The 144,179-nt window shown below is 42.1% G+C and overlaps 4 protein-coding genes across 8 annotated transcripts; 2 read left to right on the top strand and 2 right to left on the bottom strand.

Moving 5' to 3' along the window:
* The first annotated feature begins 33,679 nt into the window (after positions 1-33,679).
* Positions 33,680-34,720, top strand: LOC125381953 (extensin-2-like). Its single transcript, XM_048399331.1, has one exon. It carries the CDS (start codon positions 33,680-33,682, stop codon positions 34,718-34,720), a length of 1,041 nt encoding a protein of 346 aa, XP_048255288.1.
* A 21,490-nt stretch (positions 34,721-56,210) lies between these two features.
* LOC124142237 (anti-sigma-I factor RsgI2-like) lies at positions 56,211-60,804 on the bottom strand. The gene is made up of 3 exons (XM_048399330.1): positions 60,796-60,804; positions 60,612-60,674; positions 56,211-56,762 (listed from the first exon to the last, which is right to left on the bottom strand). Exons 1-3 carry the CDS (start codon positions 60,802-60,804, stop codon positions 56,211-56,213), a joined length of 624 nt encoding a protein of 207 aa, XP_048255287.1.
* An 18,482-nt stretch (positions 60,805-79,286) lies between these two features.
* Positions 79,287-103,536, top strand: LOC124142181 (thiopurine S-methyltransferase-like). 4 transcript variants are annotated; one of them, XM_046510479.2, is made up of 9 exons: positions 79,287-79,608; positions 85,494-85,621; positions 86,505-86,597; positions 90,421-90,550; positions 92,928-92,980; positions 93,826-93,900; positions 94,439-94,524; positions 95,819-95,863; positions 100,545-103,536. In XM_046510479.2, exons 1-9 carry the CDS (start codon positions 79,513-79,515, stop codon positions 100,658-100,660), a joined length of 822 nt encoding a protein of 273 aa, XP_046366435.2. In that variant the 5' UTR covers positions 79,287-79,512; the 3' UTR covers positions 100,661-103,536. The 4 variants fall into 4 exon arrangements, with proteins under 4 accessions (XP_046366435.2, XP_048256007.1, XP_048256006.1 ...); XM_048400050.1 differs by lacking the exon at positions 100,545-103,536 and adding an exon at positions 96,601-96,811; XM_048400049.1 differs by lacking the exon at positions 100,545-103,536 and adding an exon at positions 96,227-96,370.
* A 6,819-nt stretch (positions 103,537-110,355) lies between these two features.
* On the bottom strand, positions 110,356-142,744 carry LOC124142180 (7-dehydrocholesterol reductase-like). 2 transcript variants are annotated; one of them, XM_046510476.2, is made up of 4 exons: positions 141,953-142,744; positions 129,250-129,369; positions 115,067-115,145; positions 110,356-114,641 (listed from the first exon to the last, which is right to left on the bottom strand). In XM_046510476.2, the coding sequence occupies exons 3-4, from the start codon at positions 115,067-115,069 to the stop codon at positions 113,223-113,225; spliced, it is 1,422 nt and encodes a 473-aa protein (XP_046366432.1). In that variant the 5' UTR covers positions 115,070-115,145; positions 129,250-129,369; positions 141,953-142,744; the 3' UTR covers positions 110,356-113,222. The 2 variants fall into 2 exon arrangements, with proteins under 2 accessions (XP_046366432.1, XP_046366433.1); XM_046510477.2 differs by lacking the exon at positions 129,250-129,369.
* Positions 142,745-144,179: the final 1,435 nt, after the last annotated feature.

The following is a 144,179-nucleotide window of genomic DNA, read 5'->3' as shown; positions in this document are numbered from 1 at the left end:
CATTGCCTGATGGTGTACAAGAACAAAACTATATATAGTGTTGTCTTTTCATGAAACAAAGCACAATGACGAAACTCCTTCAACAGAGATACAATCATTTGTCAAAATGGCAATAGAAATGTAAGAACGATGATAACGTGTCTGTCAACGTGATGCTAGTCACAATGGAGTGGCATTCATATAATACTTTATTGTTAAATGTATAACTGATTATATCAAGATATGAGTCACTGGTGCAATCACTGATCACGATCTGTCTTTAACAGGGACTCTATGCGCATTCATTGAAGTCAAACATTTATTATTGCAATGTTACAACGTTGTGCAGTAATGACGTCTTCTGTGTTTGACGTCATAACACCGATGTCATGCTATTCCACTTTGTTTCGCACGGCTGTCCGTGAACAAGATTTCCTCATTCGAAAAGGTCAAATTTTGTAGATCACGCTAATGAACAACCTGGAGACAGGACACGCTTACTGGACGTTGTCGTCGACATTATTGCGATTGTTAAGTGGTTAAACCTGACAGCATTTTAATCGCCTTTTTGATTATAAATACAAGCGAGAAAACCATTTCGATATTCATAAGAAATCTCTGCCAAAGACAGAGTTTAATTGAAGATATATTAATATTATTTAAATAAATATTTCTGAAGCTGATATTATAATCCATCACGGCGATATGAAGATAAAAGACTATTTTAACACATGTATATGTATAATATTGATTTACAGAATGAATGCCAGACCCCATGTATTGCAAAACATACATGAGTTGGAAAAAGTCAACTCAAGAAATATACTTATATATGGTATTTGGTTAATGTCGCATACAACGGCATAAAACGTTCTCCAGCGATTACGAAATAATGTCCAATTATGGTGTGGCAGGGTTATTTGTTGTGTAACAAATTTGCGCCATGGAATTATAGAGTAAAAATAAGGACAATGTCATTTCTTTACGTCATGTAATTAAGACGCCAGGAGTGAATTTTCTTTTCAATCTGCTGTGATGTTCAAGTCAAGAAAATCAAAAGGACACCCACACATGAAAATCTCACCTTGTATTATTCCTAACCCAATCGATAAAAGTCTCATAAATTAACATCGCAGGACATCAATCTGAGCACAATTCGGAGAAATTCCTCGACCAAAATATCTGGATTAATCCAAATAAAATTCCATCTTAATAAGTTCTCAACAATTTGTAGGAAGTTGCTTTTTACATTATCTCATCTGTTAAGTGGAAGAAATTAACAATTACATAACTCAACATTAAATAACATAAAAGACAGTTGAGTGAATATCCGTAAAATGGCACCTGGCCATAGAACAAATCAATCTGTATTCAGGGGGCTATCTAAGATTGTGTTTTGTTCTTTTCAAACATGCATTTCTTAACCGCAATGAAGATGTTTTTCAAGAACAATAAAAGGCAGTTTAATTTATTATATGCAAATGTTTACAAATAGCTTGCAGGGTCAGCCTATTTTGCAGACTTTCTTCCCGACAGTTATTAGTCAAGAAATGTACATTTATTTTCCATTCAGCCAGATTGTCTTTCTCGGTACACATCGAACGCCCCACTCATTTAATTTCACCTGTCATATTTTGGTGAAGATTTTCGGGGCAATTCTCTTGTAACATAATTCTATTTTAAATCAATATAAGCACGGTCGACAAATTTCCACTGCAATAAATGTTTTATCACCATCAAGACAGAAGTGCGTCTCCTATAAATGAACCCCATCTAGTCTCACTCTTAAACAATCAGTGATGTTCCCACGCACCGTCAAGGCCTGGCATGTGTTACAGTTACTGTAGACAACTGTTTTCAGGTCATGTCACGTAACAACATCCCCAAAACAGGACTTCTCTTCAGACAATCAAAGGACATTTCATATAACATTTTTAAATGTAGTATTCATCCTTCCTGGCTCTGTAAAAACCATATTAAAACAATAAAACTTTGTTTAGACAAATGAAGATATGTCATATATGATTGTCAAACATGGCACCCTACCTCGGATAATCAGTGCACATGACATATCATTTTTTTTAAGCTATGATTCCTTCTTCAGACAATGAAAGGACAATCATATAAATATTTAAACATGGAACCCTTCCTCGGACATGTCATATAAAATCTTTTTACAATTAATCCTTCCTCTTACTATCAACGGACAAGTCATGTAAAATATTCAAACATGGAACCCTTCCTCGGACAATGAAAGGGCATGTCATATAAAATCTTCTAACAATTAATCCTTCCTCTGACTATCAAAGGGCATGCGATATAAAATATTCAAACATGGAACTCTTCCTCGGACAATGAAAGGGCATGTCATATAAAATCTTCTAACAATTAATCCTTCCTCTGACTATCAAAGGGCATGTGATATAACATATTGAAACAACGAATCCTTTCTCGGAAATAAAAGGGCATGTCATATAAAATCTTCTAACAGTGAACCCTTTTTCAGACAATCAAAGTACGTGTCATGTAACATTCCATAATATTGTTTCCTCAATCAATCATATGATTTCTCATATGACAAAATCCAACATGACAGCTTTCTTCAGACAATCAAAGTGCGTTTAATATGATTTATTCTCGTGTGAAATCTTTCTTTTAAAAATCAAAGGGCATAGGTAACACATGTTCTCACATGACAACAACCCATTTTAGAGAACATTACACACAACACCATCTGAAACACCAACAATATATAAATATATATTTATTTATATACGTGATCAGACAATCAGAGTAAGAGCAGTGTAAGGTTTGCAATCTAATATGCATCCTCTTTTTTCACGATACATTCTCAAAACGTTAGAGCGAAAACAATAATATGGATTCCTGTATTTCGCAACAGTCCTTTGACAAACCGGGGTCATGACATATTGCCCGATTTATTAAGTAAAACAATCGTGGGTATATTGTGTAACATTTTCTCACTTAAAATATGTAGGCGAGTTTAGTTAGAATACGGAATGTACAATCCCGGGTCAGTGTTGAGGAATTGTGTCGAGAGAGAAAAATTCATATTTCTGCTTCTCTCGGCTCTGATGGGATTTCAAATGACCGCGATATAATGTAACGGATATATTAGGTCGTAGGAAACAGTGAAACGAGTTGCACAATCGCATATATGGCCGATAATAGCCATAGGTGGAGCTTGCAGAACTGTTCATTTTAAATTTCGATATGTTGTATGGCGTTGAGGAATGGACCCCGCACGCGATTAGGAACATGAGTAATGTGTATTGGGATCCGGACTAGCCAGTCTATTCATTAGTTGGCGTTATGTCAGCTGGTGTGATGAAGGAGTCCCAACAACGCCGCCTAAAGCTGCCTCATGCTTTGTTGTACTGCCAGAAATTGCAGTGTGTCTTCGAACCGACGGAATTGCTGATTTGGGAGAAGCGTTTTCTCCAACTGCTGGAACTAACACCTCCCCCCCCCCCCCCCCCCCCCTCCCCTCCCTTCTAGTCAACTCCCCTCCGTCCCCACCAGCGTCCCCCTGTCACTTCACTACATGCCTGTGCAGGACAGGGGCCGAGGACCGAGATAACGAGATGACGACGACCTGGACAGATGGGGGAGACAGAGGAGAGAGGGGGGAGGGCAGGTGGGAGGGGGAGGCAGTCGGGAGGGGTTAGGCAGGGGTGGTTTGGATAAGAGGATTCCTCATCATTACCGACTTACAGAGCTGATGGTAATTACCCAAACAATAGCACAAATACCCAGCCTGACTTGACAGGGACAGAACGCAAAACAATCAGGATTGAAATATGGCGGCAATCACATGTTGACCTTGATATGACCTCTGATGTCTTTGCCAGCGTCTACAACGACGAAGATGCCGTTGTAATGTATTAATCGGGAGATGTGGGACTTTGTAGGAATATCAAACTGCATACTCCTCGTGTTGGGTGAGAGGAAGTAGCAGCTTGATACACACAGTGTCTGACTATTATGACTAGGTAAAGGTATGATCCACAGAGGAACAGATAAGAGGCAGCATTTGTTATGTCACATCCTTGACATTCTAGACCTTCCGAATTGGACAAAGTCTTGTCTGAAATTGGAACACAACATCTCCATTAGTTCTTGAGATGAAAACATTTTGATATAGTCTTGTTAAAGTCTAAGAGACGTTTGTGTGGGTAGATTTCTGAAAAGAGTAATGAAATAAAAAGCTAAATAATTCTACGGTGCATATACATGCTTGATTGAATATCCTGCTCTGAATATATTGATACTCTATTGTTGAGCACATGTGGGTGTTTTCTTCCTGTGAAATTGCATTCCTCAAACGGAAGCTGCATAAACAATAGGCTCAATGTTGTCCTCATGAGGCTGTATGTAAAAGGCTGGCGAAATATTCTCATTCTTCTATAAAAGTTTACAAATGTCATTCAAGTATGGTGAGATCAAATTGCTGTCAAATAATTTACGGACATTACACAAACGTAATGCTCATATTCCATACATAGATGTGTACGACAGATGTACTGGTATGCGGAGTTACATTTGACGCATATACATTTGTTTTAATGACCGTTATCTAAACACATGTATACTCAAAGGTTGAAATAGCTGTGATCATATAGACCTATTGATATCTGAAATTGATTATATTTGAATTGAATGTATAAGTATGTCTAATTTGCTCTTTTTTGCACTCATTTATTTGTCTGATGATCTTCTTGTAAAGCAAATCAAGACTCATGATGAAAACAAGGAATCGACAGTTTCCTTCAACGAGCCAAGGATGTAGGACATAATCTCAATGTCAATATTGATATTGTTGATGGTTGGACGGTTGGACTGCTGGACGGTACAGATATCAGTGTCAACCAAGCGAATTGCCATATCAAATCAGCCCAGACTCAGTTTCCCAGGGAGAGGCTATCTGTACGACAACTGCAATGTGTTGAGAAGATCAGCAACTCTGCAGAGTCCTTCCGATGGTTGAAGTCGGCTGGCCTGAAAAGTGAAACAGCAAGCATTCTGTTTGCTGCTCAGGACCAGTCACTTCCCACTCCTAACCGTCAATGTGTGAATTTGCATCAAAATGTAAATATGAAATGTAGATTATGCAATGAATTTAATGACACTGTCCAACACAATGTTAGTGTGTGTCCACCTTTGATACAAACAGTTTTTTAAGCGACATGATGGGGTGGCTCGATCATTCTATCACGGTTTTCGCCATGCTTGAGGTTTTGACACAGCGGTTCTACCATGGTACGACCCAGAATATGAAGAGGGCGTCATGGAAAGTTATAAATACAATATTCTTTGTAATAGTCCCGCATACAGCCTCAGACGAATCCAGGCCAACAAAACTGATCTTGTCCTTTTTGAAATCATTTATATTATTGAACTTTCTGTCCCTTTGGACACTAATGTAATTGACAAAATTCAGGAACAACATGGCAAATATGCGGACCTCGCTTTCGAAATGTCACGCCTGCATCCCAAGTACGAAGTTGTCCGACTCCCCATTGTTCTCGGTGCCTTAGGTTTGGTACCTCCCAATTTACTGACTGACATTAGGAGAGTACTCGGGCTTGATACCAGGAATACAGCCCTTCTGTCAATCTGGGTAATGCAGAATGCTTCAGTGATTGGGAGTCTTCGCATTCTCCGAAATGTTCTGGGTGGGTTTGATTAGGCAGCGCTTCCTGGGAGAAGTCCCATTCGCTGTCTGGGCTGCGTGTGGAGGGGCCAAGGGCCCTGAGCTGATGATGTGCCTAACCAGCCTGACTGTGCCAGGATCACCCAAACCCTCTTTGCTTTATTTTTTATTTTAATCTGCACATAATTATGATAATAATAACAATAATTTATAACGCGCATGATCCATATCACAAATTATGCTTAAAGCCCTACAATGGAAGTAAAACACAACAAATGATGACAGCCAGGTGATCGTGGTTCGCCATGAACTCATTTATCGCCAGACTGCTTACATGTGTATACACAAAGAACAAGGAAATGTCGAGTTGATGAAATGGAAAGTAAATAGGTAAATGTTCAGTCTGGACTAAAGGTGTTGATATTGTCAGCTAGTCTGATGTTTGCAGGCTGTGTTCCATGGAACTGGATTAGTGTGGGATTTGTAAGATTATTTAATGTTGACACTTGACATGTCCAGATACTCGAGAAAAATGTGTTGAGTTTGTAACAGAATTGATATCTGCATGTGTATGTAGCATTGGGTGTTGGTGTTTCATAAGAAATATTCATCAACATAAAGATGCATATAATCACATGATGCGTTGTGTGAAGTTGTAATCTAAAAAATATATGCAACCACATGAGTTTGTAATCTAAAATATGTACAGTATCATGAGGCATTGTTTGAAGTTGTATCCTAAATTAACATACAATCACATGAGGCATTGTCTGAAGTTGTATCCTAAAATTACATACAAACACATGAGGCATTGTCTGAAGTTGTTTCCTAAAATTACATACAAACACATGAGGCATTGTCTGAAGTTGTTTCCTAAAATTGCATACAAACAAATGAGGCATTGTCTGAAGTTATATCTTAAAAGATATATACAATCACATGAGGCATTGTGTGAAGTTGTATCTTAAAAGATATATACAATCACATGAGGCATTGTCTGAAATTGTAACCTAATATATACATACAATCATTTTGGGCATTGTGTGAAGTTGTAACCCGAATGATACATACAATCACATGAGGCATTGTGTGAAGTAAAAGAATGTATAACATGTATAATCACATAAGATAGTGTGTGAATGCGTGAATGAATACAATCACATGAGGCATTGTGTGAAGTTGTATCTTAAAAAATATATACAATCACATGAGGCATTGTGAAAAGTTGTATCTTAAAAGATATATACAATCACATGAGGAATTGTGCGAAGTTGTATCTTAACAAATATATACAATCACATGAGGCATTGTGTGAAGTTGTATCTTAAAAGATATATACAATCACACGAGGCATTGTGTCAAGTTGTATCTTAAAAGATATATACAATAACAGGAGGCATTTTGTGAAGTTGTATCTTAAGAGATATATACAATCACATGAGGCATTGTGTGAAATTGTATCTTAAAAGATATATACAATCACATGAGGCATTGTCTGAAATTGTATCTTAAAAGATATATACAGTCACATAAGGCATTGTGTCAAGTTGTATCTTAAAAGATATATAAAATCACATGAGGTATTGTGTAAAGTTGTATCTTAAAAGATATAAACAATCACATGAGGCATTGTCTGAAATTGTATCTTAAAGGATATATACAATTACATGGGGCATTGTCTGAAATTGTAGCTTAAAGGATATATACAATCACATGAGGCATTGTCTGAAATTGTATCTTAAAGGATATATACAATCACATGTGGTATTGTCTGAAATTGTATCTTAAAGGATATATACAATCACATGGGGCATTGTCTGAAATTGTATCTTAAAAGATAGATACAATCACATGAGGCATTGTGTGAAATGGTATCTTAAAAGATATAAACAGTCACATGAGGCATTGTGTGAAGTTGTATCTTAAAATATATATAAAATCACATGAGGTATTGTGTAAAGTTGTATCTTAAAAGATATATACAATCACATGAGGCATTGTCTGAAATTGTATCTTAAAGGATATATACAATTACATGGGGCATTGTCTGAAATTGTAGCTTAAAGGATATATACAATCACATGAGGCATTGTCTGAAATTGTATCTTAAAGGATATATACAATCACATGTGGTATTGTCTGAAATTGTATCTTAAAGGATATATACAATCACATGGGGCATTGTCTGAAATTGTATCTTAAAAGATAGATACAATCACATGAGGCATTGTGTGAAATGGTATCTTAAAAGATATAAACAGTCACATGAGGCATTGTGTGAAGTTGTATCTTAAAATATATATAAAATCACATGAGGTATTGTGTAAAGTTGTATCTTAAAAGATATATACAATCACATGAGGCATTGTCTGAAATTGTATCTTAAAGGGTATATACAGTCACATGGGGCATTGTCTGAAATTGTATCTTAAAGGATATATACAATCACATGGGGCATTGTCTGAAATGGTATCTTAAAGGATATATACAATCACATGAGGCATTGTCTGAAATTGTATCTTAAAAGATAGATACAATCACATTAGGCATTGTCTGAAATTTTATCTTAAAAGATATATACAATCACATGAGGCATTGTCTGAAATTGTATCTTAAAAGACATGTATATATTATCACACGAGGCATTGTGTGAAGGTGTATCCTAAAATTACATACAATCACATGAGGCATTGTCTGAAGATGTATCCTATAATTACATACAATCACATGAGGCATTGTGGGAAGTTGTATCTTAAAAGATATATACAATCACATGAGGCATTGTGTGAAGTTGTATCTTAAAAGATATATACAATCACATGAGGCATTGTCTGAAATTGTAACCTAATATATACATACAATCATTTTGGGCATTGTGTGAAGTTGTAACCCGAATGATACATACAATCACATGAGGCATTGTGTGAAGTAAAAGAATGTATAACATGTATAATCACATAAGATAGTGTGTGAATGCGTGAATGAATATTCAACATACACATGCAATATTCTGTTAAAGCCTTTTTTAAAAAGGGATCTATACGCAATGTTTATTTTAAGCTTCGCGATACATAGATATTTACGACGAATTAGTGTGCGTATCGCACTTGTACAACAAATGAAATATCAAAAATGAGTGATTATGTAAACCCACTTGCCTAATTGCCTTTTCACAACAGTTTTGTATGTATATCAACTTGTTCAAAAACATCATTGTATAATGTTTGTGTCACAAACAAAACTACTCGAAACAATGCAGTGTCCATTTCAAATATGTCGTATGAATGACTATGAATTGACTGTTGACTATATTGATAACGTATATAACGAGACAGTTCTTAGTTTCGACAAAATGAAAATTTACCAATCTACGTTTCATATAAAAATAAACACAAAACTGATATAAATATTACATTTTGTTGTGCTTTGTTGCATCAAATCATTTATATCAGAACAGAGCTTGACAGGTAATTGCTGTATTTTGTGAGATAATACCACAGAATAAACCGACCTATATTTATTGTGATGTGTTACTTCAAACCCACAGTATAAAGTTACATATATTTGCTGTGTTTTATGGGGAAATACTCTTACCTAGTTGTGTTTAACGAAATAATATGTATTTGTAATATTTTAAATGCAGTAACAGAGTACACAGTCAAGGATATGTGTTTTATTTGTGTGTAGCAACCTACAATATAGAGTCATAAATATGTTATGTTTTGTGGAATTAAAACAATCGTCCGAGTCACATTTTGTGTGATATGTGAGATTCAGTTATATGCGTGTGTTGGGATGTTGTTATTTTATAACTGTTTGTGTTATTTCTTCATATTGTTAAGTAGACATGGTTGCGTAGTACATGTATTTCTGGTTAATAACCCTTTCTGGTTTTAGGCCATTTTAGCAGTGTTAACGATGTAGAATGAAGGTGATCTTAAAAGGTAAATGAAAGTCACCTTTTAATGTACACTGGCTTTCATCAACAGTGCTAATTTCTTAGATACTTGTCTTAAGATTCGACAATACTTCTTTCAATGGTGATAAGAGGTCACTAGAGGTCGCCTTGACCCACGGACCATTACTGGAACCGTGAACTTTCTCAATAGACACACACCCTGTGGTATCCATGGCAACCAAATCAAATTGTTAGCCATTCACACGTAATATCATTCACGCATCCAATGCATATTTGACTGGACATGTTTCCTTTCCAGTATTGTCTAACCATATGATGAAAACAGTGTGTGTGTTTACTGTGCAAAGCCCCCCACAGACGGAGGCCTTACCCAGATTTTGTAGCTGTATTTTAGACCCACAAGCTTCAAACAATACACAAAACGAGAAAAGACGAAATACAGCTCCTTCAGCAATTTGTCATTAGGCAAAGTGTTCATCTGAAATGATTGATTATTTTTAGAATTATTTTTGCTAAATTACATAATCAAGATAACTCGCACAACAAAAGCGTTTTAAATGCTATTACAGTTTGGCTGAACTTGGAGGCCTTCAGATCGGTGTCGGACTACTGAAGCGTGCAACCGACTTTAATCAAATTCCCTATCAAAGGCAGTATCAAAGACGTACTCTTCAAGACAAATTCCTCCAATCTCGTCTAGTCTCATGGGATGCTAATGTGTGCGTGCACATGCATGCGGGGGAGGGGGGGAAGGGAACGCAAAGCACCCCCCTCACGAACGCAGACGTGGCGTCCCCCCAACCCCTGAACCAGAATCTTAAGTAGCAGATCGATAGAGGTAGTCCCGGATCCATGCCAGACTCAGTAGGCAAGAGGCAAGACGATGGAGGTCTGTATCGATACCACCACTGTGGAAACTTGGCCGAGCATCCCCCCTCCTCCTGGACCCCTCCCATCCCTGACCCCCAACCCCTCTCCCCCCTCTCTCGATTCAGCCACTCTAGTAATCAATCTCTCATGCTGCCAGCAGAATTGGGTTTGTCCTTACCCCGCTTTCTTATGAAGAAGGACCGAAATCGATGTTGGCTGGCTAAATTGAATCGATTTGGAGTTTCTCATACACTCGGGAATTCTGTTTGATAGCTGTCACCTCCCTCCCTGTATGCACCTCGCATCCAGCCAAACAGAACCAGCGTTGGAACAAACATAGCCAAATAGTCCTCGTAGGAGTGGATCAGCATAAGTCAAGCCTATTTCAACTTTTTGGAGAGATTTATCTTTCATTACTGTTTGCAAATGAGATCTAGTTTTATTGGAAATATACTCCAAGGAAAAGCTAAGTTAGAAAAGCTAGATTGGTCAGTAGCAGAATTTTTCTTGTCGTGTGAAGATGGCTTCCCTAGATCTCCATGAGACGGACATGGTAACATTCGGTTCACTCAGTATCCAGTAGACTGGGCTGAAGTTTGCACTATCAACATTAAGCTGGTGATCAATCTGGAGACATATGAGGGGCAAAGACAGGACGATATGTCATTAAGTTACAGACATTCGTTAAGTTACCAAACACCATCATCCCGACGACTACTCATCCTTAAGCAAGCTAAGGTCAACGAATGCAATTATCATCCCCAGTCTAAACTCAACTTAATTGTATATTACCCAGGGGCTTGATGAGCCACAATTTGTCACATTCCGGCTAAAACACATTGCTTTCCGCAGCGTCCTATCTGCAGAAAAAAAGCTAAGATGATTTCTTTAAGATGAAGAAGTAGAAATCCCTCCCTCCCTCTCTGTCAGCTTACTTCACGCCAAAGGATAAGTTGTTATCAAGATAATAGCATAATGAGACTTCAGCCGTTTTTTGCTGCTATTTATAAATCACTTGCATTAAACCTGCTGGATGAAGCGCGGGATTTGCCTTACATTTGACATGTTATGTTACGAAAGCTTTTAAAAGGTCGAAGGCGACTCTGGCGAAACGCCGTGAGGCTAAGGAGCCAGGAACGATGACAAAAAGCAGGCGGGAAATGAAGAGGGTGCATTTACCATGGCGCTACCGTGGATGCCTTTGTTGGCAGAGTGTCTCGTTCCGCTGACGGGCATAGAGGAAATTATAAAATACAGTTTCCCCGTCTGCCTACGCCTAAACATGCCGACCTGAACATTCGCCACGAGACGTAAAAACCCCGGCCCCAGCTATGACGCGTAAGAGGACTGTGTGACGCCATTTTCCCCCGTCCAGGCATTGGGAAAGGTTTCGGCCCGTTTGTGACACGTGGACGTCCATTTAACCACGTCCGTGACACGTATGTCGATTATTTCACCACGTCATTGACACGCATGCCGATTATTTCACCAGATCCTCCATATATATGTCAATTATTTCTCCACGTCAATGACGCATATGTCGATTATTTTACCACGTCAATAACACGTATGTTGATTATTTTACCACGTCAAAGACACGTATGCCGATTATTTTCCCACGTCAAAGACACGTATGCCGATTATTTTACCACGTCAAAGACACGTATGTCGATTATTTTACCACGTCAAAGACACGTATGTCGATTATGCTACAATGACACGTATGTAGAATATTTGGCCACGTCAGTGACACGTATTTCGATTATTCTACCACGTCAATAACACGTATGTCGATTTATTTTAACCAAGTCAACGACACGTATGGCGATGTTTTTACGCTCTCAATGACACATTTGGCGATTGTATTTCTCCAGTGACACGTATGGCGAAAATTTTTCATGCCAATGACACGTATGTCCATTATTTTTCCACGCCAATGACGTGTATGCCAACTGCTTTATCACGCCTATAATAGGTATGTCGAATTTATTCACCACGTCCATGACGCTTTGGGCAAGTTGTCCATGACAATGGCCAACTATATACCCCTCTACGAAACGTTCGGCGACCGTGTGTTTGTCCGCATTGCGTAGTAATGCTCACGAAATATGACCTTCACCACCTTTTGGTAGGGAACATGCACATGATCAAGGCCACCAACCTATATATATTTGTAATTTATTGCGTGACGTGACAATACACCATCTTGCCAAAAGACGTTAAAAGATGGTAGTACTACTTTCTTTCCAGCTTGGCGCTTGACTTTAAGGGGGATAAAAAAGGACTGATCGGCTCGGAGTCAGTATACTGTGTCTGAATTGGTACCCATGTTAAACAGCGGCATGACATCTCAGTGGGCTAGCACTGTAAAACCGGCACTGATCCTGATTCCTACATGCAGCCTCACACACGTGCATGAACGTCGCTTATTAAGTTCAGTAATCTTGAACGCAACCTTAAACCCCATTTCACCTCCCGTCACCTCATCTTGTTTCACATATGTATCTCCTTCCACAACCATACCCATTTGTTTGATTGATTGATTGATTGATTGATTGATTGTTTGTTTGTTTGTTTGTTTGTTTGTTTGTTTGTTTGTTTGTTTGTTTGTTTGTTTGTTTGTTTGTGTGTGTTTGTTTGTTTGTGTGTGTTTGTTTGTTTGTTCCCCACGGTACGTTTCCTCCGTAGGACTGTGCCATTCTGTTGCCAAACCTAGTCACTCACCATCACACACATTGTAACAACACCCCACCGCCGCCACCGCCACCACCGCCACCACCACCACCTGACGGTACCCTTTCTAGAAACATATAGCGACCAGAAAGACCACTCTCTGACCTTCCATCACACCTGGTGAAGACAAAATGCATGCCTCTCTTTAAACGCCCTGGAGGTTATTGTTCAACTATAAGGACATGGCGATGAGCTGATTGTGTTGTGTATCACTGTTTTGTGGTTCTGGAGATATTTCACGGACTCTGTTACGCCGACCTAGAACTGTTCCCCCACAGGCACCGACAGCAGTTCTACAGTCATCAAATATTCAGTAAGGGTTAATTAAAACAACGTGTGCGTCCAAAACAGATAGTAGAAAATCGAAAAATATTAAACATGTATGATATGTAGCCAAGAGCTTTAAAAGATAACATCGAGAAAATTGAGTAATTAGGCAGGAAGGGTGCAGGCTAATCAAAGCGCAAAGTGTCAGGTTTGGGCAGTTGTATAGCGTTGTCATAGAAACGTGAGGGTTGTAGGTGCGAGCATCAGATTCTCGGGCTGTTTGGAACACACCACGTAGTTGTATGTGATTACATGATCACTGTATACCAACACAGTGAGGTACAACCACTGGGATTTCAATTTTTTCTTGTTTTCTTTCGGATACTTATATCACAACACATTCATATTTCGTTCTCCTCAGACTGTCACATGTAGATGTTCCTTTCTCTTCATACTCCCCTGCTTATGATCATCTTTGTCATCTTCGCTCCATGTATAACCCCGTGTGTGTTGACATACACATTCGTCTGCACATCTACATCCGTCTATCTCACCGCATCTACATCCTTTTATCTCTCCACATCTTCATCCTTCAATCTTACCACATCTTCATCCTTCTATCTCACCACATCTACATCCTTTTATCTCACCACATCTTCATCCTTCTATCTTACCACATCTTCATCCTTCTATTTCACCATATCTTCATCCTTTTATCTCACCACATCTTCATCCTTCTATCTTACCACATCTTCATCCTTCTATTTCACCACATCTTCATCCTTTTATCTCACCACATCTTCATCCTTCTATCTTACCACATCTTCATCCTTCTATTTCACCACTTCTACATCCTTTTATCTCACCACATCTTCATCCTTCTATCTTACCACATCGTCATCCTTCTATCTCACCACATCTTCATCCTTTTATCTCTCCACATCTTCATCCTTCTATCTCACCACATCTTCATCCTTTTATCTCTCCACATCTTCATTCTTCTATCTCACCACATCTACATCCTTTTATCTCACCACATCTTCATCCTTCTATCTTACCACATCTTCATCCTTCTATTTCACCACATCTTCATCCTTTTATCTCTCCACATCTTCATCCTTCTACTCACCACATCTTCATCCTTTTATCTCTCCACATCTTCATCCTTCTATCTCATCACATCTACATCCTTCTATCTCACCACATCTACATCATTCTATGTCTCCACATCTACATCCTTCTATCTCACCACATCTACATCCTTCTATCTCTCCACATCTACATCCTTCTATCTCTCCACATCTACATCCTTCTGTCTCTCAAAATCTACATCCTTCTATCTCTCCACAGCACCATTCTCTATCTCTCCACATCTACATCCGTCTATCTCACCACATCTACATCCTTCTATCTCTCCACATCTACATCCGTCTGTCTCTCAAAATCTACATCCTTCTATCTCTCCACAGCACCATTCTCTCTCAACATCAACATCCTTCTATCTCTTCACATCTGCCTTCTTCTATTTGCTCACATCTGCCTCCTTCTCTCTGTCCACATCTACACCCTTCTATCTTACCACATCTACATCCTTCTATTTCTCCACATCTACATCGTTCTGTCTCTCCACATCTACATCCTTCTATCTCTCCACATCTACATCCTTCTATCTCCACATCTACATCCTTCTATCTCTCTACATGTACAGTCTTCTATCTCTCGACATGTGCCTCCTTCTATCTCTTTACATCTGCCTCCTTCTATTTCCTCACATCTGCCCCCTTCTATCTCTGAACATCTACAGTCTTCCACCTTTCAACAAATGCCTCCTTCTATCTCACCACATCTACACCCTTCTATCTCTCCCCATCTATAGCCTCCAATCTCTCCACATCTTCATCCTTCCAAATCTCTGCATTTGCATACTTCTATCTCACCACATCTACAGTCTTCTATCTCTCCACATTTGCCCCCTTCTATTTCTTCCCATCTGTACATTCTATCTCTCCACATATCTTCCTCCTTCTATCTCACCACATCCACATCCGTCTGTCTCACCACATCTGCATCTTTCAATCTCTCCCCATCTACATCCTTCTATCTCTCACACATCTACATCCTTCTATCTCTCACACATCTACATCCTTCTATCTCTCTACATCTAGATCATTCTATCTCTCCACATCTACATCCTTCTATATCTCAACATGTACAGTCTTCTTTCTCTCCACATTTGCCTCCTTCTATCTCTTCACATCTGCCTCCTTCTATATCTCCACAACTACATCCTTCTATATCTCCCCATCTACACTCTTCTATCTCTCCACATTTGCCTCCTTCTATCTCTTAACATCTGCCTCCTTCTATCTCTCCCCATGTACATCCTTCTATCTCTTCACATCTACAGTCTTCTATTTCTCCACATTTCCTCCTTCTATCTCTCCACATCTTCATCCTTCTATCTCACCACATCCACATTTTTTTATCTGTCATAATCTACATCCTTCCATCTCTCCCCATCTACATCCTTCTATCTCTAGACACATCTATATCTTTCCATCTCCTCACATCTACATCCTTCTCTCTCCACACATCTACATCCTTCTTTCTCTCCACATCTACATCCTTCTATTTCTCCACATCTACATCCTTCAATCTCTCCCCATCTACATCCTTCTATCTCTCTACGTGTACAGTCTTCTATCTCTCGACATTTGCCTCCTTCTATCTCTTTACATCTGCCTCCTTCTATTTCCTCACATCTGCCCCCTTCTATCTCTGAACATCTACAGTCTTCCACCTCTCAACAAATGCATCCTTCTATCTCACCACATCTACACCCTTCTATCTCTCCCCATCTATAGCCTTCAATCTCTCCACATCTTCATCCTTCCAAATCTCTGCATTTGCATTAGTCTATCTCACCACATCTACAGTCTTCTATCTCTCCACATTTGCCCCCTTCTATTTCTTCCCATCTGTACATTCTATCTCTCCACATATCTTCCTCCTTCTATCTCACCACATCCACATCCGTCTGTCTCACCACATCTGCATCTTTCAATCTCTCCCCATCTACATCCTTCTATCTCTCACACATCTACATCCTTCTATCTCTCTACATCTAGATCATTCTATCTCTCCACATCTACATCCTTCTATATCTCCACATGTACAGTCTTCTTTCTCTCCACATTTGCCTCCTTCTATCTCTTAACAACTGCTTCCTTCTATCTCTCCACATCTACATCCTTCTATCTCTCCCCATCTACACTCTTCTTTCTCTTAACATCTGCCTCCTTCTATCTCTCCCCATGTACATCCTTCTATCTCTAGACACATCTACATCTTTCCATCTCTCCACATCTACATCCTTCTATTTCTCCCATCTACATCCTTCTTTCTCTCCACATCTACATCCTTCTTTCTCACCACATGTACATCCTTCTATTTCTCCCCATCTACAGTCTTCTATCTCTTAACATCTGCCTCCTTCTATCTCTCCCCATGTACATCCTTCTATCTCTTCACATCTACAGTCTTCTATTTCTCCACATTTCCTCCTTCTATCTCTCCACATCTTCATCCTTCTATCTCACCACATCCACATTTTTTTATCTGTCATAATCTACATCCTTCAATCTCTCCCCATCTACATCCTTCTATCTCTAGACACATCTATATCTTTCCATCTCCTCACATCTACATCCTTCTCTCTCCACACATCTACATCCTTCTTTCTCTCCACATCTACATCCTTCTATTTCTCCACATCTACATCCTTCAATCTCTCCCCATCTACATCCTTCTATCTCTAGACACATCTACATCTTTCCATCTCTCCACATCTACATCATTCTATTTCTCCCATCTACATCCTTCTTTCTCTCCACATCTACATCCTTCTTTCTCACCACATGTACATCCTTCCATTTCTCCCCATCTACAGTCTTCTATCTCTCCACATTTGCCTCCTTCTATCTCTTCACATCTGCCTCCTTCAATCTCTCCACATCTTCATCCTTCCAAATCTCTGCATTTGCATACTTCTATCTCTCCACATTTGCCTCCTATTTCTTCACATCTGTACCTTCTATTTCTTCACATCTGTACCTTTTATCTCTTCACATCTGTACCTTCTATCTCTCCACACATCTCTTCTTCTATCTCTCCACATATCTTCCTCCTTCTATATCACCACATCTACATCCTTCTATCTCTCCACATCTACACCCTTCTATATCTCCCCATGTACATCCTTCAATCTCTTCACATCTACATCCTTCTATCACTCCACAAATCGTCCTCCTTCTATCTCACCACATCCACATTCTTTTACCTGTCATAATCTACATCATTCAATCTCTCCCCATCTACATCCTTCTATCTCTCCACATCTAGATCCTTCTATCTCTCCACATGGACAGTCTTCTATCTCTCCACATTTGCCTCCTTCTATTTCTTCACATCTACATCCTTCTATTTCTCCACATCTAAATCCTTCTATGTCGCCACACATCTACATCATTCTTTCTCTCCACATCTACATCCTTCTTTTATTTCCCCATCTACAGTCTTCTATCTCTCCACATTTGCCTCCTTCTATCTCTTAACATCTGCCTCCTTCTATCTCTCCCCATGTACATCCTTCTATCTCTTCACATCTACAGTCTTCTATCTCTCCACATTTGCCTCCTTCTATCTCTTCACATTTACATCCTTTTATCTCTCCACATCTATATCCTTCTTTCTCACCATATCAACCTTCTTCAATCTACCCCCATCTACATCCTTCTATCTCTCCACATCTACAGTCTTCTATCTCTCCACATATCTACCTCTTCACATCTAGACCCATCTATTTCCACATCCACTTCCTCCTATCTGTTCTTCTATCACTTCGGATACATTCTAAACTGCATCCTATATCTGCAAATGGACACCCTGCTGGCCTTATGTATCCACAGATCCACATCGTTCCTATCCATATTCTCATCCTACTTTATCTTCATAGCAACACCCTTCTTCACTCAACAATCTCATCATTCTTTCTTTTCGTTTTTACATCATTTTTAATCAATTTTCACCTTTTTCTCTTCGGCCGTATACATCAACATCCTTCTATCACCCAATATGAACACCCTTCTGTATCGCCACATCTACATTCTTCTATGTCTCCATACATATATACATTAACATCGTTCTGCACGTCATCCCCTTTAGGATTTCTCTTAGAACACGCCATATTACAAAGTCACCTTACACATTTCCATTCACCTTTTTACTTTTGCATAATTATACATACTGTTTATTCATTCCTTACAACCACCGAGTTGCCTGCCTCTTTACTTTAACCTAAATGGTATACTGATACTTCATAACAGTGGAGAGTGAAGGCATTGCCGTGGTAATATTCCTTTCCTCGTGTCCTTTATATGAAAAATACTTAACGGGGCTTGAAAAATCACTCACACATTGCATTAGCTTCAGGCCAGGATGCTCTCGTCCATGTTGTCGGCGTGTGTCCGTGTTTGTGCGAGCATTAATGATATTCACTTATACAGCGCATGGCTTCTTTTGGACAATGAGTCGTAAAGCTGGATATAATTCATTAAAGGATTTAATTATATATGTTAGGATACTCTGTTGATGCACACGTTATGCAGTCCAGTATCTTCAACTTGACTATGCTTATTGTAACTACATAGAGTTAGTTACACAAAGACTTTGCTGATCACGTGACCCCTATGCGTTTCCTTTCAAGCCATCTCACGTCTCCAGGAGCAACATCCGGGCGACCCTGTTTGTCAGCGTCAGCCATTATCCACTGTCAGCGCCACCTGACGCTGTTTGTGTTCGCTCCTCAGAGAGTGAACATCGCAATGGCCGCTACCATAGGTTTTTCTGATACCACAATATACGTACACGCTCACGTGTAACGTGAAATACTATCAAAGTGTGTTTTTAGGACTTGTCATTAAAGTATGCTGCCTGCTTTGAAAGCGAGTCCGTGAGGCGGAAGCATAGTCGTGACGTCACGGGCCTGTATTTTCTTTGTCAATGTGGGATTCTTTGAAAAATGTTTGACATTCGCAGACTCAGAAATCTTGGTTCCCTGTATACACCACAGGACGTTTATTCGACAGACATTAGATGCTTAAGCACCTTCTACAGCATCAGAAGAAGCATATACAATCGGCTCTTTGCCAGGAGAAATTATACCTACGCCCCGACATATTTCATTATTAATACGTGTAATAGAGCACTTATTAATTGAATACTCTTACACACGCACCGGTGCTATCTACATCAGTCACACGTACAAAATGTAGGTATGTATGATTGAAATGGGCTTGAGGTTGCGGTTTAAAATATTGCTGAACTAGAACCTTTTTTTAACCATTTCGTGAAACCAAGACTGTACGTAACTTTCCAAATGCCACTAATGTCCTGAAACTAAAAGCAACAAGACTCTTTTTCATAATCATACAAAATTTCTGCCACAAGCGAAAGAATATTATGAGCATGTTTTTTATTAATCACAGAACATAGCGGGGATGCTTGTATCCAGCGCCACCGCAAAACTGGGAACCGCATCATCTCTGTCATAGATGCGTCAACTCGGAAACGTCACCCACATGTCAACCATAGAAATCTCCGACACATTTACTAACGCTTTGAATGTTGCGATCCTTGAATGTTGTAGACCTTTAACGTTGGAAACATTATCAAACCACTTTTGAGCAAGATACACTTTGGACATCCGGTGTTTGTGTCAGAGCTATATTACCCAGGAGGTATCCCGTAGCTGCATCCGCGCTATAAAGTTATGAAGGACACCCTGTGGATGTATCAGCATCATACAGAACACGAAGGACATCTTGAGTTAATATCAATGCTATTTAAACAAAAAGGAAATCCCCGGTTTGTGCCAGAGGACATTCCTAATTGTGCCGGTCTGGAAGACATGCAGCCCTTTACATCAGCAGCAACCTCAGTTTAGTCACAGATTATACCGTTAGCTTCGGAACATATTGTATTTCCAAAATAAAATGTCACTGAAAACTGTATTAAGCTTGTATTTACTTGATTCACAAGCAGATGGCGTTGGTGTTGTCGTCAATGTGTTTAAATATAACTTTCTAAATTTACTTTGCTTTGTTCCGTCTCCGTTCCGTTCTTAAATCAGAAGTCTCACATGACTGAGGCAATTATGTTCGCTAGAACGGGTTGTCGAATACTCTAGTCGCTAGTAATGTTAATGACGCTCAAGCGTGACGACATACAAAAACACAGACCTGTCGTATCTGATTGTGTAACATTCTGATACTCTTCAGTATTTATGAACAAACTAGTAAGTCCTAGCCCTAAACCCATCCTTTACTCACTGACATCTGTCACTACCAAAAAGGTTTATTGGTGATTTGATAGTGATTTGTGTTCAATGATGGAAGTAAATGCAAATTCCTGTCCAGTGAGTATATAACTAAGACAAAATTGTAATGGATGAGCAACTTTGAGTGGCATGTAGAAGTTGGAATGGTAACTAAGACAAAATTGTTATGGATGAGCAACTTCTTTATTACAATTGGGCGACGTTTCGGTGTAGATTCTAACACCGTTATCAAGCAAATGATTTACAAACTAGGTATGAGCATGATATATATACATAACAATAGATAGATGTTTATATAACAGATAAGGTTGATGTACACTGATTGATTAGGTAGTTATGATAAGACAAGTTTATACAAGAGATGGGGTTGATGTACAGTAATTGATGGGTATGGGATTAACACAAGGATTACTAAGAAGGAATGTAAGGTCTTGACGTTTCACCTACATATGAGTCGTCACCAAGCAAACGCAAACAAGATCCAACTGGTGTTGTGTACCACATAGTGTGTGAATGTCAATTTTGTCTTATTTACCATTCCAACTTCTACATGCCACTCAAAGAAGTTAGTGAGTATATATACATATATACAATGTTATATTGTCTGTGCACTCAGGGGTAGTAACAAGATGTGTTGGTGATTGAGACTTATTAACGTGAGTTTCCAAAGAGTAATGTGTGTGTGTGTGTGTGTGTGTGTGTGTGTGTGTGTATGTGTGTGTGTGTGTGTGTGTGTGTGTGTGTGTGTGTGTGTGTGTGTGTGTGTGTCGTCTACACATGTGAACAGATTGTAAACCGCTGCTGACCACTCTTGCTGCCCTCTTTGTTTCATCTCACACTCCCAACCTCCCCAAGTGCTGATGTATAGCACTGCCAGCTAACATTGCGTCCACTGTCACGTATTGTTTTTATTGTCAGCTCATTGCTTACTGTTTATGATGGACCAGACATTTCGATTTGTGAACCAGATGTCAAAAAGACGAGTTATTTTTAGAATACAGTATTATTGCACTCTGTGTTGGACCAATAAGGATTGTTATCTGTAGAATGACAGGCGTGTGGTAGGTATATTTCTCATAAGAGGAAAGTTAATAAAGTCGACTGTAATGTCCCTTAACACGGAGTTATTCACGCCTCCCCAAACTCTCAACAAATTCTTACCCAGCTCGCCTCCAATCTGCATTGGATAACTTTCGCTCAGCAAACTGGAAATGAAATCAACGTTTCGCTAGAGGAGCAATTGCATTTTCTACAGGCAATAAATACGACAATTTCAGTCTTTATTGGTTCCAATCCCAGTAGATTGAAATATTGAGCCGAGGCGGTGGGGACGAGCTAGATTAGTGAATAAATTGTGGGAACAGAAAATACAGAAGCTTGTGCGAGAGAGACAACGGTGACATAAACATTATCCAGCACTGCAGCATACAGAAAAGTCTTGAATTGTTTTACCTCTCTGAATAGGGCTGAATAGCTGCCTGAATGTGTGTATGTGGGTGTTTTGTGGGCAGTATACATAATTTTGTGTAAGGGTGGTAGATATGTCCTAATGTATGCGTGTCTGTAACTCTAGCACTCATGTCCACGTACAAGTACGTATAATAAAGTTTGACGTGGCTCAAGCATTTGGAGTTATACATTTGAGAGAGTCTTTGGAATAAATAACTAAGTTCTTAAGGAAAGTTGCATCAGAAAGGAATACATCATGTGAAGTCTATGTAATTGATTATTGTCAGAAACCGATACTAATTGTGGAAACTATTTTGAACGAATGTCAGAATAGCTAGGCTAGAGTACACAGTGGATTTCCGTTTCAACAGCATAGAGGTTACAAAATGGCCACAAACGAAGTGCCACGTCGATGCCTGCTTTCCTTCCAGTGCATAAATCTCTGGTGTCCGAGCTTCGTCATGTTCTGTCCGACAGCGGAGTCTTACTGACAACCCTCGAACATTTTGCTGCCTTCGAATTCAAGACCCAGGACATGGTTGCCAGTCACAAAACCCGAGGACGGCTATAAGATATATACAGTAAACTACGGTTATAACGAACACCCTTATAACGAACTGACGGATATAACGAACTTACTTTTTGGTCCCGACTACTTGCTGTAGTCATGCTGTATATGTACTTATAACGAATTACGGTTATAACGAACTAAAATTAGTAGTCCCTTTGAGTTCGTTATAACCGTAGTTTACTGTATGTGTGTGTGTGTCTGGTGATAGCGGGTATATGGAAGAGCATTCAAGAGCGTTACACATTTACACAAGTATTTTGAACAACAACAATATATTTTAATCCGTGTCAGGTCTAAGTTTTAGGGAGAGATAATTCATTTAATTTACGTAGGTTGTATGGGTTCCCCATACCTAACCTACACCATGGTGTATATGGCTTAATGCAATGATAACAAATTCTGAAATATTAATGGTTTTGCCAATTCCGGTGGTGAGGCTGACCATGATATTCCCTCCATGGTGTATAAAGAAGGAGGAGGGTTGTGAGAAGTGTAATTATGACAAGTGGCTGATGCACAAACAGTCGACACTCTCAGTCGTTCCTGGTAATGAGCGTCGTTGGAGAACTGCACGTGCCGGCGACATCTTGGAGTGGGGCCGGCAGTGCGGCGACTGCGCGCGATCGTGTTGTTGGTCTATAGTTAGCAGTCCGCGTGAAACTGCTAGATTCGGACTGAAGACACTGGGGATTGGATCCCCATTAATATTTTACTTTGTATTCCGGTCGACGTTTGAGAAGTAATTAAAATTACTTGCACGACTACTGAATACTAGATGCTCAGTTGTGAGATGCTGTGGTCGCGTGAGACCGCCGCGGCTCGAGACACCAGCTATGCATCATGATTCGTTCTGGATCTCGCGGGAACATGTCTGGCATGGAAGATATACCTTTTCGTTGGGTGAAGCAGTAACGGGCAATCCTTACAACCACGGGACAAGCAGGTTTAAGCAGGGTAAAGTCCACTAGGGATACGTGACCGACCGGTCTGTATGTGATGTACTCTAGGTCACGTGACCGACCAGTCTACAAGTGATGTCCTCTTGGGACATTTGACCGACCAGTCTTCAAGTGATGTCCTCTAAAGACACTTGACTGTCTGTAGGTGATATACTCTAGGGACACGTGACTGGAAGTGATGACTTCCGAATGGGATACACCCTAAAACGTCTATTGCATTGATTATTGTCAGAACCAACATCTGTGGGATATACATGTGTATACTGAACACATATCTACACAGCTATACCAGACAAGTGCACAATGATATTCAGTTTCAACAGCATATAAGTTACATAATGACTTGTTCATAAGATACCACAACAACAATCCCGGTTCGCCCCGATTATATTTCTAGGTTTGTCAGCACCATACCCGTGCTCGTGGGTTTCACCGAAGTAGTAAACGTCTGAGACCTGCATCACTTCGGGCTTTCCTCCCACATTAAGCTGATACGCCGTGATATAACTGGAATACTGTTAAAAGCGGCGTCAAACCCAACTCACTCACTCACTCACCCAAAACAACACGTGACCTTTAAGTCTGTAAAACCCCTCTCGGGACAGTCTGGAAGTGATGTCCTCTTTAAACAGGATACTGATGTATAGTACAGGGCTAGCTGTATGCTGCACCCATTTGTTCTTTACTCTTTTCACAGGGTAACTTGTGAATCACTAACACTGATTCAGATAAGAAATTATCACACATTCAGATTGGAAGATGTTACACAGTCAGATAGGAACATATTACACATTCAGATTGGAAGATGTTACACAGTCAGATAGGAACATATTACATATTCAGATAAGACAGATCACAGTCAGACAGGAACATATTACACATTCAGATAAGACAGATCACAGTCAGACAGGAACATATTACACATTCAGATAAGACAGATCACAGTCAGACAGGAACATATTACACATTCAGATAAGACAGATCACAGTCAGACAGGAACATATTATACATTCAGATAAGACAGATCACAGTCAGCCAGGAACATATTACACATTCAGATAAGACAGATCACAGTCAGCCAGGAACATATTAAACAGTTAGGTAAGACAGATCACAGTCAGACAGGAACATATTACATATTCAGATAAGACAGATCACAGTCAGAGAGGAACATATTAAACAGTTAGGTAAGACAGATCACAGTCAGACAGGAACATATTATACATTCAGATAAGACAGATCACAGTCAGACAGGACCATATTATACATTCAGATAAGACAGATCACAGTCAGACAGGAACATATTAAACATTCAGATAAGACAGATCACATTCAGAGAGGAAAAAGTTATACATTTGGAAGAAACATATTATACATTCAGATAAGACAGATCGCAGAGTCAGATAAAACATATCACAGAGTCCGATAAAACAGATCTAACAGTCACAGAGAAAGATGTAACACATTTGATAGGAACATGTAACACATTCAGATGGGACAGATCACAGTCAGACACGAAAATGTAACACATTTGACAGGAACATATTACACATTCAGATAGGACAGATCACAGTCAGACACGAAAATGTAACACATTTGACAGAAACATATAACACATTCAGATAGGGCAGATGGCACAGATGGGAAAGTATTATACTTACATAAAGGTCACATACCACACATTAAAAGTGAGATCACACATGCAGATATGAAAAAGTTACACATTCATACAAGACATTATTACACTTTCAAGTGGAAAGATATTCTCATTCAATTATGACAGAAAAGTAAAACACATTCGGATAAGGAAATATAATACCCACAGATAGATAGATATATTACACATTAAAAAGGAAGATCACACATTCATACATTCAGACATGAAAATATTACACATTTAGAGAGGAAAACAAGCACATTGACATAGGAAATAGTATACATTCAGATAAGACAATGTCTCACATTCAGACAGGAACTATCACACATTGAGGAAGACAAATACTGTACATTCAGATAGTCACATCACATATTCTTATAGGATCACTATTACACATTCAAACAGGAGCTACTATTATGCATTCGGAAAGAAATCACTATTACACATTCATGAGGTAATCTCATCACACATTCAGACAAAAACAGTAACATGAATATAAAAGGAAAATATTTTGGCTTATAGAAATACAGTACAGAAAAGACTGCCAATCATACAGACAGAATACACGTATACGCATATAGGTCAGAAAACACCTAAGCACATACAGAAAACGTTGATACATACAGAAAAAACACACTGATTCACATATAGTACAGAAAATACTGAAACACACACAGAAAGAACGCAGTGATGTGTACAGTACAGAAAACACTGAAACACATACAAAAGAATATATTCATGCATACGGGGCAGAAACCCCTGAAACACATACAGTAATCATAAGACACTGACGCATACAGAACAGAAAACCCTCAAACATTTAGAGAAAGAATACATTGATACACACAGTCCAGAAAACCCTGAAACACACAGAAAGAATACACTGATACATACAGTACAGAAAACCCTGAAACACACACATAAAGAATACACTGACACATACAGTACAGAAAACCTTGAAACACACACAGATGGAAAACACTGACACATACAGTACAGAAAACCCTGAAACACATACAGAAAGAATACACTGACACATACAGTACAGAAAACCCTGAAACACATACAGAAAGAATACACTGACACAAACAGTACAGAAAACCCTGAAACACATACAGAAAGAATACACTGACACATACAGTACAGAAAACCCTGAAACACACACTGAAAGAATACACTGACACATACAGTACAGAAAACCCTGAAACACATACAGAAAGAATACACTGACACATACAGTACAGAAAACCCTGAAACACACACAGATGGAATACACTGACACATACAGTACAGAAAGCCCTGAAACACATACACTGAAGGAATACACTGACACATACAGTACAGAAAACCCTGAAACACATACAGACGGAATACACTGACACATACAGTACAGAAAACCCTGAAACACATACAGAAAGAATATATTGACACACACAGTACAGAAAACCCTGAAACACATACAGAAAGAATCGTTGAATACATTCAGTGCAGAAAAACCCTGAAACACAGAAGGAATATACTGAAACACACACTAAAAGACACATTGAAACACATATATAGTGAATGAGTGAGTGAGTGTAGTTTTACTGTTAGCAGTATTCCAGCCAATTCACGGCCGGGGAACACCAGACTTGGGCTTCACATATTGTACCCCTGTGGGGGATCGAACCCTGGTATTTGGCGTGCAAGCGAACGCTTTAACCACTAGGCTGACACACCGCCCCTGAAACACACCCACTGCTGAACATACTGAAACCCATACAGAGAGAACACAGTGATACAAACAATACTGAAAACGCCGATAAATATAACACAATCATCACTGACAGTACAGAAGAAAACTGAATCACATACAGAAATAAAACACTGACACATACAGTACAGAAAACCCTGAAACACATACAGAAAGAATACACTGACACATACAGTACAGAAAGCCCTGAAACACATACAGACGGAATACACTGACACATACAGTACAGAAAACCCTGGCACACATACAGAAAGACTGCACTGACACATACAGTACAGAAAACCCTGAAACACATACAGAAAGAATACACTGACACATACAGTACAGAAAACCCTGAAACACATACAGAAAGAATACACTGACACATACTGTACAGAAAACCCTGAAACACATACAGAAAGAATGCACTGACAAATACAGTACAGAAAACCCTGGCACACATACAGAAAGAATATATTGACACATACAGTACAGAAAACCCTGGCACACATACAGAAAAAATATATTGACACATACAGTACAGAAAACCCTGGCACACATACAGAAAGAATACACTGATACATACAGTACAGAAAACCCTGAAACACATACAGAAAGAATACATTGACACATACAGTACAGAAAACCCTGAAACACATACAGAAAGAATACACTGATACATACAGTACAGAAAACCCTGAAACACATACAGAAAGAATACATTGACACATACAGTACAGAAAACCCTGAAACACATACAGAAAGAATCTATGAATAATTCAGTGCAGGAAACCCTGAAACACAGATGGAATATACTGAAACACACACAAAAAGACACATTGAAACAGATACATAGTGAATGAGTGAGTGAGTGTGGTTTTACGCAACTGTTAGCAGTATTCCAGCCAGTTCACGGCCGGGGAACACCAGACTTGGGCTTCACATATTGTACCCCTGTGGGGGATCGAACCCTGGTATTTGGCGTGCAAGCGAACGCTTTAACCACTAGGCTGACACACCGCCCCTGAAACACACCCACTGCTGAACATACTGAAACCCATACAGAGAGAACACAGTGATACAAACAATACTGAAAACGCCGATAAATATAACACAATCATCACTGACAGTACAGAAGAAAACTGAATCACATACAGAAATAAAACACTGACAAACATACCACAAGAATATAGATAAAAAAAACTTCAGACGTACAGAATGAGAACAGTGTCAGACATACAGAAAATACTATCGCACATACAATGATAAAGAACATATAAATATACAGAAAGAAGATCATGGCATAAATACAGACACAGCATATACATAAGACGCCCCCTGTGATGACGCTTCCGGGTTTGAACTGGCTTCCAGTTGCCCATGCTTGTCGTAAGAGGCGACAAACGGGATCGGGTGGTCAGACTCGCTGACTTGGTTGATGCATATCATCGTATCTCAATAGCGTATATCGATGCTCATGATGTCAGTCACTGGATTGTGTCGTCCAGAATCGATTATTTACAGACCGCTGTCATACAAATACAGGAATACTGCTGCGTGCGGCATTAAACAAACAAACAAACAACCTACTATGTTGTCACAACAGAAAAAGCGGGGGTTGTCGGGTAGCCTAGTGGTTTAAACGCTCGTTCATCACGCCGAAGACCCGGGTTCGATTCCCGACATGGGTACAATGTGTGAAGCCCATTTCTGGTGTCCCCCGCCGTGATATTGCTGGAATATTGCTAAAAGCGGCGTAAAACCATACTCACTCACTCACTCACTCACTCACTCACTCACTCACTCACTCACTCACTCACTCACTCACTCACTCAACAGAGAAAGCAAACTCCGTCACAGTAGGAGGAGGAGGTCAACAGTTCAGAACAAGAACCTAATAACACATAAATAACATTTTGCCATACTTGGCAGTCACGCAATTCTTCAAAACACTTCTCAAATTATATGCTTACTATTTATAAGCACAACACCATTCTTCTTCCAAATACCGCTTAATATATATTGTTACACTTTAAACACAGAAACGCTTGTCTCATCACCTACAGAGAAAAGCCTGTTTTGTGATTATTAATACCCACAACTCAAATCGGGAACACAGTCTTGCATCTGTGTATGTACGACAGGCTGTGTCTCTCAATCTTATGATGCATCTCAGTGTGAACTTACAGCGGTGGCACTTCACTTGCCGACAAGTTGGCTCTAGTTCGAGGGAGTAATTCAATTGTACACGGTATCTATTAAGCTGAAAATATACAGTCGCTTCAGATGGAGAGTTTTTGTGTCTCCGGTGTTGATGGTGGTACATCGATATTGAACTTTTACATGTAAATTATAAACATCAATCCCTTGGGGTATACTATTCGGATAATGCGGAATCGGGATGTACCATCCAGTGGATAAAATTGGGATAGCGAATTATTGTAGTCGGTGATGATGCCAGGTTATCACGAAACGGTCTTGTCCAAACGGGAACACCCGTAGAGGTATTGGATGTCTATGTGAAAGGCACGCACATACACGAGCGCACTTTTGCCCACATGGACGCATGTACACCCACACCCACACACGCACGCAAGCACGCAGGCACACAAGCACGCATGCAGAAGCATGCACACACACACACAAGCACTCTTGCACACACGCGAACATGCACGCACACACGATCGCATACACGCATGCACACACACACACACACACACACACACACCACGCATGACTAAGGAGGACGTGACAGTGTCGCTTTTCAATAGTATGACATTCTCCGGGAATGTACATCTATATAACTGCAACATACCTCAACGATATAAACCCTGGCTAGCTATTCATCTACAGTATGTTCATCATTATTGCATGTTCTATCGTATCCCAGCGACACATCCTTTAGCATTTTGTTTGCTTTTGAACACACTAACAACAGCAACTATCATATATTTTGATCTCATGTAAATAATTGCCCGAGCTTTAATGTAATTTCAAGAAGCTTCAAAACACTTCCATGTGACATATTTACAAAATATGTCCATAAAACGAATAATTTGTTCATATCTGTTAAGCACGGATTAAGTTTACAGCAGGCAGTGTAGTAAGCACGCATGGACTCTTAATGATTGCCGTAATACCTACATCAATCATGAACATTAGTATACAAATCAATCATGAACATTAGTAAACAAATCAATCATGGACATTAGTATACAAATCAATCATGAACATTAGTATACAAATCAATCATGAACATTAGTATGCAATCGACATTAGTATACAAATCAATCATGAACATTAGTACCTAAATCATACATGAACATCAGTATGCAAATGAGATAAGGAAATTTACAATTCATATCCCCCCCCCCCCCCCCCCCCCCCCCCGCACCAGTAGTATCTCGACTTATCATATTCTCACTGTGACACGGGTGGACCGCTGTGTCAAAACCACAAGCACAAAATGATCGAACTACACCATCAGGCTGCTTAAGATACTGCGTTTGTGCCAAAACTGGGCATCGACTAACAATGTGTTGGACAGACTCATTAAATTCATCACATAATGTACGTTTCATATTTACATCTGGATGCAAAATCACACATTGACGGTTTCGAGTGGGAAGTGACTGGTCCTGAGCAGCGAACAGAAAGCCTTCAGTTTTACTTTTCAGGCCAGACGACTTCATCCAAGCGAAGGACTCTGCAGGATTGCTGATTTTCTCAACACATTGCACATTAACTCGATGCAGTCTGAGCCAACTTAATATGGCACTTCGCTTGGTTGACACTCATTTCTGTACTGTCCAGCAGTACAGAACCATCAACAAACTAAACACCGACATTGAGATTATGTCCCACATCCTTGGCTCGCTTTAGAAAACTGTGGAATGCCTTGTCTTTATCATGAGTCTTGACATGCTTCAGAAAAGGATCATCAGACAAATAAATGTGTGCAAAAGTGCACAAAACAATTCTCTCATGAAGAGCCCCAACGTTAATCAAACCACGTCCTCCCATAATGATTGGTAAAAATGAGCGATTGAGGGAAGGGCGAGGGTGGTGGGATCTATTCTCTGACATGATTCTTCAGTACCCTGAATTTTTTGTTTTGTCCAATCAACAACACCAAAAGTATACGAAAGGACGGGTACAGCATAAGTATTTGTGGCTTTTACTTTGTTGCGATCGCTATTATTAGTTTTGTTGTTGTTATTGTTGTTGTGAATACAACAACAGGTAGAAAAGAAAATCTGCGTAAAATCCCAATATTCATTTGCCCCAGGTATTGATAAGTGGTTTGTTGTGTACACAGAAGTGTTATCAAACATACAGGTCATAAAGTCCATAGTTTATGATTATTTTATAGTTATCATGGATGTGTATAATCTCGGTCATCTTCGTCATGAATTTTTTTTAGATCATATATAACGTAATATATCACATACATGTATATGCAATATTCACATAAGGGTTGTAAACAGACAGTATAAAATATCATGACAATTTCAGTACATGAAAGAGTTTTCATTTTCTAAACCGATTAAGTGGCAAATGAAGCGTGCAATCATTTGAATGAATGAAACATCAACACATTCAACACTAATTTTGGACGTAAAGAAATTGGGTTTATATTGCCTCACTAAGGCATAGTTCAGAATTTAAAGGTATTTTCTTTGTCCGAACTCTGGTGTAATTCTAATTTAACATTCTTGCATTCTTGATTGTGACAAGAAAATGCAGTCTCGGTCAAAAGCATAATCATGTTCAAAACAACGGCGGTAGCAGCGGTTCCGCAGCAGCATTGGTCACTACTGTTTTACTGACAGACGTGTTTATAGGATTTATTGACTAATGTATACGTATGTATTATAATTTTCGACAAATTCACAATCCTCCCCTATTCATACCATTAAGGCTATGTACGAATGGACATAGGGAGAGTCTAGGGAGTTCATTCTTGTTTCATTTCTTTAGGGATACACCATCATATTCAGGAACATCAACAAAACTCACATTGTTACAAGAGCAGTCATGATGAATTAATCTACTTCCCCTTAATTGTATCATCACTAGACGAGTTTACAGATTTAGTATACGGAAATTGTCAGCGTTAGTCTGCATGAAGCGTTTTCACACAACGCCTATTTTTGCTGTGAAACCTCAAGAGCGGGTTGAACATATTTACAGTGAAAAAGTTTATTTTGGGATGAATGTCTCTCCTTCTGACCATCCCACACAGTAATTGAAGCTGCCGAACATTCATGTTTACTATGCCAGACGCTGCGTAGCATACCTGTCTGATCCGAATGAAATGTAATCATATATTTTGTGTAGAATATTTATTCAAGAGAATATGATCTTGTGCCTCACTGACAATTCCGACTGGCGTTATGTGTCGGTGACGATGCAAGGAGAACATATTTCCAGGAATTTAATCAGGTGTGATAAATCTATAGAATGATTGATGTCGAATGTTCCGCATCCCGTTCGTTATGGATTTGTCTGATAACGTGTTTCTGTACAGAGAACATAACGTATGCGCTCCGATAATATATCAAAATACTTCCAACGTGAATTATCAAAAATTGAAAAACGTGTAGTAATGTGAATCCAGAAGTCATCTTACCGTGGCCGAAAACGTTGTCCACGCTGGACATTGGTCGGAGGGTCAGCGAGAGGAGGTAGTCGTAATTGCCGCTGATGACGCGGTCGGGGAGAAGGCGACGTTCAATATCACGGGCCATACCCCAAGCCATCCATCATGCATGCTTGGCGGCTCCACAACACGATCGAGTCCGGCCCAGCGCTTACAGTTAGATCCTTATTTCGACTTTCCACTGAGTGTGTCCGCGCGATTAGTTGGAGCGAGTAAGAGCCACCAAATTGGGCGGTCATTTCTCATCCTATCTGGCAGATGCTCATCGCGGTTACACGTTCTTCATCTCACAGGGAGCTGCATCCTTGAAGTCAATGTAGTCTGAACGTATTTCATTTCGACTAAAATAAAATATTTTTATTGCGCTAACTAGAAAGATGGCGTTTTGCAGCCATAAGGCACGCATGAACGTTGAATTCCAAAGGTTTGTTCATATATCAATACACGGATAACTATATCAATGCAAGCTGGATGTTTGCAGACAGACATCTTATTACGTTCATTGAGGGAGGTGTCATATACCGTTATAAACGTGTGAATCTGTGTGGACAGAACAGATCTGAAAATCACATGCTATATGTGGCTACCTCAGTGTGACATCACCAGTAACGTGTAGTTATTTCACTGAATATGATCGTGTTGCTAGGGTACAAGTTAATATGTTGTTGCACTGGTTTGCCATTCTTCCCCTCTTTTCCATTTTCATAACAACCTATCCCATGTTTTATCTCTGTTTCCAACCGAAACACGTTTCCTCTCATGTATCATGTTGTCCCTCCCCATCAGACACCAACTGATTTTCTCTGTCAAGATGTTCCCCTCTCCCTCCACAACAATCATATTCCCCCTCTCCCTCCACCACCATCATATTCCCCCTCTCCCTCCACCACCATCATATAGTCCCTCTCCCTCAACCACCATCATATTGTCCCTCTCCCTCCACAACCATCATATTGTCCCTCTCCCTCCACCACCATCATATAGTCCCACCCACTCCACCACCATCATATCGTTCCTCTCCCTCCACAACCATCATATCGTCCCTCTCCCTCCACAACCATCACATTCCCCCTCTCCCTCCACAACCATCACATCCCCCCTCTCCACCCACTACCATCATATCGTCCCTCTCCCTCCACCACCATCATATTCCCCCTCTCCCTCCACCACCATCATATTCCCCCTCTCCCTCCACAACCATCACATCCCCCCTCTCCACCCACTACCATCATATAGTCCCACTCCCTCCACCACCATCATATTCCCCCTCTCCCTCCACCACCATCATATTCCCCCTCTCCCTGCACCACCATCATATCGTCCCTCTCCCTCCACAACCATCATATTCCCCCTCTCCCTCCACAACCATCACATCCCCCCTCTCCACCCACTACCATCATATCAACCCTCTCCCTCCACCACCATCATATTCCCCCTCTCCCTGCACCACCATCATATTCCCCCTCTCCCTCCACCACCATCATATTCCCCCTCTCCCTGCACCACCATCATATCGTCCCTCTCCCTCCACAACCATCACATTCCCCCTCTCCCTCCACAACCATCACATCCCCCCTCTCCACCCACTACCATCATATCGTCCCTCTCCCCCCACCACCATCATATTGTCCCTCTCCCTCCACCACCATCATATAGTCCCACTCCCTCCACCACCATCATATTCCCCCTCTCCCTGCACCACCATCATATCGTCCCTCTCCCTCCACAACCATCACATTCCCCCTCTCCCTCCACAACCATCACATCCCCCCTCTCCACCCACTACCATCATATCGTCCCTCTCCCCCCACCACCATCATATTGTCCCTCTCCCTCCACCACCATCATATAGTCCCACTCCCTCCACCACCATCATATTCCCCCTCTCCCTCCACCACCATCATATTCCCCCTCTCCCTCCACCACCATCATATCGTCCCTCTCCCTCCACAACCATCACATTCCCCCTCTCCCTCCACAACCATCACATCCCCCCTCTCCACCCACTACCATCATATCGTCCCTCTCCCCCCACCACCATCATATTGTCCCTCTCCCTCCAGACCATCATATTATCCCTCTGCGATCTTCCTCACCACCACACCCCCCTCTCCCTTCACCACCGTCATATTGTCCCTCTGCCTCCACCACCATCATCTTGTCCCTCTCCCTCCAGACCATCATACTGTCTCTCCCTCCACCACCATCATACTGTCTCTCTGACATCTTCCTCCACCACCATCATATCGTACCTCTCCTTCCACCAACATCATATTGTCCCTCTCCCTCCACAACATCATATGGGCCTCCTACCATCTTCTTCCACCACCATCGTATTGTCCCTCTTCCATTTTCCTCCACCCCCCTCATAGTGTCCCTCTCCCTCCACCACCATCATATTGTCCCTCTCCCTCCACGCCATCATATGGTCCTCCTGCCATCTTCCCCAACCACCATCATATTGTCCCTCTGCCATTTTCCCCCACCACCGTCATATTGTCCCTTTCCCTCCACCACCATCATATCGTCCCTTTCCCTCCACCACCATTATATTGTCCCGCTCCCTCCAGACCATCATCTTGTCCCTCTATCAAATATCCCTAAAAAATATGATTTTCCCTCTCGCCCCACCTCACCATCAAATTCTCCATCTACCCTCTCTCATCATCATATTGTCCTTCTGTCATCGCGCACACATCACCATCTTCATGTTCTCCCTCTCCCTCTCCCTCTCCCTCTCCACCACAATATTTTCCCTCTCGCCTTAGCCCTCCGCCATCCACGATGGACACTGTTCAATCTAAGGTCTCATGTAACAATGTTTTTTGTGTACTTTTGGACGTGCGTTTTCATAGATACAAAATAAAATTAGATAAGACGATTCACGACTGATGAAACGCAACGTGTCATAATGTAATTATCCGGGGCATAATAAAACACTATCAGTGGGCCTCATGTATCGGTAACCCGGCAATTCCATCTCAATAGCACGATGCATTACTGATATCTTCAAACATATCTCTAGGAAAGGTTGAGTAGTATATGATACGGTATGTCATTGATTTCAGCGTTCTTGCTGTTGCTGTTGGTGTCCCGGTGCTTGTGGACCTCCTTCTGCTGTCAGTCAGTGCACTGCGGCTCTCCACGCCTGTCAAGGGCCAACATTACCTATTAAACATGCACTGAATTATTCACAGTTGTGTCTGATTAACTCGCTTTGATGTCCCATGTCTTTACGCCTGTGATAGCAGATGCATCCCTTGCATGCAAACTTGAGGCTGCGACCATATCAAAACACCTCCTCACAACACATACACCCAGCTACCGTGATGGGAGCCCAGTAACACAGCGGATGTAGCGGAACACGGCCGCAGCTAGTTTGTTTAATGATAGGCACATCCAGTTCATTAAACAGTAACCAGAGATGGTCAATTGGCTAGTGGGTGGATGTGTTTAACTGCACAATGGAGTGTTGTGTTAGACAGTGGGTATGGTAACTGGGAAAGTGGGTGGGTATGTTCTTCTTCACTGTAGATCGTAGTTTATTAGGCTGAGGGTATACGTGATTTATCTGAACAAGTGTTTTTCTTACATAAGGACAGATCGATTGAGGCGGTTTGAAGGAGAGCCAAAGTAGCTGTAACGATAGAATTGAATTCATTGGTTCTAAAAGGAACCGAGGTAGTGTTAGTATTTGTAGCGTTGGGTTCATAGGTTCTGAAAGGACGAAATGGTGTAAGTAGTTGTAGTGTTGGGTTCCTAGGTTCTGAAAGGACGATATGGTGTTAGTAGTTATAGTGTTGGATTCTTTAGGTTCTGAAAGGACGATATGGTTATAGTAGTTGCAGTGTTGGGTTCACATGTTCTCAAAGGACGAGATGGTGTTGGTACTTGCAGTGTTGGCTTCGTAGGTACTGAAAGGACGATATGGTGATAGTAGTTGCAGTGTTGGGCTCATAGGTTCTCAAAGGACGAGATGGTGTTGGTAGTTATAGTGTTAGCTTCACATGTTCTGAAAGAACGAGATAGAGTTTGTATTTGTAGTATTGGGTTCATAAGTTCTGAAAGGACAATATATTGTCAGTAGTTGTAGTCTTGGGTTCATAGGTTTCAAGAAAGACGACATGTCGTTAGTAGATGTAGTGTTGGGTTCGTTGGTTATTAAGAAACGAGATAGTGTTAGAATTTGTAGTGTTAGGGTTAGATTCAAAAGACGAGATAGCGTTAGTAGTTGTAGTTTTGGATGCTCAGAAGAAGAGGTATTGGTGATACACACACAGCTATAGGGATATTTGGAAGAAGAGATATTGGTGATACACGGAGAGAGACGACCGCCTCCGTGGTCTAGGAGAGCGGAAGGTCCAGGGCTCGATCCCCGGCCGCGTCATACCAAAAGACGTTAAAAGATGGTACTTGTTGTTACCCTGTCTGACGCTTGGATTAAGGGACTAAAACAAGGACAGGTCTGCTCGGAGACAGTATACTGTGCCTGAGTGGGATATTCATGTTAAACTGCGGCATGGTATCTCAGTGTGCTAGCACTATAAATCGGCATCAGTCCTGACTAGTACAAGCAGCCACACACACACGTGCATGCACGTCGCTATATAAGTGCAATAATCTTGGACATGACGTTTAACCAATTGTCACCTCACCTCACCTCACAGAGAGAGAAAGGGGTGCTTGGAAGAACAGGTATTGCTGATACACAGGGAGAGGTATGGGTGCTTGGAAGAAGAGGTATTGCTGATACACACAGAGACAAGAGTGCTTTGAAGAACAGGTATTGCTGATACACACATAGAGACATGGGTGCTTGGGAGAACATGTATTGGTGATACACAGGGAGAGACAGGGGTGCTTGGAAGAAGAGGTATTGCTGATACACACAGAGACAAGAGTGCTTGGAAGAACAGGTATTGCTGATACACACATAGAGACATGGGTGCATGGAAGAACATGTATTGGTGATACACAGGGAGAGACATGGGTGCTTGGAAGAAGATATATTGCTGATGCACAGGGAGAGACAGGGGTGCTTGGAAGAAGATGTATTGGTGATACACAGGGAGATGTATGGGTGCTTGGAAGAAGATGTATTGCTGATACACAGGGAGAGACATGGGTGCTTGGAAGAACATGTATTGGTGATACACAGGGAGAGACAGGGGTGCTTGGAAGAAGATGTATTGCTGATACACAGGGAGAGACAGGGGTGCTTGGAAGAAGATGTATTGCTGATACACAGGGAGAAACAGGGGAGCTTGGAAGAAGATGTATTGGTGATACACAGGGAGAGACATGGGTGCTTGGAAGAACATGTATTGGTGATACACAGGGAGAGACAGGGGTGCTTGGAAGAAGATGTATTGGTGATACACAGGGAGAGACAGGGGTGCTTGGAAGAAGAGGTATTGCTGATACACAGGGAGAGACAGGGGTGTTTGGAAGAAGATGTATTGCTTATACACAGGGAGAGACGGGGGTGTTTGGAAGAAGATGTATTGCTGATGCACAGGGAGAGACAGGGGTGCTTGGAAGAAGATGTATTGATGATACACAGGGAGAGACAGGGGTGCTTGGAAGAAGATATATTGCTGATGCACAGGGAGAGACAGGGGTGCTTGGAAGAAGATGTATTGGTGATACACAGGGAGAGACGGGGGTGCTTGGAAGAAGATGTATTGGTGATACACAGGGAGAGACAGGGGTGCTCGGAAGAAGAGGTATTGGTGATACACAGGGAGAGACAGGGGTGCTTGGAAGAAGAGGTATTGGTGATACACACAGGGAGAGACATGGGTGTTTGGAAGAAGAGGTATTGCTGATACACACGGTGAGACAGAGGTGCTTGGAAGAACAGGTATTGCTGATACACACAGAGACATGGGTGCTTGGAAAAAAGATGTATTGGTGATACACAGGGAGAGACATGGGTGCTTGGAAGAAGGTGTATTGGTGATACGCAGGGAGAGACGGGGGTGCTTGGAAGAAGATGTATTGCTGATACACAGGGAGAGATAGGGGTGCTTGGAAGAAGATGTATTGGTGATACACAGGGAGAGACAGGGGTGCTTGGAAGAAGATATATTGCTGTTGCACAGGGAGAGACAGGGGTGCTTGGAAGAAGATGTATTGCGATACACAGGGAGAGACAGAGGTGCTTGGAAGAAGAGGTATTGCTGATAGACACAGAGAGACATGAGTGTTTGGAAGAAGTGGTATTGCTGATACACAAGGTGAGACAGAGGTGCTTGGAAGAAGATGTATTGCTGATACACACAGAGAAAGTGGTGCTTGGAAAAAAGATGTATTGGTGATAGACACAGAGAGACATGAGTGTTTGGAAGAAGATGTATTGGTGATACGCAGGGAGAGACAGGGGTGCTTGAGAGAAGAGGTATTGCCGATACACAGGGAGAGACATTGGTGCTTGGAAGAAGAGGTATTGCTGATAGACACAGAGAGACATGAGTGTTTGGAAGAAGAGGTATTGCTGATACACAAGGTGAGACAGAGGTGCTTGGAAGAACAGGTATTGCTGATACACACAGAGAAAGCGGCTCTTGGAAAAAAGATGTATTGGTGATAGACACAGAGAGACATGAGTGTTTGGAAGAAGATGTATTGGTGATACACAGGGAGAGACAGGGGTGCTTGGAAGAAGGTGTATTGGTGATACACAGGGAGAGACAGGGGTGCTTGGAAGAAGAGGTATTGGTGAAACACAGGGAGAGACATGGGTGCTTGGAAGAAGAAGTATTGCTGATACACAGGGAGAGACAGGGGTGCTTGGAAGAAGAGATATTGCTTATACACAGGGAGAGACATGGGTGCTCGGAAGAAGAGGTATTGGTGATTCACAGGGAGAGACATGCGTGCTTGGAAAAAAGAGGTATTGGTGATACACACAGGGACAATGGTCCTTGTACGAAGAGGTATTGGTGATACACAGGGAGAGACAGGGGTGCTTGGAAGAAGATATATTGCTGATACACAGGGAGAGACATGGGTGCTTGGAAGAAGATGTATTGGTGATACACAGGGAGAGACAGGGGTGCTTGGAAGAAGATGTATTGGTGATACACAGGGAGAGACAGGGGTGCTTGGAAGAAGAGGTATTGGTGATACACAGGGAGAGACATGGGTGCTTGAAAGAAGATGTATTGGTGATACACAGGGAGAGACAGGGGTGCTTGGAAGAAGGTGTATTGGTGATACACAGGGACAGACATGGGTGCTTGGAAGAAGATATATTGCTGATACACAGGGAGAGACAGGGGTGCTTGGAAGAAGATGTATTCGTGATACACAGGGAGAGACAGGGGTGCTTGGAAGAACATGTATTGCGATACACAGGGAGAGACATGGGTGCTTGGAAGAAGATGTATTGGTGATACACAGGGAGAGACATGGGTGCTTGGAAGAACATGTATTGGTGATACACAGGGAGAGACAGGGGTGTTTGGAAGAAGATGTATTGCGATACACAGGGAGAGACAGGGGTGCTTGGAAGAAGATGTATTGCTTATACACAAGGAGAGACGGGGGTGCTTGGAAGAAGATGTATTGCGATACACAGGGAGAGACGGGGGTGCTTGGAAGAAGATGTATTGCTTATACACAGGGAGAGACGGGGGTGCTTGGAAGAAGATGTATTGCTGATGCACAGGGAGACACAGGGGTGCTTGGAAGAAGATGTATTGGTGATACACAGGGAGAGACAGGGGTGCTTGGAAGAAGATATATTGCTGATGCACAGGGAGAGACAGGGGTGCTGGGAAGAAGATGTATTGCGATACACAGGGAGAGACGGGGGTGCTTGGAAGAAGATGTATTGGTGATACACAGGGAGAGACAGGGGTGCTCGGAAGAAGAGGTATTGGTGATACACAGGGAGAGACAGGGGTGCTTGGAAGAAGAGGTATTGGTGATACACACAGGGAGAGACATGGGTGTTTGGAAGAAGAGGTATTGCTGATACACAAGGTGAGACAGAGGTGCTTGGAAGAAGATGTATTGCTGATACACACAGAGACATGGGTGCTTGGAAAAAAGATGTATTGGTGATACACAGGGAGAGACATGGGTGCTTGGAAGAAGGTGTATTGGTGATACGCAGGGAGAGACGGGGGTGCTTGGAAGAAGATGTATTGCTGATACACAGGGAGAGATAGGGGTGCTTGGAAGAAGATGTATTGGTGATACACAGGGAGAGACAGGGGTGCTTGGAAGAAGATATATTGCTGTTGCACAGGGAGAGACAGGGGTGCTTGGAAGAAGATGTATTGCGATACACAGGGAGAGACAGGGGTGCTTGGAAGAAGAGGTATTGCTGATAGACACAGAGAGACATGAGTGTTTGGAAGAAGTGGTATTGCTGATACACAAGTTGAGACAGAGGTGCTTGGAAGAACAGGTATTGCTGATACACACAGAGAAAGTGGTGCTTGGAAAAAAGATGTATTGGTGATAGACACAGAGAGACATGAGTGTTTGGAAGAAGATGTATTGGTGATACACAGGGAGAGACATGGGTGCTTGAAAGAAGATGTATTGGTGATACACAGGGAGAGACAGGGGTGCTTGGAAGAAGATGTATTGGTGATACACAGGGAGAGACAGGGGTGCTTGGAAGAAGAGGTATTGCTTATACACAGGGAGAGACATGGGTGCTCGGAAGAAGAGGTATTGGTGATTCACAGGGAGAGACATGGGTGTTTGGAAGAAGAGGTATTGGTGATACACACAGAGACGATGGTGCTTGGAAGAAGATATATTGCTGATGCACAGGGAGAGACAGGGGTGCTTGGAAGATGTATTGGTGATACACAGGGAGAGACAGGGGTGCTTGGAAGAAGATGTATTGGTGATACACAGGGAGAGACATGGGTGCTTGGAAGAAGATATATTGCTGATGCACAGGGAGAGACAGAGGTGCTTGGAAGAAGATGTATTGGTGATACACACAGAGACATGGGTGCTTGGAAGAAGAGGTATTGCTGATACACACAGAGACATGGGTGCTTGGAAGAAGATGTATTGGTGGTGCACACAGAGACGGGGATGTGGTGGGGGTGTTGGAAGAAGACGCATTAGTGATGCACACAGAGACGGGGGTGCTTGGAAGAAGAGGTACAGGTGATACATACAGAGACATTGATTCCAAGAAGGGAAGGTATTGGTGATTCACATAGAGAGGTTTGAATGATTAGAAGAGGCAGTGAAGGCGTTAACAAGCAAGTGAGACGTGAAGTCAATGGAGCCACCTTTTTCAAGTCCAGATACGGGTAAAGCAGTTTTAAACCGAACATACTTCAATGATGTTTATCCTTGAGAGGTTTAACACAATTTCCCACAAACAGGGTTGCTAGTATACCAACAAACATTGCTCTCCGGATACCTACAAACATAGGGTAGCGGTAGACCCATACTGGAATTTTCTAGTTGACTGATAAACAATGTTTCGGATGAACAATCATTCTTGAGGACCTACGAACAATCCTGGTAGACCTACGAACAATCCTGGTAGACCTACGAACAATCCTGGTAGACCTACGAACAATCCCAGTAGACTTACGAACAATTTCAGCAGACCTTATTAAAATTCTTCGTGTAGATATACGAACATTCCTTCTAGTGGACCTACCAACAATCCTTCTTGGAAACCTATCAAAAAAATCTTCTGGTAGGTCTGCGTTGCATTCTAGTAGTACAGCGTGTCTAAGTACCACTACGTGAAGGTCTAGGGCCTACTGTTTCCAGTAGTACAAATGTTCCTGCTGAATGTAAACATATACCACTGTTTGAATTAATTTCCCGTAGACCTATAGTCAGTCAATACGTATCTTGAAATGAAAAATGTAAGCGATCTATCAACAGGACACGTGGTTAACTTGCACCATCACTGCAGCCTTAATGTGACCATTGAACCGTGTATTGCTTCCATATATTAACGTCAGAATGAGATAGAGAACAGCATTTAACAAGAAATATCCATTTTTATAATTTATTTATCACGCAAAACACTTCGAAAATGGAATCACGTGGTATTAGCTCTTTAAAATGAGCTTTCTTATCCAAACTTTTACACACTTTGTTAATATGGCTTGCATTAAGTAAAATCGTCTTTATTGGCAAAGAAATCACACAATGGAGGATTTATTGGATAATATTGATAGTTTGCATTCTGTGGGAGCAATAAAAGACCTCCAGATCTGAGCGGCCTTTTCCAGCCCTGGTTTATGCATGCCCAGCCGTCTCCTTGCAGTCCTCTTCGCCGAGGTACGCGTCATGCCACTCTCATTAAATCGATGGCGCTTCAGTCGAACCGTGGTCCGCTCACGTCGTAAATATTGTTGATCGCACATCCATGTGATTCTAAAGGATGTATTGCCTTGAGTAGAAAGCTCACTCGGATATGGTAGATTGTCTGGCCTTTCACGCCTTCCGAGAACGATGAATCTTCTCCCAACATTACTATATAAAAATGTCAAAATAGAATCTTCTGAAACGAATTTGAACCATGGCTATGCGTTTAAGGCAAGAACGTTGTCCATATATTCATGAAATATGCAGATTAGAATGAACTGTGGTGCACAATAGAGACATAGAGAATAGTATTAACATTTATTTAAAAATGCAGATATCGAGATATAACAGGATATTGCATGGGTACCGCTGTCTGGAGATTTACACACATTTACACATGTTGACGACGAGTCGAGAGAGTTACATGTGGAAGGAGAATTACAGAAGACAGATGATTTGTACCAATAACTCAAAATTCATAAATGAGTTTAACGATATACTGCTTGTTTTCAAATATGGAAGAGCAATATCAGCTTCTCGAAGAAAGCCATGCGTGGACATGAGAAACTCGTAAGGTTGATATTTATCGTGAAAATGCCATGAGAGTTACTCTTTGGCTTTGTTATAAGTCAGAATCAGAAGGTACATCGAAAAAATCGTTATGACATATCTTTATTACAAACCGAGTTTTTTTTTAATTTATTGTTGTAATGTGTATTTTTGGTCTTTTTTGGGAACGTACAAAGGCAATCGACGGAGAACATTGGAAGCGACCCCTGAAGATCTTGTCCTGACCCCCAGTCTTCTCTTGAAATAACATTAGTAGAGAATTGCGTGCTTGCCCCTCTGTTGTGATGGATGTCGTGTTCACAGTTACAAACAACATAAATCAAAATCCGTCATCAGACAGTCCAGTTTACCAAACTGGTACCAATATAGAAAGAAAGATATATTGCAGAAAACCCTCGCGAATAAAAAGATTTTGCCAAAGTCGGCATTGATCTGCAGAGGTGGAGTATTAGGCTGCAATCACATGGAGGTCCATTTGAGCCCGAGGTGATTATTACTGGAGTTTATCCTGTCTCTGGTGGGACTGGCTTGTGCACAGATGAAATCACCTCCGTCTCAAACCCTGACCTGACCTATGCACAGATAGGCTGGATGTGTCTCGTCTTGCAGCGCACTCTGGTGAGGCCCATATCGAGGAAAACACGCCAAGGGGAGATAATCCCTTGACATTTCCCGCAGGAGGTTTTAGACCTCCAGGTGATTATACAAGGACAAATAATCGAAGGTGTCGCTTTCTGACTTTATAACCTCTAAATCCTGACATCTCATGTTTCATCCCACAAATCAATTGTCCAATTAAGAGAGCCATAAGATCGTGGAAGCTTGCGTAGACAGGAGCGAGACGCTGACTACTTATACTACAAGTTTCGGATAGTGATTCGATCAAGCAGTATAGTATATCAGTTGCCGCAAACATGGGTTTGTAAATAAGCTCCAAATTGTTTCATCAATGAACCTGACGCAAATTCAGAATCACCGGACAGACAAAGTGTCCAACTAGGATCTTAGTCGGACACTGTTGTCCTGCTCCTGAATAGACATATACCTTCTTACTGACCGTCTAGACGGCTGAGGACCTGACTACGTATAGTTTAGAATATAACGTCTGTTGCATCTTCTGGATTACTATCTGGCTCCTGTATATCAACATGAATCTGTCACACATCCGATACCGATCCGATCCCGTTAGGTGATTGGTGGGTTGTGGATGCGTCTGGTACTGATGAACGTGCACAGACTTGACATTACCCCCAAAACCTGATCATTTATAAGGTTGTCGGAGTATAAAATGTAATGGGGTGCTGGTTGGTAGAATTGGCTGGTTGATGATGTTAGGTGGGTTGTCAGTTATGGAACGCGTAGGTGGTCGTGAATGTGGCTACGTGGTCAACTGTATTGGTGAGGATTGGTGATGGAGCGGGTTAGTGTGTTGATGGTGATGCAGATGGTGTGCATGTGGCGACGTGGTCAACTGTAGTGGTGAGAATTGGTGATGGAGCGGGTTAGTGTGTTGATGGTGGTGCAGATGGTGTGCATGTGGCGATTCAGGTAACTGTATTGGTGGGGATGGGTGATGGAGCGGGTTATTGTGTTGTTGGTGGTGCAGATGGTGTGCATGTGGCGACGTGGTCAACTGTATTGGTGGGGATGGGTGATGGTGTGGGTTAATGTGTTGATGGTGATGCAGATGGTGTGCATGTGGCGATTTAGGTAACTGTATTGGTGGGGATGGGTGATGGTGCGGGTTAGTGTGTTGATGGTGATGCAGATGGTGTGCATGTGGCGATTTAGGTAACTGTATTGGTGGGGATGGGTGATGGTGCGGGTTAGTGTGTTGGTGGTGGTGCAGATGGTGTGCATGGGGCGATTCAGGTAACTGTATTGGTGGGGATGGGTGATGGGGCGGGTTAGTGTGTTGATGGTGATGCAGATGGTGTGCATGTGGCGATTTAGGTAACTGTATTGGTGGGGATGGGTGATGATGCGGGTTAGTGTGTTGATGGTGGTGCAGATGGTGTGCATGTGGCGATTTAGGTAACTGTATTGATGGGGATGGGTGATGGAGCGGGTTATTGTGTTGATGTTGGTGCAGATGGTGTGCATGGGGCGATTCAGGTAACTGTATTGGTGGGGATGGGTGATGGTGCGGGTTAGTGTGTTGATTGTGATGCAGATGGTGTGCATGTGGCGATTTAGGTAACTGTATTTGTGGGGATGGGTGATGGTGCGGGTTCGTGTGTTGGTGGTGGTGCAGATGGTGTGCATGTGGCGATTTAGGTAACTGTATTGGTGGGGATGGGAGATGGTGCGGGTTCGTGTGTTGGTGGTGGTGCAGATGGTGTGCATGCTCGTGATGGATGGTAGTGCAGGTGATCTTGTAGGTGGTGGCCTGTGCATGTGATGATGTGTGTGACTTTACTGGTGATGATGGTAGGTGGTGATATATATAATTATATACATTTAATGGGTAGACGGCATGGGAAAGGTGACGTTAGACTGTGTAGATGTCGGTTTATGTGTTGTTGTTGGTGGTGGTGGTGTCGGTGGAGGTAGTGCTGGTGTAGGTACTGGTGTCGAAGTAGGTGGTGTAGTTGTGGGTGATGGTGGTGATGGTGGTGATGTAGACATTGGTGATGGTGGTTGTGGTGGTATTGGTGATGGTGGTGGTGTTGGTAGTAGTGGTGTAAGTATTTGTGGTGGTGGTGGTGGTGGTGGTGGTGGTGGTGGTGGTGGTGTTGGTGTTGTTGTTGTTGTTGGTGGTGGTGGTGGTATTGTTGTTGGTGGTGGTGGTGGTGTTGGTAGTGGTGTTAGTATTTGTGGTGGTGGTGGTGGTGGTGGTGGTGGTGGTGTTGGTAGTGGTGTTAGTATTGGTGGTGTAGGTGGTGGTGGTGGTGGTTGTGGTGGTGGTGGTGCTTGTGATGGTGTAGGTATTGGTGGTGATGTAGGTATTGGTGATGGTGGACCTGTAGGTGTATATGGTGTTGTTGGTGGTGGATGATGGCGGTATGTAAAAGAAATGCATGCAATGTAAATTGAAGATAATTCAGCGAGCTGTTCCAGGACCCCGTGGTGCAGTATCAAGTACAAGACGACAACCAGGGACAAAGCAGTGCACGTCACTCCGTGACCGATCTCAATTTTCAACAACGCCAACCACCACATTGAAGATGATTGCTGGAAAACCAGGGTCTACAACTCTACTTTCCACACCGCTGTGTCCACTTACAGCTTCTACCTTCAACACAACAGCTCATCATGACTGAAAATAACATTACAAGTTAATGGCAACAGCAGAAATGGTTGGGGCCGTCGAGTTCCGTCCCATTGCCTGTCTTCAGTCCTGATGTACAGGGACCGTGCTGGGATGATGCGATACCTGTGTAATCAAATAGTCCGACTTGACGTAAACACTCCAGCCGTATGAGCAAATGCCAACGAATGGCATGGCCGTGTGACGCATTACAAACTGCAGCAACACCATGTACTTATGCATATTGTCAGTGCTATTGGTAATCAGTTGGAGGGTCAGTGAGGACTATTGCCTTGTTAGTTTGGGCCGTCTGTCTGCGCCAGTCCTGATTGCTATGATGACCGGTTTGGGCACCATTACGTGTCGAGAAGGCTGCAATCTCCTGACAGTCTGCTACAAATGACTCCTTTCGTGTTCTGTGTGTTCAGGGCGTCAGTGAACAAAGTATGCTCTTGACCACGACCTCACTCAAGAGGACGCGCCTTTAACAATGTCTACGACGGTGGCGATCACAAACACTGCCCAAATGGCACTGTAATGTGTAAACTAAATAACTCAATGCGTCTAGATTCAAAACTTTTCATACACTATCTGCCCCAAACATTGTGCAGTAACCAGAGACCTGCCGTACACACAATGTTTTCATAAGAATACTTCCCCATCATATTTTGTCATCATCGGGCCGCTTGCCCAAAGTCTTGCGTTATCATTTGCTTCTTGAATTGGGGGCACGGGTGGCCCAGTCGTCTAAGGCGCCGTCATTCGCTGTGCAGAGTTGCGTCCATTGGGCACGCCAGAAACCTATGATTGTGGGTTCGAATCCCGGTTCGCCCCGATTATGTTTCTAGGTTTGTCAGCACAATACCCGTGCTCGTGGGTTTCACCAAAGTGGTAAACGTCTGAGACCTGCATCACTTCGGGCTTTCCTCCCACATTAAGCTGACACACCGCGATATAACTGTAAAACTGTTAAAAGCGGCGTTAAACCCAACTCACTCACAGCTTCTTGAATTGTGTTATGTTTAAACAAAAACAGATGCCGAAAGCCTTGTGTTATCTTCGAACTACTCGTCCCAAACTGTATGTTGTTACGATACTACAAACACAAATATTGCTTTATCATCAACTGGTGTGCCACAAATCGTGTGACATCCTCAAACTCCCTGTCAGCATCCGCCAACGCCCCAAGACGTGTCGGGTGGTTGGCCCCCAGTGTTATGACGGTATGACGTGAGCAATCACAACGCAAGTGCTGTCGTCATACACTAGCAGAGAATCTTAGTTGGTAAGAGTTTTAATACTTTCTCTATATCCGCGTCTTCGGCCTCCGTCGTACCTCTTGGGGACAACACGTATCACGCTTTGTCATACTTACTTTATCACAAACTTGCTGTGTATGTTAATCTCACTTTACCACTATGCATGTGTCATCACAAGCTACCATACCGTGTCATAATCTCATTTTACCTCTATAAACTTGTTATCACAAACTACCAGTGCCATGTACATAATCTCACTTTACAAACTTTACACTTGTTATCACAAGCTGCCAATACTATGTTTATAATCTGACTTCTATGCATGTTCCATTACAAGCTACCCGAACAGTGTTGTAATCTCACTTTACCACTATACACTTGCTTTCACAAACTACGAATACTGTGTTTATAATCTCACTATACCACGATGCACATACTTTCACAAGTTACCAGTACTGTGTTTACAATTTCACTTAAGCACAATCCACATTCTGTCACAAGTTACAAGTACTGTTTACAATTTCACTTTACCACAATACACATTCTGTCACAAGTTACAAGTACTGTGTTTACAAATTTCACTTTGCCACATTGCATATTCTGTAACAAGTTACAAGTACTGTGTTTACAATTTCACTTTACCACAATGCACATTCTGTAACAAGTTACAAGTACTGTGTTTACAATTTCACTTTACCACAATGCAAATTCTGTCACAAATTACCAGTACTGTGTTTACAATTTCACTTTACCACAATGCACATTCTTTCACAAGTTACAAATACTGTTTTAACAATTTCACTTTACCACAATGCACATTCTGTCACAAGTTACAAGTACTGTGTTTACAAATTTCACTTTACCACAATGCACATTCTGTCACAAGTTACAAGTACTGTGCTTACAATTTCATTTAACCACAATGCACATTCTGTCACAAGTTACCAGTGCTGTCACCTCTCGTCCCATCACTATTTGATAATGTTCATAAACGCATGCTCATAACGAAGACAGAATTTGACTATAGAGTCTACTTTTTGTAGAGATTTATTTAGGTTGTGGACATGTTTGTCTCTTCTATTTTGATTATAATTTACCATGCATTAGTTACAAACATGTTGTTCAGCATTCTACAGTAATGAAAAAAAAATTCAATATATCAGTATCTAATCATAATCTCAAACAGAATATGGGACTTTGGGGACGAGATTATTTGCAAGTATTCTTGCCGATTTCAGAGAAAACGTGACACAATGGCAAAATCGATGACCTGATTTTGAAAGCCTTGAAAGTTTTGCAGCTCGCGTTTCTTTAAATTTTCTTGCGTACCCATATCTCAACACATGGTGTTCAAACCTCGACATTCGGTATTGTAAAGAAAGGTTGGACACCTAGGTTATTTTTAAATAAACACCACCACATTCACCAAGGAGCAGAACTTGCTCACCTTGGCCTGAGGTGTCATGTTTTGTCGCCTGCCGCACAATAGCGCTGACACCTGAGGTCGTGTGCTCTATGACACTGGGTCGGCATATTGTCCAGCCTGCCAACGGGAAGATTAATGTTGTTCAGTGTCGTTGCTGACGTCGCTGTGTCAATGCCACCGCTACAGCTTAAGATAAACATATAACTGTTTCTTTCGTTTTCTAGGCTACTATTGCCTAGATATTCTGTCAGGAACTGGACAGGAAGAACGAATTGTATCATTCAAGATCATTTACCGTTCCCAAAGACTTTAAACATAATAACAAATACGTTGAAACTCATTTGGCTCGGCGAAATATTAACATACTCAGCTGAGAACATTCACATCTTACAGCGTCGTAGGCATATGTACAACAACAAGTGACAGATGGTCTCATTAATATGCATAAATAGTCGAATAGTTGTTCAATCACATAGACCAACTAAAACTTTGAAGTTGTTCCAATTAATATTCATGGGGAAACAATTATTCGACAATCAGCTATCGACAGACATTAATTCTATTCATAAATATTCAAGTCTCCCTGGCTACTACAAAATAGTGTTATCTCCAACCATTATTCATATGGAGAAGAGATAGTAGACAACGATGAGGATACTGTAATTAACACTCTTGCAGCATCTGGCTAGTGTTAACAACCTAGTGTCACTACACCTTTGTTCTCGACCGGTGGTATCATGACGTCAAATTGCGACATTATGACGAATGAACTAAACGTCAGCCTTTACTTGTGGCGTCTTATCGTGGCATCATAAAAAAATAACTAAAATTGAACATGTACTTTAGACGTCACATCGCAGCATCGTAACAAATGAACTAACAGTCATCCATTTCTCCTGATGTCACACCGCGGCATCATAAGGAATGGACGTCACTTCTCTGCAATTCGCCCTCGCTGGTACCGCGTGCTCAACTATATCCAGTGTTTACAAAATGGAGCTGCAAGATCTCTGTTCACATCAGACTTTTTTAAAACAGCCCCACTGGTTACCAATGTGTCAGTGGATTAAGCATGGTATCCTTGTACTAATGTACACCTGACAATGCATAACAGTAAATCCCCCTGTGTCTCCATCCTCTATCCATGGTTCCTCGAGGGTACAGTTGCCAGGTATAGACCATAACTGTTTCCAAAACATTACACTGGAATCCTCGAAGGGTCTTTTCTCATCACAACCATTGTTTCATGTTGTTTGTAAAATTATTTTTCATTAGTTTTGAACAGAATACTTTGTTCAATGAAAATATTTCTCCTGTCCAAATTTCTTTCTGTCCAAACCTTTAACTTTGCCTTGATTTGGTATTTTCTCTTTTGTTGTTTTGTATATTGTTTTTAATTTTACCTAATTGATTTCTGACGTTTTGACACCGATTGCCCTGAGGAACGCAGTTTCAAGCAAAATCCAGGATATATCTTTTCTTGTTTTAGTAGTTGTTGTTGTTGTTGTTGTTGTTGTTGGTGTTGGTGTTGACTGTTACGGGTGACATAACATTTTCAAATTGACTCTGGTTGTAACTATAATGAATAGGTGCTTGTAATTACAGTATGTTCGACCCTCGTGACTAAATATTGTAATGACTTTCCCAGAGGCTTTTGGATTTACAAGAGTAATTCATTGGGGACAAAATAATCCGTTGGTCCTTGCGGCCCGTTGCCCATCCCTAAGGAAACTCTCCGTCACGTCAACATCAGGTTGGAATTACTTTTGCATCTCAAAGTATTGGGCACAAAATTATGTATATTAAGTTATTTATCTTGCATGAAAGCATCATGTATTCATACAGTCAGCACGCATCACTTATACACACGCTAACATACGCGATGCGTCTATTTGGGCGATCATGATTTGGAGGCCTACCATTTAATATTCCCTTTGTTTGTGGGGGTGGGGGGAAATAATAATGCTTCATACTGATAAAAAAAATTACTGCCACATATATTAAGGCTCATAGTTTTAAATAAAAACAATATCTGTTTTTGTTGCTGTGATTGCTTCAAGATCTCATCACTATACAAAAGCTCCATCCCATTAACGTAACAATACATCCACTCAGAGCGCAATACACCCACGCATTATTCACACAATACATGCAAACATTAACGTAACAATACATCCACTCAGAGCGCAATACACCCACGCATTATTCACACAATACATGCAAACATTAACGTAACAATACACCCACGCATTATTCACACAATACATGCAAACATTAACTTGACAATACATCCACTCAGAGCGCAATACACCCACGCATTATTCACACAATACATGCAAACATTAACGTAACAATACACCCACGCATTATTCACACAATACATGCAAACATTAACGTAACAATACATCCACTCAGAGCGCAATACACCCACGCATTATTCACACAATACATGCAAAAATAAACTTGACAATACATCCACGCACATACCACGTGTACACTCAGCGCGCGATGCATCCACGCATCATTCACACAATACATGCAAACATTAACTTGACAATACATCCACGCACATACCACGCAATGTATCCACGCATTCAACACAGCACATCCACTTACTGATAACACTGGACGTCCACGCACCCACAACACAATGCGTCCATACTCTGACCACACAATATAACCACGCACATACCACGCAATGTATCCACGCATTCAACACAGCACATCCACTTACTGATAACACTGGACGTCCACGCACCCACAACACAATGCGTCCATACTCTGACCACACAATATAACCACGCACATACCACGCAATGTATCCACGCATTCAACACAGCACATCCACTTACTGATAACACTGGACGTCCACGCACCCACAACACAATACGTCCATACTCTGACCACACAATATAACCACGCACATACCACGCAATGTATCCACGCATTCAACACAGCACATCCACTTACTGATAACACTGGACGTCCACGCACCCACAACACAATACGTCCATACTCTGACCACACAATATAACCACGCACATACCACGCAATGTATCCACGCATTCAACACAGCACATCCACTTACTGATAACACTGGACGTCTACGCACCCACAACACAATACGTCCATACTCTGACCACACAATATAACCACGCACATACCACGCAATGTATCCACGCATTCAACACAGCACATCCACTTACTGATAACACTGGACGTCCACGCACCCACAACACAATACGTCCATACTCTGACCACACAATATAACCACGCACATACCACACAATGTATCCACGCATTCAACACAGCACATCCACTTACTGATAACACTGGACGTCCACGCACCCACAACACAATACGTCCATACTCTGACCACACAATATAACCACGCACATACCACGCAATGTATCCACGCATTCAACACAGCACATCCACTTACTGATAACACTGGACGTCCACGCACTCACAACACAATACGTCCATACTCTGACCACACAATATAACCACGCACCGTCCGCACAATGCACGCAAACACTGACACTTCAATCGTTGTTCACGGTGATATTGATTTTTAATATTCGTGGTTCACTTTGACTGTAAACACTTCAATCGTTGTTCATTGTGACAATGGACACTTCAGTCGTTGTTTTGCGTCTGTGGACACTTGCGCCGTTGTCCACTGTGACAGTAAATGCTGTATTCAAGGTTCACTTTGAAGGTAGACACTTTAATCAGTGTTCATTGCTTCAGTGGACACTTCAATCGTTGTTCACTGAAACAGTAAATATTTCAATTATTGTTCATCCTGGTAGTGGACACTTCAATCGTTGTTCACTGTGTCAGTGGACACGTCAGTCGTTGTTCACTGAGACAGTAAACACTTCAAACGTCGTTCACTGTGACGTCAGTCATTGTTCACTGGGAGAGCAAACATTTTAATTGTTTATTACTGCGATAATACGCTTTTCAATCGATGTTCACTTTGACAGTAAATGCTTCAATCGTTGTTCACTGAGACAGTAAAATGCTTTAATCGTTGTTCACTGTGATAATGGACACGTCAGTCATTGTTCACTGGGAGAGCAAATATTTTTATCTTTTATCACTGCGATAATTCGCATTTCAGTCGTTGTTCACTTTGACAGTATATGCTTCAATCGTTCACGGAGACAGTAAATGCTTCAATCGCTGTTCACTGTGATAATGGGACACGTTAGTCGTTGTTCACTTAGAGAGCAAACATTTTGATCGTGTATCACTGCAATAATTGCATTTCAATCGTTATTCGCTTTGACAGTAAATGCTTCAATCGTTGTTCACTGAGACAGTAAACTCTTCAGTCGTTGTTCACCGTTACTGTAAAATCGTTTCAATCGACTTCATTGTGATAGTAGACACTTGACTTGTTGTTCGCTGTGACATTAAACACATTTTTCGTTGTTCACTGCCATAATTGACATTTCAGTCGTTGGTCACGGTGGTAGTAGACACTTGCATTGTTCACTGTGACAGTGAACACTTTAATCGTTGTTCACTGTTATAGTGGATACTTGAGCCGTTGTTTACTGTGACAGTAAAAACTTCAATAGTAGTTCATTGCGCCAATTTACATTTACATCGTTGTTCACTGTGATAGCAGACACTAGGAATGTATTTACTATGGGGTAAATACGATAACGAATTAAATTTGAAGATGAAACCTGTGCACGTGAAAGTGGTGGCGCCACGTGCTCAAGGTAGCAGCGGTAGGTATTACCCATGAGTGGCGTTTGTTGCCATAGTAATTGTTTTATGTTTGTTTGAGGTGATGTGAAATGGGGTTTAACGTCGCGTCCAAGATTATTGCACTTATATAGCGACGTGCATGCACGTGTGTGTGTGTGTGTGTGTGTGTGTGTCTGCTTGTACTAGACCGGACTGATGCCGATTTATAGTGCTAGCCCACTGAGATATCATGCCGCAGTTTAACATGAATACCCCACTCAGACACAGTATACTGACTCCGAGCCGACCAGTCCTTGCTTTAACCTCTTAATGCCGAGCGCCAGACAGGGTAACAACAAGTACCATCTTTTAACGTCTTTTGGTATGACGATGCCGGGGATTGAAACCCCGGACCTTCCGCTCTCCAGGCGGACGCTCTACCACTAGACCACGGAGGCGGTCTTATGTTCGTTTGAACATAGTGAATTAGAACATATTCCTTGTTCCCTGGGTCAGAGGACACGTCTGTCTTTTGAGTCTATGGAAGACGTCGATGGCGTAAAATGGCAATTCATAACGCAATGAACGCATCAACTAATGTTTCTCAACTAAGTGAACACGTCAACGTTAACGTCAACGGGTCTTACCCAATAACCACTTGAGTCGAATCTGAAATTTCTTAACGCAATGAGGGGGCACGTGTGGCCTAATCGTCTGAGGCGCCGCTATTCGCTGTGCAGAGTTGCGTCCCTTGGGCACGCCAGAAACCTATGATTGTGGGTTCGAATCCCGGTTCGCCCCGATTATGTTTCTAGGTTTGTCAGCACCATACCCCTGCTCGTGGGTTTCACCTAAGTGGTAAACGTCTGAGACCTGCATCACTTCGGGCTTTCCTCCCACATTAAGCTGACACGCCGCGATATAACTGGAATACTGTTAAAAGCGGCGTTAAACCCAACTCACTCACTCACTAATCTTAACGCAATGAAAATGTCAAACAAAGCCTCGATACAATGAAAACGTCACCTGGTGTGCCGTTACACAAGGAACATATCATCTGACGCTTATTAACACAGTGAACGTCAACTGTTGTTTCGTAGCGAAGCGACCAAGTCGGCTGTTGTTCTTACGCAGTGCAACCAGATCCCACCAACAGTAGGTCCGTCAGACTGTTACTCAACTCACGTTGCGAAACATCAGCTGTTGAAATTAATTTTGCTCTCGACATGTCTCGTTTTTTAGTGTCGATAAGTCTCATATTTTCCTAATTATCTTGTGGACCTAAGTTATCAAATTTCATTCCAGCGTATCACCTGACCTCCGACCCAGGTTGAGGTTGAAATCTCAGTTCTTGAGTATAGATGGTAAATCGATGACGGCTAATAACGACTTGATTTTCTGGCCCAGTGAAGGAGGAGCGGACGCCGAATTGGATGTTTTCCTTTGGGAGAGACACGGGATGTATTTGGTGGGTTTGATGGGATTCTATGGCAGATGGGCTTGAATGATGGGGCCCATTATGCTTCTGTCTGCTGACCCGGGTGAAGGAGAGGCCCAGCCAGGTTGACGGCAATGACGTGAAGATAGTTGGGGGGAGGTAGGAAGGGAGTGGATAGGGGTGGGAGGAGGGGTAAGGGTGACGGAATGCGAGTCGTGGTGCTTTGGGGAGAGTGCTGAGTAGAAGTGAGCAAGTGGGTAGGGGTTAGGGGAAATCAGTGAGATGAGAATGAAAGGGTATGGTATGTATGGTTGGCATGGAATATGGAGGGACACGAGAATGGTATAGTTGGGTACAGGGATGAGGGACATGTGGTTTCGATTAATAGGAACTGGGGACGAAGGCGAAGGTTTGGATGGGGGTGGGGTTGCTGATGGGGAGGAAGGCGTAGGTTGGGATGGGGGTGGGGTTGCTGATGGGGAGGAAGGCGTAGGTTGGGATGGGGATGGGGTTGCTGATGGGGAGGAAGGCGAAGGTTGGGATGGGGGTGGGGTTGCTGATGGGGAGGAAGGCGAAGGTTGGGATGGGGGTGGGGTTGCTGATGGGGAGGAAGGCGAAGGTTGGGATGGGGGTTGGGTTGCTGATGGGGAGGAAGGCGAAGGTTGGGATGGGGGTGGGGTTGCTGATGGGGAGGAAGGCGTAGGCTGGGATGGGGATGGGGTTGCTGATGGGGAGGAAGGCGAAGGTTGGGATGGGGATCGAGTTGCTGATGGGGAGGAAGGCGAAGGTTGGGATGGGGATGGGGGCGCTGATGGGGAGGAAGGCGAAGGTTGGAATGGGGGTGGGGTTGCTGATGGGGAGGAAGGCGAAGGTTGGGATGGGGATGGGGTTGCTGATGGGGAGGAAGGCGAAGGTTGGGATGGGGTGGGGTTGCTGATGGGGAGGAAGGCGAAGGTTGGGATGGGGATGGGGTTGCTGATGGGGAGGAAGGCGAAGGTTGGGATGGGGGTGGGGTTGCTGATGGGGAGGAAGGCGAAGGTTGGGATGGGAGTGGGGCTGCTGATGGGGAGGAAGGCGAAGGTTGGGATGGGGGTGGGTTTGCTGATGGGGAGGAAGGCGAAGGTTGGGATGGGGGTGGGGTTGCTGATGGGGAGGAAGGCGAAGGTTGGGATGGGGGTGGGGTTGCTGATGGGGAGGGGTGGGGTACATGTATGATGCAGTACACAGGTCAGTGAGCGGTGTGGGTGTAGAGGGGAGGTATTTCGTTGTGTGGGAGGGACAGGGGCCGTGGGAGGGTGACTGTCTGGGAAGTCTGGAGTTGTAACTGATGGAAATGCTGTGGAGGCAATGCAGTGATTCGACCGTAAAGAACATGGAACAGTGAATCACTCGCGGATAGCGATGCAGATGAAAGTGCGATGGATGGGAGATAGATGGAGGGTGGATTGGGGGCTGCTAGATTGCCGGCAATGAGTGATATATGCATTCAACCTTTGTACCGGGACAGCAACCAATCGTCAGATGTGTTAAGAAGCTATTATCCGTCCTATCCATGTTAACAATGATTATTTTTGAAGACTTTGAAAAATTTGAAATCTGCCAAAAAAATAAATTGTGTCTTTTGCCCCGGGTTGGCATCTTCATTCCGAGGTAATCATTTTTCCGATCTGCTCGTCTCCATGGAGACGCGGCTCGCGGCCCTGTGTCACAACCCATCAATAACACGTCCCGAAGAATGGGCGAGCTTCCCACTGGCCACAGTTGCAAATGAATGAGAACTTAGAGAACTTGTCTCACAGGCAAAATTCTACTGAAAAAAGATTGTTACAGCTTTTTTCCATCTACTCTCTGCTTCTCTGTGGAACTCTTCACAGAGGCCAACAATATGGTGTGGAGACAAGTGATGCTGATGAGGAGGAGCATCAGCTAGGCGTCTACATCTTTGTACCAAGTTTGTTTTACCTCAGGTTTTGTAGATTTACAAGATACGAGAAGAGTAGGTTGGGTATTGTGTGGCGAGAGGGCGGTCGAGATACCATGCATGCATTGCGCGGGAGGCTTGATTAACTACAAATAACTCGCAATATACACTTCCAAATACATGAAACCATTTCTACTTAGTGTTTCTATTACAGATCCTCTCGCTTCCCCTATTCCTAGCCTCCAGCAAAGGTCACAAGAGGCTGAGTGTCGTCGCCTAGCGGCGGTCTTTACAAACTGTCGGAAGATGACGCGAAGGCACTACTCCAGATACAAATATGTCGCTTAATTCATCGCCGAGGGTAAATCGATCAGATTTTGAGATTGGCCCAAATAGCGCTGGACATTGTCATATTCGGTGTAATTGTTCTGCGAATATTTTCCAATTTACTTTTGGCGCTATTTTATTCCGGCGAGTCTGGACAAAATATAGCCGAGAATTGTCTAGCTAGTCGTACGTGGTCCGTGTTTCTAATTACTAAAGTGGACAGAACTCCGGCGGTGCGCCTGTCTGTACCGTCCCCAGGAGCGTCCGGGCACAGATCAATACGCCAAGCTTGCTTCAGTCGTACAGCATGACGACGTAGTCGCCCTCGAGGCGTTGAAACTCCGCCGTCAGTTCAGGCACATCCATAGCTGTGACCTTGAGGTGACTAACCCTGAGATGACCTGCCCTTTGACCTTTGGAGAAGTCATTTCATTGCTTGATTGAGAGAGCTGGCCTGTAAAGGTTAGATACACGGCCGTGCTGTTAAAGAAAGTCAGACTTAATTATCTGGCGACCTGGAGATAACAGCGACTTGGAATCGCTGTACGGCTGATGATGGATCCCATCTGCCGCGTACGTCCCCGTCCTCTCTACAAACACTGATCCTCGCCGGTGCTCGTCTCTTACATCATTTTTTTTTGTTAAAAAAGCGTATGCTCCGGATGTTGAAACCAGGTACATAATCCACATGGGAGTGTAATAAGACTTTAAAAAATGGAATGATCTCGAACTTTGACTAAATAACCATCTTTCACAAAAAATTAAAATGACAAAATATATTTGGTTTGGTTCTAACTACAATAGTACTTTAATCAATCATATATACTTTTATTGGGAAAAGCCACATTCATGTATGTGGAATCAAAGGAATAAAACCGAAAATAGATCTACTTTTAAAACTACTTAAGACAATATATTCAATCGATTAAATATATTCCTATAAATAGGATGAAGAAAATAGCTTTAACTTTAATTTGATTCTTAGCCGCTTGTTGATATATGGTATGTTTCAGACTGATTATATGTTGCAGGCTTTTCAGTTTAACATTTGAATTTGTTTGTTTCAAAACCTATAAATTTAAATAAGCGTATTGTGTCATAATATGCAATCCGAAATATGTCTTGACGGAATACTGTTTTACTCTATAACTCTTGGAACAATATAGATTTTATATAAAAAGGTCTGTATCCACTGTCTTGATTTGACAGCGTGTAGTGTTGATATAGAAACCTTTGCCCCCATTGCCTGGGGTAATCGCTAGACGGATAGTCAATTGTATCGTTGAGTGGCAGCAAGCAGCTGTCGGATAAAAACTGAATTGTGTGTTAACTGAACAGATATAATTGTCAGATTGAATCTATATCGCATCATGGTTGGACAAAATGGAAATGTCAAATAAATATTATTAAATTTCTTAACGTAACAGCGGGTAATTGTCAGAATCACTTTGCAGTGCCTTGGATGAGCACATGTAATTGTGGGATAAACATCTCATCTCACTTTGCCTTATCATGTTAAACAGTAGATATCATTTGGCTGAACATAATGCAGTTGTTAAATAAACGTCATAGAGTATTTGGGTTTTTTGTTTGTTGTTTAACGCCGCACTCAGCAATATTCCAGCTATATGACGGCGGTGTGTAAATAATCGAGTCTGGACCAGACCATCCAGTGATCATGAGCATCGATCCACGCAATTGGGATCGATGACATGCATCAGTCAGCGAGCCTGACCACCCGATCCAGTTAGTCGCCTCTTACGACAAGCATAGAGTATATTTACTGATTAGCGGGTGCAGGTTGGTTGGTTGATTGGTTTGTTGTTTAACGCCGCACTCAGCAATATTCCAGCTATATGACGGCGGTCTGTAAATAATCGAGTCTGGACCAGACAATCCAGTGATTAATATCATGAGCATCGATCCACGCAATTGGGATCGATGGCATGAATCAACCAAGTCAGCGAGCCTGATCACCTGATCCCGTTAGTCGCCTCTTACGACAAGCATAGTCACCTTTTACGGCAAGCATGGGTTGCTGAAGACCTATGCTACCCCGGATCTTCACGGGTCCTCTTGCAAGCATTGTTACCTGTTAGGACAAGCATGGGTTACTTTACGGCGGGCATGGGTTGCTGAAGACCTGTTCTACCCCAGGTCTTCACGGGTCTGTCCCTTTATAAGGTGAAAGGTGAAAGAAGTAACCCTGAAACATTATCGATACACGCTTCATGTGTTCATTAATAATGTGGTTTATAATTTCAGGTTGTTTGTAGTTCTGCCTAGAAACAAATCGCGCCTAATCACTGCACACCCACTTTGAAAGTCACTGTGAACATTCTTGTCACTAATGATTCCTTATCTGAGAACGTTATAAGTGATATGCACTCAGTAAACCAATAGAGTTCACATGAAATGATTTGTTGTCAACAACCATTGACACCTACTTTACATCATCTCAAATACATCAGAAACTGTCAATATGAATAGCCATGTCTATCAGTTAGACGTTAGGCTATCATTCAAACACTAACGTTGACGCCAATGGCCGTCTCCGCGTTCCCGACGGTGCCATTCCCAAAGACGTTTTCTCCCCGCTGGTGACAGGTCACTAACACTCAAATCACTAACTCAACTCTGGTTTAAAGCATGGACATATATATCTTGATGAGCCTGTGTTTATGCATACACGTGTCTAATATGCACAGTAGCACTTACCTGTTTCATTTTCAATGTTAATGTCATTGTCCCGTACGTGCATCAGTTCTATAACAACAATAACCTTTAACCGCTTATTCATTTTAATGTTAGCTGGGTCTTTGAGTAGTCTTGTTTAATTGTTTGTTGCTTTTACGCCGCACTCAGCAATATTCAAGCTATATGGCGGATGTCTGTAAATAATCGAGTCTGGACCAGACAATCCAGTGTCTGACATCATGAGCATAGATCCATGCAATGGGATATAATAACATGTATCAACCAAGTCAGCGAGCCTGACCACCCGATCCCGTTAGTCGCCTCTTACGACAAGCATAGTCGCCTTTTACTGTAAGCATGGGATGCCGAAGACCTATTCTACTCCGGATCTTCACGGGTCAACAAAGCATGGCATAGTGTTGGTCCATTGTTTTCACACAGGCTTCCAGAAATTTGTCGTCCGAGGTTCTAAATTATCGGCATTTCATTAAATATAATATGATATAAAGTCATTGAAGGAAAGGCTATTGATCACGAACGGAGATTGTACAAGTTGGAATAATGAACAGATATAGCTAAGAAATAACGTATTGATGAAATTAATGAAATGACACACGGCAGCAGACTATTGGAAATTTAAGAATTGGATCAACCACACATCGTGGCGTCAATGTGAGAATAACATTAGTGTTGTTGAGGATCATTTGTCTTGTTGAGACCTACTTCTGTGGTGTGGACATTCACTATTGATATGTCCCATCTGTCCATATAGCCAGGACTGGCTGCGGCTTCGCTCGCATTTCCTGTTCGGATATATTAACTTATCAACAACATTAGCCGTCTGGGCTTAACCTGACTTACACTATATAGCTTTTTGTCCAGCTCCATGACATCCAATACCGCTGTTTGGTCGATTGCGATCAATTTCCACCCTCGTTACGGAAGATAGTTGTCTGGAGGATGCAGTGACGTATATTTACCAGACGGATTGAAACGTCATGTTTATTAAGCATGACGTGATATATAAATGTATATATTATGACGTTTATACTAATGTGAGAAATGATTCATTCTTCTGCTTGAAGGGTTTTGTTTGTTTGTTGTTTAACGCCGCACTCAGCATTATTCGAGCTATATGACGGCGGTCTGTAAATAATCGAGTCTGGACCAGACAATCCAGTGATTAATATCATGAGCATCGATCCACGCAATTGGGAGCGATGACATGCATCAACCAAGTCAGCGAGCCTGACCACCCGATCCCGTTAGTCGCCTTTTACGACAAGCATAGTCGCCGTTTACGGGCAAGCACGGGTTGCTGAAAAGTACTAAAAGTTGCATGTGTCAATAGCCGGGTGCAGGGGATAATACGAGCTGAATGAACAGATAAACAAAGCCGATGAACGTCCAGCTCGCACAATCCTGTACACCTCGCTCCTGACACAAATGTGACGAACTGATCATTACAAGATTACAAGATTACTGTTAAATGTTTGTGTATGACAAGTATATTTATCGTGTTACCTCAGTCGTTCTCTCAATATAACTCAGAGTGAAAACAAGGTTCATTGTGACGTCATAAGCATGTGAGATCAGATCAAACTGTTCGTCGTGATATCCGCACTGGTTTGCCATTCGACTTGTAAGAAGATAACTAGATTATTTAACGAGTATTGAAAAATCATGTTGTCCCGTTGATGAACCTGGTATGTGTGAGGATGTATTGACATGCTGATGTATGCCACTGATTGATACGGGTGGGGCTAGTGACACCCCCAATGAGTATGTGTGAGGATGTATTGACATGCTGATGTATGCCACTGATTGATACGGGTGGGCCTAGTGACACCCCAATGAGTATGTGTGAGAATGCATTCACATGCTGATGTATGCCACTGATTGATACGGGTGGGGCTAGTGACACCCCCAATGATTATGTGTGAGGATGTATTGACAAGCTGATGTATGCCACTGATTGATACGGATAGGGCTAGTGACACCCCCAATGAGTATGTGTGAGGATGTATTGACATGCTGATGTATGCCACTGATTGATACGGGTGGGTCCTAGTGACACCCCAATGAGTATGTGTGAGGATGTATTGACATGCTGATGTATGCCACTGATTGATACGGGTGGGTCCTAGTGACACCCCAATGAGTATGTGTGAGGATGTATTGACATGCTGATGTATGCCACTGATTGATACGGGTGGGGCTAGTGACACCCCAATGAGTATGTGTGAGGATGTATTGACATGCTGATGTATGCCACTGATTGATGCGGATAGGGCTAGTGACACCCCCAATGAGTATGTGTGAGGATGTATTGACATGCTGATGTATGCCACTGATTGATACGGAAAGGGCTAGTGACACCCCCAATGAGTGTGTGTGAGGATGTATTGACATGCTGATGTATGCCACTGATTGATAGGGGTGGGGCTAGTGACACCCCCAATGAGTATGTGTGAGGATGTATTGACAATTAAGCTGATGTATGCCACTGATTGATACGGATAGGGCTAGTGACACCCCCAATGAGTATGTGTGAGGATGTATTGACATGCTGATGTATGCCACTGATTGATACGGGTGGGGCTAGTGACACCCCCAATGAGTATGTGTGAGGATGTATTGACATGCTGATGTATGCCACTGATTGATAGGGGTGGGGCTAGTGACACCACCAATGAGTATGTGTGAGGATGTATTGACAATTAAGCTGATGTATGCCACTGATTGATACGGATAGGGCTAGTGACACCCCCAATGAGTATGTGTGAGGATGTATTGACATGCTGGTGTATGCCACTGATTGATACGGGTGGGCCTAGTGACACCCCAATGAGTATGTGTGAGGATGTATTGACATGCTGATGTATGCCACTGATTGATAGGGGTGGGGCTAGTGACACCCCCAATGAGTATGTGTGAGGATGTATTGACATGCTGATGTATGCCACTGATTGATACGGATAGGGCTAGTGACACCCCCAATGAGTATGTGTGAGGATGTATTGACATGCTGATGTATGCCACTGATTGATACGGGTGGGGCTAGTGACACCCCCAATGAGTATGTGTGAGGATGTATTGACATGCTGATGTATGCCACTGATTGATACGGATAGGGCTAGTGACACCCCCAATGAGTATGTGTGAGGATGTATTGACATGCTGATGTATGCCACTGATTGATACGGGTGGGGCTAGTGACACCCCCAATGAGTATGTGTGAGGATGTATTGACATGCTGATGTATGCCACTGATTGATACGGGTGGGGCTAGTGACACCCCCAATGAGTATGTGTGAGGATGTATTGACATGCTGATGTATGCCACTGATTGATACGGGTGGGCCTAGTGACACCCCAATGAGTATGTGTGAGAATGCATTCACATGCTGATGTATGCCACTGATTGATACGGGTGGGGCTAGTGACACCCCCAATGATTATGTGTGAGGATGTATTGACAAGCTGATGTATGCCACTGATTGATACGGATAGGGCTAGTGACACCCCCAATGAGTATGTGTGAGGATGTATTGACATGCTGATGTATGCCACTGATTGATACGGGTGGGTCCTAGTGACACCCCAATGAGTATGTGTGAGGATGTATTGACATGCTGATGTATGCCACTGATTGATACGGGTGGGTCCTAGTGACACCCCAATGAGTATGTGTGAGGATGTATTGACATGCTGATGTATGCCACTGATTGATACGGGTGGGGCTAGTGACACCCCCAATGAGTATGTGTGAGGATGTATTGACATGCTGATGTATGCCACTGATTGATGCGGATAGGGCTAGTGACACCCCCAATGAGTATGTGTGAGGATGTATTGACATGCTGATGTATGCCACTGATTGATACGGAAAGGGCTAGTGACACCCCCAATGAGTGTGTGTGAGGATGTATTGACATGCTGATGTATGCCACTGATTGATAGGGGTGGGGCTAGTGACACCCCAAATGAGTATGTGTGAGGATGTATTGACAATTAAGCTGATGTATGCCACTGATTGATACGGATAGGGCTAGTGACACCCCCAATGAGTATGTGTGAGGATGTATTGACATGCTGATGTATGCCACTGATTGATACGGGTGGGGCTAGTGACACCCCCAATGAGTATGTGTGAGGATGTATTGACATGCTGATGTATGCCACTGATTGATAGGGGTGGGGCTAGTGACACCACCAATGAGTATGTGTGAGGATGTATTGACAATTAAGCTGATGTATGCCACTGATTGATACGGATAGGGCTAGTGACACCCCCAATGAGTATGTGTGAGGATGTATTGACATGCTGGTGTATGCCACTGATTGATACGGGTGGGCCTAGTGACACCCCAATGAGTATGTGTGAGGATGTATTGACATGCTGATGTATGCCACTGATTGATAGGGGTGGGGCTAGTGACACCCCCAATGAGTATGTGTGAGGATGTATTGACATGCTGATGTATGCCACTGATTGATACGGATAGGGCTAGTGACACCCCCAATGAGTATGTGTGAGGATGTATTGACATGCTGATGTATGCCACTGATTGATACGGGTGGGGCTAGTGACACCCCCAATGAGTATGTGTGAGGATGTATTGACATGCTGATGTATGCCACTGATTGATACGGATAGGGCTAGTGACACCCCCAATGAGTATGTGTGAGGATGTATTAACATGCTGATGTATGCCACTGATTGATACGGGTGGGGCTAGTGACACCCCCAATGAGTATGTGTGAGGATGTATTGACATGCTGATGTATGCCACTGATTGATACGGGTGGGGCTAGTGACACCCCCAATGAGTATGTGTGAGGATGTATTGACATGCTGATGTATGCCACTGATTGATACGGGTGGGGCTAGTGACACCCCCAATGAGTATGTGTGAGGATGTATTGACATGCTGATGTATGCCACTGATTGATACGGGTGGGGCTAGTGACACCCCCAATGAGTATGTGTGAGGATGTATTGACATGCTGATGTATGCCACTGATTGATACGGGTGGGGCTAGTGACACCCCCAATGAGTATGTGTGAGGATGTATTGACATGCTGATGTATGCCACTGATTGATACGGATAGGGCTAGTGACACCCCCAATGAGTATGTGTGAGGATGTATTGACATGCTGATGTATGCCACTGATTGATACGGGTGGGGCTAGTGACACCCCCGATGAGTATGTGTGAGGATGTATTGACATGCTGATGTATGCCACTGATTGATACGGGTGGGGCTAAAATGTTTAGTGACACCCCCAATGAGTAGGATGATTTGTTTGTTTGTTGTTTAACGCCGCACTCAGCACTATTCAAGCTATATGACGGCGGTCTGGACCAGACAATCCAATGATTGATATCATGAGCATCAATCCACGCAATTGGGATACGATGACATGCTTCAACCAAGTCAGCGAACCTGACTACCCGATCCCGTTAGTTGCCTCTTACAACAATCAGTCACCTTTTACGGCAAGCATGGGTTGCTGAAGACCTGTTCTACCTCGGTCTGTGAGGATGTATGGATTGCGCGAGGGTGTATTGCCATACCGATGTATGTCACTGGTTGATACGAGTAGGCCGAGTGACACCTCCAGTGAGTAATTGCGATGATGTATTGCCGAACATACGTACGATGCTGGTTGATACGAGTTGGAACTATTGACACGCCCAGTGAATTTGTGTGAGGGTGCATTGCCGTACTGATGCATGTCGCTGGTAGATACGGGTTGGACTAGCGACACGCCCACTGACGATGTGTGAGGATGTATTGCCGTACTGATGTATGCCACTGATTCACACGAGTGTGGGGCGGTCGGGTTGCCCAGTGGGTAATGCGTTCGCTCGTCACACCGAAGACCCGGGTTCGATTTCCGACATTGGTACAATTTGTGAAGCCCATTTCTGGTGACCCTCGCCGTGATATTGCTGAAATATTGCTAAAGGCGGCGTAAAACCATACTCACTTACTCATTCACACGTGTGGGGCCAGTGATACGCCCAGTCAAGATGTGTAAGGATTTATTGTCAAACTGATCTATAGACCTGCTCACTAAGAACGTAGCCGCGCTCGGAGACAGCCGGGGTTTTTTTTAATATTTATTTCAGAAATGTTCCAGTGGTAATATTGATTATGAAAGTACGTACCTCTTTCCCAATGTACATAGATCTCCCTGTGGCACAATGAACGCTTCCCCTGTATCTGCGAGAACATTATGTTATATCACACTGTCCTGGTTGAAGACTGAATTGTCAACTTGAATTACAATGACATTAGTCACACCTTCCTTGTCACCTAGGACATGGTACTATAACCTAGTCCTGGAGCAACCATATACCCACAACAATATAACTGACGTACATGACGTCATCCTAAAGATATATAGTATGCACATACAGTTATGGGTGACGTGTATTGAGGCGTCCGTATTCAGAAGACAAATACAGCCATGTTTTATCACCCACTAACACATAAACATACCAAAGGCGTACATGTGTTTTAGTATGCAGTTCCCCAGTATAGGATTTATGCAGTAGCCCAGGATAAGATATGTGCAGTGCTTCATTGTAGGACGTATGCAGTTCTTCATTATTTAAAATATGCAGTTTGTCGGTGTGAGAAATATGCAGTTCTCCGGAACAAGATCTATGGACTTTTTCGAAAGTATATGCAGTACTCTAGGACAGCAATATGCATACACTTCTTTAGCCATCTGCAGTTCTCCCTCACAAACATCTGCGCTTTCAGTTTCTCTACTTTAACATAACTGCATTTTTTCACAACCTCCCACTGCAACATATCTGAACCTCTTTAGCGATCTGCAGTTGAGAATCTCAGAACTGTTCAATTACATGACACTTTCGACATTCTGTGAAATGTCTTCATACATTAAGCCAGTTCGGGATCGATGGACACGAGTGTGGTCAGTTTTGTCACATCATGTGAGAAGTGTGCTTCTGTGTGTGAGACCGTACTCCTCTTCAGCCATGTCGGGTTTTTCTGTGAGAACTGTGCACCCTGAAAATGTATGCACCTTCCTGCTCTGCCCACCCTTACGACAATCGTGCTTTCTACTTGCTAGATGTGTACACCATTAAACTAGAGGGCTCCTGCCTGTGGGTCGTTGATGTGGCATCGTTGAGAAAACAGTCCTGTCACATTAAAGAAGCAAGGTTTAGAACGAGGAGAGAAAAAACATAAAAATAGCCGAGAGAAAATTAACGGTCGCTCTTTCAAGTTGTAAAGCCCTTCATCTGGGCGAGTAATAAAACGCTGCTAGTGTTATGAGGGCCTATTAGGACAAAAGCAATCGAGCTAAGGAAATCACTTTTGTCTTGACAAGCCGATTTACTACATTAAGTTGACGTCTGATTTTTGCATGCCGAAACTTCTGCTGAGAAGCGGGATGCTTGAGCTGGGAGGTAGGCCGTTCTAGGGGGAACCTTCGCGCGCAGGCTGACAGTTCACCGCCAGGATGAGGGCTGCTTTTATCTGGTGAAATGCGAAAACCACTTAGACAAGGCAGCAGAAAGATTCGCGACAGTAAATCGATCTGAGAAAATTAATCCGCGACCTCCCCAAGATGTGACCGGCATCTAATCGAGTTTGGGTTCTCGTAATTTCTTTTGATAGAAGATTTGAACGTGTTCACGACTTAGATAATTGTATGAAGCGCCTTTCTGGCCGTCAGCAGAGTGGCTTTAATGCCATCTCATCCACTGGGATGACAGAGGCCTACAATATAAGAAGTCTTCCCATCTATATGTCCCCTCGCGTATTCGGTGTATAGAGACGTAGAGTTCCATCTGTATGCCCCCTCATTTGCAGCATGTCTAGACACGAAGTGTTCCATCTGTATGTCGCCTCGTTTACATGGTGTATAGAGACGTGGTGATCCATCTGTATTTATCCTCATTTACAGAGTGTCTAGAAAGGAAGTGTTCCATCTGTGTGTCCCCCAAATTACAGGATCTGTAGAGACGCGGTGTTCCATCTGTAGGTCCCCTCATTCACAGGGTGTGTAGAGACGTGGCGTTCCATCTGTATGTCCCCCAAATAACAGGATCTGTAGAGACGCGGTGTTCCATCTGTAGGTCCCCTCATTCACATGGGGAGTAGAGACGTGGCGTTCCATCTGCAGGTCCCTCCAATTACAGGATATGTAGAGACGCGGTGTTCCATCTGTATTTCCCGCCATTTACAGGGTGTATAGAGACGCGGTGTTCCATCTGTATGTCCCGTCATTTACAGGGTGTATAGAGACGCGGTGTTCCATCTGTAGGTCCCCCATTTACAAAGTATATAGAGACGCAGTGTTCCATCTGGATGTCTCTCTATTACAGGGTGTATAGAGACGCGGTGTTCCATCTGTATGTCCCGCCATTTACAGGGTGTGTAGAGATGCGGTGTTCCATCTGTATGTCCCGCCATTTACAGGGTGTACAGAGACGCGGTGTTCCATCTGTACGTCCCCCATTTACAGGTTCTGTAGAGACGCAGTGTTCCATCTGCAGGTCCCTCCAATTACAGGATATGTAGAGACGCGGTGTTCCATCTGTATTTCCCGCCATTTACAGGGTGTATAGAGACGCAGTGTTCCATCTGTATGCCCCCCCCCCCCCCCCCCCCCCCCCATTTACAGGGGGTATAGAGACGCGGTGTTCCATCTGTATGTCCCCCATTTACAAAGTATATAGAGACGCAGTGTTCCATCTGAAAGTCTCTCTATTACAGGGTGTATAGAGACGCGGTGTTCCATCTGTACGTCCCCCATTTACAGGTTCTGTAGAGACGCAGTGTTCCATCTGTATGTCCCGCCATTTACAGGGTGTATAGAGACGCGGTGTTCCATCTGAATGTCCCCCATTTACATGGTATATAGAGACGCGGTGTTTCTTCTGTATGTCCCGCCATTTACAGGGTGTGTAGAGACGTGGAGCTCCATCTGTATGTCCCGCATTAACAGGGCGTATAGAGACGCGGTGTTCCATCTGTATGTCCCCCATTTACAGGGCGTATAGAGACGCGGTGTTCCATCTGTATGTCCCGCCATTTACAGGGTGTGTAGAGACGCAGTGTTCCATCTGTATGTCCCGCCATTTACAGGGTGTATAGAGACGCGGTGTTCCATCTGTATGTCCCCCATTTACAGGTTCTGTAGAGACGCAGTGTTCCATCTGTATGTCCCGCCATTTACATGGTGTATAGAAACGTGGTGATCCATCTGTATTTATCCTCATTTACAGAGTGTCTAGAAAGGAAGTGTTACATCTGTGTGTCCCCCAAATTACAGGATCTGTAGAGACGCGGTGTTCCATCTGTAGGTCCCCTCATTCACAGGGTGTGTAGAGACGTGGCGTTCCATCTGTATGTCCCCCAAATAACAGGATCTGTAGAGACGCGGTGTTCCATCTGTATGTCCCGCCATTTACAGGGTGTATAAAGACGCGGTGTTCCATCTGTATGTCCCGCCATTTACAGGGTGTATAGAGACGCGGTGTTCCATCTGTATGTCCCCCATTTACAAAGTATATAGAGACGCAGTGTTCCATCTGGATGTCTCTCTAATACAGTGTGTATAGAGACGCGGTGTTCCATCTGTATGTCCCGCCATTTACAGGTTCTGTAGAGATGTGGTGTTCCATCTGTATGTCCCGCCATTTACAGGGTGTACAGAGACGCGGTGTTCCATCTGTATGTCCCCCATTTACAGGTTCTGTAGAGACGCAGTGTTCCATCTGTATGTCCCGCCATTTACAGGGTGTATAGAGACGCGGTGTTCTATCTGTATGTCCCCCATTTACAGGATCTGTAGAGACGCGGTGTTCCATCTGTATGTCCCCCATTTACAAAGTATATAGAGACGCAGTGTTCCATCTGGATGTCTCTCTATTACAGTGTGTATAGAGACGCAGTGTTCCATCTGTATGCCCCCATTTACAGGTTCTGTAGAGATGCAGTGTTCCATCTGTATGTCCCGCCATTTACAGGGTGTATAGAGACGCAGTGTTTCATCTGTATGTCCCGCCATTTACAGGGTGTATAGAGACGCGGTGTTCCATCTGTATGTCCCCCATTTACATGGTATATAGAGACGCGGTGTTCCATCTGTATGTCCCCCATTTACATGGCATATAGAGACGCGTTGTTCCATCTGGATGTCTCCCAATTACAGGGTGTATAGAGACGTGGTGTTTCATGTGTATGTCCCCCATTTACAGGGTGTGTAGAGACGTGGAGCTCCATCTGTATGTCCCGCATTAACAGGGCGTATAGAGACGCGGTGTTCCATCTGTATGTCCCGCCATTTACAGGGTGTGTAGAAATGCGGTTTTCCATCTGTATGTCCCGCCATTTACAGGGTGTAGAGACGCGGTGTTCCATCTGTGTGTCCCCCATTCACAAAGTATATAGAGACGCAGTGTTCCATCTGGATGTCTCTCTATTACAGTGTGTATAGAGACGCAGTGTTCCATCTGTATGTCCCCCAATATAGGTTCTGTAGAGATGCGGTGTTCCATCTGTATGTCCCGCCATTTACAGGGTGTATAGAGACGCGGTGTTCCATCTGTATGTCCCCCATTTACAGGTTCTGTAGAGACGCAGTGTTCCATCTGTATGTCCCGCCATTTACAGGGTGTATAGAGACGCGGTGTTCCATCTGTATGTCCCCCATTTACATGGTATATAGAGACGCGTTGTTCCATCTGGATGTCTCCCAATTACAGGGTGTATAGAGACGCGGTGTTTCATGTGTATGTCCCCCATTTACAGGGTGTGTAGAGACGTGGAGCTCCATCTGTATGTCCCGCATTAACAGGGCGTATAGAGACGCGGTGTTCCATCTGTATGTCCCGCCATTTACAGGGTGTGTAGAAATGCGGTTTTCCATCTGTATGTCCCGCCATTTACAGGGTGTAGAGACGCGGTGTTCCATCTGTATGTCCCCCATTTACAGGTTCTGTAGAGACGCAGTGTTCCATCTGTATGTCCCGCCATTTACAGGGTGTATAGAGACGCGGTGTTCCATCTGTATGTCCCCCATTTACATGGTATATAGCGACGCGGTGTTCCATCTGTATGTACCCTCATTTACATGGTATATAGAGACGCGGTGTTCCATCTGTATGTCCCGCCATTTACAGGTTCTGTAGAGACGCAGTGTTCCATCAGTATGTCCCCCATTTACATGGTATATAGAGACGCGGTGTTCCATCTGTATGTCCCCCATTTACATGGTATATAGAGACGCGGTGTTCCATCTGTATGTACCCTCATTTACAGAGTGTCTAGAAAGTAATTGTTCCATCTGTATGTCCCCCAATTCACAGGGTGTATAAAGACGTGATATTCCATGTATATGTGCCCTCATTTACAGGGTGTATATGAGCGTGGTGTTACATCTATATGCACCATCTTTTAAACCCTTTACAATCAGATATATGTTAAACTACAAGACTGTCAGAAGAATGTTCGAAGAGACAGTTACCATCCTTTGGCCAGACGAGGGGACGATGTTGCCCATCGCACTGTTGCCAATTACAATTTATGTACACCAAACTCTCCAAGAAAACTGCTCCGGTTTTTAATAACGTCTACTTTCTGGTGTACGTAGGCTCCCAGTTCGACAATTTCAACTATTGATGTTCACTACGGTTGCTATGGCAACTTTGTGAGAATCCCCCACGGCTTGTGTGTAGCGATGTAGCGACTGAAGGAGTCTGCTGCCGCCGAAGCCGTCCCACACATTATCTCCATCACATTCCCACATCCTCGTCAACCTACATGCGGGCCTCAGCCCACTGATTCACAGCCTCCACATAGTGCAATCGCTGCTTCTTCACATACATGCTATATATAGTGATTATCTATGGTCCACATATAACGGACCATATAAATTTGGAGCAGAAGCTCGCCAGGAAATATCGCCCTTGTGGGTCTGTTGCCATCTTTATGTATTCAGTCTTGGTTTGTCCTAAGTGACCTTGAAAGGTCTATAATGTTCATGGAACGCCAAAGACTGAGAGAACGCCGTTTTATTGTCAAACTGACACTTCCTGAGAACGTCGGAGAAGAAGTGTGTAAAATTACAATTGGGGGAAAAAATGCTGCCCGTTTGCATGAGAAATATCAGTATTGTGTTCCTTGTGTCTTTGAGCATGACCTTCTCAAGGATTGAAGTGTGTCGGAAACAACATGCAATGTAATGGCGTAAATTAGGACAGCAATTGAAGGTTACTCATCTGTGTGAGTGTCTGTGTTAGTATCTACAAACATGTTTACAAAGGGTAGTCAGACATCAGACACAGTGTTTGACATGGGGGTAGAGCTAGTCAGTCAGTGTTAGGACGTGGGATAGAACATGTCTGTCATCAGACAGAGTGCAGGACGTTGGGTAGAGCTTGTCTGTCATCAGACACAGTGGCGGGACGTTGGGTAGAGCGTGTCTGTCATCAGACACAGTGGTGGGACGTTGGGTAGAGCTTGTCTATCATCAGACACAGTGTTAGGACGCGGGGTAGAGCTTGTCTGTCATCAGACACAGTGATGGAACGAGGGGTAGGGCCTGTCTGTCATCAAACACAGTGATGGAACGAAGGGTAGAGCGTGTCTGTCCTCAGACAGTGTTGGGACGTGGGGTAGAGCTTGTCTGTCATCAGACACAGTGATGGAACGAAGGGTAGAGCCTGTCTGTCATCAGACAGTGATGGAACGAAGGGTAGAGCTTGTCTGTTCTCAGACAGTGTTGGGACGTGGGGTAGAGCTTGTCTGTCATCAGACACAGTGATGGAACGAAGGGTAGAGCTTGTCTGTCCTCAGACAGTGTTGGGACGTGGGATAGAGCCTGTCTGCCATCAGACAGTGATGGAACGAAGGGTTAAGCTTGTCTGTCATCAGACACAGTGATGGAACGAAGGATAGGGCTTGTCTGTCATCAGACACAGTGATGAAACGAAGGATAGGGCTTGTCTGTCATCAGACACAGTGTTCGAACGAAGGGTAGAGCTTGTCTGTTATAAGGTACAGTGTCATGGCGTGGGGTAGAGCATGTCTATCATCCGACATAGAGGCGGGACGTAGGGTAGAGCTTGTCTGTCGTCGGACACAGTGTTGGAACTTGGGGCAGTATTTGTCAAACATGGACCAAACAAGTATTTTTGTTCTTTCGGTTGCTTTTGGCAATATGAGATAAGAGCATATTTTAATAAACCACAAGATTGTACGTTTAGAATACTGAAATGTCTTGTTTTTATAAACGTCTCTTAGCAAACCTTAGCTACTGACTGTATGTACAACTGAACGTACATTAAGATATATTTTGTATTTGGGGATATGTTTTTTCCAATCAGAATGCCTTAAACATGCTGTAACATATGTAGTTAATTCAGTATTTTCATCTGTATCTTGTCCTTATAGCCAAAACCCAGCCATTTGTTGGGAACTTATCTAAGCAAGAAGTGATGGAATTGTTCATTCTCCACCAAAATCTGGTTACGTTGACGTTGTTTTGACTTAAGCCAAAGCAATTATGACACAGGTTGACTACTACGTTACATAGGAACTACACATGCCCTATGTAATTATTAAATTCATGTTTAAACATGGTGCCTTTGTCATCACGAATTTACAAAAAATTAACATGCTCAACTATGAACATTACCATCAAGTAAGGAGAGATTTTACGACTCTTCAAAATGAATCCGTAGTTGTTTCAGTTTTTAAAATGCTCTCGCGAAGAAACCGCTGGTACAAGGGAGACAACTACGTGAGGGTCTTAAAGAGCGCTCCTCTGTTCTGTCAAGTACTTAGTCTAGCATTTTACGGCGTTTTAGAGAAAAGTGTGGGATTAGCGATTGCCTTAATTTCTTAAACAACCTACATACCCCTGAAATAGTATCATGTTAATTTCAGGTCGATGCATCAATCGAATTTAGAATAAATAGTTCCGTACAACAGTGAGGCGGTGGATATACATTCTTTTCCATTCTAAATTTCAAATATCGCCAAAGAAAACTTGTCCTGGTAACCGACATATGACTCACCGCCGCGAATAGCTGGTAGAATGCTGATGCAATAATCACTCACCACAATGTACATGTATAGGTTCATTACGTACCATAGCAGAGTGGGTCACAGGGACTTGTAAATAGCAGCTACAATATATATGGTCACATACTAAGTATAGTTTACTGACACTAGATATGACCATATATCTTGTAGGTCAGTGTTAGAAATTGGCACTAGTCCTGTAGTCCTTGCCAAACTGCCCAATAGTTAAGGTATCATAAGGACTAGTAGAAATTTGCCATTTTACAGGTTTTGCTACATGTTATCATAATAAGGACTAGTGGAGTAAAACTGTTAGTTTCTACCGCTGTAGGTGCTTTTTGCGTTAAAAGCCCATGTGGAGTCGGCGACACAGTTGAATTTATATCTCATCCATAACAAGACGGGACCAAACTGTACGTTTATTAAAAGCTGTCAACACGCGGACAGAAAAAGTGAAAGGTAAATACCACAGATTAAGTATAAAACAATCTTTTGATCTCAACTGCAACATCGACACAACCAAATTTCAAGTATGTGACTCATACATAAATTAACTAAACCTATGTCTACCAGATAACTAAAACACTGCCGGTAGCGCGGCCAAAACTATCCCTTAAAATCGACTGTTTGACAACGGACATCACCGTTGGGGTTCAAAACGTTTATACTTTACCTTGTCAAAAAAACATGATATTTCATTGTCACCTGGTCAATCAGGTGCATACTTCGACGACATTACCATACTTATCCATATTCTTCGACAAGGTTCTAGGGAGACGAAATTATATAATTTCTTAAATTGAAAACAATTGTTTGCGTAGATGAGACTATTTTGATGTTTTTATTTTGGCAAAAACTGATATTGATAGGATATCGATGAGTGATCTGAGGGCACTGCGTGCACTTGGTCATATAGCTTGTTAATATTTAAGGACCTTTCCAGACTTGACGATCGTACTATTAGTGCAGATGAAGACAATACGTATAATGTATGTAGCAAAACATAATCCATTTGGTATTCTATATCAAATAAGGGACCTATAATATTTAGGCCCGTGGTCAAAACGAGTACATTCTGCAACAATAATGTTCACGGCTTGATTCATGAATTCATTTGAGGGTCATGCATAGGTGAATACAGTTTGTGTGTGGACGGATGTCGTGTACTCGCTTGCAGCAATGAGGCAACTGATTTCACAATCTTACACCAAACTCATACCGTACACCATACTGTTCTGAGGACAACTGTTATTTTGGTTTCCCGGTAGGTTGGTTGGTTGCTTAACGCCGCACTCAGCAATATCTCAGCTATGTGACGGCGGTCTGCTGTGGGTGTTGGTCATGTGATAATAAAGTACCGATCAACACAGGAACAACAAGGTAGATATGGTCTGGGTTTTATGTTATGCTCTTGCGTTTTGATGTTTTTTTATTGTCCATGAAAAGAAGACGAAGACATTCTCGGGAGTCATTCAAGACCATTTACTCGCAGTTTCTTATTTCATTGTCATACAGGCAAAGGCATAGCAATGCCAATACACGGACAGGCCGTACTTACATACAAAAGTACGAATCGGGTGCATATAATTGTTGAACCGGCAACGAAATTACAGAAAACGAATTACACCCCATGACACGTACACAGCAGTGGCAATGTGCGAATAGCCCTTTTATTGAGGGCATTCATTCAATTACTATACGACAGTCAAGGTATCGAAACGTGTCATGACGTCGCGATACATGCTTACAAAGACAACGTGTAGTGATAAGCCTGGTGCAGACGCTTCTCGTGATAAATAACGTATATTTGTTATTGTTTTATAAAGCTTTATGATGTCATGAAGTATAGGGGCAGTGGACGTAGCGGCTGCTAATTTATACAATGCTGTCGGCACTGTCGCATAATGGATTGCGGTATCAATTTGAATGTACACAATTCAGGGTAATTTCGTCATGAATACATAATCCATGAAGAAACGGTGGTATGATATCATATCGGCCTTTCGTTAAGATAGCGATGTCCACCTGATGACTCGGACAGAAATATTTTTTAAACTCAGCCAATCTCGATCTCATTTTCACTATTGAATCATGAAGGCAAATATGCTGCGGTTTGCGTCAGCAATATGTAAACAGGAGGCTCAGCGCCTATGCTGTGCATAGTGTTGTTCACTTCTCATACAAGTTAGATAAGTTTCATTTTTACAAGTGAATATTAAAAATATTTCGATTTGAAAGGAAAATAGTGACGATTATGAAATCAACATAGAAGGAAACAGTCCAGTTCGTCCAGTTCTATTGTTTGGAAGGATTGATAAGAATATGAAGATGTAATTACTGAACGTTGAAAGTAGTAAGTACAAAACATCTGTTTGTATTCAAGACTAGCTGTACAGAGCTGACGTTTAACGAATGATTTTACGTGTCCTTCGCCCGAAAGTTGTTGATTTTATCGAAATGACCCATATAAGTATGGTGTCGCCACTTTTATCGATATTCCAGCAATAATCACGACGAGGGACACTAGAAATGGGCTTCACACATTGTACCCATTTGGGGAATCGAACCCGGCCTTTGGCGTGACGAGCGAACGCATTTACCATGAGGCTAATCCTACGCCCCTGAAAAGATCCAAATGATTAACATACTGGTTAATGTAGTCCCAGGGGATCTTGTGAACGTGAGATTTTGAAAGAAAATGTCCTTCCAACGACCCTGCCCTCTGTCCAAGCTCGTGGCGATGGTCGGGTCTTCGAGCTATTAAATCAGGCCTTCCTATCTATCGCAGTTGAAGGAAGAAAACATTAACTTTAATATCGTGTGAGAATTTCGCTGTGCGAAGTTCAAACGAAAACAAAAAACCTTATTCCTTGCAAACAAAGCCATTTGTATTGAACGCGCGTACCTCTTCTCGCGAAAGCGAAAGCACCTGCAACACCTAATTAGTTTGTTTCTGTTAAAATGGTGAACTATCACTTTTTCTTGAACTAAAGCGAGCGACAAAATTGCGGACAGGCAAGATTTCAAATGCGTCATCAATATAGAGTAACGAAATTTCGACTGACAGCTACTGTATTACATACTTTTCTTCACGGAAATGTTAACTTTGATGAATGTCATAAATGTTCATTGGCATATTTCTGTACACGGTATAGGTCTTGTGGCGAATTAACCGGGAGCCGCGATGGGTCCGGCAGTCAAAACACGTCTTGACTGTCGGATTACATCGTCATCTTCCCTAGACAAGGGTATTAACTGACTATAGAAGTCCAGTTTCCATCATTGCCGAACTAGGCTAGAATTATGGAGCTATATTTTGATATTTTGGCTGGACTACCCAGTCTATGTATAGCCCATAAGAAATCCCTTAACGAACTCGACATTCGGTTCATAAACAACATGGCGCCGGTCGTGCATGTTTCGGTCAATTGCAGGATTTGCAGAGCATGTGTACCGTCAAATGGGCGTGGACAGATATTTTCTAAATCTTTTCATGATTTTTATCACGGCGCTCAAGTGATGATTTCTTGCACTTAGCGCGGAAAGATCTTGAATATCGATCAGATCGCATTTTTAAGCAAATGCAAGTGATATGGGAGGTGGAATCTGATTAGTCAATAGGAGGGACATAACTCGTTTGTATGTTTGTTTGTTGTTTAACGCCGCACAATATTCCAGCTTTGTGACGGCAGTTTGTAAATAATCGATTCTGGGTAAGACAATCCAGTGATTGACATCATGAGCATCTACCTACGCAATTGGGATGCGATGCTATGTATCAGCCAAGTCATCGAGCCTGTCCACCTGATCCCGTTAGTCGCCTCTTGCAAGCTTGTTTGATTGTTATTTAACGCCGCACAATATTCCAGCTACGACAGTCTGTAAATAGTCGAGTCTGGACCAGACGATCCAGTGATTGATAACATGAGCATCGATCCACACAAATGGGATACGATAACATGCATCAACCAAGTCAGCGAGCCTGACCACCCGATCCCGTTAGTCGCTGCCTCTCACGACAAGCATAGCCGCCTTTTACGACAATCATGGGTTGCTGAAGAACTATTCTACCCCGGATCTTCACGGGTCCTCTTGCAAGCTTTGTTACCTGTTAGGACAAGCATGGGTTTCTTGACCTATGACCATCCGTTTTTAGCGAACCTGGCATGGGTGGCATATCCACCTTATCCGCCTTTCGCGCTTTTCACTCTGTCGGTGACACTGGCGACTTCGGATCGTCCATAATTTCCGCCATCCGTGCACCCGATCAACTTCTTTTACTTTTTTCCAACATTATTTTGCGGATAGCTGGCCTTCCTGTACGAGTCTGCACTAGGGACACTCAAAACTTAAAAATGAATTAACTCGTCGTCTGCTCGCAATGCTTGAGTAGAAGGAAGTAGGTGGCGCTGGGGCAAGGGAAGTTACTCTTGGTTAAAACTGTGTTTATGCAATTCACCAAAGGTGTTATTCGATCGTGGTTGCGCAAATCAGTTGTTTTATTTCACATAGCGAGGAAAGCTGTGACGATCGTGTATTAATGACCATAGCGCATCACAACTGGAACAACTGCTGAATGGTCCGGCGAGTACACAGTGTCACTTACCTTGCCAAATCAGGAACAAGGGTGTTGACATATATTTTCATGTCTTGATATGCTGAGGTGCATCTCCAAATTTGTTTCAAAGACAACTTGTAAAATTATTGGCGCCAATACCAGACATTTCCGTAATTCTAACCTCTTATATAAGGTAAGTTTAGGTATATTATTTCTTATTTTTATGGCGTATTTAGATCTAGATCTAGGGTCTAGACGATTTTGTTTGATTTTTTTTATTGATTTTTTTACTTATAATCTCAGAATCTACAAATATTGTCTCATCATGACAGGCTGCACTGGTTTAGTGGTTCGTGGCTTATGTAGTTGCTATATAAACAGAGGACGTCCGACTAGCTTCCCGTGTGCGAGATACGCTAAAGTGTTAGGCCCTATTATCAGCTGATTATTACACGCGGAAAGCGCACGTTAGATCTCCGATAAACGAACGAACGAACTATAGCTTTATTCTTCCCCGACCTTAAGGCGGGGAAGTATACAGGAAACGTTAAATTTGTAGCATGGATGTCGACATGTTGGTTTATTTGAAATTTCAAGCCACGCATTTACGGAAACAAAACATACAAATCATGGGCGTGGAATGTTGATGCTGTTCTTTTCCACCATAAGAGATGCTTCAAAATCGTCTTAATGTAGTTGATTGATGCATCTGACCGTTTCTGGTCATTAGCTGACATTATATAACCATTCATGTGTAATCCGATGTCCTTTTTTCCCCAAGGACTAATTTTCTGATTTTCACGGTGTATACAAAAGAAGAACTGTGCTCCGGAGATCGTAAATAACAGCATAATAAAAAAATATGTTCTGAATATGCTTATTCATGAACAACGACGACATCTCAATTTAAATGTAATATGGCTGAATTCAACATTCTACATACCACACTTTTGATTGTTTGGATGCTCATGTTCACTGGAAATATTTGGAATAGTTATATTCCGTATTTTGAATTAAACCAGTCCCCCGGTTTTTTTTAATCAGTGCACCGCACATAGCCACATGTGAAACGTTTGGTAGCAAAGTCAAAGCAAAATCGGAGTAGTGTGTCGGCGAATTTGCATCTAGGCTGTAGTATTTTTCAACCGTTTAATGGAATTCAATTTACAGCCGTAGCTCTAAATACCCCTCATAGCCTTCGGTGTTAACTATGTGACTGTAGAGAGCTGTGCCTTCATCCAACAGATTATCGAGGTCAGTGGAACACGGTACAGACGCAAATAGATTTGAGCCATGGGACACAAAATATATGAGTGACCATACATAGGTCACTCATATATTTTGTGTCCCATGGCTCAAATCTATTTGCGTCTGTACCGTGTTCCACTGACCTCGATAATCTGTTGGATGAAGGCACAGCTCTCTACAGTCACATAGTTAACACCGAAGGCTATGAGGGGTATTTAGGTCACAATCAATTTTATGGCTCCGTCACGGGTGCTCCAAATATTGAAGCAGGGAAAACAAATTTCATAGAATCATTTCAAAAAGCAATATTGATATCCCCGTCACTTTTGGTAACTTTTAATGATGTCTCCATTGCAATTTTTACGGATTTTGATTCGTATGCATTTTTTTATTCTCATCAGCGGAATGGTTTGGGTCAGGAATGCTTCTCGTAAGAGGCGACAAACGGGATCGGATGGCCAGGCTTTGGTTGATGCATGGAATCGATACCAATTGCGTGGATCGATGCTCATGATATTAGGCACTGGATTGTCTGGTCCAGACTCGATTATTTACAGAACGCCATCATATAGCTGGAATATTGCTGAGTGCGGCGTTAAACAACAAACCAATCAATCACCATCATATGAACTCAAACTAGTCATTGTTACAAGTAAACCACATTCCACAACAGTTACTGGCACTGGATAAAAAACAATACATAGAAAAAAACCAAGTAACTCAACTCATCATGATCACAATTACTATTCTTTGAAAGAAAGAAATACAAAAAAGGAAACTGACCAAAAAACGTAAAACAAGAGACGAGGAATCTCCGTTATTGATTAGTCCCTGTACTGAAATGTTCTCCAACTACGTGATAATATTTTGAGTTGTGACCAATAGACCTCATCTAGTATGACTTTTTTGCAATATTGAGACCTTAGTATTTTCATTTACATTATTATAACCAAATGCCAAGTGTAAAAAGAATGTGATCTATTATTTGAGTATGTGCATCTGCCAATGTTGTTGGCAGTTTTGATACTATTTCCACATCTAACATCATATTGCAATTGCGTAGCTCGATGCTCTTGGTGTCAATCACTGGATGATCTGGTCCAGACTTGATTATTTACAGACCGCCATCATATGGCTGGAATACTGCTTAGTGGGGCGTTAAACAAGAAACTATTTTTAAATAGACCTACCCTATGCAAATGTATCAACTGTATTGCCCAATACTCACAACAGCGTTGTGTTATTTGTGGTTTATATAATTATGCTCCTTCATGCCTTTCAGTAACATCATAATTATGCGTTTGTGAGGCATCACATATGGCGGGGAACTTTGATGCTCTGCATCAATGTTTTCTTGTTGTCAATATAGCGGGATACCAGTCGAATCGGATCAGCCGATTTCGCCACCACGGCAACTTTCTCACCCTCCGATCAAAACGGACCAGTGAAATGTAAGCTTTATGAACTAGAAAAACAAGTTTCTTAGTTTATACTATCATCCTTGTGTTTTTATCTCGTGGTTACAATCGGACTGAGGATGTATATCACTGGCAAAATAGATATTTATTGAAAAGCATACTTTGCATTTTTTTGTCAAACTTTTTTGTTGTTGTAAGTAATATTATTTTACAACAGCTTGACTTGTTTTCACTTAATAAGTATAAGCTCACATGCAGCTATCTTCATTACTTTCCATTAGCCTAATCATGGTGATCTTGTGATTCTATTTGCGTGATTCTGATGGCGAGGGCTATAATTATGACAACCTATGCAATATGTTCGGGAGGTTCTGATTAGATTTTCAATGTAGCTGCTGCAGTAATGAGAAATGCTCTGCAGCCCTTACTGGACCAATATTGTTTAAAAAGTCATGAGACACCTGAAGTTTCTGGGAAGGATTAGTCCTCAGCAACCCATGCTTGCCATAAAAGGTGACTATGCTTGTTGTAAAAGGCGACTAACAGGATCGGGTGGTCAGGCTCGCTGACTTGGTTGATGCATGTCATCGATCCCAATTGCATGGATCGATGCTCATGATATCAATCACTGGATTGTCTGGTCCAGACTTGATTATTTACAGACCGCCATCATATAGCTAAAATATTGCTGAGTGCGGCGTTAACAACAAACCAACAACAACAATAAAAAGTCATGAACTTTGTGGATGAGTGAAAGTCATACAATCTTTTCATTAATTGTTTGACAAGGATTTTACCATGCTCTCAATTCTCTTGAAGTGCCTCCTAGGCTTTGTAAGTGACTGACCATTTGTTCTCCTAGTGGCGGGGCTAGCATTTTGTATCAACAGTGATGAAGATAAGATATGTTTCAGCTACACCTACAATACCAGATATTTTATTGTCAAAACTACGAGCCTGATTTTTAAAAAAAGAAAAACACCTTGCAACATGTGCCACAATGTAATTTTTGTGGCAGGCAGTTTCTTTCTTCGCTCAACAGCATAACTAATTTTTTCAAGAATTTTCAGGGACAGTTTGTTTTTTATGTAAATTCCCAAACCCCTCCCGAATATAACATGGTCGGCCCCTGACCCTCATCTCCTCAGAAACCACTGGCCGATGAAGATTAAACTTCAGCCATCACATATACACGTCTTCCACTTTACCCCAAATAATTTAATTTAATACTATTCTCCAAAGTTCTCTCAAATGAATTCCCTCATGTTACAAATATCTTCTTCAGAAAGCTCTGGACCATGTTTCAATTGTTCCCACTAATAAACATAATAAACACACCTATTAATTTTGTTTAAGAAGTTTGAATCTGCTTTTGATGTGGCTGCTGTGGGCCTCTAAAAGTATAACAAGACCTATCATGTGTATACTTAACACTCAACATGATGGGCGGTCTAGTAGCCTGGTGGTTAAACATGTTAAAGTGTTAGTTCGCAGCGCCGAAGACCTGGGTTCGATTCCCGACATGGGTACAATGTGTTAAGTCTATTTCTGGTGTCCTCCGCCGAGATATTGCTACAATATTGCTAAAAGCGGCATAAAACCAAACTCACTCACTCACTCAACATGATTGTGTGTTCTGGGTTTTTTCACTTTTTAAGTTTTGACCTGGATGAGGCCTTTGTGGTTTTTTACTGGGGATTAGGCCTTTGTGTTTTGTCCATATACAATACATCATAACAGTATGAGTATTTCCTTTTTATCCCCCCGGCATATAAATTATAATGCGGGGGGATATAGCGATCAGCAAGTCTGTCTGTCTGTCCGTCCTTTCCGTAATCATTTCCTTTTCCGGGGCAGAAGTCGAAAATAATTCAGTGTATTTGATCGAAACTTGGCATATCTATCAGTCACATACTAAAGTTGTGCCTTTTGCTATTGAGAAATTTTAGAAATTTTTATTTTTTACGTTTCCATGGTAACAAGTTGAACTTAGGTTCTATAAGGGTGGTGTTCGTTTCCGGAGCGTAACTCAAAAACCGTTAAATACGTTCTGAAATGGTGCCTTTTGCTATTTAGGAAAAAATGTTTTATTTATTTTTTACGTTTCCATGGCAACTAGTTGGACTTAGGTTCTATAGGGTAGGGTTCGTTTCCGGAGCATAACTCAAAACCTATTCAAAACTTTCTTACAAAACTTTGCATGTCTATCAGACTCATGCTGAACTGGTGCCTTTTGCTATTTAGGAATTTTAGAAATTTTTATTTTTTATGTTTCCATGGTAACAAGTTGGACTTAGGTTCTATAAGGGTGGTGTTCGTTTCCGGAGCGTAACTCAAAAACCGTTAAATACGTTCTTACAAAACTTTTAATGGCTACTAGGCACATACTGAACTGGTGCCTTTTGCTATTTAGGAATTTTTATTGTTTTATTTTTTACGTTTCCATGGCAAAAAGTTGGATTTAAGTTTTCGTATAGGGTTGGTTCACTTATGGAGTATAACAAATAAACTGTTAAATATTTCCTTGCCAAACATTGCATGTCCATATATAAAGTACATACTGAACAGGTGCCATTTGATATTAAGGAGTTTTAGAAATGTTTATTTTAGAATTTCCATTGCAGCTATTTTGACATGGGCTAAGAGAAATGTTGGGTCAGTTACCTGGTTTGGGACCATAACGTGTTAAAATGGGTGGGGGATATAGATGACCGTTGACTATACGCTTGTTTCTTGTAATTTGTCATTTGTTTGCATAAAAAAAACCCACAGAAACACACGTTTTACTTTCCATTTCATATGGATGCCACCATGGTGGATCTTTTGTTGATAAACAATGTATGCTTCTTAAAGAACATTCTTGACTCATTACATACAGAATTGCACATTTACTTGTGGTTACTTTACAGACAGCTGCCTAGGGGATATGTCATCTCTCTGATGACTCTTGTTTATTATTTTATTACAATGTTTATGTATTATCTATCGTGTATTTGTCCGATTTTCGATAACAATTGTTGACGCTACTTAATTTTGTTTGTCCGACAAATTCGTTAATCCGACATTAATCATTTATCATACCTCAATAAATGGTCAAACCATGGTCAATTAGTTTATTTTATTGTTTCACTGAATATAATAAATAATACATCAACTGCTTACTTGTTGTATTCGTGAATATATATTCGTTACCCATTATTCGTTATATGTATCGTAATCGCCTCATAGTGTATTCGTTGCAGCCCTTGTATATATATAAATTAACATTGATTTTGAGGTTTCTGCAGGTGGGTTTCATTACTGGTAGGGTCATATAGACGGTGATATGTAGTAAATGTGGTTGATCTATATCACTATAACTATATCACTTTTAAGCTGTCACATTGAATTGGAAGTTTGACTTGTATTGCAGATGACTGACACTTCACCTAACACAGAGGGTACGGAGTCTTCCCACTACACTGTGCTGGATGTCAACGACTGGTCTGAGAAATACTGGAAAACTGGACAAATTGGTTTTCACAAGGACTATGTGCACCCGTGAGTTGTAATTACTTTTACTCTGGGGGAGAAGATATTTGTTTGGGCTGGTTGAAGAAACACGCTGGTTGGTGAACATGTTTTATACCTATAAGAGAGGTGCAGTGCGAAGTTTGGTTTCAATATTTGGATTTTCTGGAAAAATACAGCTGTTTAACACTTAGAACTGAAACAATAGTGCGACCTATTACTAGAATACTACTGCATGGATTCTTTTCAAACTTAGGAGTAGTTGCCATACTAGTTATTAGTAATAGAAGAGGTGCAGTGCAAAGTTTAATTTTGATTTGCGTATTTTCTGGGAAAAAATGTGATTGTCCTCCACCTGCCCAACTGTCTGGCAGATAATTTTAAGGCTACTGGCGTATTCAGTTTTATTTCTACTACTCATAGATTCTCAATTAGTTGTTTGCATTGTTTCAACTGAATCAAGACACAATGTGTCTCTTAATTTTTGTGATTTTCAATATTTGTAGTGTCTGAACCCGGGTAGGTAATCTTGAAGATGGGCAGCAACATTTATGGGTCACCTGCCCGACTGTCTTGATGGGTTTTAAAATTATTTTAAACACTGAATCTGTCAGGTTTCTGAGGGGGCGGTCGGGTAGCCTAGTGGTTAAAGCGTTTGCTCGTCATGCCGAAGACCTGGGTTCGATTCCCGACATGGGTACATTGTGTGAAGCCCATTTCTGGTGTCCCCCGCCGTGATAAAACTGGAATATTGCTAAAAGCGGCGTAAAACCATACTCACTCACTCACTCACTCAGGTTTCTGAGAAAAGAAAGGAGGCTGCCCACCCCCTGCACCCTCATCACATCCCCTCTGGACACCGGTGCATTCACACTAGGATTCAGTCAATGAATCATTTTACATTTCATTCCAGCCTTCTACTGAAGTATGCTGACAAGCTGACCAATGGAAAACCTGCCCAGAAGATTCTTGTACCTTTGTGCGGCAAAACTCTTGACTTAAAATGGTTTGTATTGCATGTTCGCATACATCTTCCCATGGCAAGAGTCTATGTCCACTAGTCTATGTCAAAGTTTACTTTTCACTCTTGACCATCCATGCCAACTTTGCTTGTCTCAATCGCCACTTCACCCCATGTAGAGCATCAATTGTACCCTTTGTGATAACAGTGTGATAGCCAATCAGATTGCTGTTCTTATTTTTGAATTGTTTTCACAAAGAGTGCTATAGAAAACGACCTGGTAGATCAGATAGCGAAAAGATTCAAGATTTCATCCCGACTTATTACTGTCCCATTTCACTCTTCCAATAATAGAGGCTCACAAATTACTGTCATCAAGTAACCATGGTAACACTGCAGATATACAGCAACGTGTCTTGCAAAATGTTAAATGTTGCATCATTTTGTCAAAAACCAAAAGTCTCACACACCTGATATTTTGGACCTTACAGGACTTGATTAGTTAAATTTATTACTTGATACAAAAGTGGCATTTCTCAGTAGTTAGTTGTCTTGTGGCCAACTCATATCTCAAACTTATTTCTTTAATTCATAAAAGAATGTATGACAAAAGTATTTAATCTGTGTGATAATACAGTGGATCTAGACCTGTACACAGTAACTGACTGATCCGTGTGATAATACAGTGGATCTACAACTGTACACAGTAACTGACTCATCCGTGTGATAATACAGTGGATCTACAGCCGTACACAGTAACTGACTCATCCGTGTGATAATGCAGTGGATCTACAGCCGTACACAGTAACTGACTGATCCGTGTGATAATACAGTGGATCTAGAGCTGTACACAGTAACTGACTGATCCGTGTGATAATGCAGTGGATCTACAGCTGTACACAGTAACTGACTGATCCGTGTGATAATACAGTGGATCTACAGCTGTATACAGTAACTGACTGATCCGTGTGATAATACAGGGATCTACAGCTGTACACAGTAACTGACTGATCCGTGTGATAATACAGTGGATCAACAGCTGTACACAGTAACTGACTGATCCGTGTGATAATACAGTGGATCTACAGCTGTACACAGTAACTGTCTGATCCGTGTGATAATACAGTGGATCTACAACTGTACACAGTAACTGACTGATCCGTGTGATAATACAGTGGATCTAGAGCTGTACAAAGTAACTGACTCATCTGTGTGATAATACAGTGGATCTAGGGCTGTACACAGTAACTGTCTGATCCGTGTGATAATACAGTGGATCTAGAGCTGTACAAAGTAACTGACTCATCCGTGTGATAATACAGTGGATCTACAGCTGTTCACAGTAACTGACTGATGCGTGTGATAATATAGTGGATCTACAGCTGTACACAGTAACTGACTGATCCGTGTGATAATACAGTGGATCTAGAGCTTTACACAGTAACTGACTCATCCGTGTGATAATACAGTGGATCTACAACTGTACACAGTAACTGACTCATCCGTGTGATAATACAGTGGATCTACAGCTGTACACAGTAACTGACTCATCCGTGTGATAATGCAGTGGATCTACAGCTGTACACAGTAACTGACTGATCCGTGTGATAATACAGTGGATCTAGAGCTGTATACAGTAACTGACTGATCCGTGTGATAATACAGTGATCTACAGCTGTACACAGTAACTGACTGATCCGTGTGATAATACAGTGGATCAACAGCTGTACACAGTAACTGACTGATCCGTGTGATAATACAGTGGATCTACAGCTGTACACAGTAACTGACTGATCCGTGTGATAATACAGTGGATCTACAGCTGTACACAGTAACTGACTGATCCGTGTGACAATACAGTGGATCTAGAGCTGTACAAAGTAACTGACTCATCTGTGTGATAATACAGTGGATCTACAGCTGTACAAAGTAACTGACTCATCTGTGTGATAATACAGTGGATCTACAGCTGTTCACAGTAACTGACTCATCTGTGTGATAATACAGTGGATCTACAGCTGTTCACAGTAACTGACTGATCCGTGTGATAATACAGTGGATCTAGAGCTTTACACAGTAACTGACTCATCCGTGTGATAATACAGTTGATCTACAGCTGTACACAGTAACTGACTCATCTGTGTGATAATACAGTGGATCTAGAGCTGTACACAGTAACTGACTGATCCATGTGATAATACAGTGGATCTACAGCTGTACAAAGTAACTGACTGATCTGTGTGATAATACAGTGGATCTAGAGCTGTACACAGTAACTGATTGATCCATGTGATAATACAGTGGATCTAGAGCTGTACACAGTTACTGACTGATCTGTGTGATGATAATACAGTGGATCTAGAGCTTTACACAGTAACTGACTGATCCGTGTGATAATACAGTGGATCTAGAGCTTTACACAGTAACTGACTGATCCGTGTGATAATACAGTGGATCTAGGGCTGTACACAGTAACTGACTGATCCGTGTGATAATGCAGTGGATCTAGAGCTGTACACAGTAACTGACTGATCCGTGTGATAATACAGTGGATCTAGAGCTGTACACAGTAACTGACTCATCAGTGTAATAATACAGTGGATCTACAGCTGTACACAGTAACTGACTGATCCGTGTGATAATACAGTGGATCTACAGCTGTACACAGTAACTGACTGATCTGTGTGATAATACAGTGGATCTAGAGCTGTACACAGTAACTGATTGATCCATGTGATAATACAGTGGATCTAGAGCTGTACACAGTTACTGACTGATCTGTGTGATGATAATACAGTGGATCTAGAGCTTTACACAGTAACTGACTGATCCGTGTGATAATACAGTGGATCTAGAGCTTTACACAGTAACTGACTGATCCGTGTGATAATGCAGTGGATCTACAGCTGTACACAGTATGTGACCCACCGTGTGATAATACAGTGGATCTACAGCTGTACACAGTAACTGACTGATCCGTGTGATAATAAAGTGGATCTACAGCTGTACACAGTAACTGACTCATCCGTGTGATAATACAGTGGATCTACAGCTGTACACAGTAACTGACTCATCCGTGTGATAATACAGTCGATCTACAGCTGTACAAAGTAACTGACTCATACGTGTGATAATACAGTGGATCTAGAGCTTTACATAGTAACTGACTGATGCGTGTGATAATACAGTGGATCTACAGCTGTACACAGTCACTGAGTCAGTTAAAAATAATGTTTTGACTGCGATTTGCCCCAAACTGCCTGAAGAATATTGTTCCTCAAGCTTTGCAAGAAAATATGAATCATTATGGATGCTGGATTTTGAAAAATACTGTCTTGTGGGTCCTCCAAAAATGTTAAGTTCCATAGAATGCCTCATAAATCTTTAAATTTCTTTATGTATTATATCAATAGAAAGCTGAAGTTATTCTGGATGCAATGATGTCATTGTCATCAGATAGCATGGAAATTGTATTAATTGTTAAACTTTTAGTTAAAATAGCATGATTTTGTTTATTCGCTCCATGTTGATCACTCAAATTGTCCATAATTTCTATTTTATGTAAATATACATTTGAGATATACACACAAACAAGTGCAGGAAACAATCTAGTGGCATCATGGCTTCCAGAATAACTTCATCCCTATATTTTCAATATTACCCTTCGATTTTGTGTTTATTGGTTGCAAGTTTTTCAGAAAAAGTAGGTTTTGTTTGGGGAAGGTGTTTTAGGGGGGGAGCACGGTGGACCTTAGTAGCCCATGGCCTGGTGGAAGTGCTGATTGTTCTGAACGAAAGTCCCCACAAGACTGAGTGTTTGATCCCAAGTGACTGTGAGATAGCATGCTGTAGAAGATTAATGTTGCAGGATTGCTGACCAGGGCCACACTGTCATCGGAGTGGAGGCAGTGGAGCAGGCAGTGGTCGAGTTCTTCACGGAGCAAAACATTGAGTACAGCAAGGAAACACTCACAGACATCCCAGGAGATTTGTACAAGGTAGGTACCAGAGCCAGTAGGACAGTCTGACATATGAGTAGTTATACGAGATTGTAGCAGACCGAGTAACAAAGTCCGACATACAAGTAGAGTTATACAAGGTAGTACCAGAGCCAGTAGGACAGTCTGACATATGAGTAGTCAACGAGATTGTAGCAGACCGAGTAACAAAGTCCGACATACAAGTAGAGTTATACAAGGTAGTACCAGAGCCAGTAGGACAGTCTGACATATGAGTAGTTATACGAGATTGTAGCAGACCGAGTAACAAAGTCCGACATACAAGTAGAGTTATACAAGGTAGTACCAGAGCCAGTAGGACAGTCTGACATGTGAGTAGTTATACGAGATTGTAGCAGACCGAGTAACAAAGTCCGACATACAAGTAGAGTTATACAAGGTAGTACCAGAGCCAGTAGGACAGTCTGACATGTGAGTAGTTATACGAGATTGTAGCAGACCGAGTAACAAAGTCCGACATACAAGTAGAGTTATACAAGGTAGTACCAGAGCCAGTAGGACAGTCTGACATGTGAGTAGTTATACGAGATTGTAGCAGACCGAGTAACAAAGTCCGACATACAAGTAGAGTTATACAAGGTAGTACCAGAGCCAGTAGGACAGTCTGACATGTGAGTAGTTATACGAGATTGTAGCAGACCGAGTAAAACAGTCCGACATACAAGTAGAGTTATACAAGGTAGTACCAGAGCCAGTAGGACAGTCTGACATATGAGTAGTTATACAAGGTAGTAACCATCTTCCCAAGGCAAGGGAGTTTACTGTCTATAGAAGTCCAGTTTCGAACCTTGACGAACTAGGCTGGAATTCCGAAGTTACATTTTGACTGGACTAACCAGTCTATGTATAGTTCAATCAAAATCATGAAAACGAACTAGACATCCCAGTTCATGAACAACATGGATTTCAACGTGCAGATTTCCGTTGACTGCAAGATTTGCAAGGTGCGTGTACGGTTAACTGGGCATCGATAGATATTTTCCAAACCTCTTCATGTTTCTTATCAAGGTGCTCAAGTAATTTGATGCACTTCATGATGTAAGATCCATTTTATGATAGAAGAGATTTTGACTGGATCAGTTTGTCCTGACTGGGTGCCGCCATTTTGTTTGAAGCAAATGCAAGTGATATGAGAGGTGGAATCTGATTGGTCAATAGGAGAAATTAGAAGCGGCACAACTCCTAATAGCCACCGCTACAATCAAGCCACGAAATTCAAGTCTAGTTCGGCAAGGGTGAAAACTAGACTTTTATTATCAGTTAACTCCCTTGCCTCGGGAAGATGGGTAGGTACCAGAGCCAGTAGCACAGTTAGACATACAAGTAGTTATATGAGTTAGGTATACATGCAGGTTTATTTTAACATATGCACAAGGCAGGTTATTCCAGCCTCCCTCACAAACTTGTTTCTACTTCATACCAGGAATAGAACACTGGAGTTACCCCCCTTGTACATACTACCGTGTAGTTACTTCCCTTTGTCTCTGTTTTATATAACATTCATGGTTGTCATCAGTTGCTGGCTTGTTTTGTATCGCATATTGTCGCCATTTCCTTATGTCTGGTAGTGGTCAAGTTACTGCATTTTATAGTCTTTACTGGGAGTGGTTGATATTTGTGTGCAGATATTTCTCAGACCACCTGATGATAATGCCACATCAGAAATTACTACAAATTCGTCTTTATTCATACTGGCTCGTAGTCGGAAAGCGCCCTCAATTACAAATATGGTCCTTCATTCTTGGGGTTAAAGATTACATGGCTCCACAGTAAGTGACTTCCTGTTTGTTTGGCTTTTCGAGGGGTCAATTTCCATAACTGTGTATTGGAATCAATAAAAGCATTATCAAAGAAGTTTAAACTCACCATAAAAATAACATAAATAGTTATATACATGTATGTATTCATGGTAATTGTATTTATTTCATTTTGAGGGGGCCCAGTCATCTAAGGTGCCTCAATTGACTTTGCAGAGTTGCAGGGACCCTTGCGTACGCCAGAAACCTATGATTGTGGGTTTGAATCCTGTTTCACCCCGATTATGTTTCTAGGTTTGTGAGCACCATACCCGTGCTCGTGGGTTTCACCGAAGTGATAAACGTCTGAGACCTGCATCACTTCGGGCTTTCCTCCCACATTAAGCTGACACGCCATGATATAACTGGAATACTGTTAAAAGCGGCATTAAACACAAGGGACGCAACTCTGCACAGCGAATCGCGGCGCCTTGGACGACTGGGCCACCTGTGCCTCATGAGCTCTCAGAATGGCTAGTGTACATGCCCCTTGTCCGGTGAAACTGTTACTGACCATGCACCCAGGCTATGCCTGTCACCTTTTTACTTTTTGTTTTCAGAGTAGTGATGGCCGAATCTCTTTGTACAAATGTGATGTGTTTGATTTCAACAGGTACGTAGCCATGATGTGTATCATTTCCTTGAGAGGCTTGGCATACTATACTGGGCCCACTTGCACAAAACTTTCTTACTGCTAAGATGATCTTAACTCCCATACCTTAACATAGGCTTACGACAGTCATAGCCCTAAGATCGCTTTGTGCAAGTTGGCCCTGCTGTAGACTCTACAGGGATGTTGCACTTGAAGATGTTTGACAGGTGAAGCTGATATGATTTGGTATTAGTCGGGTTGGATGTGAACCCAGTATATTTATCACCTGTTTAACATCTCCCTCTTGCCACACGAAACTGTCTTTCCACAATAAGCTGACACACAATCAGCCTTAGAAATTCAGGTTATTTTTTTTTCTAACATTAGTCCAGAAGACTAGTGTAAACCTTATTTTACTAGTCCTCGAAAAATATTAGGTCCTGTAGTTAAAGTAATTATCAAATCTTACAGTACACTACACCATTTCATTACTTTACAGGAGACCCGTGAAGATCCGGGGTAGAATAGGTCTCAGCAACCCATGCTTCCCGTGAAAGGCGACTTTGCTTGTCGTAAGAGGCGACTAACGGGATCGGGTGGTCAGGCTTGCTGACCCCAATTGCGTAGATCGAGGCTCATGATGTCAATCACTGGATTGTCTGGTCAAGACTCGATTATTTACCGACAACTGTCATATAGCTGGAATATTTCTGAGTGCTGCATTAAACAACAAACCAACCAACCAACTTTACAGGACCCCCATATATATCCCATTCAACTGTTTGCTCATTTGTTTTGTTACCATGTGATGCTCTTAAGCGTGTCTTTCAAGAATTATGATGGACATCATTCTGCTCCCATTGCAGATCCTTCAAGGACAAGGTTGATGCTGTGTGGGACAGAGGCGCTCTGGTAGCCATCAATAGAGAGGACAGGGAGAGGTGGGTGACCAGCCAGTCAGACCATATAGGAGCCATCACTGGGTCTAATACAGCTAGTCACTAGTCACTAGATCCTGGTCTAATACATGGAGCTGTTACTAGACCCGGGTCTAATACAGCTGTCAGGAGACCCTGGTCTATTACATGGAGCTATTGGGTCTAATACAGCTAGTCACTAGTCACTAGATCCTGGTCTAATACATGGAGCTGTCACTAGACCCTGGTCTAATACAGCTGTCAGGGGACCCTGGTCTATTACATGGAGCTATCACTAGACCCTGGTCTAATACAGCTGTCAGGAGACCCTGGTCTATTACATGGAGCTATCACTAGACCCTGATCTAATACATGGAGCTGTCACTAGACCAGGATCTAATACATGCAGTTGTCACTAGACCAGGGTCTATTCTATGGAGCTATCACTAGACCAGGGTGTAATGCATGGCGCCATCACTGGACCCTGAATAAATACATTGTGTCACAAGACTCTTGTCTAATGGAAATAGGTAATGAACTAACTAACTATATTTACATTCAGATATGCCGATTTGATAAAGTCTGTGTCAGCGCCAGCTTCTAGGATTTTCGTCGTAACCTTGAACTATGACCCAACTCTTTATGGAGGTTAGTACCTGTATCACTAGGTCAGCAATTACTCATGTCAGTATTTGCTTTTGCATTGGTATTAATACTGCCATAGACTATAACCTGTACTGGCCACAACATATCAGACTAGTCCTTATAATGATAACATATTTCAAAATCCTTAAAAAAATAAAAGAATTGCTTCTCAGGCAACGGTTTTTGAAATTATAGTGCAGGCGGGCAGTGTCTTTTCTCCCTTTTTTCCCCCTTTTTATTTTTGTTCAAACATGTATGCAACCAAATAAACAGTTGTGTAACCAAATAAACAGTTGTGCAACCAAATAAACAGTTGTGTACAACCTGGGAAAGGGCCTCCCTACATTAATGTATTTCTTGATGAGTAAAATACTGGAATACTGTATTTGACTACCGTTGGACTTGGAATATTGAAAGATATTTTTGTTTTTTTCAAAAATGGAAATAAAAACAAAACATGCGGCGAACTTTATGATAGAGTGACTGAGAACCAAGACAATTATTTTTTAGCCTTAAAAAGGGCCAATTTCTACTACTCCTTATGATACCTTGACTATTGTGCAGTTTGGCAAGGACTATAGGACTAGTGCCAATCTCTAATGCTGACATTTGCAATACTGTCATATTTGATACTGGCCTAATAGGTGGGGAACAGGTGGACGTCTCTGAATGGGGATGTTTATGTGCAAGATATATGATACCTCTCGGGGCGGTCGGGTAGCCTCGTGGTTAAAGCATTGGCTCATCACGCCGAAGACCCAGGTTTGATCCCGACATGGGTACAATGTGTGAAGCCCATTTCTGGTGTCCCCCGCCATGATATGGCAGGAATATTCCTAAAAGTGGCGTCTATATCTATTGTTACCACATTTTGTAACAAAGCCCCATTGAAACACTGTTCGACCACCTCTGTGGTCTAGTGGTAGAGAGTCCGCCCGGAGAGCGGAAGGTCTGGGGTTCGATCCCTGGCTGCGTCATACCAAAAGATGGTACTTGTTACCCTGTCTGGCGCTCGGCATTAAGGGGCTAAAACAAGGACTGGTCGGCTCGGAATCAGTATACTGTGTCTGAGTGGGGTATTCATGTGAAACTGCGGCATGGTATCTCAGTGAGCTAGCACTATAAATCGGCATCAGTCCGGACTAGTACAAGCAGCCACACACGAACACACACACACGTACATGCACGTCGCTTTATACGTGCAATAATCTTGGACCAGACGTTAAACCCCATTTCACCTTCTCCTGAAACACTGTTCTCTCACTCACTCACTTCATTATCTGGTTCGTTGTTTCAGGTCCGCCACATTTTGTGGAAGACGAACTGATTCCGAAGTTATATGGTAAGTAATCTGTTGTTGACCACAAGGTAATGTGATGATGATGCTGGTGTATAGATGGAGTGATAGGTTGTTGGAGTATGCAGTATTAAGGGTGAAACGATACATTGGTGCACCAATGCATTGTGAGTTTTTATGCGACGATACGATCCACGATACCCTTATTTCTGTATCGATGCAAGACGATACCCTTGCTAAAATAAATGACTTACAGGGTTAAAACTAAACTCAAAAGCTTCACTAGCCCGGGTTAAGATTAATGACTTAGTAATGTTAAAACAATGGGGAAAATTGGAAATTTGTACTAGCCCAAAAGGAATTTGTACTAGCCTCGGGCTAGCGGGCTAGATCTTGTCTGTGTTACAGGTAGTCAGTTCAACGTGGAGATCTTGTCTGTGTTACAGGTAGTGAATATAATGTGGAGATCTTGTCTGTTACAGGTAGTCAGTTCAACATGGAGATCTTGTCTGTGTTACAGGTAGTCAATACAATGTGGAGATCTTGTCTGTGTTACAGGTAGTCAGTACAATGTGGAGATCTTGTCTGTTACAGGTAGTCAGTTCAACATGGAGATCTTGTCTGTTTTACAGGTAGTCAATACAATGTGGAGATCTTGTCTGTGTTACAGGTAGTCAGTACAATGTGGAGATCTTGTCTGTTACAGGTAGTCAGTTCATCATGGAGATCTTGTCTGTGTTACAGGTAGTCTGTTCAATGTGGAGAATTTGTCTGTGTTACAGGTAGTCTGTACAATGTGGAGATCTTGTCTGTGTTACAGGTAGTCAGTTCAACATGGAGATCTTGTCTGTGTTACAGGTAGTCAATACAATGTGGAGATCTTGTCTGTGTTACAGGTAGTCAGTACAATGTGGAGATCTTGTCTGTTACAGGTAGTCAGTTCATCATGGAGATCTTGTCTGTGTTACAGGTAGTCATTATAATGTGGAGATCTTGTCTGTTACAGGTAGTCAATATAATGTGGAGATATTGTCTGTGTTACAGGTAGTCAATATAATGTGGAGATCTTGTCTGTGTTACAGGTAGTCTGTTCAATGTGGAGATTTTGTCTGTGTTACAGGTAGTCAGTTCAATGTGGAGATCTTGTCTGTGTTACAGGTAGTCAGTACAATGTGGAGATCTTGTCTGTGTTACAGGTAGTCAGTACAACATGGAGATCTTGTCTGTGTTACAGGTAGTCTGTACAATGTGGAGATCTTGTCTGTGTTACAGGTAGTCAGTACAACATGGAGATCTTGTCTGTGTTACAGGTAGTCTGTACAATGTGGAGATCTTGTCTGTGTTACAGGTAGTCTGTACAATGTGGAGATCTTGTCTGTGTTACAGGTAGTCAATATAATGTGGAGATCTTGTCTGTGTTACAGGTATTCAGTTCAACGTGGAGATCTTGTCTGTGTTACAAGTAGTCAGTACAATGTGGAGATCTTGTCTGTGTTACAGGTAGTCAGTTCAATGTGGACATCTTGTCTGTGTTACAGGTAGTCAGTACAATGTGGAGATCTTGTCTGTGTTACAGGTAGTCAGTTCAACGTGGAGATCTTGTCTGTGTTACAGGTAGTCTGTACAATGTGGAGATCTTGTCTGTGTTACAGGTAGTCTGTTCAATGTGGAGATCTTGTCTGTGTTACAGGTAGTCTGTTCAATGTGGAGATCTTGTCTGTGTTACAGGTAGTCAATATAATGTGGAGATCTTGTCTGTGTTACAGGTAGTCTGTACAATGTGGAGATCTTGTCTGTGTTACAGGTAGTCTGTACAATGTGGAGATCTTGTCTGTGTTACAGGTAGTCAGTATAATGTGGAGATCTTGTCTGTGTTACAGGTATTCAGTTCAACGTGGAGATCTTGTCTGTGTTACAGGTAGTCAGTACAATGTGGAGATCTTGTCTGTGTTACAGGTAGTCAGTTCAATGTGGAGATCTTGTCTGTGTTACAGGTAGTCAGTACAATGTGGAGATCTTGTCTGTGTTACAGGTAGTCAGTTCAACGTGGAGATCTTGTCTGTGTTACAGGTAGTCTGTACAATGTGGAGATCTTGTCTGTGTTACAGGTAGTCTGTTCAATGTGGAGATCTTGTCTGTGTTACAGGTAGTCTGTTCAATGTGGAGATCTTGTCTGTGTTACAGGTAGTCAATATAATGTGGAGATCTTGTCTGTGTTACAGGTAGTCTGTACAATGTGGAGATCTTGTCTGTGTTACAGGTAGTCTGTACAATGTGGAGATCTTGTCTGTGTTACAGGTAGTCAATATAATGTGGAGATCTTGTCTGTGTTACAGGTATTCAGTTCAACGTGGAGATCTTGTCTGTGTTACAGGTAGTCAGTACAATTTGGAGATCTTGTCTGTGTTACAGGTAGTCAGTTTAATGTGGAGATCTTGTCTGTGTTACAGGTAGTCAGTACAATGTGGAGATCTTGTCTGTGTTACAGGTAGTCAGTTCAACGTGGAGATCTTGTCTGTGTTACAGGTAGTCTGTACAATGTGGAGATCTTGTCTGTGTTACAGGTAGTCTGTTCAATGTGGAGATCTTGTCTGTGTTACAGGTAGTCTGTTCAATGTGGAGATCTTGTCTGTGTTACAGGTAGTCAATATAATGTGGAGATCTTGTCTGTGTTACAGGTAGTCTGTACAATGTGGAGATCTTGTCTGTGTTACAGGTAGTCTGTACAATTTGGAGATCTTGTCTGTGTTACAGGTAGTCAATATAATGTGGAGATCTTGTCTGTGTTACAGGTATTCAGTTCAACGTGGAGATCTTGTCTGTGTTACAGGTAGTCTGTACAATGTGGAGATCTTGTCTGTGTTACAGGTAGTCAGTTCAACGTGGAGATCTTGTCTGTGTTACAGGTAGTCTGTACAATGTGGAGATCTTGTCTGTGTTACAGGTAGTCAATATAATGTGGAGATCTTGTCTGTGTTACAGGTAGTCAATATAATGTGGAGATCTTGTCTGCTACAGGTAGTCAGTTCAACGTGGAGATCTTGTTTGTGTTTCAGGTAGTCAATATAATGTGGAGATCTTGTCTGTGTTACAGGTAGTCAGTTCAACATGGAGATCTTGTCTGTGTTACAGGTAGTCAATATAATGTGGAGATCTTGTCTGTGTTACAGGTAGTCAATATAATGTGGAGATCTTGTCTGTGTTACAGGTAGTCAATATAATGTGGAGATCTTGTCTGCTACAGGTAGTCAGTTCAACGTGGAGATCTTGTTTGTGTTTCAGGTAGTCAATATAATGTGGAGATCTTGTCTGTGTTACAGGTAGTCAGTTCAACATGGAGATCTTGTCTGTGTTACAGGTAGTCAATATAATGTGGAGATCTTGACTGGGTTACAGGTAGTCAGTTCAACGTGGAGATCATGTCTGTGTTACAGGTAGTCTGTACAATGTGGAGATCTTGTCTGGGTTACAGGTAGTCAATATAATGTGGAGATCTTGTCTGTGTTACAGGTAGTCAGTTCAACGTGGAGATCTTGTCTGTGTTACAGGTAGTCAGTTCAACGTGGAGATCTTGTCTGTGTTACAGGTAGTCTGTACAATGTGAATATCTTGTCTGTGTTACAGGTAGTCAATATAATGTGGAGATCTTGTCTGTGTTACAGGTAGTCAGTTCAACGTGGAGATCTTGTCTGTGTTACAGGTAGTCAGTTCAATGTGGAGATCTTGTCTGTGTTATAGGTAGTCAATATAATGTGGAGATCTTGTCTGTGTTACAGGTAGTCAATATAATGTGGAGATCTTGTCTGTGTTACAGGTAGTCAGTTCAAAGTGGAGATCTTGTCTGTGTTACAGGTAGTCAATATAATGTGGAGATCTTGTCTGTGTTACAGGTAGTCTGTACAATGTGGAGATCTTGTCTGTGTTACAGGTAGTCAATATAATGTGGAGATCTTGTCTGTGTTACAGGTAGTCTGTACAATGTGGAGATCTTGTCTGTGTTACAGGTAGTCTGTACAATGTGGAGATCTTGTCTGTGTTACAGGTAGTCAGTTCAATGTGGAGATCTTGTCTGTGTTACAGGTAGTCAATATAATGTGGAGATCTTGTCTGTGTTACAGGTAGTCTGTACAATGTGGAGATCTTGTCTGTGTTACAGGTAGTCAATATAATGTGGAGATCTTGTCTGTGTTACAGGTAGTCTGTACAATGTGGAGATCTTGTCTGTGTTACAGGTAGTCAATATAATGTGGAGATCTTGTCTGTGTTACAGGTAGTCAATATAATGTGGAGATCTTGTCTGTGTTACAGGTAGTCTGTACAATGTGGAGATCTTGTCTGTGTTACAGGTAGTCTGTACAATGTGGAGATCTTGTCTGTGTTACAGGTAGTCAGTTCAATGTGGAGATCTTGTCTGTGTTACAGGTAGTCAATATAATGTGGAGATCTTGTCTGTGTTACAGGTAGTCTGTACAATGTGGAGATCTTGTCTGTGTTACAGGTAGTCAATATAATGTGGAGATCTTGTCTGTGTTACAGGTAGTCTGTACAATGTGGAGATCTTGTCTGTGTTACAGGTAGTCAATATAATGTGGAGATCTTGTCTGTGTTACAGGTAGTCAATATAATGTGGAGATCTTGTCTGTGTTACAGGTAGTCAATATAATGTGGAGATCTTGTCTGTGTTACAGGTAGTCAGTTCAATGTGGAGATCTTGTCTGTGTTACAGGTAGTCAGTACAAAGTGGAGATTCTTGATCGCCTTGACAGCTTAGATGACAGATGGAAGGAACGTGGACTGACCTACTTCGAAGAAGTACTACACTTTCTCTCCTACAAAGCATAGCCAAACCATGAATGCCACCATGTAATAACCAGGAGTAGGTGAATAATCACCATAATGGGATTGTGATGGGGATGTCATCCTACTGAACTCATTTAACCAGCAGGCACTAGATTAGTTTACAGTAACCGGGCGCAGCACAGGTGCATCTGCAGCACCTTCATCACCTCACACGGAAACCTGGTACAGAATATGGCACACAAATATGTTCTAACATGAGAGTATAATACAGCTCTTTCTCAAAGGCATTACCCATCAAAGGCGACTATGCTTGTCGTAAGAGGCGACTAACGGGATCGGGTGGTCAGGCTCGCTGACTTGGTTGATGCATGTCATCGATCCCAATTGCGTGGATCGATGCTCATTATGTCAATCACTGGATTGTCTGGTCCAGGCTTGATTATTTACAGACCGCCGTTATATAGCTGGAATATTGCTGAGCGTGGCGTTAAACAACAAACAAACCAAACCAGTCAAAGGCATTATGGAGAACTGCATCACTCGAGATGTTTGAAAGGACCATTCTTTAAACATATGAAGATCCTGTTCCTCCAAAAATGGTGAAGGTTCATTCAGCTCCTTTCCAAAAAATGAATAGAGTGATTCTTCCCCAAAGATGGTCAGAACCAAAGTTATCAACCTCCTGTGGCGTCACTCCATTGTTCTTGCAGGTCACTCTTTTCTCGTAAGGTTCCTCCCTACTCAACCAGAATATTCTCGTAATGTTACTCCCCACCCAACCAGAATATTCTTAATAATGTTCCTCTGGACCGGGAAATTATCATAATAATGGCACTTTGCCCTGGGAAATTATCATAATAATGTCCCTTTCACCCGGGAAATTATCATAATAATGCCCCTTTCCCCTGGGAAATAATCGTAATAATGTCCCTTTGCCCCAGGAAATTATCGTTCTAATGTCCCTCTGCTCCTGGATCTGTAGTATGGTCTTCTGTCAACAAATATCCTGTACAATATTCCAAAATAGTTTTTTCACATGCCAGCTCTTCAGATTAGGAACATTTTACAGAATATCCTGTCGGACAGATACATATTAAAGCCCTATTGAATGAAGAATATTCATGTTTTCAAAGTTTATTAGAGGAGCAAATTTTGGATACATTTTTTTCTTGTGATGTACACTATTTTCATGTTATATTGAAATTGAACACGATCGGTTGATCTTTTTATGAAGTCACCTGGCCACCCGAGGTTTTCATGTCCTTTGTGACCGTTGTGCTTCTCTGCATCTTGGCAATGGATATAATATTTAAAGCGACCTCACGTTGTTCGTCTGATGTCGGCTTGTAGCAACGTACCGCCTTACTTCGGTGCCTTAGAAGTAAATGGATACATAGTTTCAATTTGTGAAGATTCCTAAGAATGTACTATAAATTCAAAATGAAATACAAATACTAAAATCCTAAAATGTAAGGCTAGTTTTTTGTTAGTTATTTGTCATATTTCAAACTTTTCAAAATGTAGCCCTCATGGTAAAGGTAAGCAAATATAAATTCAAAATAAAGATTGATGATGACAAAATGTTTCTTTTTGAGAAAAATAAAAAAAATGTCTACAGCAATCCTGAGTAACAAACCATGTGCGATTGGGAATGACAACATATTCTATCTTTAATATAGATAGTGAAAATGTAAAAGTTACAATTTGATAATTTAACAGCGGAGTACAAAGCACACAATATTACCGTTTGCGTTGTTGTGTTCGACCCATGTGTTCCTAAATGGCTATTAATTATGTGATATATTTCTAACTTTCTATATTAATAAGTCTAATGAACTGGTGCCTTTTGTTGATTTGAGATTTCCTTTTTTTTTCTTTTTCTTTTTTCTTTTTTTTTGTTTCCGAATTGCGTGGATCGGAGTTCATTTTGTCAATCACTGGTCCACTGTCATATATGGAATGTTGTGGTGTTAAACACACATATCAGGTTATATCGAGGTTTGTTTTTCAAGCCCTCTCCACCTGTGGAAGTTTGTGATACAAGTATGTCATCATGGTAATCACCTGTTCTCGAACCACTAGACGGATGATTACCATATTTTCTAGACAACCTACAAACCATGAGCTTGATGTTCCAACAGCATTGTTGGTTTGTTTGTTTATTGTTTAATGGTGCACTCAGCAATATTCCAGCCTTATGATGGCGGTCTGTAAATAAGTGAGTCTGGACCTGACAATCCAGTGATTGACATCATGAGCATTGATCCACGCAATTTTGATACAAGTCACCAAGTCAGAGAGCCTGATCTTCCGATCCTGTAATCACCTTCTACAACAAGCATGGGTTGCTGAGGACCAATTCTAACCCAGATCTTCATGGGTATCTCTAACAGCATTGAGCTGGTTTGTTATTTGTGTGATGACTTATTTGTATCAATCCAACCCTATTATAACTTGCTTTTGAAAGTTTGCAAGAGGACAAATGTGGCTATTTGTATAGGCAGGCACTTAAGTTGTTTAAATGAATAGGAAGTGTGACCTTTCCTCTCTGCAGTTGCTACCAACTCCACCAGTGTGATAGTCCTAGGTCCCCTGATGAGACTTTCGGTATTTTGCTTTCACAATGTTGACAGCATGATAAACAACACTGGATGAAATATGAACTGTTAATGGCTTTGACATATCTGTTATGTTTCACTGGGGTCAAAGGTCAGTGTGTCTAAAGGGTAGATCATGAGTTATATTTAAAGCAAATCTCTCAGGAACTGTGAGTCAATTACCTACTTCATGTTGGATACACTTGTCTTCTCTGAGAAGTTGTGTGGCAATGTATTGCTCACCATTGGATGAAACAATCATAGGTGTTTTTATCATGTTTATTTTAATAAAAACTAGAGGATTTTTATGTATAACCTAAATGTGTGTTCTGTTGCTTTGTATTCTAACCAAGTTCACAGATGCCTCATTGCAATATAAGTTCTAGCAGGATTACATGGGGGTTTTATGGTCCCGCGTTAGTTTTTATACCTGGAGCCGGAGCGCTATACAACCCGGTGTACCCCGAGTGATCCTGCTGCAATAAATTTGTCTTACCGACATGTTTTAATGTGACATTGTGAAAGAATGAACACAAATTCAAAATTGATAGAAACATCTGTTCGATTGAGCTGAGGTTAACTTGTGCTGTTACATGCGTTTTGGCTTTGAAGCAGGGCTGAAGAGATTTATTCTGTCTCTCAGAAATCCAGGTGCAACCTGTATTGCTCGTGGCGGGGTATAAGAGATTTATTGCCCTGTTGAAAAATTTATTACCGTTCAAGGCGAGTTACACTTTATTTCATCGAGATCACGTGGACCAATCAGATCTCCTGATTCTGACATGGAGTTGTGATAATGTTTGAACTTGAGAGATCACGGCAACCAGGATTGTGACAAGGACATCACGTAGGTGACACATCACACCTGTCCTCAAGCATCTACACTGACTTCCGGTTGAGTCAAGGATCATGTACAAAAAGCTGTCTTTGACTTACAAGTGTGTCAACAACCAGGTTCCAGCTTATCTCTCCACTCTGCTCCAGCTTCATAATCCACCAAGAACTCTTCCATCAGCAAACCAACACCTGCTATCTGTTCCTCAGTATAGACTTTCCAGCCATGGACTAAAGACTTTCAGTGTGGCTGCCCCAAAGTTATGGAATGATCTACCACTTGAGATTAGACTTTCCTCAACATTTCGAACATTCAAAGCAAAACTAAAGACACATTTGTGTCAAAAATTATCTCAGTGGGTTAGCACTATACAACCTTGAACGCCAAGTTAAACACCATTTCACCTCACCTCAGAGAAGTCGACGGGCAGAAGGAAAATGTTAAGCCGCTTCATGGTATCTCGGTGGGCTAGCACGATAAAATCGGCATTATTCCGGACTAGTACAAGTAGCCACACACACATGTGCATGCACGTCGCTATGTGCAATAATCTTGGACGCGATGTTAGACCCCATTTCACCTCACCTGACCTAAAACTCACGTCATCGTTATTGTGCTATGTTCGAATTGTATTGGTTGCTGGATCGACGAATAGAGCGAAGCTAAAAAGACGAGAAACGTTAAGCAAAAGTCCGAGTTCTCGTAAAATATCCTATAGACGACATCGAGAATTTCCTGTCCCGATTTAGTTGAATATACAGGCGGGCGAGGATTTGGATTTGGGAGCCATGTTTAGCTGTAGATGAAAATCGCAACGATAAAAGCAAACGGCCTGATATGAATATCTATATAGAAATAAGTATTATATGAACAAATGATTTAAACTTGAGGCTTTGGTTTGGGATGAAGTCACATGAAAGGGTAGATGCATCTAGATCTACGTTGTCTGGTGCGCCGCAATTGGCTTCGCAAAGTTGCTTCCATAAGCGTGCCAGAAACCCATGATCATAGTTCAAGTTCTAATTTCGCCCTGATTGTGTTTCTTTGTGTCAGCACCGTACCCGTGTTGGTGGGTTTCACCAACACAGCAAACTTTTAAATACAATAGACAAATACAAGCGACAAATATATTCATAAGACATATTTGCCCCAAACAGACTCGATTGTTCAATCCCGCCTTTGTCACAAGCATGTATTAATGAATCACTGTGAAATAGTGATGATACCATGTGTTCGCGAAAAGATGAACGTACCCTGCCGCACCGTCAGCACCCGTCACAAACACATGCAAAGGCTAGTCAAATGTTCACTTGAAAAAATCCGGAACATTTGGTACCAGTCAAAAAAGGAATTGCACGCACATCCTTTTTGTCCTGCGATACTTCGAGCTCTCTTCCAACATCATCCTGACGGTATTGACAGATCTGCGTTAGACCAAAATCACCCACCCATCCTGTATGCGTGTGTGTGCGTGTGTGCATGTTTGAAGTAGTGTGGTATATTTTCCTGCTTGACTTCGGAAAGTTAATGTTTCATCAGTATGTCTAATGTCCAACTGAGACCGCCACTTCACTGACCACTGACCAGTGGCAGCTGTGTGCGGTATAAAGCATACCATCCTCGTTTATATATCTCTGGGCAACACATGTCCTCTGTTCACACCAAGACCGTGAAGATCCGGGGTAGAATAGGTCTTTAGCAACCCATGTTTGCCATAAAAGGTGATTATGCTTGTCGTAAGAGGCGACTAACGGGATCGGGTGGTCAGGCACGCTGACTTGGTTGATGCATGTCATTGTATCCCAATTGCGTAGATCGATACTCATGATGTCAATCACTGGATTTTGTGGTCCAGATTCGATTATTTACAGACCGCCGTCATATAGCTGGAATATTGCTGTGTGCGGCGTTAAACAACAAACAAACAATCTTTAATGAAGGGACGGCGGGTAGCGTATTGGTTCAAGCGTTCGCTGGTCACCCACCAAGGCCAGGTTTCGATTCTCCACACTGATAAAATGTGCCAATTTCTGGTGTTGCCCGCCCTGATATTGCTGGAATATTGAGGAATGCGGCGTAAAACCATACTCACTCAATCACTTACTTGACGAGTAGCTTGTAAGTTTTGATTTTGTTTACTTATATTATTTTTTTTCTTTTCATGAAATCCAACGTCGTTTCAGGAAGAAGACTAAATTTAACTTCACGAGTCTTTGAACGATGATCAGCCTTCAGGGGATCAGGTGTTACATATTTCTGTTTACACAGATCAAATAGTTTTTCAAGATGTGTCCAAAGAAGACCACATCTCTATCCGGAACTTGCATTGCACTCTCAAAAGCAACAAAATATATTTTTGTTTTCTAGCGGGACACTCCCACGTTAATCCCATAATTAATATATTAAACGAAAGTGTGTTTTGCCTGAGGTATGCTATAAAATGGGCGGGACCATATTGACGTCACCCTTCGAACATTAATTACCAGGATGTATGGTCGTGTCGCGATATATCGGGTGAAACATCTTTACGTGTATGTAGCTGTTGTTTATTTTGTTGTTTAATGCTGCATTCCGCAATATTCAAACTATATGACGAAATAAGCTCGTCATAATCTGGTGATTGACATCATGAGCATCAGTCTACGAAACTGAGATACGAAGACATGCATCAACCGATCCCGTTGGTCGCCACTTGCGACAAGCATGGGTCTCTAAAGTCTAGGGCGGTGAGGTAGGTGTTCGCTCACCCTGCCGAAGATCCGGGTTCGATTCCCCACATGGGTACAATGTGTAAAGCCCATTTCTGGTGTGCCCCGACGTGATATTGCTGGAATATTAGTAAAAGCGGCGTAAATCAATACACCAATACACACACACACGCACACAGACACACACAGACCCGCGTAAGAATTAGTGAGTGAATGTAGCAGTGTTCTGGCAATATCACGGCGGGGGATGTATATATTCATGTTGACCTCGGACACCTATTTTGACGTGTGAGTGAGTCAGTGACTCGTGTGTTGAGTGAGTGAATTTGGTTTAACGCCGCTTTTAGCAATATTCCAGCAATATCACGGCGGGGGACACCAGAAATGGCCTTCACTCATTGTACCCATGTACCCATCGAACCCGGGTCATCGGCGTGACGAGCGAACGCTTTAACCACTAGGCTACCCGACCGCCCCTCGTGTGTTGAGCCATGGGATACTTGGGAACAGATTTTCCCTGAAATCTCTTCTTTTATTTTCTTCTTTCTTTTTTTGAGAAGGGGGGGACAAAAAGTCCCTTGTACCCTCTTTTAGGAAGTACGTACATGTACTGTCGTATTCGTAGTCGTAGTCGTAGATGAAACTGAATCTGTCTAAACACCGGGTGTAAATAATGGTACACCGAACACGGACCTTCCGTTAAACCCTTCCGTGAACTGCATGAATCCAAATGTCTTGAAGTCTGTTAAAAACGGGGTGGTCGGGTAGCCTGGTGGTTAAAGCGCTCGCTCGTCACGCCGAAGACCCGGGTTCGATTCCCGACATGGTTACAATGTGTGAAGCCCATTTCTGGTGTCCCCCGCCGTCATATTGCTGGAATATTGCTAAAAACGGCGTAAAACTATACTCACTCACTCACTGTTAAAAACAGCCTTAACCTATGTGTTGGCTAACAATGTCACCCGTTAATATCAGAGATATGGCACTGGTCCACAAACCCCAGCTCGCCCTGATTATCTTCCTAGGTGTGGCATCACCGTTCCCGTTGTTCGTGCTTGTGTTTCACCGTAATGGTAAGCGTCTGAGACATTCATCACTTTGGTTCTCCCACGTCAAGCTGACACGCCGTTATATAACCGAAATGATATTCAAAGCGGGTTACGCTGACCTTACTCATATTTGATATGAATTTCCTCTAAAACCATTGGCGGTCGGGCCTAGTGGTTAAGCGTTCGATCGTCACGCCGAAGACCCGGGTTCGATTCCCGACATGGGTACAATGTGTGAAGCCCATTTCTGGTGTCCTCCGCGGTGATATTGCGTAAAACCATATACACTCACTCACTCGCTCACTCTTGTACTAAACCGTGAAGATCCGGGGTAGAATAGGTCTTGAGCAACCCATGCTTGTCGTAAGAGGCGACTAACGGGATCGAGTGGTCAGGCTCGCTGATTTGGTTGGTGCATGTCATTGATCCCAATTGCGTGGATTGATGTTCATGATATCAGTCGCTGGATTGTCTGGTCCAGACTCGATTATTTACAGACTGCCGTCATATAGCTGGAATATTGCTGAGTGCGGCGTAAAACAACAAACCAACAACAACCAACACTCTTGTACCATTAGGTGCCGCATCGGTTGTCTGGTGGATGGACCGTCTACCCCGATAGCGGAACGTCGATAGTTCGATCCAACGTCATACTAAAAGACGTTAAAGTATGGTTAACCCTGACGCTCAACATTTCGGAGATCAAACAAGGACTGATTGGCTAAGAGTATACTGCATCTGAATCAGGTATCGATGTTAAACTGCGGCATGGTATCTCAGTGGGCAAGCACTACAAGGTGCTACATAAGTGCAATAATGTTCGACGCAACGTCACACCCCATTTCACATCACCTCACCTCATTCCATCACAATACGAGGAACCCTATTGGGACCCGAGTCAGAACATATGCAAATACGACCCGTGAAGATTCGGGTTGGAATAGGTCTTCAGTAATCCATGCTTGCCGTAAACAGCGACTATGCTTGTTGTAAGAGCTAACGGGATCGGGTGGTCAGGCTCGGTGACTTGGTTGATTCATATCATTGTATCCCAACTGCGTGGATCGATGCTCGTGATGTCAATCACTGGATTGTCTGGTCCAGACTCGATTATTTACAGGATTATTGCTGAGTGTGGCGTTAAACAACAAACAAACATGTAAATTCATCCGGATACGCTGGGGGCCTTAACATTGTGATTGTTCTTATTCCGACGGTTATTCCGATGCTATTAACCACTGGTATCCTAACTCAAAACACATTTGTTCCTATCTCGCCTTCATAAATGTAGCTTCATATTTCTGACCGCAGTTTAACAGTATAGTAATTAAACGCAGTGGGGCGGTCGGGTAGCCTCGTGGTTAAAGCGTTCGCTCGTCACGCCGAAGACCCGGGTTCGATTGCAAAATGGGTATAATGTGTTAAGCCCATTTCTGGTGTCCCCCGACGTGTTAGTGCTCGAATATTGCTGAAAGCGGCGTAAAACACCCTCACTCACTCACTCTAAACGCTGTTTTAAGAGAACACAATTTTGCGCATTTGTAACCGCCACATATATGTTGGCTTTTGTCATAAATGATAACCCTTGATACGTTGTTTCGAAACAAGTATACAACAGATTCTAACTTTTTGATTGGACACTTTTTATCTGATCTTATACTGGCTGGCTGGGTAATCGCCATAGCCGTACGGAGTTGCGTCCCTTAGATTCCAGGATTCGCTGGTCAAAGATACAAGCATTAGATTCGCCCTAATTTCGCCATGGACGTTCTCGTGAACCCCACGAATCAACCATTCGCTTTGTCCGTGCAACTGTCAAGCCATAGCGGGGTATCTATGTACGCTAAACATTTGACTTCTTTTATGAGGTGATCTGATTTCAAGACATGAGTAATTGTACTCTATCATAACTGAAGTCGCTGGAGGTTTGCCCAGTTGTCGGTGGCGCCACCCAGTGGTAAACGTCTACACCCGCATAACAGACCCGTGAACATCCGGGTTAGAATAGGTCTTCAGCAACCCATGCTTGCCTTAAAAGGCAAGTATGCTTGTCGTAAGACGCGACTAACGGGATCGGGTGGTCAGGTTCGCTTGCATGTCATCGTATCCCAATTGCATGGATCGATGCTCATGATGACAATCACTGGATTGTCTGGTCCAGACTCGATTACTTACAGACCGCCGTCATATAGCTGGAATATTGCTGAGTGCGGCTTTAAACAAACAAACAAACATTACACCAGGCTTTCCATCACACAACAAGTGACACGCCGTGATATAACATACACTGTATAAAGCCCCATTAGACCAAACACATTAAGGACAGTGGGCGATCAGGTAGCCTAGTGGTTAAAGCGTTCGCTCGTCACGCCGAAGACCCGGGTTCGATTCCCGACATGGGTACAATGTGTGAAGCCCATTTCTGGTGTCCCCCGCCGTGATTATGCTGGAATGTTGCTAAAAGCGGCGTAAAACCATACTCACTCACTCACTCATTGAGGACAGTAATGGAAGTCCTTGTTTAAAGATGACAAGACCAGTATGATTCCTTTCAATTCTTTTATATACAGAAAATATGTAATATACATGCAAGACGATATTGATCACAAAAAACGATATTGGATGAATGTTAATGCATTTATAAATCTGTTTATCAATTCTTGCATTTATTCACCCTGAGTGGACAACAGCTTATCGCATATTTCTCAGCAGCTGCCCGACCTCACACTCAAGGAGTCCGGGAACTCCATCTTCGATTGGCGGAAGTCATGGAAACCCACTGATAACACTGTAGATATTGCAGATGGGACTAGTGGTATATGTCTCGTAGGTCAATCCACAGCTCATGGAAATAAACCATGTATACTTATTGCACATTTAGTTGCTCTGAATCTGAATCGTCTTGAGCCCCGTTCCATAAAGTGATCTTAGCGCTAAGATGATCGTAACTCCCATACTTTAACATAGGCTTAGGATAGTCGTAGCGCTAAGATCGCTTTGTTGAACGAGGCCCTGGACTCTATACAGTTGCAGGTGCGACATAGGTAATGAGGTATTTGGGACTAGAATATACATCTGACAATGTATTGGAGTTGTTTTATCCAAGAATCCCCCATTCCCACGAAATACCACTCTACCCGATACCAACAATACCATTAAATTTTCACCGAGGTCGTATATGAAATATTTACAATTAACAAAATGTACCGTATTTGAAAAAAAACACGAGGAAAACCCAAACCCGTCCGGAGCAATAACCTATTTATCGATATAAAAATCGATAAGAAATGGAATCAGGTACACAAGAAATAGAAACGGGTCACCTGTCTTCCAGAATATCGAGGGGATTATCGTACCATCTGTCAATCTGTCAGTGATATATACAGACGAGGCTTGTCATATTATTTATCTGTCCATCTGGTACATCCATGGGCTGAATTTGTCATCCATCTGTCCGTCTGGGGAAGACATTCATGGATGGGGTTAGTCAGTCTCTGTCGGATACATTCCTGAACAGGAATCACCATACCATCTGCCAGGAACAATATGATGCCAATGTTCGTTATGAGGTTCGATCAGAACCAGGCCAGGGACACGCGTACGCATACCACAGCGTATTGACAAAAAGTTCAAATATTAGTCTTGGTTTTTGCAGCAGCAGCAGCAGCACATTAACGCAAGGTCTTGCGACACCAGACCACCGCGAGATGGGTTATCAATTGTATCGGTCGTAAACTTTGAATCTGAGACACCCTGTCGGTCCCGGGTCGCACACAAGTACGTGACGTTCTAGCTTGGGTTACGGTTTATGCTCATTGATAATCGTTGCTATGGAAACAAAGATAAAATATGCAAGATGTGTAATGAGAAGGATAAAGCCATGAGAGCTGGTGACAATGGGATCGATACAGATGGCGGACTCATCATTTTTGCTTAGTCAGCTGTGTCACTGCTGAAACTTGTGTACATGTGTGATGGTGCAAGCTTATGCCACAATAGCACATAAGTTCCCTGAAAACCATCTGCTTAGACACGACTTGATCAAATGTTTACACAATTGTGCATCCAACGATGCGTTGCGTTTTCACAATTGCAGTCGCATGCAATACAGGCGTCCGTAACGAAGATGTAATATCATTGTCTACTACTGGCGTCCGTAACGTAGATGTAATATCATTGTCTACTACAGGCGTCCGTAACGTAGATGTAATATTATTGTCTACTACAGGCGTCCGTAACGTAGATGTAATATTATTGTCTACTACAGGCATCCGTAACGTAGATGTAATATTATTGTCTACTACAGGCGTCCGTAACGTAGATGTAATATCATTGTCTACTACAGGCGTCCGTAACGTAGATGTAATATCATTGTCTACTACAGGCGTCCGCAACGTAGATGTAATATCATTGTCTACTACAGGCGTCCGTAACGTAGATGTAATATCATTGTCTACTACAGGTGTCCGTAACGTAGATGTAATATCATTGTCTACTACAGGCGTCCGTAACGTAGATGTAATATTATTGTCTACTACAGGCGTCCGTAACGTAGATGTAATATTATTGTCTACTACAGGCGTCCGTAACGTAGATGTAATATCATTGTCTACTACAGGCGTCCGTAACGTAGATGTAATATCATTGTCTACTACAGGCGTCCGCAACGTAGATGTAATATCATTGTCTACTACAGGCGTCCGTAACGTAGATGTAATATCATTGTCTACTACAGGTGTCCGTAACGTAGATGTAATATCATTGTCTACTACAGGCGTCCGTAACGTAGATGTAATATTATTGTCTACTACAGGCGTCCGTAACGTAGAAGTAATGTTATTGTCTACTACAGGCGTCCGTAACGTAGATGTAATGTCAGTGTCTACTACAGACGTCCGCAACGTGGATGTAATGTCAGTGTCTACTACAGACGTCCGTTACGTGGATGGGCCTAAGTGACCTATATAATTGAATGTAAACAACCATCAACTTGGAAAGTCCGACGACGGACGAGTATTCCGACACTGGATATTTGATCCAGGTGAGCTAACACAACCGTTAACCCAGAGTTTTGCGTTCGTGCACATTGTACAACGTTAACCTGATAACCAACAATGATAAAACTTGTGCGCATCGAATGACCTAGAACCAATATACGATGGTGGTAAGGCAAGAAGTTGATAAATCTTTGGCGGGTATCCAGCACAACACGGTGACAGTTCACGTAAAAGTCAACGTAGATAGTATTTGTGTGTTCAGTGATTGCCTAAGCGTCCTCCTTTGAATGAACACATATAGTTTGTGGTTGTGCCTCGACAGATAAACTGTCACAAACCGAGAATTGAAAAATACTACTACACCGTATTGTTTATTTAATCAGGAACACATTTTCGATGAAACAACAGCCACGTGTGTTTAGAAGAGGTACGGGACAATCTTTTGGGGCACCCTCTTGCAGTATTCCACCCAAAAGGTGCCGTACTTCTGACAACACTTGGCCTCATCTCGGTAGCTGCGATGTATCAGCAAGAAGGTGAGGAAGATGGTGTAGGAGAAGGGCATGATGTTGACGAAGAGGGCGGGCACTGACCAGAAGAAAGCCAGGAGGATCTCGGGGATGTAGTGAAAGTGCCTGGAGAAGCCCCACCAGCCGGATGCAAGGAGGATGCTCTCCCGTTCTTCTCCACTCTCAAGTTGATACTTTGCACGAATTACCTCGGCCTTGCGCCCCCAGATAACGCAGTTGCCGTCAGCGCCCCGCACTGCCTGTTTCTGGTTGTCGGCGTCGTAGTTGATGTAGATGGAGAGCATACCACATGTGAGGAAGAACGTTGTCAGCCACGGTCCGAGAATGACGGGCTGGTTGACGAGGTAGAGGCTTACCGACGTGTAGAACCCTGGCACAAACACCAGGCAGCCCCAGCAGATGTAGTAGCCAGCTCGGTCAAGCATGATGTCAATGGTCCTCATGTATCCAGCCTCCCACCAGAAGAATTTGGCCAGGTAAACAAGTTGGAGTGTGCAGCACACAAACATACTGTCAACAAATCCGTGCAACTCGTAACTTTTAAGGGCGAATATCGACACCAAAAGAGCCCAGACCATCAAACCAAACCGACAGTTGGTAAAAACCTTAATATCATAGCCAAAGATTCTTGGGTATAATTCCGTTCCCCAGTAATAGTCAAAAATGAAATTACCTGTTGCCCCACAGTCAGTCGAGGAGGGGGAAACTATGCCCTTTACGTATAGGAATAAACAAAATACAAGGCTGAAAATATTCAGGGTTGATAGTACCGTGTCAAACTGGTCGTATATTATTGTTGGGGTCATACCAAGTTGCTTCAGGAATGCTGTAATCGCAACAAATAGCACCATAGTGAGGATGAAAAACGTGAAGCCGTTATCCTTATACACGGGTACATTGCCCTTGGGGGTCAAAGGTCCATACACAGTCTTGCCTGGGAGGAGCTTCATCGTGACGAGAGCATATATGCTGTATACGACAAGTATTGCAGAAATCACAGTGCTGTGGGGTCGGACTTGACTCCACATGTACAGCAGACCTCCCAGGATGGATCTGCCCTGGAAGACGTTCGCCATCTTGCTGTAACTGCCATCGGAGTGCACTGCTGTATACCACAGGATGATGACGAAATTTGGGGTGGTGAGGGTAAGCAACAGAGGGCAGATGGTTGTTTGCAGAACATGGCGGAGCTTCAGCATCCACTTATTCTGGGAGAGTGTTTCGTATCCCTCCTTGTAACCTTGGAAACCGTTCTGGAGCACGTCCTCCTTGCCCATTTGGCTTGACTTCCGGTGAGTGGCTTCTGTCTGGAAACAGAAATATATTCGTGGGATTTGTCTCAACTATCTATGCTGTGAACTCTACTTGCAGTTATTATCAACTTGATTGTAGTGAGCTGGGTCCAACACGACTTTTAACACTATTCAAGTTTTATGTGGGAGAAAAGCGCGAAGTGATGCAGGTCGTAGACGTTTACCACTTCGGTGAAACCCACGAGCACGGGTATGGTGCTGACAAACCTAGAAACATAATCGAGGCGAACCGGGATTCGAACCCACAGCCATAGGTTTCTGGCGTGTCCAACTCTGCACAGCGAATTTCGGTGCCTTAGTCGACATGACCACCCATGACCCCACTTGATTAGAACTAGAAACTGAATGAGATGAACACAATCAGTTACATGTGTTCTTTAATGTTTCACCAAGATCAACAAAAATATTCTCAACCGTACCATGTCAGTTACCGTCGAAAACAGCTGAAGTACAGATTTAGTTGGGCGTGGTTCCGAAGGACTGTCTCAGGGGTGCCTCCTGCAACATGAGATAATAGTTGAGTTAATAGTTCAATAAATAAATATTTATATATAATATAGACACTTTGTCCTGTGATGTGATACACAGGTTTGGGGCAGCAGTATCCATATGGAGTTGGTAAAGTGAGTGAGTGTGTGTAGTTTTACGCCGCGTGTAACAGTATTCCAGCAATATCACTGCGGGGATCACCAGAAATTTTACCCATGTTGAGAATCGAACCCGGGTCTTCGGTGTAACGAGCGAACGCTTTAACCACTAGGCTACCCCACAACCCCTGAAATTGATAAAAGAAAGTCACAATCCAGTACGAATGAAATCTGGATAACAATCTTGTCTCAAGTAAGTACGGCTGTCATGTTATCTTGGTGTGACGCCACATGATGGGACATTGTTATCAAACAATCATCATCAACCTACATATTGACAGAATTGAGTGAGAGGATGATTGTGCACTGAAGTGTGTAACGAGAGGACGATTGTTCACGAATACGTCCGGTGATATGACGATTGTACACTAACGGGTATAGGGAGAAGACGATTGTGCACTAGCACGTGTAGTGAGAAAACGATTGTACACTTACGCTGTGGCGAGAAGACGATTGTACACTTACGTTGTAGTGAGAAGACGATTGTACACTTACGTTGTATTGAGAAGACGATTGTACACTAACACGTGTAGTGAGAAGAAGATTGTACACTTACGTTGTAGTGAGAAGACGATTGTACACTTACGCTGTAGTGAGACGACGATTGTACACTTACGCTGTAGTGAGAAGACGATTTTACACTAACACGTGTAGTGAGGAGACCATTGTACACTAACATGTGTAGTGAGAAGACGATTGCACACTAACACGTGTAGTGAGAAGACGATTGTACACTAACACGCGTAGTGAGAAGACGATTGTACACTAACACGTGTAGTGAGAAGACGATTGTACACTAACACGTGTAGTGAGAAGACGATAGTACACTAACACGTGTAGTGAGAAGACGATTGCACACTAACACGTGAAGTGAGAAGACGATTGTACACTAACACGTGTATCGAGAAGAAGATTGTACACTAACATGTGTAGTGAGAAGACGAATGTACACTAACACGTGTAGTGAGAAGACGATTGTACACTAACACGTGTAGTGAGAAGACGGATGTACGCTAACACGTGTAGTGAGAAGACGATTGTACACTAACACGTGTAGTGAGAAGACGATTGTACACTAACACGTGTAGTGAGAAGACGAATGTACGCTAACACGTGTAGTGAGAAGACGATTGTACACTAACACGTGTAGTGAGAAGACGAATTTACACTAATACGTGTAGTGAGAAGACGATTGTACACTAATACGTGTAGTGAGAAGACGATTGTACACTAACACGTGTAGTAAGAAGAAGATTGTACACTAACACGTGTAGTGAGAAGACGATTGTACACTAACACGTGTAGTGAGAAGACGATTGTACACTAACACGTGTAGTGAGAAGACGATTGTACACTAACACGTGTAGTGAGAAGACGATTGTACACAACAATGTAATGAGACAACTATTGTACACTAACGATTTAGTTAAAAGACGACTGTACACTAATAAGTGTAATGGGAGGACGAGTGTATACCGCAAATAGAATAAAATCGAGTCTTGATCAAACAGACCGATAATTCATATTTTGTGCAACGTATACTGCACGTAATGGCAAACAACACTGTGCACGCAACAACAACAGTTATCCGCAGTAAAGCCTCCATAATTTTTTTGTATTTATTTTAATGGCATCAATGCACGTATATCACGAACATAATGGCCATATTTGAAAATGAAATTTGTGACTTGCTTTTATTAGGGAAACGTTCAGGTTTGCGTAACATCCTCAAGTACATATCAACTACACAAGCCAGATACACACACGTGATGATGTAAAGCTCACCTGGATGCTGGGAAACAACTCAGAACAATTGTTTATACGTATCTTGACACATCCACACAGTTTACTGTTATAAATCACTCTCGCGGCTGTCGTGATATATCGGATTACAATTTAGTAAGCACGTTTCTTGCCACTGCTGTTAGAATCAGCTTCTATCCTAAGCTCATAAACCTTGTGGTTCTAGAGGAGTTAGCTCTGTGGGGAGTGACGGGCGGAGAGGGTCCATGATTGCCTGAACGATGAGGTGAGGTGGCATGGGGTTTAACGTCGCGTCCAAGATTATTACACTTATATAGCGACGTGTGTGTGTGGCTGCTTGTACTTGTCAGGACTGATGCCGATTTACAGTGTTAGCACACTGAGATACCATGCCGCAGTTTAACATGAATACCCCACTCAGACACAGTATACTGACTCCGAGCCGACCTGTCCTTGTTTTAGACCCTTAATGCGGAGCGCCACACAGGGTAACAACAAGTACCATCTTTTAACGTCTATTGGTATGACGCGGCCGTGGATCGGACCTTCTGCTCTCCGGGCGGATGCTCTACCACTAGACCAAGGAGGCGGTCCTCCTAATCGATGAAAGAGGATTGGGTGAATAAACTAAGATCGGCTTATTGTGTCATCGTGCCCCGTTAGTTTTGATTCTGGTCACCGGTTTGCCTGTCCCAGATTCGATTATTCACAGGCCACAGTGAACTAACTGGAATATTGCTGATTGCGGCATAAAACATAATTCACTCACGCTTTCAAGAACTGTCGGAAAAGAACCCATAGTTCTTGTGAACAAACGTTTTTGTTACTCCTTCGACAGGGCTGTTTTAGACAAGTTAAGTACAAATCTCTAAAGCTATAATTATTAGTTTAAATCGTGATTTCTTGATTATATAAATAATAAGAACAAGGTGTCCCTATAAGAGACTAGAGTCCTTCCACTTATCTAGACTTGCTTATGATAAGGATAGAATTACCATACACCAATGGACTCACCCAAAGCAGCCTTGGAGCAAGGCTAGGGTTGTTGTCCATTAGTGGATACAGAAACACAATCATCATATTCTGGGCAAACATTTCTGATGACGGAAACTGTCCTTACAGGACACAACTGGCAGGGGGATTGTGAAAAGGTTTCGTACACTTTTTCCCTGTTCAATCACCGGCAGAAATGTAGTCTATGTTCAAGAAAAACACCAAACTATCACACACCTCGGAAATGTTTATCTGCCCATTAAATGTGAATGGAAACAGGCTGTAATTAAACCTTGCATACCAGGCTACATACACAACAGATGGCTAAACAAAACACACACACATTCTCCCGTTCAGCTAACATTTGAGAGATTGTTTTTTCCACGATACCCGACTTTTCCGTACTTTCTTGGCCTCGATCTGATAACACTTCCGATCAATGCCAGATGTGATAGCAGACGACATATATCTTCTTGAGTGAGCAGACGACACTGTCTATTCATTCCCTCCATCGACATACAATTAATAGTTAACGTCTCTGTAGCTATGAAAGTCGTATTTTTCTTGTCTATATTTTGTAATTCCAGACTGCAAGTATCCATTTAGTGTTAAGACACAGCTATTATTTCTCCTTCAGATGACATTGTGGACAAACTGTCAATTACATCATATCCATACACATGGGCAAGAATCTAATTGCTAAAGGGTACTTGTCATTTCAAAACATCATTAAAACTATTTTACATCCATACATTGGAGTTCTATATTTCTAAAATATTATTGATAAAATAGCAATTTTTTACTTATGGATAGATTAAAATAGCAATTTTAGCACTGTCCTTGTTGTTTAACAGGACACTCAGCAAAATTCCAGCTGTATGACGGCGATCTGTAAATAATCCAGTCTGGACCAGACAATCCAGTGATTGACATCATGAGCATCGACCCACGCAAATGGGATACGATGACATGCATCAACCACGTCAAGGAGCCTGACCACCCGATCCCGTTATATCGGTGATGTCTGTGAAAGTAATTCATTTATGTCATCAACTTATGTCTATATATAACAGTCAAACCTCGTTATTTCGAACTCTGTTATCTCGAATGTACCGATATCTCGAACCTCTTCTCGGGTCCCGCCCGCCTCACTATATACATTCAAATTAAAAAGTCCTAAAATGATCATATAATTGACCACCCTTTCAAAAAATTGAAAAAAATCATGACGCCTTTGGAATATTGATAGCACATTTTTTTAAGTAAGAGAATGACTTTTGCAGTAGCACTGGTACAACAAGTACTGGTACAACATTGCATTAATAATATATCCTCCAGTGGTCAGAATGTGCTCGGATCTGAGCAGAGATTGTGGAGTTTCAAGTTACAAAATGACATTCCATTAACAGACTCAGTGCTGGTCCTTATGCAGAGAGGGCTGGGTATTACTTATCTTGAAGACATTTAATTGAGATAATATTACCAAGCAAAAGCCACTGTGTTATAAAGTAGTAAGGCTATTGTTTCGTTTGTCACGTTTCCCTGACAATCCTCACACGATGGAGCGTTATATCAACTGTGTTCTAAATATTCTCGGAAAACTCACAAGTAGACACCTAGTACCAACCAGGGTCTCAGTCACGCGACCTCGTCTTGAGAAAACTTAGACAATATTAATGTTCACTTTCAAAAGAATTAATTCCGATAATTGACCCTGTATCAATCTCTACGGCCTGTAGAATAATTTGGTCAAGATACAAATGTCCCTCCTCATTAAATAATCGTTAGTTTTATTACACGAAATTACTCCGAATGACCTGGGGTGATAGATCTGTAATCAGGTCACATCTAATCCTGATTATCTGCTTAAATGGTCACATTAGAGAAATAAAACAAGTGGGAAACTGTGATGGTCTCACTTAGAAACAGATCAGGGCCCCGTTCCACAAAGCGATCTTAGCACTAAGGTAATCGTAAGTCCCCTACTTTAACATATGGTTACGATCATCGTAGCGCTAAGATCGCTTTGAGGAACGGGGCCCAGGGCTCCGTTCCACAAAGCGATCGTAGCGCTACGACTGTCGTTAGTCTGTGTTAAAGAATGGGAGTTAAAGTATGGGAGTTACGATTGTCTTAGTGCTACGATCGCTTTGTGGAACGGGGCCCAGATTTGGAAACCAAACAAATGGCTACGTTTATATTTACCTCCTACTTTCGGACTGCAAATTCTCAATCATACCCCAATATCCAACAAAATGCAAGGTTGACACCATAAAAACTTGAGATGGGAGGAAACAACACCGGGAAAACACTACCGGAAGTGTTCGACTACCGGAAGTTTTCTTCTTTTCTTTGACATGGCGCTCATTTTCACTTTCATCAGGCTACAATACAACATGCTGTCTCAAAAGGGTGATTTGGATGGTAACTGTACACATGTGACCTGGAAATGGATTAATAATGCCACAAATAAAATGGTTTCAGATTTTAAGCCTTGAGCCAATGGGACTCAGAACGAGGCTGCAATTTCCTTCTATAATTTATCTCACAACCCTCAAAGCGTCAGCTGGTTAATTCCGGAGACTATAGGATTACAGAAACAGAAACGAGAGCCACTACAATTAGCTAAACTGGGAATAATTTTACCTCAGATCATGTTGACTTGACCTTTCTGACACATTTATCATGTTTTATTTCTCATCATTATTTTTTATATCTGGTTCGGATTTAAATTTGAATTAAAGAAAATGGAATTGAAACTTTGATCAATCACTGCTAACACACAGGGGACCTTTTAACCACATGTATCGTGTTTTATATTCTCATAAAAATGTTTTTTATCTTGTTCTGATTTGACTTTGGACTAAAAAGTAGAATCGAAATTATGCCGTCTACTACTGCTGACACATGAGACTTCTCATATACTTTCCAGAAGTGTTACGCTTCTCGAAATGGTCTGAGTGTCTCCCCCACCCCACCCGTGCAGACCCTCACAACGGGAGAGAGCCCTATATACAGACCCCCACGCCGCAGAGCGGGGATGCCAAATGATTCACATTCAAGATCCGCAAACTAAATAATCCGTTACAGAGCGCTATTCCTGAAATACCCATCAGTGCTAATGGGGTCCTGAAACGAGAGACGAGCGGAGAACTGTAAAGTGCCTGTCAAAACTTACTGACACAAGAAGCCTCTGCAGCGACATGATGGTGGAAACGACGTGGACAGGGCGGAGAAATGAGGGTGTGCAAAACGTGCGAATATAAGGACGTGTGTCGTTGCCCTGTGGATGTGCCCATATTTTGGCTTTATTTCTTGTGTGCCTAAGGTGTGCTTATGCACACGGCTGTCGTCATACTCACAGGTGTGCTTATACACCGGGTTGTCGTCATACTCACAGGTGTGCTTATACACCGGGCTGTCGTCATACTCACAGGTGTGCTTACACACCTGACTGTCGTCATACTCACAGGTGTGCTTATATACCCGGCTGTCGTCATGCTCACAGGTGTGCTTATACACCGGGCTGTCGTCGTACTCACAGGTGTGCTTATGCACCCGGCTTTCGTCATACTCACAGGTGTGCTTTTACACCGGGCTGTCGTAATACTCACAGGTGTGCTTATATACCCGGCTGACGTTATACTCACAGGTGTGCTTATACACCCGGCTGACGTCATACTCTTAGGTGTGCTTATACACCCGGCTGTCGTCATGCTCACAGGTGTGCTTATACACCGGGCTGTCGTCGTACTCACAGGTGTGCTTATACACCGGGCTGTCGTCGTACTCACAGGTGTGCTTATGCACCCGGCTGTCGTCATACTCACAGGTGTGCTTATACACCGGGCTGTCGTAATACTCACAGGTGTGCTTATATACCCGGCTGACGTCATACTCACAGGTGTGCTTAAACACCCGGCTGACGTCACATTCGAGGTGTGCTTTTACACCCAGCTGACGTCACACTCACAGGTGTGCTTATATACCCGGCTGTCGTCATACTCACAGGTGTGCTTATACACCTGACTGTAGTCATACTCACAGGTGCGCTTATACACCCAGTTTTCGTCATATTCACAGGTGTGCTTATGCACCCGGCTGTCGTCATACTCACAGGTGCGCTTATACACCTGGCCGACGTCATACTCACAGGTGTGCTTATACACTCGGCTGTCGTCATACACACAGGTGTGCTTATACACCCGGCTGACGTCATACTCACAGGTGTGTGCACTCGAGAGGTATCATACTCGCATACTTAGCTGTGATCATATCACATCGTTCTGGTCATACTAAGGTGCTGCCATGTCACATGTTTATGTGTGGTCATGTCACATGCCCTTATGTGACCATGTCACATGCTCTTATGTGACCATGTCACATGCTCTTATGTGGCCATGTCACATGCTCTTGTGTGGCCATGTCACATGCTCTTATGTGGCCATGTCTCCTGCTCTTATGTGGCCACGTCACATGCTCTTATGTGGCCATGTCACATGCTCTTATTTGGTCATGTCACATGCTCTTATATGGCCATGTCTCCTGCTCTTATGTGGTCACGTCATGTGTTCATGTGTGGTGATGTCACGTGCTCAGATGTGGTCATGTCACATATTCATGTGAAGCCATATGACATGCCCTTATGTGGTCATATCACGTTTTTAAGTGTGGCCGTGTTACATATCCGCGTGTGATCATGTCACGTGCTCATGTGCGGTCAAGCCATGTTCTTGTGAGGTCATGGCCTATGCTCATGGCGGTATCAGTGTTTGAGAGACGATAAAACGCGGAGGTCTTACAACAGTCTGAAAGACTACCCGTCGTACAATATCCTCACTTTGAAATACAGCAGTTTTCTTTTATGAAAAGGGACATTCGTAATTTTTTTCATGGCGCAAATGAGTGCACATAAATATAGTTCCTTGTTTGGGATGTTAATCTAGGGCCGTCGGGAGACGCACACATATGACGGACGACCTAACACAGTAACTTGGTCGGCAACAAGATTATATATTTATACACCGCTCTATTAATCCAACGCTCGGCGCCTTAGATAAGGGTATATCATGAATTAGGCCAGGTTAATGACATACATACAGGACGTTCAGTACGCGCCACCTCCGCCTTGGACATAATGCATTCTGCCACAGTCGGTAAGACTGGGTCCTTCTGTCATTTACCGTAGCAATGTAACTATCGATTGTGTACAGTAAACTACGTTTATAACGAACACGTTTATAACGAACTGACGTATATAACGAACTTATTTTTTCCCTGACCATGTGCTGTATATATGCTACAAATATGGTTATAACGAACAACGGTTATAACGAACAACGGTTATATCGAACTAAAATTAGTGATCCCTTGGAGTTCGTTATAACCGTAGTGTACTGTACTCAGCAATGACCCAGTACAGGACCCAGGATCCTTGCCCTCCGCCCTCAGTCCCACTAAAACACCTACCCCCAACCTCGCATATATACTCCTCGTACATCAACCTCCTTTTACCACTATATCATTTATTATCATAAATATATACTGTATTATTAGGTTTATGTGTTGAAATTCGCTGATGTCTACCACATCACGACAATGTGGACGAAGTATGCTTTGTGCATCGAGTGATCCTGTTGATGTTACTATAGGGTTGACAAACAGTAACTGTATGGGCGTTTAACGCCGCTTTTTATAGCATTTCTTTAATGTCGCGGTATGTCCGCTTGGTGTAAGAGCCTAATAGAATGTGGTGCCGCTCTGAGACTAGGACTAACACTAAGTCTATGAAAACATTTCTTTGAAAAATTTCTTCAATAGAACCTTTCCTCTTCTGCTATTAACACTTAGTCTATGAAAACATTTCTTCAAAATAATTGTATTTTTTTCTTCAATAGTACCTTTCCTCTTCTACTATTAACACTTTTGTTTGTTTGTTGTTTAACGCCACACTCAGCAATATTCCAGCTATATGGCGGCGGTCTGTAAATAATCGAGTCTGGACCAGACAATCCAGTGATTAATATCATGAGCATTGATCCACGCAATTGGGATACGATGACATGCATTAACCAAGTCAGCGAGTCTGACAACCCGATCCCGTTATATCGGTTATGTTTGTGAAAGTAATTCATTTATGGCAAGCATGGGTTGCTGAAGACCTATTCTACCCCGGGTCAGCCAAGAATGGTAAATCAGAACGAAGCTGGTTTCCAACCCACCACACAACATTCTGGCACGGGGGAAAATGGGGAGACTGCGAAATACGGCGCCTTATGATCGGACGACCAGTTCCCTGGACATTTTATGATGCTCCATCACTCTTTTCATGGCGTGTTTAACGGTACTTTTATCTCACTTCTCGGATCAATACGTCTTCAGCTCACTGTTCAGATCTAATAAATAAAACCTATAAAAGTATTGATACCTGACACCACTATCCATACATCATAAATGTATTTGCGACATATATGGCCACGTTCTCCATTTCAAGCATCAGAAATTTTGTTAGCAATAAATCATGTATTTCCATCTCTTGGATGTCTGCTGGACTGGTTTAAGAGTCCTCCAGAGGGTTGCTGTGTGTTCTATTAGATACAGCGCCAAATGCATCTCCTTGGTAACAGGTTTGCGATGATAGCATGAAACGTTTACACTATTTTACCATATACAGTAAACTACGTTTATAACGAACACGCTTATAAAGAACTGACCGATATAACGAACTTATTTTTTGGTCCCTGCCAGCTACTGTAGATATGCTGTGCATATGCTTATAAAACGAACTACGGTTATAACGAACTTAAAGTAATGGTCCCTTTTAGTTCGTTATAACCGTAGTTTACTGTATAGATAAAGGGTCCCTATGCCGCTTTACTCAAAATCGTGGCTAACCCAAAAGAGTTCGCGTTTAATTTTATCATGGTAGAATGAAGATACATGTAGATCTAAACACGCTGTGTTTTTTTAGTATAGAGCTAGGTTACCTGAAGATCTGACCTCGCTAAATTTCACATTTCACATCTCCCGCTGTGGGTTCGCTCCACGCACATTGAATTAAGCGCCGTTAAATCTACAGGTACCTACTTGAAAATTGAAAACAGCATGTTTATCTCCGATAACAGATTTAAATCTGAAGTTCGTAGACCTGTAAGAAAACATAAACTTCATGGATAACAACTTCTGGTTTATTGACGTTTCGAGTGCTACTTGTTATCTGTTATCTGTTGTTGTTAATGTTGGCCGCTGCTTATCACAACATGTCGTGTATCTATACCTCTCATCACCTGGTTGTAGTCACTCCAGCTTGATAACGGTGTAAGAATCTAAATGGGCATGTCCTTAATGCAATAAACAAGAAGCTGTTATTCATTCAGTTAACTTCTTTAAGTAGACTAACATCTATTCTCTGAAATGAACATAACGTACAGAAAAAAACAGTTGTTCAGTTTTCTTAATAAAAATATAATAAAAGGGAGCCCAGTGACTCTCTTCCTTTTCAGATACTGCAGTAATCTAGACTTGCCAAACATAATAGACTTGCATGGGCTGTATTTGATATATATTTGTATCAGGGTCTGTAAGACGGACTATTCTTTAAGGGGCATTTAGAAGTTGGCATCATGAACAAGGGACAACCAAGAATTGATAATTTTAACGGCGTTAGTATCTACACCGAAACATCGCAGTCATTGCACAAAGAAGTGAGTGAGTTGGGTTTAACGCCTCTTTTAACAGTATTACAGTTATATCACGGCGTTTCAGCTAAATGTGGAAGGAAAGCCCGAAGTGATGAAGGTCTCAGACGTTTACCACGACGTTAAACCCACGAGCACGGGTATGGTGCTGACAAACCTAGAAACATAATCGGGGCGAACAGGGATTCGAACCCACAATCATAGGATTCTGGCGTGCCCAAGGCACGCAACTCTGCATAGCGAATCGTAGCGCCTCAGACGACACCCGTGCCCCCTTGTACAAAGAAAATGTATACGCTTAGCACTGTATATCATCTTGATCCATAAAGTTGGATGTTTTCGTATTTACTCAGTAACTTCTAGAATGTCAATCAAACAGTTCGTAACTGGTGAAGCGGGGTCAAATTTGTTTGTTTGTTGTTTAACGCCGCACTCAGCAATATTCCAGCTATATGACGACGGTCCGTAAGTAATCAGATTGAGCCAGACAATTCATTGACTGAGCATCGATCCACGCAATTGGGGTACGATGCCATGGCATTGCATCAACCTCGTCAGCGAGCCTGACCACCCGATCCCGCTAGTCACCTCTTACGACAAGCACAGTCGCCTTTTACGACAAGAATGGGTTGCTAAAGACCTATTCTACCCCGGATCTTCACGGGCGTCCAATGTTAGAGTGGGTTGTCGATCTGTACTAATTAGAGACACATGCTGGAAATAACCATTTAGAATGTGTATTGTATCCTGTAATCCAGGTTCGTGTCAACTATTGTCTGTTACATGACGACGCTCCCTTGTCAATCGGCCCATTCTTACCCAACCTTACTTCATAGCTTAAGTCAATAGGACCCCTCCTTTGTGTTTGACGCCTAACACCCATCCACTTTCTTCTTAACCCGCACCTTTTAAATGAGCAGTTGTAATATATATAGTCTAGGTTTGTGTGATGGATATCAAGAAATGTCCACCGTCGTGTGGACAGGAATTCCGGCTGCTTATGCACGGTGACCGCGAGGGTGTGCCGCTCGGTGATTGGGCTGGAGCTCCGCTCACCTCGTGTGTGCAAGAGCTGAAGATCCGCTCAACTTGTGTGTGTCAGAGCTGGAACTCCACTCAACTCGTTTATGTCTGAGCTGAAACTCTGCTCAACTGGTGTATGTCTGAGCTCAAGCTCCGCTCAACTGGTGTATGTCAGCGCTGAAGCTCCGCCTAGCTCGTGTGTGTCAGAGCTGAAGATCCGCTCAACTGGTGTATGTCTGAGCTGGAGTTCACTTCAACTGGTGTATGTCTGAGCTGAAGCTCCGCCTAACTCGTGTGTTTCACAGCTGAAGCTCCGCTCAACTGGTGTATGTCAGCGCTGAAGCTCCGCCTAACTCGTGTATGTCTGAGCTGGAGCTCCGCTCAACTGGTGTATGTCTGAGCTGGAGCTCCGCTCAACTGGTGTATGTCTGAGCTGGAGCTCCGCTCAACTGGAGTATGCCTGAGTTGGAGCTCTGCTCAACTGGTGTATGGCTGAGTTAGAGCTCCGCTCAACTGGTGTATGTCTGAGCTGGAGTTCACTTCAACTGGTGTATGTCTGAGCTGGAGCTCCGCTCAACTGGTGGATGTCTGAGATGGAGCTCCGCTCAACTGGAGTATGCCTGAGTTGGAGCTCTGCTCAACTGGTGTATGGCTGAGTTAGAGCTCCGCTCAACTGGTGTTTATCTGAGCTGGAGATTCGGTCAACTAGAGTATGCCTGAGCTGGAGCTCCGCTCAACTGGTGTATGTCTGAGCTGGAGCTCCGCTCAACTGGTGTATGTCTGAGCTAGAGCTCTGCTCAACTGGTGTATGCCTGAGCTGGAGCTCCGCTCAACTGGTGTATGTCTAAGCTGGAGCTCCGCTCAACTGGTGTATGTCTGAGCTGGAGCTCTGCTCAACTGGTGTATGTCTAAGCTGGAGCTCCGCTCAACTGGTGTATGTCTGAGCTAGAGCTCCGTTCAATTTGTGTATGTCTGAGCTGGGACTTCAACCTCCTCCCCCGCTCCCTTCCCGAGCTAAATCCCTCATGACAACACAGTGTTAAAGGTATGGCCCGGTATGTCAAACATTCTTGTGCTTTGCATCATCATACTTTACGCCCGTATATGACACTGAAAGTGTGTAGCACGGTCACTTCGTTAACCCACATGAACTACGTACCCCTGAAGAAAAATAACCAAACCTTGCAAGGTTTCGTTCAACACGGTTATGAGATGGCCCATGGTTAGACAAACACATGGCGTCAATGTCAGAGATAGAATAGTATCTGCTCCCTAGAAATACACTTTTAGTCAGTCTCTGGGTATTTTCCAACGATTTGTTGCCACACATACTTTGAATATTTGTAATAACCGCACCTGTGCGTTTTGTAACCTATAACTGTACATAAAAATGTCTATCGACATTGATTGAAAACCAGCCGACCAGTCCTTGTTTAAGCCCCTTAATGCCGAGCGCCAGACAGGGTAACAACAAGTACCATCTTTTAACGTCTTTTTATATGACGCGGCTGGGGATCGAACCCCGGATCTTCCGCTCTCCGGGCGGACGCTCTACCATTAGACCACGGAGGCGGTCTTTACTTGATAGAGTGCGGAAGCTTTGACTTTCACGTTTAGTCCATGCTTTTCGGCCACGTTCCATGTCGGCGATAGACTAATTTAAAATATTTCGACAGTTCGAGTTGTACAGTTAAACCAGAACCAAACCAGCAGACTAAAATTTACATTAACATGGCATTCGTTATTACACTATAGCAGCACTTATTTCCTCAATCGCAAAATTTTTGGCGTCAGCAAAGATTGTGTGTGAGGCGGCACGGTTTGACCCCAATGGTTTGACATCTAAACAAAGTATGACACTGCCCGTGCTCCATGATCATATCTTATACATCGTATGACCCCACACGCATATATGATGAGCATTGGAAGTGTATAGCACAGCCACTGCGTAAGCCATCACGAACTGGGCATCACTTAATAACAATTATCATGTCAAATTAATAGTGTACCTAAAAATTATATCCAGTAATATGAATATATCATCTACTATAACGAATAAATCATCATTAAGCAGAATATTCTCTTCGGTTAAATATTGCCACACAGAATTTGACTTTTAGATAAAGCTATTTTTGATAAAGCTACAGTGAAATTAATTATTTCAGAGCCAAACTGAAATCGGCGAATCGTAACCGTTTACTACACGATCTACTGACTTTGTGTGATTTTTTTTCAGTGAATACGTTTTTTTCTCTGAAGCTTTGCGTTTAACAGTGGCAAAAACGCCAGATGGAATAAGTGAGTTATGGTCCATGGTTCCTAAGTAATTTAACAGGGAAACCTATGAGAAATAGCCTAATGAATAGGAATTGTTAGTTTGGAAAACAGACCCACAGAATAATCACAGAACTCTGCTCGATAAAATAGCAATTCAAATAATGACTGAAATAATCCTAGTTATGTGTGATTGGTACTTACAAGACAAGTGACGGTGAGCGCTATTCCATGAAGAATGAGAAGGTGAATACGGAGCGAGGTGTGAGTCACAACTGAGATACCGTGGCTCTCCAGTGGAATCCGACAAGGGTCGACGCTAGGCTGTAATAACAGAAACAGTTAGTGAGATGGGGTTCTGTCAGACTTCGCTAAACCCAACCCGGCCCGGCCCTGCCTTGCTGCAGAACACGCTTAACGATGTATTCCGCGTGAACGCTGGACAAGTATGGGGAGAGCGCATTCCAAGGTCTGTTGGTGTGTGGAGATGTTATCGTATGGGCATAATATTTCTTTTTATACAGTCGCAAATGAGTTCCGATCGACAATGAGAAGCGAGATAGTGCTTTAATGCTTGGTAACGTGATACGGAACGATGGGACAATGTGATACTCTATCCAGATGTCGGTGTTGAGTCGCAGTGATAGTTATACAGAGGAGACCATCACACATGCACACACAATGACGGTCATCAGACATGTACATACAATGACGGTTATCACACATGTACACACAATGACGGTCATCACACATGTTCACACAATGACGGTCATCACACATGTACACGCAATCACGGTCACCACACATGTACACACAATGACGGTCATCACACATGTACACACAATGACGGTTATCACACATGTACACACAATGACGGTCATCACACATGTACACACAATGACGGTCATCACACATGTACACACAATGACGGTCATCGAACATGTACACACAATGACGGTCACCACACATGTACACACAATGACGGTTATCACACATGTACACACAATGACGGTTATCACACATGTACACACAATGACGGTCATCACATGTACACACAATGACGTCGTCGCACATGTACACACAATGACGGTCATCGAACATGTACACGCAATGACGGTCATCACACATGTATACACAATGACAGCTACCACACATGTACACACAATGACGGTCATCGAACATGTACACACAATGCCGGTCATCACACATGTATACACAATGACAGCTACCACACATGTACACACAATGACGGCTACCACACATGTACACACAATGACGGTCGTCACACATGTACACACAATGACGATCATCACACATGAACACACAGTGACGGTCATCACACATGTACACACAATGACGGTCATCACACATGTACACACAATGACGGTCATCACACATGTACACACAATGACGGTCATCACACATGTACACACAATGACGGTCATCACACATGTACACACAATGACGGTCACGACACATGTACACACAATGACGGTTATCACACATGTACACAATGACGGTCATCACACATGTACACACAATGACGGTCATCACATGTACACACAATGACGTCGTCGCACATGTACACACAATGACGGTCATCGAACATGTACACGCAATGACGGTCATCACACATGTATACACAATGACAGCTACCACACATGTACACACAATGACGGTCATCGAACATGTACACACAATGACGGTCATCACACATGTATACAAAATGACAGCTACCACACATGTACACACAATGACGGCTATCACACATGAACACACAATGACGGTCATCACACATGTACACACAATGACGGTTATCACACATGTACACACAATGACGGTCATCACACATGTACGGTCATCGAACACATGTACACATGTACACACAATGACGGTCATCAAACATGTATACACAATGACGGTCATCGAACATGTACACACAATGACGGTCATCACACATGTATACAAAATGACAGCTACCACACATGTACACACAATGACGGCTATCACACATGAACACACAATGACGGTCATCACACATGTACACACAATGACGGTTATCACATATGAACACACAATGACGGTCATCACACATGTACACACAATGACGGTCATCACACATGTACACACAATGACGGTCATCACACATGTACACACAATGACGGTCATCACACATGTTCACACAATGACGGTCATCACACATGTACACGCAATGACGGTTATCACACATGTACACACAATGACGGTCATCACACATGTACACACAATGACGGTTATCACACATGTACACACAATGACGGTCATCACACATGTACACACAATGACGGTCATCAAACATGTATACACAATGACGGTCATCGAACATGTACACACAATAAAGGCTACCACACATATACACACGACGGCTACCACACATGTGCACACAATGACGACCATCACACATATACACACAATGACGTCGTCACACATGAACACATAATGACAACCATCACACATGTACACACAATGACAAATAACAATATTTACTTCCGTATGACATCACTACCGGTGAACGACTTTTACAAAATGTTCACTGATAATAGTACGCGGGATTTCCAGATAAGGATTTTCTTTCATTGAGGGATCGTAAATACATAAATGTGTCATGTAGGTAATCAGATACAGTCTGACAATCTGCGTACTGTTATTTTTTTTATGGTTTCCCTCGTAACATTGAACATTAGTCAGGAAGGCAGATAACTGCCGTCGTCGTTGAGCGTGATTGTGCGTCAGTCATGGCGTCACACAGGACGCAAACGTTTACGATTTCTGTTGAATGTATCTGATCATTGTAATGTGTAAAAACACGTGAGCCAATGTATGCAACACTTAGAAGAATGGATCTCTCAAAATAGGAGAAATTGCTACACAGTGTAAAATGTGAATTTTGCTTTGTTTACATTTCAACAAACACAGTTTTCCGAGCACAGTGTTCGTTTCCCCACATAATTTATTTCGCTTGATTTAATCGAGATAATTTGTATTGGTGACAAAGACCATTTGTCATTTTAGTCTAAAATGTATGAGGAATACAGGGATGCATGTATCGCAGCTGAGTTTGAAATATACGCGATCTAATAGGCGTGATTTTGTAAACACTATACAACATGGCGGAAATTACATTTCAGAACTATCATAGGTGGTTTGATGAAAAACAGATACCCGTCGGGCCATAATCGCTAATATGCTATCTTTGAAATTTAATCCTTTGACTAAATGTCCGATATTTAGATGTCTTAACACACAGCAAATAACGCTGTGAATGGTAATTTAGTAATGTATAAGTGAGTGAGTGAGTATGGTTGTACGTCGCTTTTAGCAATATTCCAGCAATATCACAGCAGGGGACACCAGAAATGGGCTTTACACAGTGTACCCATGTGGGAAATCGAACCCGGGTCTTCGGCGTGACGAGCGAACGCTTTAACTACTAGGCTACCCGACCGCCCCTGTAATGTATAAAAATGGCGAGATTTACCAACACTTTCAGTCATTTTGATTTGCCTGAATTGACAGTGGATGATATCACAGAAGACGGAATTTCCCACAGAATTCAAAACTATTAGTATGTGTGATGTATCTTAAATTTTATTCGACTTCCAAGTGAGAGTTGAAGAGGAGGGATATATGAGTGACATCCAGGGGGTTAACATTCTAAAACCATAACGTTCAACACGGACGTAGGTCGACATTCGGCTGAAGCACCAGTAACTTATCAATGTCTTTCGATCAGAAAAGCAGTCCGTCATAATCTGACCTCAGGTCATCACCTTTGATTAGCCAATCACTGGCCTGGAATTCGATCTCAAACATATGTTTGATACCAGTTATCTCATATGGGTTTCTCACCTACATGTGTGTAAGAAAGGGGGGTCCTTTCAAACATAAGTGACAGGAAGAAGATCCCTGTTAAGTGGAAGGGAGAGGATGAGTGGTCCTGTCAAACAGAAGTGAGAGGAAGAGGGTCCCGTCAAACAGAAGTGAGAGAAATAGGGTCCTGTTAAACAGATGAGAGAGGAAGAGGATCCTGTTAAACAGAAGTGAGAGGAAGAGGGTCCCGTTAAACAGAAGTGAGACGAAGAAGGTCCTGTTAAATAGAAGTGAGAGGAAGAGGGTCCTGTTAAACAGATGAGAGAGGAAGAGGATCCTGTTAAACATAATTGAAAGGAAGAAGAGTCCTGTTAAACAGATGAGAGAGGAAGAAGGTCCTGTTAAACAGAAGAGGAAGAGGACCCTGTTCAACAAAAGTGAGAGAAAGAAGGTCCTGTTAAACAGAAGTGAGAGGAAGAGGGTCCTGTTAAACAGAAATGAAAGGAAGAGGGGCATGTTAAACAGAAGTGAGAGGAAGAAGGTCCTGTTTAACAGAAGTGAAGGGAAGAAGGTCCTGTTAAACAGAAGTGAAGGGAAGAAAGTCCTGTCAAACAGTGAGAGGAAGAGTGGTCCTGTTAAACAGAAATGAGAGGAGGAAGGTCCTGTTAAACAGAAGTGAGAGGGAGAGGGCCCTGTTAAACAGAAGTGAGAGGAAGAATGGCCCTGTTTAACAGAAGTGAGAGGAAGAGGGTCCTGTTAAACAGAAATGAAAGGAAGAGGGGCCTGTAAAACAGAAGTGAGAGGAAGAAGGTCCTGTTAAACAGAAGTGAAGGGAAGAAGGTCCTGTTAAACAGAAGTTGGAGGAAGAAGGTCCTGTTAAACAGAAGTAAGAAGAAGAACGTGTAAATTAAACAGAAGGGGACGGTTGGCCTTAATCAGGGCCTAGATTTTCGAAACGATCGTAGCCCTAAAATTATCGTAAAGTTATCGTAAGGAAATCGTAGGCTATCGTAGCATATTTTCGAAACTATCGTTGCCCTAAGATATCTTAAGATTGTCGTAAATCTAAGATAGCCCCATACCTGTCGTAAGTTTATTTTATCTTCATCCAAGATGGCGGCATACTTTTCCATAGATATTTTGCCAAACAATTAGTCTGCTTTACGTTCAAACATTGCCATTTCATTTGGTAAAACTGAGTGATTCAAATTGACACTTCGAAAACACAAAGAACGCATGGATTTCGCGTCAAAAATGTTCTCAATCGCGACAGCGATCCACATAACTGTGGAGTCGATAGCTTACAATATATTTCTATCCGAGTCCATGCAGAAGAAGTGTGAAACAACATACCTTTTCGATAATTTGAGAAGGATAAAAACGGAAGGTGTCGTCAGGCTACAGTAATGACCGTGACCTTATTGATAACTCAGGGGGAGGTAATCTTTGTTGAAACTCTAGTTGAGAGTGGTTTCCCTTTGCATTCGCCCGGGACACCTTGCTCAATGTTACAGTTTTCATAAAGCGCAGTTCCGTTGTTTTCTATTTTCTGGATCGCATTTGTGTCAATGCTTTAGTCTTTATTTTATAAAGCATTTTATAATATTATATCAATCTACATATGTAAAAAAAACCATAAAGGTTTCGCATAAGTTTTTACATCTAAAATCGTGTGGGACGGGTGGTTTTAATAATTGAATTTTAACTATACAGTGTAGTATATATTGACTTAACAAGGAGATACATGTACATGTGATCAAATATTTGAGTGTTTCCACGTATAATGTTGGTGTTTACACTAACATAAACTTCACTTTTGACATAAACACAAAAATATACAGTATACATCACTTAACATCAGACTTGAACACGCATGTTAAATGCTGAACGCGCATGCTGTTCGATCAAAGGTCTCGTCATTGTCATTTAGAAAAAACGTCCCTTACTTTCGTCCTTGACTTTGTTCGCGATGTGTTTATATTATAAAGTTCTGCGCGCTCACGAGAGGACCATTTGAAGAGAAAATAGTGAAGTATCTTTTGGCACATTATTTCAATTCTAATAGCTAAAGTGTGGTAACACTACACTTATTGATCATAGCATTTATTGGTTTTGAAAAATGCTATTGCATGGCACAAGAATGCTTTTTGTGTTCGGTTACTCATGGCATCTTTTTTCATAAGAACAAAACGTCTACATGTAGGACATATGTAGGATTGTACAGAATTTCACTCAAATATGTGCATGTTAAACAATGTGACCTGACAATGTAATCATGAATTCCGTGTCATTTATCTATGTTGTTGTTATTGTCAGCAGCTGGGAAATCCTCGTGACTTTAATGGGAAACACCCCGCTTTTTCAATCTCTAACACAAATGAGTTCTCTGTCAGAGTTACGATAGGTATCGTAACTCTGAACGATCTGCGACAGGTTTACGGTAGTTTCGAAAATCTATCTTATCTTAACCTTAAGATATCTTATCTTTGTTGTTAAGTTGTTAAGATTTATTTTAGCTAAGATCGTTTCGAAAATCTAGGCCCAGAGCTATAGGAGAGAGTCCATTGCATGACTGAAGTGAGAGGGTAAATGATCCCGTCGGAGAACGCCAGACCCAAGACAAGTCACTGATTCGGTGCATCCAGACGAGTCATCACAGCGAACAAAGGACATCTCTCATCGATTTCCAAGCAGCATAATGGACGACATTGTGGGTCGGATGGCACCTCAAGATGGGAAGGGAATCGAATCCAATTAGCACGGAAACCACGAGAAACTATTTTGGCCTCAGCCCATCTGTTTGGAGTATGTTGACAAGAGAACGGCTTACATCAGTAACATGTTATATGCATGGGCGGATACAGAGTGGGGGGGAGGGAGTGTGGGGGGGGGGGGGGGGGGGGGGGGTGCGCACCCCCCCACCCCCTTTTTTATTTCGAAAAAAATCTTTATTTCTGTATAAATTACCACCAAAGACAATAAATAGATCTTAATTGTGCACCCTCCCCCTTTTACAAAAATCTGTATCCGCCCATGATATGAATGCTTTTCCAAAATAATAAATCTCTATCTCTATATTAATGTTAAATTTTATCCATATGCGTGCTGATATTATAACTGCTGAAAGGTCATTGTGTAGCTTCGTATCCCTGCTTCCTGCAGTGAATGCACTCGTATTACACCTAGCAGTTAAGATGGAATAATGAGTTTGGGTGTGTGAAATGCCTCGTATTGTAGATAAACACATTTCGAAACTGAAATTACAGCACGGGAGATAACAATCAACCCTGCACGCCTAAAGGTTGTATTTCACACCAATTCCGCGCAGTTTGTCAAATGTGTTGCCCTGGCAACGCGTTCCCTGCTACAAACAGTGTACCAGTTCCAACTTCTTGGGTGGATACGATTTGTGAGGAAAAGTGATTTATATGCATTGGTCGACTATTATGTATGATGGCGGAAACGACGCAACATGATATTGATGTTGTTAATAGTACAATGATATAGATAAGCTGCATAGCATGGTTGTGTGTTGTCTCGTCTTGACACGCGATAGTAAATACTCAGCTTGGGTAATACATACACAAGAGAGAAAGGTACACGTGAGATTAAACATACATACCTAGGCTTATACCAAAAATATAGGTGTACAGACACACACACGCATACCTACGCTCATACCAAATATATAGGTGTACAGACACACACGCATACCTACGCTCATGCCAAACATATAGGTGTACAGACACACACACGCATACCTACGCTCATGGCAAACATATAGGTGTACAGAAACACACACACGCATACCTACGCTCATGCCAAATATATAGGTGCACAGACACACACACACGCATACCTACGCTCATACCAAACATATAGGTGTACAGACACACACACGCATACCTACGCTCATGGCAAACATATAGGTGTACAGACACACACACGCATACCTACGCTCATACCAAATATATAGGTGTACAGACACACACACACACACACATACCTACTCCCATGCCAAACATATAGGGGTACAGACACACACACACACACATACCTACGCTCATACCAAACATAAAGATTTAAAGACACACACACGCATACCTACGCTCATACCAAACATATAGGTGTACAGACACACACACACACACGCATACCTCGGCTCATACCAAACTTATAGGTGTACAGACACACACACGCATACCTCGGCTCATACCAAACATATAGGTGTACAAACACACACACACACACACACGCATACCTACGCTCATGCCAAACATATAGGTGTACAGACACACACCCATACCTACGCTCATGCCAAACATATAGGTGTAAAGACACACACGCATACCTACGTTCATACCAAACATATAGGTGTACAGACACACACGCATACCTACGCTCATGCCAAACATATAGGTGTACAGACACACACGCATACCTACGCTCATACCAAACATATAGGTGTACAGAGACACACGCATACCTACGCTCATGCCAAAAATATAGGTGTACAGACACACATATATACACATATCTACGCTTCTATCTACACATATAGGTGTACACACATATACACACATAGCTACGCTCATATCTACACATACAGGTGTAAACACACTTGTACACATATCTACGTGCCTATCTACACATATAGGTGTACCTACGTACATACACACATATCTCCGCTCGTATCTACACATATAGGTGTAAACACACATATCTCCGCTTGTATCTACACATATGGGTGTACACACGCACAAACACACATATCTACGCTTATATCTACACATATAGGTGTACCCACGTACATACACACATATCTACGCTCATATCTACACATATAGGTGTAAACACACACATACACACACATACGCACATTCACATCATGACACATAGGTGTTAACAAATACCTATCGATTGAGACAGACACATACAATAAAACCTCAGCAAATACATATAACGGGATATGTCCATGTATATAATACATATTCATGGCAGCATCCTCGTCCCGATGTCGTGGTGCCAAGACAATGTGTCCACGCTCAGGATGTCACCACGAAACAGCATAGCTTTATACAGGTATAGTATGCACCAACCGTCAACATCCACATGATACTCCAATGTCATGTACTGGGGATACTGTCAACAAGCAGTATGTATATGTATTTGTATATAATAATAAGGTCTATTTAGCTAACCACACTTTGTATAACGGTCACTATCGCATTCTATACTTCCTGTCATACTTAATACAATGATAACTATCGTATTCTATAATACCTCTCATCCTTTGTATAACGATAAGTATCGTATTCTATAGGACCTGCCACACTTTGTACAATGATAACTATCGTATTCTCTACTACCTGTCATACTTTGTACAATGATAACTATCGTATTCTATAATACCTGCCACACTTTGTATAACGATAAGTATCGTATTCTATAGGACCTGCCACTCTTTCTACAATGAAATCTATCCTATTCTATACTACCTGTCATACTTTGTACAATGATAACTATCGTATTCTATAATACCTCTCACCCTTTGTATAACGATAAGTATCTTATTCCATGAGACCTGTCATGCTTTGTACAATGATAACCATCGTATTCTATAGGACCTGCCACACTTTGTACAATGATAACTACTGTATTCTATATGACATGTCACACTCAACATAACGATAACTACCGTATCACCGTGCATACGTGTGTTAGCTAGGATGGCAACCATATGACGATGAAGCTCAAACCTAGTCACGTTGAGCATCAGTACTGATGTCACGTAGACTGTAGACAACGTGTGACTATCACTAGTCCCAGCCACAGTTATATAGAACCTGTATATATAACCAGCAAACATAATACCAAAGGTATCATCTAGCATCCATTACCATCAACACGTATATCATTCTATATCACTGGCACAATCACTGTACAATGTCTACCATCGTCACTCCATCGACAAAATACTCCGTGTATATACAACCGAACACCGTATATTATTGTCATGCAGTTGATAACAGGATATACCTTGTACCATTGTCAGAACCTAGACAGACATATATACCACGTACCAGTGTACACCAGATACATTATGCATCCTTCTCATAGCCTACACAACCATATACAGCATGTACCATTGTGATACCCCACACAACCATATACAGCATGTACCGTTGTCATACCCTACACAACCATATACAACATGTATCGTTGTCATACCCCACACAACCATATACAGCATATGCCATTGTCATACCCCACACGCCCATATACACCATGTGCCGTTGTCATACCCTACACAACCATATACAGCATATGCCATTACCATACCCCACACAACCACATACAGCATGTACCGTTGTCATACCCCACACAACCATATACAGCATGTACCGTTGTCATACCCTACACAACCATATACAACATGTATCGTTGTCATACCCCACACAACCATATACAGCATAAGCCATTGTCATACCCCACACACCCATATACACCATGTGCCGTTGTCATACCCTACACAACCATATACAGCATATGCCATTGTCATACCCCACACAACCATATACAGCATGTACCGTTGTCATACCCCCACAACAATATACAGCATGTACCGTTGTCATACCCTACACAACCATATACAGCATGTGTCATTGTCATACCCTACACAACCATATACAGCATATGCCATTGTCATACCCCACACAACCATATACAGCATGTACCATTGTCATACCCTACACAACCATATACAGCATATGCCGTTGTCATACCCAACACAACCACATACAGCATGTACCGTTGTCATACCCCACACAACCATATACAGCATGTACCATTGTCATACCCTACACAACCATATACAGGATATGCCATTGTCATACCCCACACAACCATATACAGCATGTACCATTGTCATACCCTACACAACCATATACAGCATATGCCATTGTCATACCCCACACAACCACATACAGCATGTACCATTGTCATACCCCACACAACCACATACAGCATGTACCATTGTCATACCCCACACAACCATATACAGCATGTACCGTTGTCATACCCCCACAACAATATACAGCATGTACCATTGTCATACCAACACAACCAGATACAGCATATACCATTGTCATACCCTACACAACCATATACAGCATGTACCGTTGTCATACCCCCACAACAATATACAGCATGTACCATTGTCATACCCAACACAACCAGATAAAGCATGTACCATTGTCATACCCCACACAACCATATACAACATGTACCATTGTAATACCCCACACAACCATATTAAACATGTACCATTGTCATACCCCACACAACCAGATACAGCATGTACCACTATCATACCAACACAACCAGATACACCATGTATCTCTATCATACCTACACAACCAGATACACCATGTACCACTATCAAACCAACACAACCAGATGCACCATGTATCTCTATCATACCAACACAAACAGATACAGCATGTACCACTATCATACCTACACAACCAGATACACCATGTACCTCTATCAAACCAACACAACCAGATACACCATGTATCTCTATCATACCTACACAACCAGATACACCATGTACCACTATCAAACCAACACAACCAGATGCACCATGTACCACTATCATATCTATACAACAAGATACATAATGTACCATTATCATACCAACACAACCAGATACACTATGTACCACTGCCATACCAACACAACCAGATACACCATGTACCACTATCATATCTATACAACAAGATACATAATGTACCATTATCATACCAACACAACCAGATACACTATGTACCACTGCCATACCAACACAACCAGATACACCATGTACCACTATCATATCTATACAACAAGATACATAATGTACCATTATCATACCAACACAACCAGATACACTATGTACCACTGCCATACCAACACAACCAGATACACCATGTACCACTATCAAATTAACACAACCAGATACACCATGTACCACTATCAAACCAACCAACCAGATACACCATGTACCACTATCAAACCAACACAACCAGATACACCATGTACCACTATCAAACCAACACAACCAGAAACACAATGTACCACTATCAAGCCAACACAACCAGATACAGCATGTACCACTATCAAACCAACACAACCACTGTCGTCCACTGCACCATCACGGCACAGCGGGTGCAACAACCCCTACACTACGAGGAACACTGTGTATCTTCTAACAGTGTACCCAGCCGTACTGTGTCACAAACGTCGCATCTCTATAATTAGCTGTGTGTAAAGATGCTTATACACTACACAGCGTTGTGAATAATTGTATCATTAATTGATCTCATGATATTGGAATGTTAATTAATCGCATGACCTGAATATGACTGGAGGACTATTTATCGCTCACGGGTCGACTGTGTCTGATTTGATATTGCTGAAAGCATATATGCACGGCACATAACGTGATGTTTCTACTGTTCCTGATAGGAAAACCTACGGAAACAAATATATCAATGTTTGAATAAGCTATTGTTAACTTATTGTATTGAGCCATGCGGTAGAAATTAAGTGTACGATAAGCACTACCAGATGTCCTCTGTATAAAGTTGCAAATGTCGGCTGGTGTAACCTACTCACTTTTGAGAGTGTTTTAAGTACTTGTGATAAATACGTTCACATCAGTTGCAATATTTAATTTGTATAAGTGCTGGATCATGCACATACGCTGGAACATTGTACATATGTATTGTAAAGTATTGATCAGTACCAGCTGTGACATACATTATAATACGCTGCACTGACAGGTGCCATCGGGAATTGTACATTATGCAAGTGCAGCTGACCTCACCTATCTCGATTTACAATGTTCATTGACTCCGCAAAAAATGTTTTTCCTAAACATTTTATTAGCTGTCAATGTCCGTGACATTATCATCATACTCGCACTAAATAGGATCATATAACGGTTGTTGTAGTTTCTTGATTTCACTGTTAATGTTTGCAAATAAAAACACAATTTAGACGTAAAGACACTCACTGATGATCACGGTAACAATTCTCAAAGCGCTGTCGTCTGCTTTCTGTCGTCTGCTTTCTGTATCGTCTGCTTTCTGTGTCGTCTGCTACTGGGCTGCCCTATAAACTCCGCCTCTCCTCTGTGAAGTATGGACAGCACGCGATATGATCCTATTATACCACTCTTGGCTGATCATACGATCTCACCTCAGCGAAGGTCAGCGCGCATGCTCAGTAATAGTTCAAGCAGACGAATCCCATCAGTTGTAGATTACACTTCTGAATTATTGTTGTTGGATCTGTTCCTAGACATTTCTTATTCAAATTTAGAAATTGCTCGTGGAATGTGGGCTTGTCTTTGCAGACGTAGGAACATCGATTTCGTGTGAAGCCGTTGCGCTAGGAGTTGACTGGCATCCGCGATGGGTTATTTACCGAGACGGGGATTCCCAGGCTAAAGATTGACCTCTGGGAATGCTGCGCGTGCCCAGGTCAAGATGGCGAACGTTGAATGGATGAGCCCGAGGATATGCCTGTCAATTGAGGTCCAATGTTACCTCACACCACTACACCTTCCAATCAGGGCAAGTCAACAAGTACATAGGTACTGAAGGTTACGTAGATCTGTGTGAGTGAACGCGCCCCTACACAATCACCCTCTACCGATGTATCCACCGTCTTCATATGCCAAGATGTTGCCCAGATGCCACAGTAACCAGTAACAGAGTGAGAGTATTATGAGTAACAATGTACACCTGCTATGTACTTAAACCCAACTTTCCACTCCACATGCACACGATGCATTACTATGAACAATGTAGGAAAAATTACCACGCCAGCTCGGAGCTATTATGAACAGATAACGTTCGGTTTAGACTTTCGCACCAAAACGAATCAGGCGATCTGTCGGACCACTGTTTACTTAACGCAAAAATAAATTTTCTCTTAAAACCAGGTTAAAACCAAAATTCAATTTTGCTTCGTTGAGTCATTGTTTAATTGTGGAATGTTATTGTTACTGCTGAAAGGATGCAGAGCAGGATTAGCATGGATGCATTAGCTCATTAGTGGAACTGAACACTTAAATTTCAGCAAAGAGTATCTGCATTTTCTGAACCATCTCCGCTCTTGCGAATTATCGATTAATGAAAACAGTGCACGTCACAGATGTCGGATGCGGCAGTACTTAAGTGAAATTCAATATGTGTTTTAAATTAAATATTTAAATCAATTAAAGAAAAGTGCCCCCAAACTCGATTTCAGTGACAACGTTTGACTTTGTCACCCCGTAAAGAATAAGATACTGTTGTGGACTTGATATGTCGGCGAATATGCATGGTTATGTGTCTCGTTGTTAGACTGTGGTAACCGAACAATACAAACACTATGACTGGGTTTCGCTGATAGTTCACTTTGCCTCGAATGTACATAAATCACATGGTCACGGATAAAAATGTCAATGGATATGTGGTTTGTGTTGATCGGTAGTGCAAATACCATAGCAACCGATGTTGGGCGCGGTTGTGCACACTTATTATTGACAAATCCATTATAGTTGAACTGATATCTGTACAGGGAATTAGGGGCATGTGACTAGCTTATCTACACACGTCAATATCAGATGATATAACTTTGGATAGTTCCATGAATTTATTTACATTTGTTCATTATGCGAAATTATGCGACAAGTCCTAGAAAGAGTTGTTCCAATAGTGATCACAGTCATTGCTATAAATGTATTGTATTGCTATTTGTGTATAAACATGGCTGCCGCGTCAGCCATATTGAAAATGCCATTCAGTTTCTTTAATGACAGACACATTATAGATATATTTTGTGTTGAAAGCCTGTCGTGTGTATTTTGCATCCCATGGTTATGATATAATATCCTGTTATTATCTTTGACCTCAAAGTGATCCTGGATTTATAATTGTACTAAACATACAATATGTATGTCTATTTTTATATAAAAAAACACACCTTTTGTTAAATTTGATTTGCATGTGACATACAGGCGGAAGGGTACTGAATTTACATGTCTGTGCAGTAAACTACGGTTATAACGAACTCAAAGGGATCCCTTATTCTAGTTCGTTATAACCGTTGTCCGTTGTGAGTGAGTTGGATTAAACGCCGCTTTTAACAATATTCCAGTTATATCGCGGCGTGTCTGCTTAATGTGGAGCAAAGCCCCAAGTGATGCAGGTCTCTGACGTTTACCACTACGGTGAAACCATCGAGCACGCCTA

Source organism: Haliotis rufescens, unplaced genomic scaffold, assembly GCF_023055435.1.
Source record: "Haliotis rufescens isolate VD_foot unplaced genomic scaffold, xgHalRufe1.0.p SCAF_2, whole genome shotgun sequence".
NCBI classification, from domain to species: Eukaryota; Metazoa; Mollusca; class Gastropoda; order Lepetellida; family Haliotidae; genus Haliotis; species Haliotis rufescens.
This window is presented reverse-complemented; position numbering and strand designations above follow the sequence as displayed.

Bases quoted from the DNA above. Each gene is read 5' to 3' on its own strand.
- LOC124142237 (XM_048399330.1), bottom strand. The intron at 56,763-60,611 runs GTTAGTGTTTGA...CCTCCCCATCAG, and splicing joins AGACGGCCATTGGCGTCAAC to CAACCCCACCCCATCCCAAC.
- LOC124142181 (XM_046510479.2), top strand. From the start codon at position 79,513: ATGCTGAGGTGCATCTCCAAATTTGTTTCAAAGACAACTTGTAAAATT. The intron at 93,901-94,438 runs GTGGGTGACCAG...ATTTACATTCAG, and splicing joins AATAGAGAGGACAGGGAGAG to ATATGCCGATTTGATAAAGT. The intron at 94,525-95,818 runs GTTAGTACCTGT...TCGTTGTTTCAG, and splicing joins TGACCCAACTCTTTATGGAG to GTCCGCCACATTTTGTGGAA.
- LOC125381953 (XM_048399331.1), top strand. From the start codon at position 33,680: ATGTTCCCCTCTCCCTCCACAACAATCATATTCCCCCTCTCCCTCCAC.